General features: G+C 43.6%; 1 protein-coding gene and 1 long non-coding RNA gene across 3 annotated transcripts; one reads left to right on the forward strand and one right to left on the reverse strand.

Annotated features, from left to right (window-relative positions):
• Nucleotides 1–2,960: 2,960 nt before the first annotated feature.
• Nucleotides 2,961–39,944, forward strand: LOC123939353. Its single transcript, XR_006817829.1, has 4 exons — nucleotides 2,961–3,087; nucleotides 37,312–37,496; nucleotides 38,307–38,575; nucleotides 39,661–39,944. It is a non-coding gene; the product is annotated as an uncharacterized LOC123939353 (long non-coding RNA).
• THBS4 (thrombospondin 4) lies at nucleotides 36,546–79,533 on the reverse strand. 2 transcript variants are annotated; one of them, XM_046001211.1, is made up of 22 exons: nucleotides 79,244–79,533; nucleotides 73,671–73,874; nucleotides 60,761–61,008; nucleotides 58,363–58,471; nucleotides 57,907–57,989; nucleotides 57,504–57,555; nucleotides 57,078–57,289; nucleotides 55,404–55,541; nucleotides 53,819–53,887; nucleotides 51,925–52,077; nucleotides 48,904–49,008; nucleotides 48,234–48,341; nucleotides 47,816–47,975; nucleotides 45,887–46,005; nucleotides 44,965–45,017; nucleotides 42,086–42,279; nucleotides 40,947–41,125; nucleotides 40,257–40,305; nucleotides 39,963–40,159; nucleotides 39,213–39,385; nucleotides 37,304–37,443; nucleotides 36,546–36,771 (listed from the first exon to the last, which is right to left on the reverse strand). In XM_046001211.1, exons 1-22 carry the CDS (start codon nucleotides 79,329–79,331, stop codon nucleotides 36,710–36,712), a joined length of 2,895 nt encoding a protein of 964 aa, XP_045857167.1. In that variant the 5' UTR covers nucleotides 79,332–79,533; the 3' UTR covers nucleotides 36,546–36,709. The 2 variants fall into 2 exon arrangements, with proteins under 2 accessions (XP_045857167.1, XP_045857168.1); XM_046001212.1 differs by lacking the exons at nucleotides 36,546–36,771; nucleotides 37,304–37,443; nucleotides 39,213–39,385; nucleotides 40,257–40,305 and having other exon boundaries at nucleotides 40,026–40,159; nucleotides 40,881–41,125.
• Between the last annotated feature and the right edge of the window lie 44,649 nt (nucleotides 79,534–124,182).

Raw genomic sequence — 124,182 nt, forward strand, 5'->3', positions numbered from 1 at the left:
CGGGAGTGGGAGGAGAGGACCCCTCAGAGGGGCTGGTGCTGGTGGGAAGCCTCGCCTCCAGTCACGTGGGCTGGAGGCGGTGGGGCTCCGGAGCCCGGGGCAGCTGGAGAGCGCTAGGACCAGCACCTTCTGCTGTTTAAAGAAGGTCAGACAACAGCCTGTTCCAGGACAAGCTTCTCTAGGAATGTGGGGGCTTAGTCGGTAATCTCTCCCTGTCCCTCGCAGAGTCCCTGGAGCTTGGTAGGAAGCAGACGGTATTATTTTCATTTTCCAGATGGTTCTGTGGGGGTTGGGAGGAGGGGGCTGGGATGTTGCCAGCCTACCAAGAAAGTGCAGTCTAGTGGTGCTAGCTGGCTCTGGGACCGGATATGGCGGCCGTGTCCAGGCACACCAACCTTCCCACTTCCAGAGAGCCGACAGTGGGCCGCTCAATCGTCTCTTCGCAGCCCAGGCACTGCATGGGGGCTACTACGCAGAGGTACCCAGAGACCCGAGCCACTTTGATTTGTGAGGGCTGGTAGTAGTTTCCAGTATATTGAAAATGCAGAAATGCTGGGGCACTGGGGTGGCTCAGTCGGGGAGGTGTGGGACTCTTCATCTCAGCTCAGGTCTTGATCTCAGGGTGGTGAGTTCAAGTCTGGTATTGGGCTCCACATTAGGTGTGGGTCCCCCTTAAAAAAAAGTCAACAGATGAAAATGTGGCAGTCTTCTAATATTTACACTTAAGAATTCGTGTTTAAAAATACACAGGATGTGAATCTTGATTTAATATCGTATTAGTTTGCTAGAGTTACATTAATGAAGTACCACAGACATGGTGGCTTACACAACAGAAATCGTCTCCCAGATCGGGAGGCCGGAAGTCTGCAGTCCAGCCGTCCCCAGGGTTGGTTTCTTCTGAGCCTCTCTCCTTGGCTTGTAGATTTCTGTCTGTTCCCCGTGTCGTCACATGGTTTTCTTTCTGTCTGTGTCCCAGTGTTCTCTGATAAGGACACCAATCATGTTGGATCAGGGCTCACTCTAATAACCTCATTTTAACCTAATTACTTCTTTACAAACCCTATCTCCAAATACTCTTACATTCTGAAGTCCTGAGGAGTTAGGAACCTCAACATTCGATTTTTGGAGGACACGACTCCGCTCGTAACAAACACATTTGGAAATGGCACCAAAAGTCAAACAAAACCACTTCGTGCATGTCAGGTGCAGGCTCAGTGGCTCTCCTTTCTCTACCCTGTGTCCTGGACCCGTAAGTCATCCAAACAGGCAGGAGAGGGGTTTTTCCCATGTTTGTATGTGTGGTGAGGACAGAGAGAAGGATCCTCCTGCCCTCTTAGCCTACTCTGGCTGCTTGCTGCCTTCCGAACCAGTCTCCATTAGGGTCCTCATGTACATCTCAGCAGTTTTCCCCTTTGGTGAGAAACCTTGGGGACTTGGCTTTAGCCAATGCCTATGGATGGACGCAGTCTCCTCAGGGACCATGACTTTGGGAGGGATGGGGAGAGATTACCCACTAATATGCATGCCCCACTACCCATATGTGGGGCATGCATATAGAAGGCCTGTGCAACGTGGTATCTTTTGGCCCTGACGATGTTCCTATAGTTCCAAATCCTAGAATTAATTCAGTAATTACAAAGTGTAAGACCCCCAGTGCCTGTCTGTGCCTGGGAACCTGCCCCTTCCAATGGGCGAATTTCATCTTTCAAGCCTCCCTTCCTCCCTGAAGCCATCTGTTTTTTGTTTTTTTTTTTTAAAGATTTTATTTATTTATTTGACAGAGAGAGAGATCACAAGTAGGCAGAGAGGCAGGCAGAGAGAGAGGAGGAAGCAGGCTCCCTGCGGAGCAGAGAGCCCGATGTGGGGCTCGATCCCAGGACCCTGAGATCATGACCTGAGCCGAATGCAGAGGCTTAATCCACTGAGCCACCCAGGCGCCCCTGAAGCCATCTGTTTTGAGTTGAATCGTGTCCCCTAAAAAACATGTTGGAGTCCTAACGTGTTTATGAACCCTGGAAATAGGGTCTTTGCAAAGCTCACCAAGTTAAAGCGTGATCACTAGGCTGGGCCCTGATCCAATATGACTGGTGTTCTGGTAAAAACAGGACGTTTGGACACAGATAGGCACAGGGAGACAGCGATGTGAAGAGACACAAGGAGAAGATGGCCATCAACAAGCTGAGGAGAGAGGTCTGGAAGATTCTTCCCTTCTGGCCCTCAGAAGAAACCTTAATTTCTAAGACTAGTTCTCTGGAACCGTGAGACAATAAATATCCATAATTCAAACCCCTCGGTTTGCAGAGCTTTGTTCCAGCAGCCCCAGCAAACTAACAGACCGCCTGTGGAGACTCCTGCCTCACCCCGCCCCAGGGGCCCCATGGGCCTCCTTCCAATTTGCCCAGCTTGCTTTTTACTGCACAGACTTGGCTTGTGTGAGAATGTGGTCCGTCCCCCTGGGTGTCTGGTCTCATTCACTTATTTTTTATTTTTGTTATGTTAAAGATTGCATTTATTTACTTGAGAGAGAAAGGGAGAGGCAGACTCCCCACTAAGCAGGGAGCCCAGTGCAGGACCTGATCCCAGGATCCCGGGATCATAACCTGAGCCAAAGGCAGACGCTTAACCGATTAAGCCACCCAGGTCCCCTGGTCTCATTCATTTATGTGAGAATCTTGGTTCTCCTCAATGGTCATAAGCTTTCTGAGGACGAGGATCAAGATTATGTTCCTTTAAAGATTCCACTGGCCCTTACCCAGGGCTGGCCAGAAGATCAATGAAACTATGTGATCTGAAGGATTTTCCTCCCTCCTGTGTTCCTCTTCTGCTCTTGGACCTTCTGGCACCATTAGGATGGGAAGCTGAGCCTTAATGTGCTCCTTTCCAGGTGCGCCCCGGGAAAGCTGTGCCTGATTCATTCATCCCCGGGGGGGGGGGGGGGGGGGGGGGGGGGCAGGCTCCTCTGACGCGCTCTCTCCCTTTGACCTGGCAGTCTGATCCTGAGAACAAACGTGTCACCACCTCCTTGAAAGGACATCGAATAGCAAACGGGAGAATCCCCAAGGACACAAGGAGAGGCCACATAGAGAGGTGAGTTCTGAATTGGGCCCTGAACAGGGAACAGAGAAGTCTCCCTGGTCAGGTGCGGGACTCAAAGCTGCCCGCAGCCACTCCTTGCCCCGTGCTTAAAGGTGAAGCCCATGGAAGGGGGGTTCTGGCTCCAACTCGGTGTCCAAGGATGGAAGCCGGTGATGGACTGAGTGCCAAGGGCATTTTAAAGAAGAGCCCATACCAGGAGAGTGGCAGGAAAACACGTTTGCTTTGCTTTGTCCCTCCCACTCCCCACCCCGACACACAGACTTCAACCTGAAAGCAGGCCCTTTGCCTCAGGTGAGGAATGTTGACAGGGAGGAAAACAGGATCAGGCCTCAGATTCTAAAAGCCTAAAGCAGCTCCAGGACAGACAGGACTCTGGATCTAGCCCAAGTATCAGGGACGTGGTGTTTGTTGTCTTTGATGATGGGGCGGGGGGGGGGAAGGGAGGAAGAGGAAAAAGCGATGATGGGACAGAAACGGTGGTTCTTCTGTGGGGGGCTGGGGGATGTCCTGCGTCCTACAAACTCGACAAGCCCTGGGAGCCCTCAGGGAGGAAATGGCTAGTGTGGTGTGTTCAGGGAGAGGTGACACCACGGCCTCTAGAGGTCCCACCCCAGTGTGGTTCAGAGCAGAGCTAATGCCTTCCCAAGAGAGCCAGAGTCAGAAAGTGAGGCTTCAGCCTTCAGAAGACCATGACCTTGAAAGGATGTCTCATGTGCCAGTGACGGTGGGTTGAAGGGGCAAGCACTGTCTCAGCACCTCTCAGGGCTGCTGCAGGCACATCTCAGGGATGCCTTCCCACGGGGGTGTATGTGGCCCGTGAAATCTCAGCAATCCCTTCCCCTCCTCCACACCGTTCTTCGGCCCCGTTACTCAAATCAAACACCAATGTAGTACAGCTGAGGAGGGACTTTGCCGGTGGACTTAAGGTTACTAATCAGTGGACCTAAAATAAATACTAGGGATTATCCAAGTGGGCCCAGTAGAATCAAGCCGAAGAGGAAGAGGGAAGCAGGGTCTGGAGGCTCTCCAAACTACCCAAGCTTATGCTTTGCCTGGCTTCCCAGCAGGGAGAGCATGGAGGTGGCTGTTCTATGCTCTGAGCAAATGCCCCACAGCCCCTGAGGGAGATGTGGGAAGAGGAAGGTAAGAGGGGTGGCTGCCAAGGGTAGGTGATGGGCAGAATGGGTGATGGGGGTCCAAAGGAACACACTTCCAGTTATAAGTCCAGGTGACAGGTGGTACACCATTGTGACTATAGTTTTTAATACTGTACTATAAATTTGAAAGTTGCTAAGAGTCGATCTTAAAAATTCTTATTCCAAAAAAAGATTTCCAACTGGTGGCAGATGGTCACCAGACTTACTATGGTGATCGTTTTGCAACAAACACAAATATCAGATCATGTTGTACACCTGAAACTCATGTTACATGTCAATTTTTAAAAGGGATGGGGAGGTCTTTTGGCCCTCCTGTGGGTGACTGGGGATCCCAGGGTCTCCCTGAGCCAAGGTACTGAGCTGTATGCTCCTGGTGCATGGCTCTGGTAAGGTTGTGGCTGTTTAACGACCCACCAGTAATCCCTGTGGGGTCCTGAGTACTGTGGGACACCTGGATCTTGGAGAGTCCTGGAAGAGGCATATAAAGTCCCATGGATGGGTAAAGGAGCGAGCTCCATGGTCAGGTGAACTTGGCCCAGACTCTGACTTTCGTCATTGGCTGGCTGAACTTGCTTTTTAACATTTAACTAAAAAATTTTTTGAAGTAGGCTCCAAGCTGAACGTGGCGCTTGAACTCACGACCCTGAAATCAAGAGTCTCATCCTCTACCATCAGAGCCAGAGAGGTGCCCCAAGTGTGAATTTGTTTCCTAACCTTTCCGGGCGGTAGTTCCTTCATTTGTAAAATGGGGAAATTAAGAATGTATATAGCTGCTTTGTTGTAAAGCATTCATGAGAGAGCCCATGTGAAGCAACTGGCCGGTAGGACATGCACGTGAGGTCTTACCTATGAAGAGGCACAGAAGGTCTGGAGGGAGGTAGATTTCATATTCGATAGGATGCTAAGATCCATTTAAGGTGTTCTATCAGTAAGAGAAGCATGTTTGCTTCCTAAGAGTCAGCATGTGTCCCTGAATGGTGGAATTTGTAGTTTCTGGCCATCCATCAGCTCCCCCTCACTTGTAAGAGCACCTACTACCTTTTGGGGGACCATATTCCTGTGTGTAGTCACCCTTGAGGCAGCCCCCCTTGTCCTCTCGAACTGGAAGGGGCCAGCTCCTCACCTCCCTACCCAGCTGTGGATGGAGCTCATGCCTTTGGCTTAGCCAATGACACTCTGTCCTGACAGCTGTCCCTGACCTTCGGGATTCCTACTAGGTAGATAGCGAGCCTTCCAGACTGGTCATCTTTTCTCTTCCATTTCTCTTTATTTCCTTGCCTTGACTGGATGGTTCCTTTTTTTAATCTTTCAGAGTTTCTGTTGAATTTATTTTAGCTCTCATAATTCTAATTTGCAAGAGCTCATTTCTGTTTTCTGATTACTCCTTTTCTTCCCTAGATACAGAATTTTGTTCTTGTTCCATGGGTGCATATCGCCTTCATCCTTCCAGGCTGCTATAACAACACACTAGGGCCTGGGAAGCTTGTAAGTAACAGAAATGATCCCAGCACCGTTTACTGATGAGACTGTCCTTACTCCGTGGAGTGTATTTAGCTCCCGTGTCCAGTCTTAGTTGACGGTGTATGCTTGGGTTCACTTTTCAGCTCCAGATTTTGTTCCATTGGTCCCTCTGTTTTGATGCCAGTACCATAGTGTTTTAATGGCTACAGCTGTGTGGTATAGCTTGAAATCAGGAAGTGTGATGCCTCCTGCTTTGTTCTTCTTTTTGAGGATTTCTTTGACTCTTTGGGGTCTTCTTTGGTTTAGGAGTGTTTTTTTCTGCTTGGGTGAAAATGCCGTTGGAATCTTGATAGGGATTTGGCAGAAGCTTTTAACCTGGATGTGACGGGTTGGAGTGGGTTGACTCCCTAAAGTCACATGCAAAATTTTAGGACCATTTGCACATTACCAACGGGCAGATCCTTGGATGGCATCACCATCTCACAGGGATCTGAACCTAAAAAAGGTAAGTTATATGGTGAGAGATTTCTGCCCCCAGCCAAGAAAAAGGCAATACAGGAAGACTCTGGAGCCAGACTTCCTGGGTTTGAAATCTCATTCTACCACTTGTCAACTCTGTCATCTTGGGCAAGCTCTTTCCTTCTCTGTGCTGTGACAGCGGGGGATTAACAGCAGCTCTTTCATGGGATGGTTGGGACGAAGTGAGTTCGCACATAAAGCACTTACCATAGTGCCTGGAACATAGTAAATAAATGTTCAATAAATGTCTCTCCTTAAAAATTACTATTAATCAGAACCTTCCAGCCATAGGATTGGCCGTGGCCTGTAATACTGGGTTCCTTGTTATTTGGAGCGTTCCCAAAATAATTAGATGGCAGCTGTCAGGGAGGCTTTTGAGAGGATCTTTTGATTAGAAGGGTGGTTGAATTAGGCGCTCTTAAGTTTCTGTGAATTAAATTTTCCCTTTGGGCAGGTGGCAGGGGTGAGACTGCAGACCTCAATGAGCCAGCAGGCCCCCTCCAGCAGGAGTGACAGCTGCGCTTGCTAAAATGGAAATGTATTTGTGAACAAGCAGGCTGTTGGAGGAGCATATTTCTGGCAGGCTGTCCTGAAGATGCAGAAGAATAGATCCAAAGACCAAGTGCAGATTCTGCACCATTGTGTACAGAGAGAGTAGGGGTGGGGGAAATCATCCTTGGTGCCCAGAGAGGGAATACAGCAGGGGATTAGGGGTGGAGCTTTGTGGAGCAGAGGCTGCCTGCTGCAGTTTCTCGTCTGATGAACAGAGATCTAACGAGCGCTTACCAAGGTCTGCAGCCTGGGAGTCATGGTGGACGGCGGGTAGGGTTAAAAAGATGGAGAGCTCCCGCACTGCTGTTCCTCCATTGTTCTGGTGTTCTTTTCACTTACTGTCTTCTGGGCTATTCCTGGAGGGGCCATAAAGCCCAGCCAAGTGGCTGAGGAACATGGATGTCTTTGGGATGGTTGGTCCAGAGAGAAGTTACGTGGGTGTGAGTGTTTGCTCGTGCACACGCATGCCTGCTCATGAGCACGGGGTATCCATGTAGCTTCTCTAACTCTGGATTAAGTAAAATCTGCATGGGCTCGTGTTAAGGGAAGTTTACTTCTCATTGACGTACCCAGAAGCAGACCCTGAGACATGGATTCAAGTACAACTTGTTTATTTGGGAGGTGAAGGAACCCTAGGAAGGGGAGAAGAGAGAGCACACAGTAGACAGAAGCTACTATGATTTTTTTTTTTTTTTGCTTATATACTATTGGCCAGAACTTAGTCGTATGACCATACCCAACTACAAGGAAATCTGGGAGATGTAGTCTTATTCTGGGCACCTGTGCTCTAGATGAAATTGAGGGCTCTGTGACTGTGAAAGAAAGGTAGGGAAGACATTGGGGGTCACTACCCCTGCTTAAGTTTCTCCAGGTGCAGGACTAGCCAAATAAGCCACTCCACGTGCTCCTCGTTGGCTACATGTGTCCATTCTCACATTTTGAGTCTGCCTTCTGGATCTACAGGCAATTTGCAATTATTAGCCTTAACTTTTGGGTCTCTGTTTCACTTTATGTCTTGATTAGTGATGCAGAACTAGCACATTGTTTAGTCTTCACGGTTTACAAGCTCTGAGGCCTCTTTTAGCTGCTGGAAAGAGGTGTGATATTTCAGGGGTGCCCAGGACCACACACAGGTCCAGTGACTTGCTAGGAATCAGCTTATCGCTGAACTCATGGTATTGAGTTCTTACAGCAGAGGATACAGAGCAGGGGCGCCTGGGTGGCTCAGTGGATTAAAGCCTCTGCCTTCGGCTCAGGTCATTATCCTAGGGTCCTGGGATCAAGCCCCACATCGGGCTCTCTGCTCCGCGGGGAGCCTGCTTCCTCCTCTCTCTCTGCCTGCCTAGTTGTGATTTCTCTCTGTCAAATAAATAAAATATTAAAAAAAAAAAAAAAGGATACAGAGCAAATCAGCAAAGGGAAAAATGGCATGGGGCAGAATCTTGAGGAAATCAGGTACAAGCTTCCATAATTACTCTCCCAGAAGAATGAGTTTCATTCCCACCCCCTGCACTGCGCTCCCCTTCAAGGGGTTGAAACAATGTGGGTAGAAAGTCCACCAGGGGGGCGCCTGGGTGGCTCAGTGGGTTAAAGCCTCTGCCTTTGGCTCAGGTCATGATCCTGGCGTCCTGGGATCGAGCCCCGCATCTTGCTCTCTGCTCAGCGGGGAGCCTGCTTCCCTACCTCTCTCTCTCTGACTGCTTCTCTGCCTACTTGTGATCCCTGTCTGTCAAATAAATAAATAAATAAAATCTTAAAAAAAAAAAAAAAAGAAAGTCCACCAGGGAAGCCCTTTAGAAGTTCCACAGGCAGGTTTTTACTGGGGCCTGGACGTGTAAGGACAGTCTGCCTAGCACATACCGAAGTTCCCGACTCCCAGAAGGAAAGCAGGCAGGTGTTCAGCACAAACCGCATCATACCGTTCAGGCCTGGCATGCCACATTTTTCAGTTCTGGGAATGGCAGGGGCCCTCCTGAAATCAAGGTCTCAGACTCCAGCCAAAGGCTAACTTTGCAAGCAGCCTTCTGAAAAATCTCAGGCCTGCCATGTTGACTCTTTCCTGCACAACTGATAATATTTTCTCTAACTATGTAATAGCATCAGGTTTTAGAGCTAGTGACACTGAGTTTGAATCTTGTCCCTCCCATTTTTAGAGTAGGTGTTCTTTGCCGAGTCCTTACCATCCCGTGCCTTAATTTCTTCGTTTACGGGAAGAAATTCCTTCCCCCTCCCCCTTGCAGGGTTGTTGTTAGGATTGGAGGTGATGTGTGCAAAGTGTCTGGAATGCGAAGCCAAGCTATTCCTGTTGTTAGTCTTTTCTCCTCCCTGTCCGCAATGCTTTGTTTTGGCCTGGTGCCTGCTGCCCGGGGCAGAGGGCAGTGTGGGGCTAAATTAAGGTGGAGTAAGAGTATGTTGAGGTCTTTTTTTTTTTTTTTCCTCCTGGAGCACAAGTGGGGCCCACTCCCCACCTGCTTCCACCCTGCTTTCCCTCTGAAGAGGCTGGCATGGACGTTTCACATTAATGGACCCCCTTGCGCACCTGAGTGCTGAGTTTGACTAGTTGGGGAGAGGGACAAATTGAGGCTGGGCTCCTCCCCAGGGTTCTGCAGGATCGCTGTGCCCCTCTATCCAAGGCCACAGCTCTGGTCTACAGCCCTCACTGTACCCCTACCCTCTCCAGGAATGATTGTTCTTCTACTTGCTCTGGCAAGGCTGGTGGGGAGGGGTGGGAGCAGCTCTCCACTCTTGCTTGGTGCGTAGAGCAGAGGGGAACACGGAAATGGACACCGTACTCTCTCCTTTGGTTCCTGAGACCTGTCCCAAGCTTTGTAAATGGCCCGTTATTAACATCTTCTTAATTATCCCATTTGAATGAGCCATCTGTTTCTAGTGGAGCCCTGCTGGCATGAGGAGTTAGGACTCCTGGATTAGAGCCCAGGCCTTGCCCTTCAGTAGCTGCGGAGTAGGGCTAGGTTACTTAACAGGTGTCAGCGCGGTGGGGTCTAACCCTTCTCTGTTACCCTGACTGGCCTCTCAGAGTGCCTGGGACATCACCAGTCGAGGGGACTCAGGAGCTTGGCGAGGGAAGGGGGTGGAATGAGGCTGGCGTGTGGGGAATGCAGCCCTCTCTAAGATGCTGGTGCAGGAATGCTGAGAGTGTGGACAGAGCTTTTGAGTTTCATTACAGTTACTTTGAAATATGTTTTAAAATTCTGTAGTAAGGGAAAACGTGAGTGTGTTTCCACCCAAGATTAAACTGGGGACCTTTACGCTTGCGAGGCAAACGTAACCACTACACTACAGACACTGGTCAGAGCGTTTGATGTTTTAAGAGAAGATGAAAATCCAGCTTTTACTGTGAACTCTTTCAAGATTTTTTAAAAAACATTTTATTTATTTGACAGAGATAGTGGAAGAGGGAACAGAAGCAGGGGGAGTGGGAGAGGGAGAAGCAGGCTCCCCACTGAGCAGGGAGCTGGACCCTGGGATCAGAATCTGAGCCTAAGGTAGATGCTTAATGACTGAGCCACCCAGGCACCCAGGATTTTTTTTTTCAACTGAAGTATAGTTGACACAGTGTTACGTTAGTTTCAGGGGTTCAGCAGAATGAATCAATGACTACATTATTGTTCACCACAGGTGGTGCTGCCGTCTGTCCCCATATGTCACTCTTCCAGAACCACTGACCATATTCCCTATGTTGTGCCTTTCATTCCCATGAGTCACTGGTTCCAAAACTGGAAGTCATACCTCCCATTCCTCTTCACCCCCTTTTGCCCATCCCTCCACCCCTCTCCCCTCTGGCAACCTCCAGTTCTCTGTATTTATGAGTCTGTTTGTTTTGTTCTTTGAGATTTCACATATAAGTGAAATCATATGGTATTTGTCTTGCTTTATCTGTCTTATTTCACTTTATGTAATACCCTATCCTATACACCCAACCATGTTGCAAATGGCAAGATCTCTTTCTTTTCTTTTTTTTTTTTTTTAAAGATTTTATTTATTCGAGAGAGAGTGCATACAAGGAGGGGGAAGGGCAGAGGGAGAGGCAAAAGCAGGCTCCCCGCTCAGCAGGGAGCCCGATGCAGGACTTGATCCCAGGACCGGGAGATAATGACCTGAGCCGAAGGCAGAGGCTTAACTGACTGACCACCCAGGCACCCCCAAATCTCTTTTTTATGGCTGAGTAATATTTCAGTGTGTGTTTGTGTGTGTACACACCACATCTTCTCCATCCATTCATCTATCAATGGATACTTGGCTTCTTTTCATACCCTGGCTATTGTAAATAATGCTGCAATAAACATAGGGGTGCCTATATGCTTTCAAATTAGTGTTTATTTGGGTAAATACCCAGTAGTGGAATTACTGAATTGTATGATATTTCTAATTTTAAACATTTCTAATTTTTTTTTCATATTTCTACTTTCTGAGGAACCTCTGTAGTGTTTTCTACAGTGGCTGCACCAGTTGACATTGCCCCCAACAGTGTAAAAGAGTTCTTTTTCCTCTGTGTCCTCGCCAACCTTTGTCATTTCTTGTCTTTTTAATACTAGCCATTCTGAGAGGTGTGAGGCGATATCTCACTGTGGTTTTTATTTGCATTTCCCTGATGCCGAGGATATTGAGCACTTATCATGTGTATTTTGGCCATCTGATGTCTTCTTTAGAAAGATGTCTGGGGGCGCTCAGTGGGTTGAGCCTCTGCCTTTGTCTCAGGTCATGATCTCCGGGTCCTGGGATTGACCTCTGCATCCAGCTCTCTGCTCAGCAGGGATCCTGCTTCCTCTTCTTTCTCTGCCTGCCTCTCTGCCTACTTGTGATTTCTGTCTCTCAAATAAATAAATAAAATCTTAAAGATGTCTGTTCAGTCTCTGCCCATTTTTTAATTGGAATTTTTTTGATGCTGAGTTGTACAAGTTCTTTATATCCTTTGGGTATTAACCACTTACTGGATAGGTCATTTGCAAATACCTTCTCTCATTCCATAGATTCCCTTTTTGTTGATGGTTTCCTTTGCTGTGCAAAACCTTTTATTCTGGTGTCGACCCATTAGTTTCTCTTTGCTTTTGTTTCCCTTGCTGGAGGAGACAGAAAAATGTTGGTAAGACTGGTGTCCAAGAGGTTAAGGCCTATGTTTTCTTCTGGGAGTTTTCAGATCTCACATTTCAGTCCTTAATCCTTTTGGATTTTAGTTCTGTGTATGCTGTAAGGAAGCGGCCCAGTGTCACTCTTTGGCACGGAGCTGTCCAGTTTCCCTAGCACATTTGTTGAAGAGACTGTCTTTTCCCCATTGTATGTTCTTGCCTCGTTTGTCGCAGATTATTTGACCACATAACTGTAGGTTTCTGATTTTCTATTCTGTTCCGTTGATCGCTGTGTCTCTTTCTGTACCAGCACCACATTGGTTTGATGACGACAGTTTTCTAGTATATCTTGAAATCCGGGATTGTGATCCTTCCAGTTTTGTTCTTTATCAAGATTGTTTTTGGTATTTGGGATCTTGTGTGGTTCCATACAAATTTTAGGATTTTTTTTTTTAAAGATTTTATTTATTTATTTGACAGAGAGAGATCACAAGTAGGCAGAGAGGCAGGCAGAGAGAGAGAGAGAGGAGGAAGCAGGCTCTCTGCTGAGCAGACAGCCCGATGTGGGGCTCGATCCCAGGACCCTGAGATCATGACCTGAGCCGAAGGCAGCGGCTTAACCCACTGAGCCACCCAGGTGCCCCTAGGATTTTTTTTTTAAAGATTTTATTTATTTATTTGACAGAGAGAGATCACAAGTAGGCAGAGAGGTAGGCACAAAGAGTGAGAAGGAAGCAGGCTCCCTGCCAAGCAGAGAGCCCGAAGGGGTACTCGATCCCAGGACCCCGAGATCATGACTCGAGCCGAAGGCAGCGGATTTTTTAATCTAGTTTTGTGACACATGCTATTGGTATTTTATAGAGATTGCATGAATCTGTGGATTGCTTTGGGTCATGTGGTCATTTTAACAATATAAATTCTTCTAATCCATGAGTATGGAATATTTTTTCATTTGTTGGCATCAACTTCAATTTCTTCCATCAATCTTTCATAGTTTTCAGAGTACAGGTCTTTTACCTCCTTGGTTAAGTTTATTCCTAGGATTTTATTCTTTTGGTACAATTACAAATAGACTTATTTCCTTCTCTTTCTGCTGTTTTGTTATTAATGTATAGAAACACAACAGATTTCTGTATAACAACTTTGTATCCTCATCTTTACTGAATTATTACTATTAATAGTTTTTTTTTTTTTGAAAAATCCTTAGGGTTTTCTGTGTATAGTATTACAACATTTGCAAGCAGTGACAATTTTTCTTCTTCCTCACCAATTCGGATGTCTTTTTTTTTTTCCTTATATAGTTGCTATGGCTAGGACTTTTAGTACTGTATTGAATAAAAGTGATGAAAGTGGAAATCCTTGTCTTGTTCCTGATCTTAGATGAAAAGCTCTGTTGTTGTTGTTGTTTTATATTGATTATGATGTGAGCTGTGGGTTTGTCATATAAGGTCTTTATTATGTTGACATATGTTTCATCTTTTTTTTTTAATTTTTTATTTAAATTCTAGTTAGTTGAGGTATGTTTCTTTTTAACCCACTTTGTTAAGAACTTTTATCATGAGTGGGTATTGAATTTTCTCAAATGCTTTCTCTGCATCTATTGAGATTAATGAATGATTTGTTATCCTCCATTTTGTATATCACAGTAATTGATTTGCAGGTATTGAACCATCCTCATATCCCTGGAATAAATTCCCTTTGATTATGGTGAATGATCCTTTTAATGTATTGGTGAATGTGGTTTGCTAATGTATATTTATATAATATATTTTATGAGAGTGTGCGTGAGAAGGGGGCAGGGCAGAAGGAGTGGGAGAAAGAGAATCCCAAGCAGGCTCCACGTCTAGCATGGAGTCCACCATAGGGTTCAGTCTTAGGACCTCAAGATCAAGACTTGAGCTGAAATCAGGAGTCAGGTGCCCAACCAGCTGAGCCACCCATGTACCCCTGGTTTGCTAACAGTTTCAACAGGAATATTGGCCTGTGGTTTTCTTTTGTTGTAGTGTCCCTGTCTACTTTTGGCATCAGTAGTGCTGACTTCATAGAATGTATTTGGAAGCTTCCCAGGCTCTTCTATTTTTTGAAATAGTTTGAGGAGAGTAAGTATTAATTCTTTAAATGAGTGGTCTAATTTGCCATTTAGTTAATCCATCTGGTCCTGGACTTTTGTTCATTTGGAGTTTTTTTTTTTTTTTTTTTTTTTTTTTTTTTTTTTTTAAAGATTTATTAATTTTGACAGAGAGAGATCACAAGTAGGCAGAGAGGCAGGCAGAGAGAGTGAGAGGGAAGCAGGCTCCCTTCAGTGCAGAGAGCCCGACGTGGGACTCGATCCCAGGACCCTGAGATCATGACCTGAGCTGAAGGCAGCGGCTTAAACCACTGAGCCACCCAGGCGCCCCATTTGGAGTTTTTTGATTACTGATTCATTTTTGTTACTAGTAATGAGTCTGTAGAGACTTTCTATTTTTTCCCAATTCAGTTTTGGGAGAATATATATTTCTAGAACTTTATCCATTTTTTCCTAGATTGTCCAATTTGTTGTATAATTCTTCATAGTAATCTCTTATCCTTTGTATTTTTTAAAAAAGATTTATTTGTTTTAGAGAGAATGTGAGCAGGGGGAGGGGCAGGAGGAGAGGAAGAGAATCCTCAAGCTGACTCCATGCTGAGTGTGGAGTCTGTGGGGCTCAGTCCCAGGACCCTGAGATCATGACCTGAGCTGAAATCAAGAGTTGGACGCTTAACCAACTGAGCCATCCAGACACCCTGAGTCATTTATATTTTTGTAGTGTCAGTTAATTCTCTTTCATTTCTGATTTTATTTATCTGGGTCTTTTCTCTTTTTTTTAAAAAATTAATTAATTAATTTATTTATTTGACAGACAGAGATCACAAGTAGGCAGAGAGGCAGGCAGAGAGAGAGGAGAGAGCAGGCTCCCTGCGGAGCAGAGAGCCTGATGCGGGGCTTGATCCCAGGACCCTGAGATCATGACCTGAGCCGAAGGCAGCGGCTTAATCCACTGAGCCACCCAGGCGCCCCTCTCTTTTTTTCTTGATGAAACTGGCTAAAGATTATTCATTCTGTTTATCTTTTCAAGGAACTAGCTCTTGGTTTCATTAATGTTTTATTTTTCTTTGTTTCTTTTTTTTTAAAGTCTCTATTTCATTTGTTTTTGCTCTGATCTTTACTATTTCCTTCATTCTACTAATTTTGTGCTTTGTTTGTTCTTGTTTTTCTAGTCCCTTTAGGTGTAAGGTTAGATGGTTTGAGATTTTTCTTGTGTCTTGAGGTAGACTTGTATTGCTCTAATCTCCCTCTCAGAACTGCTTCTGCTGTATCCCCCAAATTTCAGATTGCTGTGTGTTATTTTCACTTGTCCCCATGTGTATTTTCATTTCCTCTTTGATGTCTTCATTGACCCATTTGTTCTTTAGTAGCATGTTGTTTCGTCTCTATGTGTTTGTGTCTTTTCCATTTTTTCCCCCTTGTAATTGATTTCTAGTTTCATACTGTTGTGGTTGGAAAAGATGTTTGATGTGATTTCCTTCTAAAATTAGTGCCACTTGTTTTGTGGATGAATGTGTGATCTATACTGGGTACTGTTCCATGTGCACTTGTAAAAACATGTATTCTGTTGTTTTGGATGGAATATTCTGTATATATCTCTTAAGTCCATCTGCTCTGCTGTATCATTTAAAAACATTGTTGCTGGAGAGTGAGGAGGAAGAAAAAAAACACTAGTTTCCTTTTTGATTTTCTGCTTGGATGATCTATCCATTGATGGAAGTGGCGTGTTAAGTCTCCTATTAGTATTGTACTACAGTCAATTTCTCTCTTTATGTTAGTTAATATTTGCTTTATGTATTTCGTGCCTCCAAGGTGGAGTATATAGATGTTAAAATTGTTATATCTTCTCTGTTATCATTATGTAATGCCCTTCTTTACTTCTTGTTAAAACCTTTGTCTTAAGGTCCATGTTATCTGATCAAGGTATTGCTACCCTGGCTTTGGAATGTTTTTGTGTGTGGAAAGTTTTTTCCATACCTTCACTTGCAGTTTGTGTGTATCTTTAATTCTGAAGTCAATTTCTTGTAGGCAGCGTATAAATGGGTCTTGGTTTGTTTAATCCATCTTGCTGTCTTTCAACTGGAGCATTTAGACTATTTGCAAATTAAAGGAATTATTGATATGTACTTATTGCTATTTTATTGTTTTCTGGTTGTTTTTGTGGTTCTTCTCTGTTCCTTTCTTCTTCTGTTCCTCTCTTTCCTTATGATTGATGGCTTTTTTTTTTTTTTTTTTAAGAGATGTGCTTGGCCTTCTTTCTCTTTATTTTTTATGTATCTATTACAGGTTTTTGGTTTGTGGTTACCATGAGGTTCATATAGAACATTCTGTGTATATAGCAGTCTATATAACTTGAGTTTGAACACATTCTAAAAAGAACTTTTAGTCCTTCATCCACATTTTATGAATAGGTTTTCATATTTTGCATCTTTTTGTTTTGTAAGTCCTCTTAACTAAATTTTTTAAAGACTTTATTTATTTACTTGAGAAAGAGAGAGAAGTGAGTGGTTAGGAGAGGAAGAGAGAATCCAAAGCAGATGCCATGCTGAGTGCAGAGCCCAACATGGGGCTTGATCCCATGGTCCTGAGATCGTGACCTAAGCTGAAACCAAGAATCTGATGCTTAACTGATTAAGCCACCCAGGCGCCCCAACTCTCGGTTAATTTTTTAGCTATAACTGATTTTACTACTTTTGTCTTTTAACCTTCATCTAGCTTTATATATGATGGCTGTACTACCTTTACTGCATGTTTGATTTTGAATGAAATTGTTTCCTTTCGTTTGTTTGTTTGTTTAAGATTTTATTTTTAAGTAAACTCTGCACCCAGTGTGGGGCTTAAACTCACGGCCCTGAGATCAAGAGTTGCATGCTTTATGGGTTGAGACTGCCAGGTGCCCCCCAATTTTTTCTCTTATAATTTTTTTTTCTAAGTATGACCTTTTATTTTCCACTTAAAGAAGTCCTTTTAACATTTATTGTAAGGCTGGTTTAGTGGTGATGAACTCGGATTTTGTTTGGGAAACTATCTCTCTATCAATTCTGAATGATTGTCTTGCTGAATAGTGTAATCTTGGTTGTAGGTGGTGGTTTTGTTTTTTCCTTTCAACACTTTGAATATATCACACCACCCCATTTTGGTCTGTAAAATTCTGCTGAAAAATTAGCTGTAGTTTTATGGGATTTTCTTTGTTTATGACTAGTTGCTTCTATCTTGTCACTTTTAAAATTCTCTCCTTCATCTTTGACATTTGAATTATTATGTGACATGGTGTAAACCTCCCTAGGTTCATGATGTGGAACTCTCTGTGCTTCGTGAAACTGGATATCTCTTTCCTTACCCAGGTTAGGGAATTTTTCAACTATTATTTATTCAAATAAATAATATCAATAATAATATTTAAAATTATTTATTTTAATAAATTAAAATTATTAATAAATAATTTCCTGCCCCCTTATCTTTCTCTTCTCCTTCTGGGACCTCCATAATGTGTCTCTCGGCTTGATGTTATTTTTCTAAGAGATCCTGTACTCTATCCTCATCTTATTTTATTTTTGTTAAAGTTTTTTTTTGTTTTTTTGTTTTTTTTTTTTTTTTTTCAGATTTTATTCAGTTATTTAGAGAGAAAATGTATGCGAATGACACGGAAGGCAGAGGAAGAGGGAGAGAGAGAATCTCAAGCAGACTCCACACTGAGTGTGGCTCAATCTCACAACCCCAAGATCGTGACTTGAGCTGAAATCAAGAGTTGTATGCTTAAACAACTGAGCCAGCCAGCCTCTCTTTGTTTATTAAGTTTTAATTTTAATTCCAGTATAGTTAATATACAATGTTATATTAGTTTCAGGTATAGAATGTCATGATTCAACAATTCCAAAGTCACCCAGTGCTCATCAGGACAAGTACACTCCTTAGTCTCTATCACCTTTCAACCCATCCCCTCACCTCCCCTGCTCTGGTAACCATCATTTTGTTCTCTATATTAAAGAGTCTGTTGGTTTGTCTCTCTGTCTCTTTTTTCCTTAGCTCATATGTTTTGTTTCTTAAATCCCACACATGTGTGAAATCATATGGTATTTGTCTCTGATGGACATATTTCACTTAGCATTTGACTCTCTAGCTCCATCCATGTCATTGCAAATGGCAAGTTTTCATTCCTTTTTATGGCTGAATAATATTCCTCTCTCTCTCTCTCTCTCTGTTGGTGTGTGTGTGTGTGTGTGTGTGTGTGTACGCATGCACACATGCATGTATCCCTTTGAATTACTGTTTCTTTTTTCTTTAGTAAAAACCCTTTATTGCCATTGGTAGATTATAGAGTAGTTCTGTTTTTAGCTTTTTGAGAAAACTCCATTCTCTTTTCCACAGTGGCTGTATCAGTTTGCATTCCCAACAGTGCAAGAGGGCTCCTTTTTTCTCCACATCCTTGCCAATACCTGTCATTTCTTGTGTTTTTGCTTTTAGCCATTCTGACAGGTAGGAGATGATATCTTGTTGCGGTATTGATTTGTGTTTCCCTGATACGATTGATGTTGAACATCTTTTCATATTTTGTGGCCATCTATATGTCATCTCTAGAGAAATGGCTCTTCATGTCTTCTGCCCATTTTCAGATTGGATTATTTGGTTTTTTGGGTGTTGAATTTTATAAGTTCTCTATATATTTTGGATACTAACCCTTTGTCAGATATGTCATTTGCAAACATCTTTTCCCATCAGTAGGTGCCTTTTAGTTTTGTTGATTGTTTCCTTCACTGGGCAGAAGCTTTTTATTTTATTTTATTTTATTTTTTTAAAGATTTTATTTATTTATTTATTTGACAGAGAGAGATCACAAGTAGACAGAGAGGCAGGCAGAGAGAGAGAGAGAGGGAAGCAGGCTCCCTGCTGAGCAGAGAGCCCGATGCAGGACTTGATCCCAGGACCCTGAGATCATGACCTGAGCCGAAGGCAGCGGCTTAACCCACTGAGCCTCCCAGGCGCCCAGAAGCTTTTTATTTTAATATAGTTCCGATAGTTTATTTTTGCTTTTGTTTCCTTTGACTTGGGGAACCTATCTAGAAAAATGTCACTGTGGCTGATGTCAGAGAAATGACTACTTATGTTCTGTTCTAAGATTTTTATGGTTTCAGTTTTCACATTTAGATCTTTAATCCATTTTGAATTTATTTTTCTGTATAGTAAAAGAGAGTGATTCAGTTTTATTCTTTTCTATGTAAGTCCAGTTTTCCCAACACCATTTATTGAAAAGACCATCTTTTTCTGATTGTATATTCATTTCTTCTTTGTTAAGGATAAATTAGCCATATAACTGTGGGTTTATTTCTCAATTTTTTTATTCTATTCTGTTGACATATCTCTTTTTCTGCCTATACCATACTGTTTTATTTACTACAACTTTGTAGTATAACTTGAAGTCTGGAATTGTGATACCAACTGACAGAGCCACCCCGGTGCCCCAGTGCTGTTGGTATTTTGATAAGGATTGCATTAAATATGTAGATTTCTTTGGGTGATATTGACCTTCTTATCAATATTTTATATCATGAACATGGAGTGTCTTTCCATTTCTGTGTCTCATCTTCATTTTTTTTTTTTTCATCAGTGTATTCCAGTTTTCAGAGTATAAGTCTTGTACCTCTTTGGTTTAGTTTCTTCCTAGACATTTTATTATTTTTGGTGCAATTGTAAATGAGATTGATCCCTTAATTTCTCTTTCTACCACTTCATTTTCAGTGTAGAGAAATGCAACAGATTTCTGAACATTGATTTGATAACCTGCAACTTTACTGAGTTCATTTATCAGTTCTAGAAGCTTTTTTGCTGGCGTCTTTTGGGTCTTTTGCACACAGTATCATGTCGTCTACAAGTAGTGAAAGTTTTATTTCTTCCTGAGAAATTTGGATTCCTTCATTTGTTTATGTTGCTATTTGCTGTGACGAGGGCTTCCTGTACTATATAGAATAAAAGTAGTGAGAGTGGACATGCTTCTCTTATTCTTGATCGTAGGAGGAAAGCTCTCAGGTTTTTTTTTTCCCCATTGAGTATGATGTTCACTGTGGGTTTTTCAGATATGATTTTTTACCCTGAGGTATGGTCCCTTGACTTACTTTATTGAAGTTTGTTTGTTTTTTTTATCATGAATGGATTTTGAAATTTGTCAAATGCTTTTTCTTTATCTATTGAAGTGATCATATAGTTTTAATTTTTGCTCTTATTTATGTGATTTATTATGTTGATTGTTTTGTGAATACTGAACTACACTTGTGTCCTGGGAATAAACTCCACTTCTTTGTGGTGTATGGTTTTTTTTAATGTATTGTTGGATTCAGTTTACTAGTATTTTATTGAGGGTTTTTGCATTTCCATTCATCAGAGATACTGGTCTTTAGTGGCTTTTTTTTTTCTTTTTTCTTTTGTGGTGTCTTTATCTGGGTTTGGTATCAGGGTGATACTGGTCTCATAGAGTAAATTTGGACATTTTCTTCTCCTATTTTTTGGAATAGTTTAAAAATAGGTATTAACTCTTCTTGAAATGTTTGGTAGAACTCACCTTTGAAGCTATCTGGTCCTGGACTTGTGTTTGTTGGGAGTTTTTAAATTACTGATTCAGTTTCATTGTTGGCAATCAGACTGTTCAAATTTTCTGTTTCTTCCTGCTTTAATTTTGGTAGGTTATATATATCTGGGAATTTATCCATTTCTTCTAGGTTGTCCAATTTCTTGGTTTGTAGCTTTTCATAATATTCTCTTGCAATTGTTTGTATTTCTATAATGTTGGTTGTTGTTTCTTCTCTTTCATTTGTGATTTTATTTGGGTTCTGTGTGTGTGTGTGTGTGTGTGTGTGTGTGTGTGTGTGTTACGACTGCAGTCAGAGGTAAATCAATTTTGTTGATCTTTTCAAAGAATCACCTGCTGGTTTCATTGATCTGTTCTATTTTTTTTTTTAGTTTCTATATTATTTCTGCTCTAATCTTTATTATTTCCTTTTTTCTACTGGTTTTGAGTTTTCTTTGTTCTTCTTTTTCTAGCTCCTTTAGCTGTAAGGTTAGGTTGTTTTTTCTTCTTTAGGTGGGCCTATATTGTTATAAACTGCCTTCTTAGAACTGCCTTTGCTGCATCACAAAGATTTTGGACCTTTGTGTTTTCATTTCCATCTATTTCCATGTATTTTATGATTTCTTTGATTTCTTGGTTGACCCATTCATTGTTTAGTAGCATGTTACTTAACCTTCATGTATTTTTTGCTCTTTCCAGAAGTTTTCTTGTGGTTGATTTCTAGTTTCTTAGTGTTGTGGTCAGAAAAGATGCATGGAATGACTTCAATCCTTTTGAATTTCTTGAGACAGTTCTGGAAAATGTTCCATGTGCACTTGGAAAGAATGTGTATTCTGCTGTTTTAGGATGGAATGTTATGAATATATCCGTTAAGTCCATCTGGTCCAGTGTGTCATTCAAAGCTCCTTACTGTTTCCTTGTTGATTTTCTGTTTGAATGGCATGTTCATCGAGCTAAGTGGGATGTTAAAGTCCTCTGTTTTTACTATATTACTATTTATTTATTACAATTGTTGTAACCTCTTGTTAGATTGTTACCTTTATTATTATATGATGCTTCTCTTGTTTCTTGCTAGTCTTTGTTTTAAAGTCTATTTTGCCCAGTATAAATATTGCTATTCTGGCTCTCTCTCTCTCTCTCTTTTTTTTTTTTTTTAAGATTTTATTTATTGACCGAGAGAGACACAGTGAGAGAGGGAACACAAGCAGGGGAAGTGGGAGAGGGAGAAGCAGGCTTCCCACCCAGCAGGGAGCCCCATTGATGTGGGGCTGGAACCCAAGACCCTGGGATCATGACCTGAGCCAGAAGGCAGACACTTAATGACTGAGCCACCCAGGCACCCCTCCCGGCTCTCTTTACACTTCCCTTTGCATGATAAATGTTTCTCTAGTCCCTTATTCTCCATCTGCACGTGTCTTTAGGTCTGAAATGAGTGTATTATGGTCAGCATATAGATGGGTCTTTTTTTTTTTTTTTTTAAGCCTTTATGTATTTGAGACAGAACGAGACAGAGAGAGAACGAGCACTAGTGGGGTGAAAGGCAGAGGAAGAAGCACGCTGAGTTGGGAACCCAATGTGGGACTCAATCCCGGGACCCTGTGACCATGACCTGAGCCAAAGGCAGGCACTTAACTGACTGAACCACCCGGGTGTCCCCAGAATCTTAAATATTCCTTATTTCACTTCATTACATTGTTATTGAAGTACAGTTGATACACAATGTTTTGTTAGTTTCAGGGATACAGCACAATGATACAACTCTGCATGAAAAGAACTTGATAGATGTTTTCCTGAAAGAGACAACATTCTGAGAACTGTACATGACCTATCAGTAATGAGTTGTGAAAGTAAAGGAAACTTCTAAAGAATTATCAGTGATAGAAAGCATGCTGGTCAAGTATTCTAGATATTGGCATGATCTATCTTTCCAATCTCTATAGAAAATAAACTTACACACTGTTGTTGTAAGAGGTGATCAGAGTATGTGGCCAAAAAAATAGGAAAATTGTATTCTAGAGCTGTGTCAGGCAGTGAAGAGGTAGAAATATTTCATTTTTATATAAAAAACAATTCAGTCATGAAGAACACCATCTGGCTCTTTTTAAAATCTCTGTTAAGGATCTCACTCTTTTCTCAATTCCAGTGACTATCTTTATGACCATTACTTTACATTTTCTATTAGGCATATTACTTACATCTGTTTCACTTAGGTCTCTTGCTCTGGTTTGGTCCTGTTCATTCATTTGGGAATATTTCTCTGTCTCCTCATTTTGCCTAACTTTCTGTGTCTGTTTTGTTAGGAAAAAATCACCTGTTAATTCACCTACGTCTCTTGCTCTGGATGGCAATGGCCTTAGGAAGAAGAGGTCCCCTAGTGACCTGCATTGATTTGTCCCTTGCTTCCCAGGGCCTGGTGCTTCAGGGAGGGTCTCCTGTGTGTGTTGCATGAGTTCTTCCGCTGAATCCTCGCCTCTTTTCCGGGCTGTCCAGTACCACTTTGCCTATTGTAGGCAGTGTTTGTTACTCAACAGGGGTGGGGTGTGTCTTTACAAGGTGTTTGCTGGTCTGCTTGTGAAATGCGACCTGATACCATCACTGCCACTGGAGAGTGCAGCAGGTGTGACTGGAAAGGGTGGATCTGCCAAAGTGTGTGTGTGTGGGGGGGGGGTAAGGTGAGGGGGGGTGGAGGTTGGGGCAGGTGGGGAGGGTTAGGGTTTAGTGTTAGCAAGTTAGATAAGGAGTGTAGAGATGCCCTGGGGTCTTTTAGGGGGCTGTTGTTTATGCTGGTGGGAGGAAGAGGTAAATGGTGTGTTCCAGGTCTTTCGTTCCTGAAGGGGTCTCCCCATGATACCTGCCATTCTGAGTCATGATCTGAGATAAGTAAATCTTTCTCCTTCCCACTTGTCCCCGATGTGTTTCAAAATGCTGGTTCTGGGCTATATTTGCAAGACTGTGCTGGAGACTTGGCTTCTTAATATCCTCTGGACTCTGCCAGAGCTGAGACCCATGATTTTAAAAATTGAGGTCTTAAGTTCTCCTGGTTGTAAGAACTTATTAAATTTGTTCCCTCTTGTTTTTAAAGAAAATGTTATGGGGATTCATCTTCCCTGTGTAGGCTCCCTGGTGTGAACTTCTGTTTTTTTTCCCTCTGTTTTGCACGACCAACTCCTTCCCCACCATGGATGGCCATGGTCCTTTTGTTCCCAAACTTGTGTGTTCATCCTTTCTACCTTTCTTGATGTGGCTCTTCCCAGCCTTTGCTTGTAGAGTTTATTCTGCCAGTCTTTGGGTTATTTCCTGGGTTATTTATGCTGATGTGAGTATTACTTAGTTGTATCCATGGGATGGGGCAAGCTTAGGGTTCTCTGCCATCTTCTCAGTCTTTCCTATGCTCATTTAAAAAATTCCCATTTTCTTTTTGCTGTTCCAATTAGGTGCTTTCCCTTGTCCTACCTTCCAGATCACCGATCTGTTCTTCTGTATCCTCTAGTCTATGGTTAATTCCATTCAGTGTATTTTTCATTTCAGTAATTGTACTCTTCAAGTCAGATTCATTCTTCTTTATATTTTCTATCTCTTTCTTGAAATTCTCATGAGTTTATCCACTCTTCTCTTCAGTCCTTTTAGCATTTTAATGACCATTACTTTGAACTTTTTAAAAAATATATTTTATTGATTTATTTAACAGAGAGATACAGAGAGATTACAAGTAGGCAGAGAGGCAGGCAGAGATGGGGGTGTGGGGGGAGGGGAAGCGGGCTCCCCACTGAGAGAGAGCTTGATGTGGGGCTTGATCCAAGGACCCTGAGATCATGACCTGAGCTGAAGGCAGAGGTTTAATCCACTGAGCCACCCAGGTGCCCCTACTTTGAACTTTTTATCAGGTAGATTGGTTATCTCCATTTCACTTCTAGTTCTGCGGCTTTTTTTTTCATTCTTTTGTTTGGAGCATATTTCTCTATTTCCTCACTTTGCTCGACTTTCTGTGTTTCTATGCATTAGGTGGAACGTCTACTTCTATTTTTTTTCAAAAGATTCTATTTATTCACTTGAGAGAGAGAGAAAAAGCATGAGAGAAGACAGAGATCATAAGCGGGGCGGGGGGGGGGGGGAGGGAGAAGCAGGTCTCCCGCTAAGCAGGGAGCTAGACATGGGGCTCCATCCCAGCTGGGATCATGACCTGACCTGAAGGCAGATGCTTAACTGACTGAGCCACCCAGGCACCTGGAACATCTACCTCTAACTTTGAGGGAATGGCCTTGTGTATGGTTGTCCCCTGTGAAGACTGTACATTCCTGGTGACTTTGGTTGGTTGGTTGGCTGGAGCTGTTGCTGTCATGGGTTGGGCATCTGGGGACACTCTGTACTAGGCTGCCCTGTTGGGACGGCTGGAACTGAAGTAGGCGTGGGCCAGAGTGGTCCTGAGACTCTCTCTGCAGAAGGTACTCTGTCAAGATAGCAGAATCTGAAGTAGGTACAAGCCCCAGGCTGTTTCAGGTTGTCTTGTGCAGGGAGCTTTCAGGCATTAGGCTGGAGCCAAGGTGGGCACAGGCCAGAGGACTGTGTCTTTTGTGTAGGTGGTTGGAGCCAAGGTTGGTGTGTCCCTGAGGGCCGTGGATTGCACTGCATTAGTGGTGCCCTGGCAGGTTGTCTGGGGCCAAAATAATGTAGGCCTGGAGTGTTCCAGGATGCTTTGCAACCTGTGCCACCTTGAAGTGACTGATCAGGGGTGTTTCCGTGGGTACCATGCTGGGGCCACCTTCATGGGATGGTTGGGAATGGAATGGGCTGGGGATCTGGGGCTCACTGAGGTGGCAGGCCAGCTGTGGTGCACCCTGCTCCTGTCCATACCATCAAGGTGGATTCTGGGGGTTGGGACATAAACTATGGTGCTCACCAGTCCCTCCAACCCTGAGAGCATTCCAGCAGCTCTCCCACAGTCTGGCAGGGTTCTAGGGTGGTTCCTTTATATGCTGGTTGCCCTCTAATTTTTTATTTTTTTATTTCATTATTTTTTTGAGAGAGAGTGAGTGAGCAGGGGTAGGGGCAGAGGGAAATGGAGAGAATGACTCTCAAGCCGGCTCCATACTCAGTGTGGAGCCTGACACAGGGCTCGATCTCATGACCCTGAGATCATGACCTGAACTGAAATCAAGAGTCAGATACTTAACCCACTAAGCCACCGAGGCACCCCTCTAATTACCCTTTTAAACTATAACTCTTTTTCTGTGCCTCAGGGAATGTAAATGCGCTCACAGTCTCTGGGTACCATCCCTCCCCAGTGCAGTTTACAGCATTGGGGCTGGGGGTTCCCCTTGTTACTGTGTCTCCCTGACGTTCTCTGTGGGGTCTATCATTTGTTGTGCGGAAGCCGCTCAGACAGGCCTCAGCCCTTCTTCAGGAGGAATCGCTCTGTAGATGGGGTAGATTTGGTGTGTCTGTGGAGGAGGCGAGTTCAGGGTCTTACATTGCCGTCTTGGACTACAAATTCTTCCGAGTTCTAAATGGTTGCAGAATTTAACCAACCAGACAAAAAACCCCAAGAATAATGAGAACACTGCAGGCCAAACTGTTTTTGACTGAATCAACTTTTGTCAAGCCGTCTGTCCCTGCCTGCGAAGCTGCCCTTTGTTCCCTGGAAAGTCACTCTACCTGGTGGGACATTTAGGACAAGGCTGTTTTTGGCCTAACTACAAACTCTCAGGACCAAGGAAGTAGGAGTTCTTCCCGTAGACAGATGCTTTATAGGTAGAGTCAGAGAGCAAGGGAATCACACAGCTGCTTTAAGTTTCGTCTGGTCCTAAACCAGGTTATAGTTTCACACTTATCAGCATTAGAGTGAAAATGGCTTTCACTCATGCAGAGACTCGGACTAAAGCCAGTTGGATTTACATTTTTTTTGTGACCCTCATGGAGTCTAGCACAGCGCCTGGCACACAGCCCTTGTTCAGTAGGTGTTTGACGAGTGGGTGAATGATGAATGGACAGATGAAGTCAGCTCACAGAGAAGACTGTGTCATGTGAATTTAGGAACAAGGAAGGTCTTCTCTAGGCAGTTCTGGAAAGGAAACAAAGAAAATGAGGCTTCTGTATTTATTTAGTGCTGAATTTAAAAGAATTCAAATTTCATTTGTTTTCGTGTGTGGTTGTTGGTTTTTATTTAGTTGAATGTTTGGGTAAATAAGGGATCTGAAGTATGGGACTATTAACAGTGCTGATACTAGGAGTAAAGTAAGTACTTAATCAGTTATAGTTGTTACTTTATTTTTAATGAACCTCAGGAATTGCTTTTTAGCCAGAAAAGAGCAACTTGCTAAGATGAGGCCTATTTTTGGAGGATTGCTGCCCCCTCGTGGATTCTATGAAGAAAGACAAGAATTTGAAGCCTCTTTGGGGCTTGATTGAGACAACTGGCTTTTCTGATTCAGCTAATGCTTTATTGAGGGGCTGAGGGCAGGGTACAGAGATAAATACTGCACAGTACTCATCCTCCAGTAGCTCGCAGAAACCACAGGCTGGAAGGGACTTTTGAGATGTTAGTTCTCAACCCCTGTTCCTCAGAAGTGTGGTGGAAGAGGAGTGGGAGTGAGATGGGCTTCTTGGGAGGATAATGCATTAAAAATAAACTAATGGAGAACGTTTTCTTTTTCTTTCCTTCTTTTTAAAAAATATTTTGTTTATTAATTTGAATGAGAGAGAGAGAGAGATTGAGAAAATAGCGTGGGGGTAGAGGATGGACAGAGGGAGAAGTAGGGTCCCCACTGAAGAGGGAGCCCAATGCAGGATTCTATCCCAGGACCCTGAGATCACAACCCCAGCTGAAGGCAGACAGTTAACTGACTGAGCCACCTAGCTGCCCCTGGAGAACATTTTCAATGAGAATTTTCCTTCCATAAATTTTTCCTCGACATTCGACCTCCACTGTTTTTCTACTGCGTTCTATCAAAAGAGAACCACAGCTATTTAGAAGAAACCCCCCCAAATATGGTAAGAGATATTCACACTTAGTTAGGAAACTTTTTTGTTGTTGTTGAGACATATGTTCCCAACAGAGATTTCCTATTATGTTTTATAACGTATACATCTGATACTACTAAGGGTGCCTGGGTGGCTCAGTTGGTGAAACGTCTGCCTTCGGCTCAGGTCATGATCCTGGAGTCCTGGGATCAAGTTCTGCATCCTGCTCCCTGATCAGCGGGGAGCCTGATTCTCCCTCTGACCTTACCCATTTCATGCTTGTTCGCTCTCTCTCTCTCTCTCAAATTAATAAATAAATAAATTCTTAAAAAATTCTGATACTGCTTAGCAAGGTAAACTTAGTGAAGGGAGACTTGTGCTAGATCATAGCTTGGGTGAAGGTTTGAAATGAGTCTTTTCTTCAGGGTACTTGGAACCGAAGCTGTGACTTCTAAGAGCTGCCCCTCAAGGGTGGGGTCAAGACCTATGTTCCCCCACCCATATGGAGGACTCAGCTCAGTGGCTGTTTGTGGAATTTCTAGGTGTGGAACGTGGCTTGGTCTAAACACAGGCGTTTTGTAAACATTTTATTTTTTCAGTGTTCCAGCATTCATTGCTTATGTACCACACCCAGTGCTCCATGCAATCCGTGCCCTCCTTAATACCCACCACCAGTCTCACCCATCCCCCGCCCCAGTCCCCTCCAAGACCCTCAGTTTGTTTCTCAGAGTCCACAGTTTCTCATGGTTTGTCTCCCCCCCGATTCCCCCCAACTCACTTCTTCTCTCCATCTCCCAATGCCCTCTGTGTTATTCCTTATGCTCCACAAGTAAGTGAAACCATATGATAATTGACTGTCTCTGCTTGACTTGGTTTCACTCAGCATAATCTCCTCCAGTCCTGTCCATGTTGCTACAAAAGTTGGGTATTCATCCTTTCTGATGGCTGAGTAATATTCCATTGTGTATATGGACCATATCTTCTTTATCCATTCATCTGTTGAAGGACATCTTGGCTCTTTCCACAGTTTGGCGACTGTGGCCATTGCTGCTATAAACATTGGGATACAGATGGCCCTTTTCTCTACATCTGTATCTTTGGGGTAAGTACCCAGTAGTGCAATTGCAGGGTCATAGGGAAGCTCTATTTTTAATTTCTTAAGGAATCTCCACACTGTTTTCCAAAGTGGCTGCACCAACTTGCATTCCCACCAACAGTGTGAGAGTGTTCCCCTTTCTCCACATCCTCTCCAGCACTTGTTTACTGTCTTGTTAATTTTGGTCATTCTGACTGGTGTAAGGTGGTATCTCAATGTGTTTCTGATTTGAATCTCCCTGATTGCTAATGATGATGAACATTTTTTCATGTGTCTGTTAGCCATTTGTATGTCTTCTTTGGAGAAGTGTCTGTTCATGTCTTCTGCCCATTTTTTGACATGATTATCTGTTTTGTGTGTGTTGAGTTTGAGGAGTTCTTTATAGATCTTGGATATCAGCCCTTTGTCTGTAGTGTCATTTGCAAATATCTTCTCCCTTTCCCTAAACACAGGCATCTTTCAGTTTTAGAAACAAATCCAATAGTAGAAACTGACTCATCCAGGTCAGTTTGTAGGGGCTCAAGAAACAGAGCTAGGGTCCAACCTTGGTGATGTGAATTAGGAGGTAAAGCTGAGGTTGTTTGACTTCCATTTTATTTTTTCCCATTTATGTCATCTAATCACCTGTACTTCTCTTAGCTAGTATTCTGCTGAATCAGTTTAAACTGTTGATTGGTTTCCTTGATACTTCCTTTTTTTTTTTTTTAAGATTTTATTTATTTGACAGAGAGAGAGATCACGAGTAGACAGAGAGGCAGGCAGAGAGAGAGGAGGAAGCAGGCTCCCTGCAGAACAGAGAGCCTGATGTGGGGCTCGATCCCAGGACCCTGAGATCATGACCTGAGCCGAAGGCAGCGGCTTAATCCACTCTATTCCATTTCTTCTTCTAGAAACTACACAGGAGCAGGAGTTTTAGAATAGTGGATATGCTTGGCAGACTCCCTCTTTCTGCAGAAAAAAGGGTCTAAGGCTGCCTGCTTTGGCCTCTGGTGACAGGGTTGGAGGGACAGTATCACCAGAAACACCTTCTGGAGTTGGGAGCGTGGGGCCTGGAGGTGGTCCTGGTTCTCCCTGTGGCCTCCCTCCTTCCCCTGAACGCAGGTGGTTTGGCCCTGGCCCTCATGTCCTCCCTTCCTCAACTTTTCTTCCGTTAGCTCCCGTCTGTTAGAGCTAAACAGAGCCCTGCTCCCTGCTCTTGCTCCGTCCCCCTGCCCTCTCACTCCATCAGCCTGCATTGTCAGTTCCTTTTATTTTTTTTTTTAAAGATTTTATTTATTTATTAGAGAGATGGAGAGAGACCACAAGTAGGCAGAGAGGCAGGCAGAGGGAGAGGGAGAGGCAGGCTCCCCACTGAGCAGAGAGCCTGATGTGGGGCTCGATCCCAAGACCCTGGGATCATGACCCGAGCTGAAGGCAGTCGCTCAACCGACTGAGCCACCCAGGTGCCCCTGCATTGTCAGTTCTTAATGGGACTCCTTCCTCTACCCATCCCTAGGTTCCCTGGACTTAAGGGACTGGGGGAGAGAAGGTGGTCCTTTTATTCGGGTTGGCTACCTCAGCGCTCCTCACGATGGGCCTGCCTGTCCTCCCGAGCGGGCTCCCTGGGCACTGCTCTGGGGTACAGGCCAGGTGCCCAGGCCACAGTCAGGAGCAGGCACCTCCTGAGAGGCTTCTCACGCTTTCTCACACCATGTAGGGGTGCGGCAGACAAGGCTATTCTGGACCCCCACCACCCTTCTGCTCCTCCAGCCTTGGGGAATCCCTTTTCCTTCTTCTGCCACATCCCCCACCCCCTGCCGCTGCCTTTTGAGCAACTCTGATTTCATCCTGTAAGTCTAACTTGTTCAAACAGTATTCTTGATAGCTATTTCTTTTCTCCTTTTCCTTTTCTGTAGGCCCTAGAAACCCAGAGAGGATCCTATACTTTAGATCATCAACATTTGAGGTGGTTCAGACTGTGGTGGGATAGCTCCTTAAGATACTGGGGCACCTGGATGGCTCAGTGGGTTAAAGCCTCTGCCTTCAGCTCAGGTCATGATCTCAGGGTCCTGGAATCGAGCCCCACATCAGGCTCTCTGCTCAGAGGGGAGCCTGCTTCTCCCTCCCTCTCTGCCTGCCTCACTGCCTACTTGTGCTCTCTCTGTCAAATAAATAAATAAAATCTTAAAAAAAAAAAGACACTGACCCCATTTCCCTTTCATAGTTCCTGTTCCCCAACGCTTGCATTCAGGCCAGGGGGTGGGGCTGGGTGGGCTCTGAGCTTACTCCCTCAGAGCGCAGTGTGGCATGTGTGAGTCTGAGCCATCACCCAGTTACCCCATCCCCCACCCCACCTCCCCTTCAGCAGCTGTTTGTTTCCTATGATCAAGATTCTTTTACGGTTTGTCTCCCTCTCTTGTTTTGTCTTGTTTCACTTTAACCTCTCTTCCCCTGTGATCCTGTGTCTTGTTTCTTACATTCCTCATATCAGAGAGATCATATGATAATTGTCTTACTCTGATGGACTTATTTTGCTTAGCATAATACCCTCTAATTCCATCCACTTCATTGCAAAAAGAAGATTTTTTTTTTTTTGGATGACTGCTGTTTTTTTAGATCTTTTAATAAAGATTTTATTTATTGGGGCGCGGGGTGGCTTAGTGGGTTAAAACCTCTGCCTTCGGCTCAGGTCATGATTCCAGGGTCCTGGGATCGAGCCCCACATCAGGCTCTCTGCTCAGCGGGGAGCCTGCTTCCTCCTCTCTCTCTCTCTGCCTGCCTCTTTGCCTACTTATGATCACTCTCTGTCAAATAAATAAAATCTTAAAAAAAAGATTTTAAGATTTTATTTATTTATTTGACAGAGAGACAGAGATCACAAGTAGGCAGAGCGCAGGCAGAGAGAGAGGGGGAAGCACGCTCCCCGCTGAGCAGAGAGCCCCATGCAGGGGTCGATCCCAGGACCCTGAGATCATGATCTGAGCTAACGGCAAAGGCTTAACCCACTGAGTCACCCAGGTGCCCCCAGATGGCTGCTATTTTTTATTCTTTAAAAAATGTATTTATTTAAGTAATCTCTATGCCCAACGTGGGACTCAAGCTCACAACCATGAGATCAAGAGTCATGTGCTCTTCCAACTGAGCCAGCCAGGCACCCCTTTAGTACTTTAAATATCACATATTCAGGGGTGCTTGGGTGGCTTGGTCGGTTAAATGACCTGAGTTGGTTTCAGCTCAGGTCATGATCTCATGGGTCGAGAGATGGAGCCCCCTCTTCCCCTCCCATGCCCAGCAGAGGGTCTGCTTGAGATTCTCTCCCTCTGCCCTCCCCCCGCTCACTCTCACACTCTCTGTAATAAACAAATCTAAAAAAAACCCCACATACCATATATTCAAAGATAATTCTTAAACACTACACAACAATACTAGGATGGTGGGTTTAGCGTCTCTATACTTAATTTTAAGTTTTCTCAGGAGTAAAAAAACCCTGACCCATTAAGGAAACTATACTGTCTCAAGAAATTTAGGGTAAGCTTCTCAGTGGACTGAGGTTATTTATTAGGCAAGGATGTAAGATAGGGAGTTGAGGACACTGCTGGGAATTTTGCTCACAACTTTGAAAGGAGGGCTGAGTGCTCATAAACCCAGAGATTTTAAGGACCCTGAGTGTATGGCCTTTAACAAGAGTACCTCACACCTCACTCCCCTTGATTCATATCATCAATGACCTAGTTCTCTAGTTTCTTCCAGACCAGATTCTTTTTCGCTGTGTCAGTAGATTCCAAGTTATCTTTCCAGTCTGGGTCATAAAGAATGCTTATAGATACTTAAATAATGGGTGACTGGATTCTGTATCTTTCTCATTCTCTTTCATTCCATAGCCCAGCATTAAAATTAATCTGAGGACAGTCACCTGTAATAATTCTCAGATATAGAAATAATAACCTGGGAGAAGAGGAGGAAGAGCTTCCTTTTTGTTGGATGAAGGCAAAATGTGCTCCCTTTTTCTCTCTGCCCCTGCTTCCATGCCCCGGGCCTTCTCCTCATGGCACCAGTGCTCTCCTCCTGCCCCAGGAGCTCTCCCCACATCCTGCGGGAGTCTATCCTGGTATGGTCTTCCCCCACAGCGACATCCTTCTTGTTTTCCCCTCACCCCTGCCTCAGGACCCTTGGTCTCAATGAACAGTCAGGAGGAAGATAGGCAATAGAATGAGTTAATCCTAGCTGGTGAGTGAGGATTGCTCCAACTCTTAATAAGATTCAAATGAAGACCTTAATAACATGATTAGAACTCAGAGAAACTTGAGTTTCTGCACTAGGGTTGGGTCTAAACATTGGAAAGTCCCGGTTTCAATTGGGGGGAGAGGGTCCCACACAGGCTAGCCCATTCTCATACTGTGTTGCTGGTATCTGGCTAGACTTTCTCAAGGGTTTCCTGATTCTCACAAAATTTTCCACTTCTCCCCCCTTTTTTAATTAAGGCTATTTGACATGTAATATGTACATTTAAGCATTATGACTTGTTAATTGGAGACCTTTGTAATAGAAGATTGCCATTGTAGTGATATTTAGCACTTCTATCATGTTATGTAATTATTCTTTCCTTTTAGCAGTTGGGATAATTAAGTTTTAGTCCCTTAGTAGTTTGATGATTATGGCATAATACTGTCTATACTCATTAGACTACATTTCAGATCTCCGTGACTTATTTACTACTCATTGCAAGTTTGTACTCTTAAACACCATCAATCATATCCCCCCGCCCCCATCCTCTGGCAAGTACCATTTTACTCCGTGTTTGGGGAGTTTGATGTTTTTAGGTTCCACATATAAGTGACATCATATGTAAGTACTTATCTTTCTCTGCCTTATCTCGCTTAGAATATTGTGGTCAAGGTTCGTCATGTTGTGGCAAATGGCAGGATTTTCTCCTTTCTCGGGGCTGAACGATATTCCATCTTGGATACTTACCACACCCTTTGCATCATCTCGTCCATCGATGGGCATTCAGGTTGTTTCCGTATCTTGGCCACTGTGAATAATGCTGCGGTAAACATGGGGGCGCAGATACCTGGTTGGGCTCCTATTTTCCTTTCCTTTGGGTACATGCCCGGAAGCAGAATTGCTTGGGCGGTATGGTAGACCTATTTTTAATTTTTTGAGGAAACTTGATATTGGTTTTCATAGTGATTGGACCAGTTTACTTTCTCGCCAACAGTGTAAAAGGGTTCCCTTTACACCCTCACCAGCCCCTGCTGACTCTTGTCTTGATGACAGCCGTTCTAGTAGGTGTGAGGTGATGGCTCCACATGTCTTGGATTTACATTTCCTGTCGCTTGGTGAAGTTGCCTGAGGGTCTTTCATGGGCCTATTGGCCATTTTGATGTCCTCTTTGGAAAACTATTTAGTTCTTCTGTCCACTTTAAAATCAGATTTTAAAAATTATTGAGTAGTATGATTCTTTATATGTATTGAATATTAACCCCTTATCTGATGTATGGTCTGCAAAATTTTTCTCTCATTCTGTAGGTTGTCTTTTCATTCAGTTCCTTTTCCTGTGCAGAAGTTTTTGAGATTGATGTAGTTCTGTTGCTGACTTTGCTTTTGCTGTTTGTGCTCTTGGCATCGTATTAAAAAAAATCATTGCCAAGACCACTGTCAAGAAGATTTCTCTGTATATTTATTCTGATACTTCTCCATTTTTAATCTTTTAAAAAGATTTAGAGAGAGAATGTGTATGGGGGCAGAGAGAGAGGGGAAGCAGACTCCCTGCTGAGCTAGGGGCCTGTCACCTGTCGGTTGTGGGGCTGGATTTCAAGACCCTGAGATCATGACCTGAGCTGAAATCAAGAGTTGGCCACTTGACCAACTGAGTCACCCAGTCGCCCCAGTAATTCTCCATTTAAACAAGAAGTTTTCTGAAAGTTTCAAGCTTTCTACACCAATTTCCAAGATATTGAGGAGGGATGACTAGAAGACAAGATGGTGTACCCAGCCAGTTGTGTGTTGGTAAATGTTTGACGATCAGCTCTCTGGTGCCCTGCTTTGTAGTGTTTGCCAATTTCTGTGGTGTAAATATTTTTACCATGGCTAATTTCAGACTATCAACAGCTTGACAACTAGCTCAAAAAATTCCTCAAAACTTGATGGCTGGCTCTCATGAGCTGGTAAGTGTGGGCTTCAGCACGTCACTGGATCTGTTTGCTCTCTGAATGTAATGACTTTTGTCCTCCCAACAATGTAATAAGCTCCCTAAGGGATGCAATTAGATTCTTGAACTGCAGCAGGCTGATGGTACTAGCGGGATTAAGGAAACTTTCCTGTGGATATGCTGCTGTTTCAGAGCAATAGCAGAGCTAATGGTGGGGAGCCTTGAGGGTGGGGAGGGCACAGAAAGGCTGCCTCCTTTTTCCACCAGCCTCAGGAAGGAGTGAACATGGGAGCCATAGGATGGTTTCAATAAGGAAACCAGGCTCACTGCAAGTCAGATCAAGATACTGTAAGAATTCATCTCAGATTCACATCCAGGTCTGATCAACACCACGTCCCCCTAGAGATTAGCATATCTCCAGCCCAGGATCCGGTATGTACTTCAGTGATAATGAAATCTCTCAAGAAGTGGATCTGTGGTTTTCATCACAGACTACTTAGGAAAGTGCCAGAGACTCAGTAAAAGGGCATTAAAATAGCTACAAAGGTCTAACCTAATGGTGCTATTGGTACAGTGGACGGAGGAGCTCCTAGAGTCCCTAAGCGCTCAGACATAACAACCTTCCAGGGAGATACAAAAAGTGAGGAAAAGGAGTAAGATGGAAAGAGGACCATCTCCAACCAAGTGAACTTGGCCTTTTGAGGTTTTTTAAAATTGGGAAAGATTTGTAGATGAAGAACCAGAGATTGGGAAAAACCCTTGAGAGCAACACGGCACAAAAATTCTTGGAAGGAAGGTCCTGGAGCAGAATCCCCCTGGGAGACTAGACAGTGTCAGCAGAGGGAACGGTTGGTAGACAGGCCTGAATTCTGGCCACTCACCGAAAACCCTGATGTGGGAGATCAAATGTTCTGCATTCTGAGGCAACATCTGTCTGTCGGGTTTACATGTGTGGGTAGATACCACGAAACCCTCCATATCTCTCATTGGTCATGCGTCTGCCATTGTATTTTCTGCCTACTGAAATCATGCTCCAACTGTGGTGACCGTGTCTCTCCTTTATTTAGGATTTAAGAGACCTCCAGGAACTGGAATAGGGGGATCATTTACTACCCAGCAATATTCTATGAAGGAGAATTCTTAGGGAATTTATAAAAATTGCCAGGATCTTTGCCTTACAAACGGAGTGGTAGAAAGGCTAGTGTAGAGATGAGGCACGTCTCGTACCACACTCATGGGATGTCAGGGAGACGGTCATAGTTGGAGCATATATTGCAAGGAGCTGTTTGGGTTGTAGGGGGGATTACAGGATCCATCTGCACTGCTGTCTCATAACTTAAGAGGCGGCCAGCCCACCAGCCAGCAAAGACATAGTGGGTGTTTACTATATCCAGGTACTAAGCTGGGTGTGGGGGATATGGATGACAGTATGGAAGCTCAGTAAGTTTGCCTTCCACTAGGGGGAGCCAAATCTACAAGCATAACAGGCACTGAAGGTGCTGGTGTGGAAGGTGTGTGTGGGAGTGGGGGAGAGGGTCAGAAAGGATTAGACAAATTTGCTCCAGGATTGGTCAGGAAACGTCTCCTTGGGGAAGGTTCCCCTGAGCAGGTGTTTTTGAGGCTCCTTCCCCAGAAGAGGGACCCTGCTGATGGCACTGTTAGGCTTTCCTGTGAAGGGAAGCTGGAGTGATCACAGAGGAGACCTCTGGTGTGAGCCTTCTGACTCACGCACTTGCTCAGTCTCACGGACTGACCCGGTCTGAACAATGAAAAAGAAGCCCCTTCAAGTTCAACGTGCATCTCTCCGAGAACAGCACACACACCCTCAAAGCCTGAGCCACACAAAGCAATGTCTGAGTAACATGGTTTTTTAGAAATTATCTCTCTTTATTGCCACATTCATATAAAAAGTTTGATATAACTGGACTGGTAAAAGAAAGCCACGGTGTATATAAAAAAAGTTGTAGGAAGTTAAAAAATATAGAGCTTTAGTGTTTGGAAAAGCAGTTATGGACTGCCTCTTTGGTTTAATTATCCAGGCGATCGAAATTCTGGGTTTGAAACTCTTGGAAGTCCTCTGGGATGGTGTCTGCGAACAAGAACAGGCACAGGGGGTTAGGAAGGCTCCTTCCACTGGGATCCTGGTCCATCTCGTGCTGTGCAAGCGTCCTGTAGGGGTCAGTGTTAGCCCGAGCAACAGGCCCCAGAAGGCTCCACGGCCATTTTCTACCTCAGGCTGCTTTGCAAATTGTTGGCTTAAAGCCCAGGAGTGCTCATTCACAGGCCTAAAGGAAATTAGCAGGCAGAATGGATTTGGAGTGTGATTATGTTTGAGCCATAAGAAAATAAAGGCTGCCTGTAAATTAAATCTGACTGAATTTCTCACTGAACCCCCAAATCCTAAGCCAAGCAGTTAAATTCTATGGGTCTCAATTTCCTCATTTATCAAATAGGAAAAAAAAAATCTACCATTTACTTCAGTTACGCAGAGATGGTTACATGTTAATGAATATGGGGCATGAGCTATGGGCTTCTGGGAGGAAAATGTGTTATAAACATAAGGTGATGTTACTTGATGGATTCTAATTCTGATATTGTATAGTAACGAGAATGTACGTTACCATTGCAGCGATACTTGAGGTTGGACCAAATGATGTTTTCTTGGGAGAAGCAGAACACGCCAAGCCGGCCTCCACGCATGGTGGTGTCTATGGTGACCCCGGAGTCAGCCACCAACTCAGAGCCTTCATAAAATCGCACTCTGCAGACAACACAGCCCAAGTCAGTCACCAGGAAACTCAAACCGAGGTCAAGGTCAGACCCACTTCTTTGCTGCTTCATAATCCATTTTCACAGGCCTCAATTGTGCTCTAGCTGTTGCCCCTTCCCGACTAGACTGGGAGCTCCTCACGGTCAGGGACTGTACGTTCATGCCCGCCAAAGTTCTCGGTCTCCAAAGGTCCAACATGATGTTGGGCACACAGTCAAGCTTGATGGGTACCTGCTGCAGAGTTACACCACACTACGACCTAGGACCAAGAGCCTTGGTGACCTCACTGTCCTTTGGGTTACCTTGTCCAGACATCATGCTTCACAACCACTGCTTTTCCTTTGTTCTGAATGACAGAATCTGCTGGAATCTCAGAATAGTGATCCTGGTCGGGGGCAGTAGCGCTCCCTAAAAAAGGGTTTTAGAAATTTGTGGGGACATTTCTGGCTGTTTCTTTGGCATTTTATGACAGAAGCCAGGGATGCTGAAGGGCTTACAAGGCCCTGGAAAGAACAAAAGCTTGTCTTGCAAGCTGCATGCATTTGGAGAGTTCCTCCAGACACTTGTGTAGGTGAAGAGCCTGTTTATAATTATCTGGACCTAAAACCTAACTTCCTTTTACTTGTGAACATCAAGTATTTTCTGCACTGTTTTAATATATACTGAATTTCCTGGGGTAAATTGAGAAATGATGGAGCACTTTGTTTTGCATAAAAAGAGCTGTTCTCCCTTTTAAACCTTAAGTCACCAGCAGAACCATCCACATTAGAATGTCGCTGCTTCCATTTCATGTTGTGGAGTAGTGGTGTCTAGGCATTGGTGTGATTTTGTTAATCCATTCTTCTCTGTAATAGGGGTTAGGGATCAGATTGTATTTTCTACGGTTTCATTCTGGGACAGAAAAGAAGGCATTAGCCTTCACAGGGCTGAGACCACGATGATCTTCCTGTGCGACAAACAATACATTGGACTTAATGTATTGAACAAAACGTGAATTAGCCGTCCTGATTATTTTTCCACGAGGCCGCCTTCCTGCCCTGGTCAGGAGACAGCGATCGGTACTCCTTCCTCAGTGCATTACAGCAGAGGCCTCCGTGTTGATCTGCAAGTCTGAGGACTGAGAGTAAGTACATGGTCTCAATTTCAAGGATGCTGCCTAAGCCATCGGCTGCTGCTGAGAACAGTTTTGAGTGTTTTTCAATCGTCCTAGAGGGAAAGGAGGCAGATTGTGTGGGCTCCCAGAAGATCAGTTCCTGCCACACGTGGGAAGGCCTGGCAGCGAGGAGACGGAGGTAAAATGAGATCCAGGCACGGCCTTCATGGTGTTTCTAGTCCAGCAGGGAAGGACCATAGGGACTCACGGCAGTGCACTGTGACCTCTTCATGAATAAGCTGCCATCCAGGGCAGGTGCGGAGGGGAGGCTGAACCCCATCTCCCCCAGACTGGTCGGCATGGCAGAAAGGGGAGCATCAAATAGGCACCTCCCTCCTCCAATGCTGAGACCCCCACCCCTACTCTGCTATGGAGAAGGTCCCTCTACCCTCAGCTTGGCCCTAATGTCCATGTGGTTGGTCGGGGCTTGGGTGTCTCCTTCCCACTTCTTTGCTGGGAGCTGTAGCCTGACGTCTCGGCTACAGTCCCGGTGTGCCCTAGGAGGCCATCCTGGGTCAGCCCTGTGATGCAGGAGTGTATGTGTGTGTGTGTGTGGGGGGGGGGCTTTGCTTCCTGTGTCTGGTGAGGAGCTGTGTCCTGCACGTACCTGATGTAGCCCACCTGGGGCCTGTGCTGCAGGAACCAGCGGTAGGAGACCTTATCCTTCCAGCCCACGTTCCTTGAGTCTTTCCATAGCAGCCGGACCTGGTCACTGGTGTCCCCTGTGTGCCACAGGGAGTTGCGGAGATGCTCCCCGGGGCCGGTCTTAGACTTTACAGCCTGGAAAGAATACAGGCAAGGTTCTAGAACAGAATGCACAGCCCACCCTTCCTGGGTCCCTCGGGTGGTGACTTCATGGTTATGATGTGGCTTCCTTGGATTTGGATAAAAGCATAAACACTTAAAAGCCCTGTCTAGTGAGGTGACCCTTAGTCCTTGAGTCATCAGCACTGGCTGATACCCCATTAACCCATTCCATGTTTTTCCTGCTGTGCATCCCTTGCTCCCCACATCTGTCCAATGAGTGCTCAAAAGGCTACCTTTTCTCCCAGCAGGAGTGACAGAGGCAGCATCTCTAGACCGAGCTGGCCCCAGCGCGGGAACAGACGAGCCAGTTTCTGGCAGCGTGCACCTGCTGACATGTCCCCGGAGATCCCCCAACTCCCCGTCAGTCACCCAGAGGTTAGGATGTGGCTTGTATGAAGGAATGAAGGCAAGGCCCTGGGTGCACCCTGCCCTGAACTCAAGTATAAACCCCTCAATTTCACAGATGAACTAAATGCCCTATAGGAGAACAGGACTTAAAAGGAGGGTGAAGGGCTCAGAGGGGAGATGACTGACTGAGAACCGTGGCTACCTTAAGCTGGATGCCGGGCTCGGCGACAGCCCGGAACGGCGTGGCTTGCCAGTACGTCTGCTCTGTCTGCTTCCACATGACCACATAGAAGCTAGAGCTGTCTTGGTAACCGAAGATGAAGCCAGCATAGTCGTCGTCTGTCTGAGTGTTCACATGGAAGGTCCCTTCAAAGTCGACTCCATTAAAGGCTGTGTACCCTGGAGGGATCAGAAGCAGGTCAGAGAAGCAGACCAGCCCCGGAAGGAGCTGCAAAGACTGGATTCTAGCCACGGGGTGCAGAAGACCTGGACCTACCCACTGCCAGGCCGGGGTCGCTGTTCATGGTCTGCACAATCTCCATGCCCTGCAGAGACAGTTGAAGGAGTTAAGGGCGGTTGTAGAAGGTGGAGAAGCTTGAGGAAGCCCAGGGCCTTCAGCGCACTGGGGCGCGGTCAGTGAGCTCTGACCTCCACACAAAGACGCATTATCGGATCAACTGCTCTACCTCGTTCTGTGCTCCAAGAAAGCACAGACTTGTGCGGGGAAAAGAAAAAGCGGAACAGAAAGAATTTTGCTAGAACTGTAATGAAGGGTCTGCTGGATCTGCTTCGTTTGGGGAGAACATACACTTCTGATGAACGTGACTGGCTCAGTGACACTAAAATGTCTCAGCCTCTCTGTGCCAGCCTGCTGTAGTCTGGCGAGGAGGATGTGGGGGAGGTGGTCTGTGGGAGAGCGCAGGAGCACGGCTCTAGGGCCCGACCACCCGGGGCCCCATCCCAGCGTGCTCCGCCACGCCCTGCAGTGCTCCCCTGAGCTGGCATCGCAGACGGGTGCGGCTCTGTCTCCCATGTGAGCCGGGGCTAGTGGCCGTGCTCAGTCACAGGGCTATGGTGAGGAGTCCCTGCAGCCCCGGTCGGTGCCCCCTCCCATAGTTACCTGTTCCTCCCAGAAGGGCTATGCTGAGAGGCAGCACCGCGCTGCTGTTGGCCACCTGGCACGTACCTGGTTCAGGACCACCCAGTTGGGATCGATCTGGGCATCCCCTTCGGGGTCCAGAACCACAGTCTGGTAGGCTCTGAAGTCGGTCAGGGTGACCTCTGCATTCTCCGGGCAGACGTCGATCCGATCGATAACCTGGTCCTGGTCAAAGTCTGTCTCACAGATGTCTCCCACGCCGTCGCCTGAGTGGGGTGGGGGAGGAGGACAGGAGCCAGGTGCCACCCACACACCCTACTGCTCCTTGACAGAGACAGGGCTGTGCCTGGAGCTGAAGGGAGCCCAGGCCCCACCCAGCTGAAGGTTTTCAACCGTGTGGGCAGAAGAGCCCAGAATCAGCCATGTCCGTGGTGGCCCTGGGCCCCACCCTGCGGTCTACATGGTGGGCTGGTGACCCCCAATGTGTATGACTGAAAGAACTTCCTGGGGGCAGAGTGGAAGGCAACTGTTCAAAACTGATAAGAAACCCTGCAGGTTCTCTGAGGAGACCGGGGTTCACGGACTGGTGGATCGTAAGGCTGACCTTACATAAGCAAATGCCCGTAGCACTATCTCTAGAGCATATGAATAACAGGGAAAATTATTGTCACCAGAGTGTCTCTAAGACCATAACTTCTGCTGATCCTTGGGATGAATCTGGCTCAGGGTATGTTTTGTTCAGCTGACATGGTATTAAAATACCTGAATTAAATGCCGCCCAGCTGTGGGTGGACATGCCCTCCCCAGCTAGCTATGGTCCTCACTGCTGTGTCCCGTCGCCTTTGTGCGTGCTTTTCCCTATTGGCCTGGCCCCGCGACACTGTGACTTTGTGAGTCGGTCTAAGCCAGTTGCTGCTATGCCCGTCTCTCTGTCCTGCTCCTTCTCTGTGACTCCTGGGGAAGAGCAGCAGGCAAGATGGTGGAGCAGTTGCCCAGGCCCCTTGAGTGGGAGCATTGGCTGCTTCCCTGTCCCATGTGACCGCATCCCAGAGCTGCTCTGAAGCCGCAAAGCAGCTCTTCTCTGAAGAGATAGAGAATGGTGTCTCCTGGCTGTCCACTGTCCACACAAGCTGTAGCTGCTTAGAGAAGCTCTGGGAGAGCCTGACCATGTGCCTAAGGGGAGCCGTGGGGGGGGGCACACACCATCCTGGGCTGGGCCCACTTACTGTTGCTGTCCTCCTGGGCTGGGTTAGGGACCAGCCGGCAGTTGTCTGGTCCAGGGGGCACCAGGTCTGGGATGCCATCGTTGTCATCGTCGTCATCACACTCGTCCCCAATCCCATCCTTATCAGTGTCCAGCTGGGCACTGTTGATGACCGTGGGACAGTTGTCTGTGCTGTCCTGGTGCCCATCTCCATCACTGTGGGAGAAAGAAGAGGTGATGTGTGGCACCGGTGAGCAGACAACAGGGATAAGAAACAGAGTTGGTGTTTGGGGCTTGTCTTTTGTCAAACCCGTATGTCTTCAGACAAGCCTGGCCTCTGGACCTCAGAGATCCTTTTTCTACTTCCCCATCTTGTTAAAACAAGTAGATCATATCCTACTTCAGTTAAAGGGTAGTTCCTGGTGTTGTGACCAAATGCTCCTATCAGTCCCTGGGGACTCTGATCACTGCCTCCCTCCCCCAACCCGGAGAACGTACAGTGTGAATCCTGGCTCAGCCACTTGCCAGTGTGTGACCCCACTGTGGCTCAGTGTCCTCATCTGTAAAACGGGCATAACCGAGCCTACCTCGTAGGGTTGTTACGAATAAATGCTTATGTGATGAGGATTTTTCATGTTACATTTGAATCTATGACAAAGCCTTTCTATGTGCTGGCTCCTGGGAAGCCCTGCAGTATTTCCTAGTTCTCTTCCCATTCCCTGCCCAGCAGACCCAAAGTGGTTCAGACCTGAACGCCACAGGGAGAATGACAGAGAGAAGAAGGCCACCCCTTCCTGAGAAGGGATCGTGGAGGCTGGGCTCACTTCTGCTCTCGAGCACTTCTCAGAACTCTTGTTCTCTGCCCATGTGACAATTGTTTGTTCTCCAGGCCTAACGGCCACCCAAGGATGAGACTGCCCTGTCCCCAGCGGTTTCGCTGGGTTGATGGAAGCCTCCCACGGCTGCTCTGAATCAGAGCAGATGCTCCCTTCACCCCACTCTTCCTGTGGCTTCTCCCAGGCAAGGGTAGGACGGGGGAGGGAAGTTAGAGAGCAGTCCATGCCCCTCAGGCCCCATTTCCCAGGGTCCCAGAGAAAATGAGGCCCACCTGGATAAGCAGAAAATGACACGGCTCCAACAGTGGAATGCCTGTGCCTGTAGCAGGGCTGTTTTTTAAGGAAGATTGAGCTATTTCCATTAGAAGCCATTCTATATAGCCTTGAACATTTTTATGCAAAAACGAGCAGTTCCTGTCCTTCTCCCCAAGGTTCAAGTTTGTGGGAATTAAAATGGAGCAGAATGAGTCAGTTGTTTTAGGCAAATATCTAGAGGCTGACAGAATCTCCTAGAGATTCCTTGGATGGCAGTCAGGGCAAGAGGACCTGCCCCAGGGAACATTCTTGATGTCCACCACTTAGGGGGATTTCAGGGTACCGGTCGCACCTTCTTCGCAGCAATGGCGACCTCCCATGTCAGACTCTGGTGCTGACTTGCCTCTCCTCACGCCATGGTAACAGTAACACAGCTACGGCTTGTTGCTGGTCACCCGAGGGGCAGCCTTCTGCCGGGAGCTTTACCTACTTTCTCGTTCATTTTTTTTTTTTTTTAAGATTTTATTTATTTATTTGAGAGAGAGAGATCACAAGTAGGCAGAGAGGCAGGTAGAGAGACAGGAGGAAGTAGGCTCCCTGCTGAGCAGAGAGCCCCATGCGGGGCTCGATCCCAGGACCCTGAGATCAGGACCTGAGCTGAAGGCAGAGGCTTAACCCACTGAGCCACCCAGGCGCCCCTTTCTCGTTCATTTTTATCCAAGGCTGCAAGTCACATTTCATTCTCTCTACTTTGCAGAGGAAGAAATTGAGAGTGCACTTGAGAAGCACATTTTAAGTTCACTTGGCTCGCTTGGGCCCGGCCTCAAGGACGCTGAGCACAAGGATAGAGGTGGGGCTTTCTAGGAGCTGTCCTTTCATAGGGTGGGGCTCGAGAACCACTGTCTGTAGGGCATCCTCGGAGAGGAGGTTGGGAAGGGAATCCCTCTTTCTCCCTGCCCTGCCTTCCCAAATCCCTTCTCTCTCACATCCCTGTCCTGCCACCTCCCTAAGCCTTCCAGCTACAGCTGAGAGGGGACAGAGCCCTTGTGACTCCATGGGCGCCCTCAAGGCCGACGTGCTCTTGTCTATGTTCCTGGTGACGTTGCAACAGCATCTGATCCAGCCGCGTGTCTTAATACAGGACTATCTCCATGTGGGGCTAGGAGGGTTGACAAAACTCGCTTGCTCAGAACGCTACCCTCCAAATAACAGACACAGAATGAACAAATTCCAAGGACAATGAAATCACAGTGCTCCCTCAGCCAACTGTCTATTCTGGGATCATGGGGAAGCTTTCCTGAGCTGAAAGAGTATAATAATAAAACAGCTAACCCTATCGAATGCTTAAAGGGAAACTGTAATGTGCACTCTGTCCATTAACTCAGTCTTCACAAAAGACCTACGAGCTACATGCCACTGTCATCCCCATTTTTTCCGGTGAGCCTTCTGCGGCACAGAGACCAGTGACTTAAGTCTAGCCCATTTGTAAGTGAAGGGGCTGGGGTGTGCATCTAGCAAGTCCTCCAGACCCCAGCTCTGAAGCACGATGGCCCACTGCCTCTCTTGTAATAGTCTCACTTGCTGGAGTGCCCCGTGGCCCCTCCTGACACTGTCACCCGGCTATGGAGAACTTTCAAAGAGGTGTGGTGACCCTGACCAGAGGCAGGGCTACTATCCCACCAGTGGCTCAATCTCCCTCAATCTATTCAGAGAGATCCCAAAGCCAGGCAGCAGCAGAAAGCTCTGAAGGCTAAAATGGTCTCCGAATTTTTTATCTGGCCCTGATGCAGCTGGGGAAAAAGGGTCCTACCTGTCCTGATTGGTGTCACAGGAGTCCCCAACCAGATCGTTATCCACATCAGACTGCAAAGAGAACAGAACATGTTATTTACCCTGGGCCTTCATGCACAGAATGTTCCAGAGAAGGCAGACCTGGCCCTTCATCCCTGCATCTCAGGAATTATTTCTCTGGAATTGGGTTGGTGTAGAACTGCAAAAGGACAACACCATATTGGTGTAGGCACAATGCTGAATTGTCAAGAAAGCCTTCCAAAATATCAAGCCACATGGCGGGGCTGCCCACACACCAGATGAGCTGATTGGAGAGGGCGCCGGGGCAGGACGCTGGCAGGTGGAGACGTGCAACTCTGGCACGGGTCGGAGGGGAGCTGGCCAAAGGCCTGGGGACAAGGCAAACTGATTTTGCTTTGCTTCGGTATGTTGGAATTGAGCCAGAGTGGGAGTGAGTCACAGAGGGCAACAATGACGCCCCTCTCGCAGAGCTTTAAAAATACAGGACACATCCTATCCAATTATCGAGACAGAAAGGAGGAGTGAGAAGGGAAACAACACGTCGCCGATTGAACTGCATCTGAGGCATCCATACATGGGTCCTGTAGGGGTTTGGGGACTAAAAGGACACAAGGCTCCCAGTGGTTAGCCGCCATGTTGCATGATTCTCTCAACAAAACCACAGGTTTGGGGGATCACTCAACTCCTTCTCCTCACCTCACAGGCAGTCTGCAACCTGTGAGACCTGTCCAAGAGGCCTCAGCACCCCCGTGGCAGTCTTCCTAGAACCTCCAGGCCAGAAGTATGCAATCCTACCACCTCTGCTCCGGGAGGCACATGGCACCAGCAAGGAGCTGAGCTGGGATCTTTAAGACACTGGTCTTAAAGACTCTGCACAGGGGAGCTCAGCCTGGAGTCTGAATCCCCCAAAAGCTACCCACCTGGTTAGGGTTGCTGACATCAGGACAGCTGTCACAGGCATCACCCACACCATCCGCATCCCTGTCCTGCTGGTCACGGTTGGGAACTCTTGGGCAGTTGTCCAGAATATTCTTTATTCCTAAAAGAAAGGAACACTTCCCTGAGTCAAATGAACATTGCAGAGAGGCTTAGAACACGGACTTCTAGGCACTAAGAGAGCAGGCCTGTACCCAGGCACTCTGGGAGTGACTTGTGCTGGGCCATCGTCCCAGAGCTACTACATTTCTCAGCAGTTATCTGCAAATAACATCAAAGGATGGATTCTGAGAGACTTAACAATGAGGGTGACCTGAGGCCTTTCCCCATGGAGTTTTAAATTGTCCAAGATGTCAAAGGCTATCACTGCAACCAGATGAGGAGGTCACGAGGGCGAGGCGGGCTTTTGCATACTTCTGGCCTGGAGGTTCTAGGAAGACTGCCACGGGGGCACTGAGGCCTCCTGGGCGGGTCTCACCCAGGAGAGGGACCTTGTGGGGGTGTGAGCAAAGACAGAGACCTGAGGGCAGGGGCGGTGGCATATCAGAGCTAGGCCCACCATGTCCCTCTCTTCTCAGCTTTTGTCTCACCGTGTCCTCTCATACCGGCAGCCTGTCATTAGTCATGGCAGAAGTGGTATTTCTGTCACAGAAACTGGCAAATGCTACAACTTGGGGGTTTTTTGTTTTGTTGAGCTGGTTTGCCACATACCACTGGATCTGGCCATTGGTCAGGCTTATAGAAGATGAGGTGTAGGTATTCTGGAGTTGGGGGTGTGTGGTGGTGGGGTGGAGGGAATGGGGTATGTTTTTGGAAAGATTTTCCTTTAAGGCCCTTGTCATGTGAAATGTTTTTCAGAAACGATCAGATCCAGTCTGTACTTGAATGACAGTCATCTATGTGTTATGCAAGTGATATGGGAACCAATGTCCTTTGGGGCGCCCTGGTGGCTCAGTTGGTGAAACAGCTGCCTCTTGATTTCGGCTCAGGTCGTGATTTCAGGGTCTTGAGATCAAAGCCCCTTGTGGAGCTCTGCGGGGAGTCTGCTTGAGATTCTCTCTCTCCCCCTCCCCGCCCCCTGCACTCTCTCTTTTTCAAATAAATAAATAAATCTTAAAAAAGAAAAAAAAAAAACGCAAACATGTCCTTCTTCACATCCCGAGAGGCTCCAGCACTCATGCTGGGCTCCAGGGGGTGCCATTCGCACAGCCCAGACTCGTGAAGGCCCCTTCAGCGGAGCCAGGAGCTGGGCACTGCAGCTCTCCTGCCCCCACCCTCTTCCCGGGATAGGCAGGACGTGGACTCGCCTCCCAGGAGACGCTGGACTCTCCGCAGGAGCAGCCAGACCCAGCTGTAGCCCGTGACCCTGCTCAAGGCCCCCTCATTCCACTCTCCACTTCCAGGGCTCTCGGGCGTGGAGAGGATGCTGGAAGAGGTGGTGGGGGAGATATACTTTTTCTGGGAAGACAGAGGCCCTGTCAAGACACTGCTTAAAGTAACTCCTACAAAGTTTCTGGCAATGATGTAGAGTTCCAGAAACATTCAGAGTTAATAAATAGGGGAGTGGGTTATGGAGTCTCCTTCCATTGAAACAAGGTGTCCAGGGGCATGTGGGCTGTTCAGTCGGTTAAGTATCTGAATCTCAATTTCGGCTCAGGTCATGATCTCAAGCTTGTGAGACTGAGCCCCGTGTCCAGCTCTGCACTGGGCAGGAAGCCTGCTTAACATTTTCCCTCTCCCTCCCCTCTCAAGAAAAAAAAAAAAAAAGTAAACAGGTGGGCCAGACACAGATCACGGGGAACCACTCGGTGTGGGAGTCCTTCTGAGTTAGCAATTCTATTTCTGCTCCAATAGAGAACAAAGGCAAAAGGACAAATGAGTCCCAAATAAAAGACAAAGCAAGAAAGGCCCACCGTCTCCATCCATGTCATCATCACAGGCATCTCCTTTTCCATCCCCATCAGTGTCTTTCTGGTCATTATTCAGGACATTCCAGCAGTTATCACAGGCGTCCCCAAAGATATCTTTGTCACTGTTCCTTTGGTCCATGTTGTGGGTCAGGACACAGTTATCCTGAAGGGTCAGAAGACCAAACACTCAGATTCTACCAAGTCCCTCCCAAATTGCTGGTCTTGTGGTAGAGGTGGGTCAACCAGCCTCCGTCCCTGTGGTCACATGCGGTCAGCGCTCAGGACAGAAAGTCACAGTGCCACAGGGTCACAGGTGTGGAAACCAACGCTTGGATGATCCGTGTAAACAGGTGATTTCACGGGCTTTCTTCCACCGTCCCTGGCCTGTGGCACTTCCCAGACCCTCCCGACGAGCACAGACCTGCTCATTGAGGATCCCATCTCCGTCAGCGTCCTCATCACAAGCGTCCCCAATGCCATCTCTGTCTGCGTCTTCCTGGCCAGAGTTTGGCACATACTTGCAGTTGTCCTAGGGAGAAGAAACAGGGCTCAGAGAGACATCTACATCCGACTTGATTTTTCAATTTTATTGATGCCTACTTGACAAAACTCTAATATATGTGAAGCACACAGTGATTATTTAACATACGTTTATATTGTGAAAGGATTCCCACCATTGAGTTAACATGTCCTGCCCCTCACATACTGACCTTTTTCCCCTTGAGAACATTTAAGTTCTGCCCTCCCAGTGAACTTCAATTAGACAGTACAGTGTCATCAGTGAAAGTCACCATGTTACACACGAGAGCCTCAGACCTTATTCGTCTGATCACTGGAAGTCTTTACCCTTTTACCAAGTTCTCCCTATTTCCCCCACCCTCATTTACCTCTGTCTTAAGTCAGAGAGGATTTCAACCTCAATGCTGATGGCACCCACCTGACTTCCTCGTGGATGGCTGCCTTGTGATGTGTGAGAGGCAGCTACGTGAAAAATGCCATTTTCAGTGGAACCCATAGCATCTCTCCCCCAGAGAAGACAGGGCCCTGGAGGCCATGGTGGGTGCAGTTTTTCTCCCGTGTGTCCCCCTTACCTTCTTGCAGTTCCTGGCTGAGCACGGTAGTTCTTCGTCAGGGTAACTGTCGATGTCCACGTCCTTCCCGCAGATATAGCCGTCGCCAGCCCAGCCGACGCCACACTGTGAAGGCAAAGCCCAGCACACGCTCGGGGAGCTGAGCCTGGTGTGTGTGTGTGGTGGGGTGGGGGGGGGTGCTGACAAGGGCCACTGCTCTAAACCTGTGAATCCTTGCTCCCCCGTGCACAGCCCCAGAGGGAGTGTCCAGAGCTATACAGCGCTGCTGGGTAGGACTCTAAAATTATTATTTTTGGAATAGTCTAATGAATCAGAAGTACAAAGGACATAGAGTGAAAACTCCTTTCCATTCCTGTTCCCTTGGCTTAGGCAATCCGTTCTTCCATATACCTTAAGAGATAACACCATGCAGACAGGCGAACAGACATTCTTTTCCTTCTTTTGTCTTTTGACACAATGGAGAGCGCGTATATCCACCGTTCTTTACCTTATTTTAAAAAATTAGTATCGTACCTTGGCGCTCTTTCTGTATCACTCCAAGGAGGCTCATGCTGTTCTTTTTAATGGTCACAGACGCAGGATGCGTAAAGCGGTAGGCGTGTGCCTCCATGAAGTCACCCAGTGCTCTACGGGTGGCTGTCTGGTTTTTCAAAACGTTTTTTTCTATTGCCAACAATGCCACAACAAGGAATTCTAGTACCTTTGTCCTTCTGCGCCTGTACTGGTTTCTCAGTTTGGAATTTCTGGTTCAATGGGTCTTTGTAATTTTGAGTTACTGTTGAAATGGTCTCCATGTGACTGTCTCATTTCCTCTCCCAGCAGAAACGCATGCGTGTGGCTTCTGTGGCACTTCCCTTGTCATTCTTGAACTACAGCCCTTCCTCTGCACTTAACAGTATTCTAGATTAGTTCTCAACAACAACAAAAATAACTTTCCAAGGTGCTTTACCTCTATTCATGGGCTTTTAACCAGAAAAGATTCCCCCAGGTACAGGGTTAGGTTCTGTTCGTCCCTGGAGAAGTCTACCCAAGTATCCTGCCACCACCAGCCACTGATATCACTGCCAGCATAAGAGGCATGAAGAGTTTTCCTCTATCGGATTGTACAACCATGGTCTCCGCTCTATACAATGACGCTACAAGGTTGCTGTGATCCTATGGTACCAGAGACGGCCAGGCTCTTGGGCAAGGATTACTGGCAACCCAGAGAGAAAAGATATGGTTCCCTCTACGGTGCCCTGGCATGAGGTGGGACCCGGGAGCTCAGCCCAGGACCGACCAGGATAGGCACCCGTGGGGGCAGGGTGGGGGGGCAGGCAGGACCCCAGGAACACAGAAGAGGAGGACCTGGAAAAGAGGAGGGAACCAGAAAGGCAGGATGGGGGATGGGGCAGAAAGTCTGCAGAACAGAAACAGGACCAAGGGAAAAGAAACTTTCCGTGAATAAACGTTAAATTTCTTGGCCTTGCTAATCGGAGTATGGTGATTGAAGACCAGGGACTTCCTAAGCGGCACGCTGCCTGTTCTCAATCATCCAGGCGCTCCTTCTGCAACCAGGGATTTAGAAGGCAGGAGGCCAAAGACGCCCCTCCCTATAGGGCCCCTATTTCCACTCAATTGCTTCAGCCAGCCTTCAGAAGGCCTGGAGAACTCAGCCAAGGGGTAGGGTCCTTGACTCATTTTAATGAAGGAAAAATTTCCTCTAGGAACAAATACATTTTTAATGAGCCATTTTCTGGCAGATTAAATTATTTTCGTAGTCACACCAAGTATATTAATCCTTTCCCATCTGTCGTTGTGCCTTATTACAAATTCAAAAACATATTAAGATCCCCATCACCCACCATCCCAGGGAAGTCATTAATTTGTTCACAGAAAATTAGGATTTTACACACAGATTCACCCTCGCCTCTCAATGGTAATAAACATGCCCAGGCAACTGGAATTAGGAAAACTGTGGGGTTTCCCCCTCTGACCCAGCTTGCTCCTTCATCAGGACGTTGTTACAGACTATCTGTGCCGCCAGAGGGAACGGATGCTATTATTATATTTCTTTCTTTAACTTCGGCCTGATTCTTCTCATTTTCCCTATTTGAAAAGCGATATGCTTACTGTAGAAGATTTTGTGAGCCTAACGTTGAAGAAGCCTGAGTTCGAGGTAGAAAGAAGGGTCAGGAGATCACTGGAAACCTGCAGATCCCAGAACGGGAAGGGCCTGCTGCCCAGGGCCTGGCCTAGCGGGAAGGAAGGTGAGGGCGAGCAGCAGGGGTGGCTGCTGTCTCAGCACCTCGAAGCCCTGAGGACTCTGGAGCCTGGGATTTGGGAGTGGAGGGCAGGCACAGGCCTGCTTCCTGACCTACGGCTCCCCACACCCCTGCCTGGCGAGGCACCAGCATCAGCCTGTGACCATCCCGCTCTCTCCTCAGCCGCCTCCTCCCCAGATGGGCTCCAGGGGAACAGAGAGGGAGGAGAGTGACCGTCCACTGAGCTATTCCTGAATCTGGGTGTAGGCGGACACAGAGTGGTGCGGCGGGCCCCCTCCTGCTTCCTGAGGGGAGACAGGGGCCCTTGGAGAGTGTCTGGCAGCTCACCCCTTCACTGTCCCCTGCTACCTGGAGTAATTCTGAGGACAGTTAAAAAGAACAGCAGGGTGCTCCTTAGTTACCCAAACAAATAAGGGGGTATGGAGGGAGGGAGAGGAGGCTCCTTCCCAGCTTGCTGCTCGCTTCTTGGCGCATCGCAGTGGGTGCCTGGGAATGGAGGGGGGCTCCCCTGCTGATGTGCCCGAGGATAGGGTGTCGACCCCTGGCCGAGAGAGAGAGAAAAGGCAACTGATGTGAGATGGGCTTGATACTGCTCTCCAGGAGCTCAGCGAACCCTGTGACGGTTACAGTCTGCTTCTCTCCATGGCAATGTTTTCACTTTTGAGTACTTTCTTCCGGGAATCAAGCAGAACCCGAGGAGGGGCGGTATTTAAGATGGAGGAGGAAAACCTGGTAAAGCAGGCGACAAACAGCTCACCACACATGTCACATCGCCGTGCCTCTCTTCGATGCACTGCGCATTCACGCTGCAAGGATTCAGCTCAGGATTTCGGCAGTTCCTTTCGGTTTTGCACCCCCTTGTCTGATCACCCGTGTACCCTGGTTTGCAGGGCCCACAGCGGTAAGATCCCTGCAGGGAGCAAAGATCAGACCGTGAGCCGCAGGCTTGGAACCATGAGCAAAGCTACCGCGATCGTGGTTTTCACACGTACTCGATGATGCCCGGAGGACGCGACCCCCCTGCCTGCCTCTCCGTGTGCATGTCCCTCTCCTAAGATTGTGGGAATGCAGAAGAAGATGCCATCAGTCAGGGAGCGGCAGTGAGCCACGCAGATGTGAGGGAGGAAGGCTGGAATGAACCACTGTCACTGGCCTGCCAGCTCCAGTGTGAGGACAAAAGGGGAAAGGACTGATGGCACCCGTGAAGCTCTGGGAGGCGGAGTGAGGATTTATTCTGGGGACAAGGAGGTGGTTTGATTGAAAAGCAGGTTAGGGGGGGAAAAAGGTTTTTGTTTTTTTTTTTTTTAACCACTCCTTTGGCTTTTTTACAACTGAGTGATGGAGAACAGGTGTGCAGGGAAATGTCAGTAGCTTTGCCCTGAGAATTCTCGACGAGCTAGGCGGCGCCCGGGGCAGCCTGGCCAGTGAGCTAGCTGTCGGCTCCACAGCAACGGTTCTGCCTGGGCCAGCCATGACTTCATGGTTTTTTAAAACAGCTTGACTGAGATCAAATTTACATTTCATGAAAGACATCCGTGTAAAGTCTACAGCTCATCGAATCTGGTCACGAGCAGCCGCCCACTTGCCACGGCCAAAGTGTGCTCTTTGGTGGCCCTTCCTGACCTGTCAGCCTCACGGGACGGCTCCATGAGGCCAGGTCTCACCTTTTCTTTGCTCCTGCTCTTTTGCTTCTGCCCCTTCTGGGGTTCGCTGGAGTTCTACTTTCTAGAGAGTTCCACTATCCGGTTTCCCTCCCCCAGGTGGTGTGAGGGATTCCCTTCAGGTCAGGGTCTCCCAAATCGATATCTGCACACAAAGTGAGACAGCCCTGGGGAGAAGCCCAGAAGCAACGGCCACAGAGTGTGTGGCTGAGAACACAGGCTCTGCGGCCTGATCGGAAGCCTTAGGAGATGGTGGCCTGGGCCCCGTTACTTTCCCACAGCTCAGTGTCATCAACTCTAAAATGGGAACAACAGTGCCTAGAGACAAAATGATTGTCAAGATTCAAATATGTGACTTGTTATTTATAAAATGCTTTTACATACAAGGCAACTAGGAACCTAGAGATGGGATAACTTTCCCACGGACCTCAAGGGGGAAGCTGCCATTTTGTCGTGGACTCAGTGGCTCTCTTGTGGACAGTTTACTGGGCCACACCTCTATCCTGCAATCAGTGGACAAGAACTTTCAGAAATAAAACTGTACTAAATATATACATTCTGGATCCCCGCCCCCAAGGGCTAAGCATTTTAATACAAATGACTTTTGAAAAGATTTCTAAAAATAGTGAACACTCTTTGGGGATTGCATCATCACCAATAAAATGCATATTCTGAACCATATAAACTCAGAAGATCTTCACATTTTTAAAATACAAGAACAATGGTTTACTCAATAAATTTTTTTTCTGAAAGCCCAACATGGCAACTTTGATTAAAGTCTGGCACTTATAAAATTTTCTTATATAAAAATTACTTATAAGATTATTCTTACACGGAAAGTTCTTTTTCAACATGAACTTTTACCTTCATTTGCCAATCAGATGTATTATGCCCATCTGTTCTATCTGTTTTGGGGTTATGATTCATATACATACACTTGTTTCAATAACTGGTCCACTTTGATAATATCCTCCATGAAAAAATACTTACCAAAGTGTTAATACAGATAGAATTGAGAACGCATGCTCCATTTCGACACTCATCAACGTCGGTGCAGACCTAGTGCGGAAAAGTTTAGAGAGATACTCTAAGCAGAAATGCAACTAAATTTTGCTTTGTTTTGATAGCTTTGTGTGAAGGCATGGAATTTCAGGTACAATGCTAACGGGAGCATCATTTTAACCACCTCCTTGTGTTTGTATCACTCTGTACTTAACCCTGTTTCAAGTGATAGCTGCCGACCTGGTATTTCACAAGTAGCATGGTGTTGACATTAGCCAGGGCCCTGGGGATTTTCCTACTCCAGGGCTAATTTTTCTTTTAATTTTCTGGCTTCTAGTCCCACATTATATGTGTAACATAGATTTGAAGCTCCTAACAGTATGCCGTACAATCCTGAAGCATTGATTTGTTGTGGGCAATTTCCCTTTTTGCCCACCATGTCCCAGAGATGACATCCAGCTTCCTTGTCGCTTGTGAGGGCTAGTGGTTTTCTCATCTCCTTCTAATGGGTAGGATAGCACTTTGAGGCTGGGTCTTTCTGAAGGGGCGTTAGGACTTTCCCAAGGTGTGCACAGAGGCTCAAACCCCGGATCCTCACTCCTAGGGCCGACACCCAGCTCCCATGTCTCATGAACTTGAATTTGTTAGGCTGTGGCGAGTTGGCTCCCTTCTATTTCAGTTCCGTCTACCACACTGTTGGAAATCTTACTAGCTCATGTAAAGCACTATTTCATTTTGTCTATTTTCCTGGGTTTGGCCTTGGAGATTTTGTCTTTAGAAGAGAGGAAGAAAAACTCTGGGTCATTACTCTAACGGCTTCTTGTCACTCCTATGTGTCCAGCTTGCCTCCTTTTTCTAGTCTAAAAAATGATGCCCTCTAGAGTCCTCTGATAGGCAGCTAGAAGATAACGAACCCCTGCCCTTCTTCAAACCTAATAATTTCGCTAAGGTAGTAAAATATATTTATAGAACAACCATTTTCAAGGGCTGAAAACATCAAAAAGAATTTCACAGTCAGTCAGTTAAATAACGGCCAGGATATAGTAGAACATTTAGAAATAAATGGAGACTGTCACGAAGTGCTCAAGTGCTTTATGGCAATTTATAGCTTATAGAAGAAGAAGGGGGTTTCCTCAGGGGATTATTTCTACTCTTGAAATCCTCTCATCTCTGAAACAGCTTCTTATCAGCCACGGTGACTCTATAAAAGTGACCTAATTTTTCAAAGCTTTTATTTGTTTCCCTGATTCTCAAGTTATTCTGCGGGACAAAATGTTCAATGGCTAACAGAAGAGGCTGGAAATCTCGCCGCGTGTTTAGTATTACCTAACTCACTGTTCTCCTAGCGATGCTCTATTATCCTGTCTTAACAGCTTCCTGTTAACTAGGACATGATGAACATAATTGCTCAGAAATGAGTCGGAGAGCGTCCTCATTTGGCCGAGGGCCCTGTGACATTCCACGTGGCCCTGGCTGTTCAAAGAGGTTATAATGAAAGAGGGGGTAAACCAAAGTTTTTCTGTTGGTAATTCAGATTAAAAAAACGAATAGAAAGACCATCACTTCACCCCACCTGCTTGTTTGACTTGGCAAAACTGATGCCGACACCCTGTACCACGGGCCCGGTGAAGCCCACCGGGCAGGCCTCACACCGGAAGCCAGGAGCCAAGTTCACACAGCGCACGCCTGGGTAGCAGGGATGGTATTTGCACTGGAAAGGAAAACAACCAAAACAAAACAAAAAACAAAACAAAAATAAAAAACAAAGTCTTGAGCCTCACAGGGAAAACACAAACTTTCATTCATCTACTCGGTTGTGCTCGTTTGCCTAACCATCCATTAGTTGGTGCCCAAAATGGTAAAAGGAAATAAAAGCTTCTATTTCATAGTTACCCACAGAATCCCAGACACACACAGGATGGGGTTAGATTTCAGTGGGCTTTGCTGAATCACGGGAGAATGGCATGGCCAAGTGAAAAGGTCCTTCCTTCATGATCACCAGTCTACCTCCCAGTGTCAATTCCCTGATATTCTACCTTGTAATAGAAAAATCACCACGAAAGGACAGTGCTCCGGGGCCACTTGTTAGCTGGCTGTTAGGTGAATCCAAACACACTACTGGGCCAACTTCTCCACTGAAGGGATCCAGAGAAGACTGAGCTAGGGCACTTGTGTTTTTGTAAGATGTGGTTTCTATCAGGGCTGTGCCTGCCTTCATGTCCTCTCAAGTCCACAGCTCTTCCAAAGCTCTCTGTGGAGTCTAGGAGACTGGTTCTTTTTTTTTTTTTTTTTTCCTAACCACTTCAACTAATGTAAAAAACATGACCACTTCCTGCACTTTCAAAAGGAGGAAAATTCCAGCTCACAGATAGAAACCAGATGCAGTTCTGTGACACATGCACAATGATTCTCCAATTGAGGGATTACTACAGACCATCTTAATTGCTTACTACTGAGGAAGTAATTAGCCCAGTGCTACCATAAGCCTGCAGAAGCTGTGTGTGTGTGTGTGTGTGTGTGTGTGTGTGTGTGTGTGCGCGTGCACCCCTAAACTCCTTGCATGCCCCTTCTTTCTCCTTCTAGCCCTCCTCTGGCCTGGTGGGAAGGGAAAGGCATATTCTCATGGTAGCCTTGCTACCCATGTGAACAGTGCTTTGGGATGGGACTGAAGACTGGCTAGCTGTGCCCTTGAATCAGTCTCCTGCAGAGGTTTTGCAAGCCGGCCCAGCAGCCTGTATTCGCTGTATGTGTGTCTCTGGCTCCGTCCTTCAGCACTTCTGATTACTCACGGATTACAGGACCTGCTCAAACAGGTCTTGTTGGTTTGAGATGCCCGTCTGCACTTCTAGTTTAGGAAGGCTGAAGAAATTAGTTGCAAGCCCTGAAATACACCCTAACATAGGTCTCCCCCGCCCCCCTATGTAGAAGTGTAGAAAAAATCAGAACTGTAATGCTGATCACACAGGAGAAATAATCAGTGTTGGAAGCACCGATGTCCGCAGGGTAGCAACACAACGGCCTGGGGGATGAGCTGCAGACAGAGCGAGGAGACATGATCCATGCCGCCATCACGGTGCGTCATGCCTGCTCTGTCCCCCTGCTCACGGTCGCTCGTGCTCTCTAAGGGTTCACGAGGGTGTAGTTATGTCACCTGGAGGACACCCCAAGTCATCCCTTCATCATCCACCTGGCTGCAGGGTGTCCAAGACACTTAGGGAGCCCCCACCCCGTCGAGGTGAACTATTACCTCATCGATATCAGAACAGGTGACCCCGTTTCCTGTGTAGCCGTCAGGGCAGGGCCCACACTGGAAGCCGTCTCTGGTGTCCGTACAGCGGACTCCGCGGAAACACGAGTTGGAGTCACAGCGGCGCACGGGCGGTATCGGGGGTGTCGCGGGGGCGGGGGGAGCCGGGGGCATCAGTGTGTTTGGGGTTGGAGACTGAAAGCTGAGTGGACCTAGAGAAAAGCAATAATCCGTAGACCTACTGACCACCAGAAACACACAGAGCTGATACAAAACGAAGTTTGGTTTCCCAACGAGCCCTCCCTTCCCTCCGACTCAGTGCCAACTGTCCAGAAGCCACGGTCAGTGTCATCTCACCCAGGCCCTCCATCCATCCTCACCTGCCCAAACAACTCCGAACAAAGCAGCTACTGGAACAGCACTTACCGCAAGCCTGGCACTCAGCTATAGTGTTCCGCAAAAATGATGTTTCCTTGACCTTGAGAAATGGGGAGGGAAAAACAACATGGAAAAGGAGGATCTGAGACGGAATCTGGGGACAAAAGCATTCCCTGGTAGCAATCTAGTAAACACTTGTTAAAGGAGTGCTCAGGTACTCCTTGAGGGCTCCCTCTCTGCTCCGAGCCACGAGCCATGGTGTTTCTCACACACCCGACCCCCATTTCCAGAGCCCTCCTAACAGACCTCCAGGAAGCCGGGCGCACGGGGTGCCTGAGGTCGGCCTCCCGGCCCGCCTGCCGACCTCTGTTGCCCCTGCAGCGCTGCTCGCTCGTACAATGAGCTGCTCCAGCAGAACCAGGGTTTTCTGATGCTGTGTCCTCGCCATTACCTGCTGTCTCAGAAGATCCTTCACCTCTCCCAGTAGCTGGTTTAGCTGCATCATTTGCCCCAGGAACTGCCGATTAAAGTCTCCTGTAGCAACAGCAAAAAGCAAAGGGCCTTCAGCCACGAGCAGACGCTCCTCCAGCGCCTCAAAAACCGGTGACTTCCCAGGGAACCATCACAACAATATCTAACGTACAGGAATTTAATTTGGGGTTATTCATCTAATTCACCTAAAAAACGATACTGAGGCCGCTGGCTGTTAGCCCAGATTCCTGAGCTGTAAAAACAGAAGTGCATATTTTCTTGTGCTGGACTTTGGCACAAGAGACTGATCTCTGTAGACACATCCTATCGGGGTTCTCTGCCGAAGTCCCCCTTTCAGGGGTGGGACCCAGGGCCCTCGGGGCCTGAGACTTTATCTGGACTGATGGAGGTGTGCCACCCGCCCCAGAGCCCACACCTGAGCTTGCTGTGGCCAGCGGCTCACTCTGCTGCAGGAAGCAGTCCTGCAGGCTGGCCGCCTGGAACAACGAGCCTCTCACCACCAGCTTCAGCTCTTCCAAGAAGTCCTGGAAGAAATCACATCCATACCACACGCTGCTGCCGCTGCTCAAAAGCCAATGTGCTCACATACTCACACACTTTTCCTAACAGCCTAAGTAGCCCTGTATCCTTGGACTCTGACATCTTACATAATTCTGTGGGTTTGATTTTTTTCCTGAAACCTGCCAGCCCTATCCTCTTGACTGAAGCAAATATGGAAGGAGCCAACAGCCTAGGAACATGTGAGCCTCCAACTTGGCCTGCGGGTGCATCAAGGTGGATCTGAGGAGAAGAAAGGCTTTAAGTTTCATGGTAAACAAGTTATTTTGTGTCAGGAGCCTGTTAAGAATTGTCTGGCATTTATTTATGGAGCTTAGACTATAATAAATAAGATACTGATCTCAATTTTAAACACGACTTTTTTAGGATGTCTTAGCTCCAAGTTTTAGCAAAGTCCCTGATCATCCTGGGCTAGGAGAATGAATAAGCAGTATACTCTAGGGTTATTAGGTAGCTGGGATCATATTTTTACATTTTGGGTTGATATCAATCATTTATTGTTAGTCACAAGGTCAATTTCCTTACTGCTTTATCTTGTAACTTTTAATTGGACCATTATATATTCATGACAGAAAGAGTTTATGTGAATTACCAATGTAAAGTCATCACCCTTAATTTAAAAATGAAGATGCTGAGGATTTTCAGAGCTCTACTTTTTAATTTAGTCAAGTTACAACGTGTACAACACGTGTTATATAATGGATATTGTTTTGGACGTCAGGCTATGAGCTCTGTGGGGGCAGGCCATGACTGTTTTGCCCCCTATGCTTTCCCTAATGCCTAGAATATATCTATTTGTTAATTCACTGAATAAATGAGGTGACTGTGAAGATAGAGTGTGAGGATCTCTGATAGTCTAAGGATTTAGAACTTCTAAGAAAATTCCAGTAAGTACAGTTTCTGTTGACCCTGTCATGGCTGACTCCTGGCTTTTGGAAATTGACTTATTTGGTGGTAGACATGAATTTCTGAAATGTCAGTGACACAATTTCTATCATTCTGATTGTTTGGGCTACCCTAGGGTTTCAGAAATAAAGTTCTGCATATCTCTTTCTTCACTATTTTTTTTTCCTATGGAAATCTATACTAAGTATGTAAACATCTTTCTCTATTTTCCTGCAAAAACAAAACAAAATCCTTGGATTTTAGCTTTCTTGAAATTTCTGCTTGAAGATGCTTCCTATTTTCCAAGCACAAAATTCTAGTATCAGATTCACAGTTTTTACATCATTATGTAAAACTTCTCAGCATTCCTAGTTGTAATGGATATTACTATTTATTCCCAGTCTCTTTGTACAAAGGGCTCAGAGCAGCTTGTAACTAAAGCACACATAATAAAATAATAAAACATAAATGCAAAGTGAGGATTGAGGTACAGAAAATAACATTATGGGCCATAACAGATGAACACAGTTACTGATTTTGGCATTGACTTCCATATCAGATAAAATCCAGGAACTATGACCAGTTATAATTATAATTAATGGAAAGGACAAAGAATGCTAGTTCTTCATAGGAAACTATCTCCTAACACAAATTTTTAAAAGAAATACATGTGGCAATTTTTACAGTAGGTGCCATGATATAATGAAAAATACCATCAACATGGCATAGAACAGACAACAGACATGATGGAACTTTCAAAGCCTCATGGAACTAAGTTGGCAATGAGGTCCCTTTTGTTAGGGATGCTCTAATAAGACCTTTGAAAAATATTGTTTCTAAGTTCTTGGCAGTTTCCAATCATTCTTTATCATTTTTGTTAAAATAATAAATACTATCATTATAGAAAGATTAAAATTATATCATCCTACTGCCCTAAGATTTTGTTTTTGTTGTTTGAAATAATTTCCATGCCCAGTGTGGGGCTCGAACTCATGACCCCACGATCAAGAGTCACATGCTCTACCAACTGAGCCAGCCAGGCGTCCCTTAACCTTGTTTTAATTTTTGCTAATCCTTTTCCAACTTTGCAATTATGTCAAAAAGGTCTTCATTTAGCATCTAAAGCAGAAGCTTTCCATTTTAGCTTCCCATTAGAATCTGTATTTTTAAAAATACCTACACCTTGGCACCATTTCAATAGATTCTGATTCACTTGATCCTGAGGGTAGGCCCTCTAGCAAGAGTTTAAGTTCCCCATGTGCTTAGAATTATGCAGTCCGACCCACTCGTGACCTCGGCACATTCCTCTGCCTTCCCTGAGCCTGGGCAGCCCATCTTTCCAGGTTGGAGAATGGTTTGTGGGTTCCTACCTGTGCCTTCCTCTGGAAAGTCCTCAATTCAATGGACTCAGGACTCTGGGAGGGCCTGGAAAAGGCTCTGGGGAGATAGCGCACAGAATCCACTAGGGTGCAGTCCACATAGAGTTCTACAGAGCCAGCCCCTTGCTGCAAGTTGCTCAGTCTCAGGAGGACCCTGTGCCGCTTGCCATCTGCCAGCTGCAGGTTGTTGAAAACCACCAGATGAATCTTCCCGTCATTCTTCAGGTAACGGAGGATGGCTGGAAGCAAGCACGTATCAGTGAATGATGAGATAAGGAGAGTGGGGTTTGGGGAGTGAGGCAGGTCTCTGCTGAGCCTCTAGGTCACAAGGCCCGGTTACAGAAAAGAATCCAAGGAAGCTGGAAGCAGAAATATTCAACATCTTAAGTGCCATCCACATTTAATTTCTATTCATTGCAAACTAGCAAATTGGAATAACTCCAAATGACAAAAGCGAAGCTCAGGAAAGGGAAGGCACTTGCTCAAGGATGTCTTAGGTGGCAGGACCAGAATTTGAAACTGACTGTGGCTTATTCCATGACTAAAAGAGGGTGATGTATGGATAGGCCTGTGTAAGCATATACCGAATGGAGCAGAATCTGTCACACTGTCCCTCAACAACCCATCTTCGGTTTAATCTCAGAGAACCGAAGATACCCATGGTCGCAAAAGAAGGACTAGAAGAGGATCCATCTCCTCATTTTCTCTTTGTTTTTTCTTTTTCTATGTAGGTAGCTATCTATTCACTTAGCTTATTAAGCTCAAGCATTTTCACTTTTTTGTTAAATAAAAATTCAGGCATATTTTAGGATTCTGGTTTTCTGTCTGGTTTTACTCCATTATGGTCTTGAATTTATTGAGCCCTGAGCTAAAAATCTATTCCTGGCTGCTGAGCCTTTGGGAGTAAAGCCCATTGGGTGAGGTTTGCTATAAAGACCAAAGTGAATTGCTTCCAAGAGCTTAGTGAGCCTACCAAGAACACCTCCGGATCCATTCAAAGGTACTGTTGCCAAACCCAAGTTCATTACCAGAAACAATCATTTCAGAAATATATAAGAAACATTTGGCACAACACATAGGTAAAAAGAGAGGGTGGGCTGGCTACTTAAATTATAATATAATCATGAAATGGAATACTATGAAATAGGTGCATGCTAAAAACCCAAAAATATTTCCAGTGTTTTGTTGAGTGAAAAAGGGTTGAGTCACCATGTAATCTCATGCAGAAAAAATATATAGAAAATTAGAAGGAAATATGTCAACATTAATGTGGTCATTGCTGGTTGCTTGGATGATGAGTTTTTCCTCTCGCTCATCTTTATTGTCTAATTTTTTCACGAGAAACATGAATTACTTATACAACACACAAAAAAGAAGCAATGACTGACACACATATACCCAGACTGTGTTTCTGTCAAGCTGTATGATTTGTAGCAAGTAACCTGGACTATTTTTCCTCAGGTACCTTTTCTGTACCAACTTGGTGCTGCCTCGGGCAGTCACCAGCCTGTTTATGCTGTGGTTCTGCCAGAGAAAATAATCACTACTGTGAAACTTTTGAGTTTACTCGAAGACTTCCTCCAAATATATTACACTTTCTAGGTTGATATTCCCACAAGACTAGGTCTGCTTTTCCATTTGACCATGGCTGGAGAGGGCCAGATGGCTTTAGGTTCTGTACTGTAGAGAGACACCAGGAGGAGAAAGGAGATCTTCTTTTCTGCTTATGTGGTCACCACAGCTTGCTTACTAAGAGAAAAGAATTGGTAAGACTTGGCAAGACAAGGCTGGCTAGAAGGCCTTCGTAGGATGATAGTAGAGTACTATGTTTCCTGAAGTGAAGGACTGATAAGGCATAAATCACTGTGGTATGAAAAGAAAGAACAGGAAGGAAGGAAAGAGACAGGAGTAAAAATTCTTGAGATATAGTAAATACAGGATACCATAGAATTTTTACCCCTCTGTTTAATATTGTTGAGAATTTAAATAGTAACTGCATAGCTGGAAACTGGAGACATATATGGTATCCAAAAGGGGGAAAACTGACCAAAACATGTCTTTTTAAAGACCTTATTTAGAGAGAGAAGGGAAAGAGCAGAGGGAGGGGTCAAGCAGACATGGGGCCGAGACCCCAAGACCACGATGTGAGCCAAAACCAAGAGTCAGATGCTTAACCGACTGAGCCACCCAGGTGTCCCACTAGTTCAACTTTTTAAAACTCTTATTTTTCTAGTGTTTTGAATAGTTTTACAAGTACCTGGAGTTTTTACAGGCCGATGAAAATACCACTTGGACCATCAAACTTCGATGAGGTCACAGACACGCATAGTCAACATGTCCTTATTCTCCCTGCAGCTATAATCCAGACTCCTCATATTTTTTTTTTTAAAGATTTTTATTTATTTGACAGAGAGAGAGATCACAAGTAGGCAGAGAGGCAGGCAGAGAGAAGGGAGGGAGCAGGCTCCCTGCTGAGCAGAGAGCCCAATGCAGGGCTCGATCCCAGGACCCTGTGAGATCATGACCGGAGCCAAAGGAAGAGGCTTAACCCACTGAGCCCCAGACTCCTTATATTGACAGTTGGAGAGGATACCCCTAGTGACTTAAAACAAATGGCCTTGGTTTTCTTCCCCAACCTGGTATTTCTGTGGAATTCAAAGGAAACATATTGTCATGGGCATCTTGTCTGCTTTTTAACAGGCCTTCCAGGGCATGTGGGCCATGAGTTCTTTTCACAACCGAATCACTGAGTTTAATTTCATAAACAGTACCCAGCGGAATACTCTGCACGTAACAGGTACACCCTGAACGCTGTGCACATGCACTTTTGATGAAAACGATGGCATTGAAAGCATTTCATATATAAATTTGAAAGTTTGGAGAGTGGCAATTCAACATCTACTGCAGGCAGCAAAACCTCCTGTCGTGTTCATGCCGTCATTAAGGGCATCCTACACTTCTGCCTTGCTCTGTGTTGCAATGCAATCCTGAAATGACAAATTCCTCGTGCTCCTAGATCTTGTGACATAGCAAGAAGAAAACGAAAAAAAAAAAAAAAGGACAAGAAGAATTATGGAAACTTCCGTCTTCACGGTGTCTGTTAGCAGATAAATTATCAAGCGCGTTGTTGACATTTGCCGTTCTTCATATTTGATCCAGTCATTCGCATTCCTCTTACGGCTTCCATTTGTCATTTTTCTGTTTTATTGCAAACTCCTTACTTCAGTGCTTCAATACTTATTTTCTCTTCAGAGCAGTAAGACTACCCCAGAGGGCAGACAGGCACCTGCTCAGGAAGCTCAATGTTTTCACATCAGTCATAGCGAGTCCAGAAACAGTTGAAAGCTCTGGCTCCAGAAGCCTGCAGCCTGCTGGGTAGAAGTGTCCCTGACCTTCTGCAGAGACAGCGCCACTGGAACAGCAGAGAACAGACATAGAGAACAGACATGGCTGCCTTCCTCTCTCTAGTCCCATTTCCCAGTGTTCACCTAGCCCTAGCTGAGCCCAACACACACACACAGAGCAGACAGAGAGCAAAACAGAGGCGAAGTACTACAGAGCCAGGAATACAATCATTTCCTCCCCCAACACAAGTGCAGAGCCAGCCTCCTGCAGCTGGAAGCAGTGGTCCTCTCCTGAGTCCTCCACACCTCTGCCCATCACCACCTCTAGGAGCACTCCACTCGGGAAAACAGTCATTGGGAGCACCTTTGTTCCTTCAGTGGAGTTTGCTGAGTTCTCGTACTCTCTCTCCACTCACCACTAGCTGAAACCAGCTTCCTGCGACTCTCAACCCGGTTCTCGCAGGGCCAGTACGAATACCCAGGCACATCTGATTATAACCCAAGGTTGCGGGGCTCCATGTGGTGTCTCCCACCTCTATGCCCTTCTATCACTGGATGTGACCCCAGATTCCTGACTCACCTTCCTACGGAAGCTTTCTTTCTGCAATTTTTCTGGACTGACAGCTTGAGCTCCTTATAGGACTCTTCTGATCAAGTTATGGCCTTCTCAAAGCCAGGCGCCAGCAAGCAAATGAAATCTTTTAATAGCTCTCTAGTGGTTCATAAGTCATACCTGAACTCCTCATCCCAGGACTAGCTGCAACCTTCCCCTGGCTTCATTCCCCTCTGTGCTGTTGATGCCCAGCCTAGATGAACAACCCGTCTTACGTTTTCACCTCTCTCTAGCTTTCTCTGGCTTCCCTCGTCCTTCCCTCTCTGTGAAATGTTCTCTTCTCTATCCCTCTCTTTCCCAATCCGTCACTGCTGCACATCGGAAGCAACATCCAGCTCCAATGCATCCTCCTTCCTGAAGTCTTCCTTCTTCCCCATGCCTGGCAGTTGTTCTCATTCCTGTTCCCATAACACCTGCTCTGGGCCATTCTAGCTCTACGTTCCCAGGATGCACAGTCTGGTCATGGCCCAGATACTTGATAGCTATGTGACCCTGGGCCTGTTCATTTTGATAAGGGTCCATTTCTTCTTTTTTTTTTTTTAAAGATTTATTTGACAGAAATCACAAGTAGGCAGAGAGGCAGGCGGCAGGGGGTGGGGGAGGGAAGCAGGCTCCCGGCCGAACAGAGAGCCCGACGCGGGGCTTGATCCCAGGACCCCGGGACCATAACCCGAGCCGAAGGCAGAGGCCCCAGCCCACGGAGCCACCCAGGCACCCCAAGGGTCCATTTCTTAAACTATTAAATGGAGCTAATAATAATTGCCTTTTCTGTATCATTGTTTCAGTGGTAGCCAAACAAGAAAATGCAGAAACTATGAACTGCTACACAATGGTGGGTATTAGTATAACTATTTGTGTTTATTTCTTATCTTCTCTATTAGAGCACTTGAGACTAGGATTCTATTTTTTATTAATTTTCTCATATATATACCATAGCATCTGACAACACCAAATACAACTATCAACTGAATGAAAAATAGATCAAACAGAATACTCACGTAGCCACTCTGATTTATTTTATATTTTTATTTTTTTACCCACAGTCTCTTAAACAATGTGGGGGAGGCAGTTTCTATTGGTTTCTTTTTTCAAATCCTTTCCTTCTAAACTTCGTGTCTTTGCACACTGGACAATTTGGGGTCTGATTTTGTGGCTCTATTTCCAGGCCCGGATACCAGCCTGACACCAGAACCACAAAACCTAGCCTGATTAAAGACCATCTCCCGGCCTGGCGGGAGATGAAAGTGCAAACCCCAGCAATGAAGATTGGAAATACTGTTTTCTTGGAAAAGAATTCTCAAAAGGTGCTGTTTAAAAAGTAGACTTGGTAGTCAAAAATATTATGATGGACTGAATGTCAAAGCAATGAAGGAGGGTGCCAGCTTTCAAGGACTGGAAATGATAATATTTTGTCTGCTAGGGGAAAGGAGTTCAGAGTGACCTGGCCTGCGGGCAGCGAGCGAGCGAAGGTAGTCTGGGGCTTTCTGCTTTGCTTGGCAAATGGCTTTGCTCTTTGGCACTTTTAAATATATGATGAAAGCCACTGCTGTCAACCTTTCCTCTTCTTTTTAAATAATTGTACATTTAAAAAAAGCCTTCTTGCCATTAATGTCTCTTGTGATGGATACTCTTGTTTGCCTTTGCTTATTTATCTTCATGCCCTATACACTGGGTCTTTGTAACTTCAGTGCTTTGGAAAGACATATAAAAGGTAAATCATCAAATCGCTTTTCTTGAAAGTACTCTGGGTGACTCCCAGGTGTGATGGATGCAGTCTGGAGGTTCTGAAATCTTCTTACAGCAGTTTGAACAAAGGTAAAGTACACAGAGTGTATACACACACACACACACACACACACACACACACACACACACACACACACACACACACACACACCCTGTGCAAGGAAACCATCCAGGGAAAGGAAGCACAGCGAGGATATTAAACACCTGCAGAGGGCTTTATATTTTGAAAAGTTAGGAGATTCATCATGTCCTCAGCTCTCTGGTAGACGACAAAGCTGTGATTGTGTACAAAATCCCAAGGTCAGCTTGCAGGAGAGAGTTGCCAAGCAATTCCTTAAGCGCCCATGGAACCTCTCTGGCCTTAGCAGAACCACAGAATATGAGGACTGTAAGTCATCTGGCTCAGCATCTCACTTCACAAATCCTTATATAAAAGGATAGCCTCTACCAGCACATTTTCAGGAACAAGAAACTAATTACTTTGCAGAGAAACCCATTTCACTTTTGGATCACTCGCCAAGATTTTCCAAATACAGGGCCAATATCTGTTCCCTCTGACTCCCACCAATGGGTCCTAACTGTACTCTTCAGAGCTATAGACAGATTGAGTCTTATCCTTCATCTAAACGCTATTCTTCAGATATTTGAAGGCAACGTTCATCTCTCTCATGTCTTCTATCTGGTTCCTTTATTTCTCCAGAGCCTTTAACATTTTTATTTGTGAGGTCATAAAAAAATGGGGTCTGGAAGACTACTGTTTTGGTGACTCTCCTTAAGGTAATTCTGGAGTTGAGAATGTCCCTGTGAAATGTGTCCAGGATGATACAATATTCTAGATGTGGCCCGGACACTTAGCAACAAGGTGGGATTCCTTAGCTCCCTTAATCTGGCCACATAAATGCATTAATGAAGCCTAAAATTTAAGGAGATTTAAAAAAAACTGTTACATCACTGTATCTTTGTATTCATTCATTCAGCAAACCTTTCTAAACATCTGCTAAAGGTTAGGCTGTGTGCTCAACACTACTTGGTTCCTAATGTTGTTGACTGGAACTCCTTGGAGGTGTCTTATAGGTGTCTTATATCTTGTACTTTGGCATTTTACTTTTCACTCCTAAATGATGGACTTACATTTATTCCCATTCAGTTTCACCTGACTGATTGTGGCATATTAGTCGGAATGGTAGGACCTTGTTAATCTTGATGATAGCATCTAATATGTTCAACAGTCTTTTCCAGCTACGTACCATTTGCAAACATGGTAAAATACTCTTTATGTCTTCACCTAAGTCACTGATATGTTCAATGGTTCAATGCCCAAGATAGAGCCTTGTCAAAAACGCTAGATGCTTTGCTATAAAACAACTTACCAGCCCTATCAGTACTATTTATCTAGCTCATTCTTTTTTTTATAGTATCCAGAAAGGTATAATGAATGACTTCATAAGATTCTTTTCTGATGCCAAGATACGGCATGCTCACAGCATCTTTGTGATCTATCAGCTTAGAATCTTTACTTTTAAAAAAGTTCAGCATGCCTTTTAGCAAACCCTCAAATAATTCCAGCTCTCTTTCCCAGGTAATCCCCAAATACAAGGATAATAATATAACCCTCCAGGAGTTTGTCCTAAATTTCACTAAAATTCTTTCCATTTTCTGAACATGACCACTTTAAAATTGAGCTAATTCAAGGGTACCTCAGAAGAGTATTGTGAAGATTAAAAAGAAAATGAGTGTTGAGCCTTCAGCACAGTCCTGGTACATTATAAGGGCTCCATAAATATTAATGTCTGACATACCTCATTATCCACCGTCAGTACTGGGTTCAGAATTCTAATTTTGAAACCCTTCTCCCTCTCTCATACTGTATTTCTCTCTAGCCCACAGGCTTTCCTGTGAACCATTAGTCTATTTGACACGTCCTATCCTTAGGCTAAGGAGCTTGACTGTCTGCAGTCATTACTGCAAATTCTTGGGGTTCCCTTCCTTACCATAGCACCAAGTTGTTCCTCTGTGGCAATCAAATTAAGACTAAAAAAGCAGTTCTTGTTTGCTTTTTCTCTCTCTCTTTAAGATTTTTATTTATTTGAGAGAGAGAACTTATGCATGAGAGTGAGGGAAGGGCAGAGGGTGAGGGAGAAAAAGAAACCCAACAGAGCAAGGAGTCCCATGCAAGGCTCGATCCCAGGACCCTGGGATCTGAGCTAAAGGCAGTGGCTTAACCAACTGAGCCACCCAGGTATCCCTCGTTTGCTTTTTCTGAAAGGTGAAGGCAAGCCAAGAGTTTGCAAAATCATCTTGAGAAGAGAGTTGTCGAAAACGTAGAGAACTTTCTCTCTCCCTCTTTCTACCTACCTTATAGAAGCTTACGGAAGAACTTCGAATTTTTATTGAGCTTCGCAGTCTAAAAAAAATTACACTTTATATAATTCAGTTCTTGCAATCAACCTGTGTGGTAGCTATTATCACCCCCACTGTAGAGACAGTAAACCAGGGCTAAGCAATTTAGAAACACATTCGTGGGGACACAGCTGTTAAAATTTTTAACTGTGACTCAAACTCAAAATACTAACTGGAAAGTTGCCCTATGCTAGATACAAGAAAAGCATCACCCAGATCTTCTGTCCAGCCAGGTGGTTTCGGCAGAATGCTTGTTTCTATCAAGATTCTACCACCTGTATTACTAACAGCTGATAGATCATTTGTACCAGAGATACTGTATTTCCTTTATAACCTCATCTAAATGGTCTTCAAAATTCATTAATTCCTTAATGAATTCGAGCCAGACCTACTACGTGCCAGACATTGTGCACTTCTGGAATTTGCACAATACTTCATCTCATGCCTTCTTAAACAAGGCTACTCTTCTCAGCCTCCATTTATTCTATTCAATTTGCCCATGAGCTACTCCTATCTAAGTGCTGCGACAGACACAGACATGAGCTAAGGGAGGCTCAGCGCCTGCTTTGATGGAGCTTACAACGTACTGGAGAGAAGACCTACAGGTAATTCAAGTACAAGGCAGCTAAGGTTAGTACCTTCCACAGGACAAAGTTCTATGATGAAAGACGTCAGAAGGAATAGGAGATGGGTCTTGCATCTGTAGGATTTGGCAACCGAAGACAGTACAGGAAATGCCCCAGTGGGGAGGGTAAATGGATGGAGAAGGACAGACAGCATGGGTGGGCCCAGGGAATGGTAACTAGTATACCCGGCTCAAGTGCAGTCTACATGGAGGGTTGGAAGGAGGGATACATTGGAAAGGTGGTTGGGGGTCATGCAGCAGAAAATCGTGACTGCCCACCAAGGACATTTGTACCTTTTTCAGTTTGGAATGGGAAGTCACTAAACGTCTCTGCTGTCAGGCATAATTTGTTCCAAGTTATGCTTATAAACAGTATTGAGGCAGCCATGGGAAGGAGGACTTGGAAGCGTGAGAGCAGAAGCAGAGAGCTCAGCAGCAAAACTGTGCTTCATGGTCTTCATGGAATCCACTTTGATTTACTGTAGGAACGCACCTAGGGCCCTAGACAATGACTGGGGCTCACCTTCTGGGAGGAGGATTCTCCCCCACCCCCCTCCAATTATGTCAGGCCCTCACCACTGAACACTTCAATGGGGAGTCACAACCACATGCCCCACCTTTCCCGGGAGCTAAGGGCCCCAGTGGGTTCTCCTTGTTCGTATCAGAATGGCTGCCTCTCCTTCCTAGAACCTTCAGGTTCACCAGAGCTGTTAAATCTCCGTACTTTTTCCTATTGCTCCAGTGAAACTTCTCTATGTCAAATTCTTCAGCTCTCCAAACTCTGGTATAAATCGCTCTATGTTTTCTGAGAATTTTGATTACTGGATTCTGTTAGAAAATATTCATAAAAAGAATTCTAGGTGCCTAGTGGGTTGAAGCCTCTGCCTTTGGCTCAGGTCATGATCCCAGGGTCATGGGATCGAGCCCTGCATCGGGCTCTCTGCTCAGCGGGGAGCCTGCTTCCTCCTCTCTCTCTGCCTGCCTCTCTGTCTACTTGTGATCTCTGTCAAATAAATAAATAAAGTCTTTAAAAAAAAATTCTAAGGGAGGATGGGAATGAAGATGGCGGCCTTCGAGTCTCTGGCCCTGTAGGAGCTGAGAGTTTGAGTCCCCACTCCTCAGCGTGACATCAGAGAAAAGTCGGCAATTATTCCAACCTCCCTGGTCTCCGGCCGGCTGTACTGTGAGCTCCTTGGGCCTGTGACTGAGCATTTCTATCTCTGGCGCACAATCCTGTTTGGAGTCTCCAAACTCAGCAGATTCCTGTAGTGTGCGCTCCTGCAAGGCTCACTGCAGAGGAGGAAGGAGGGGGGTCTCCCTGGATCTGCCACTTGTGGGGTTCCTGCTCAAAGAGCATTGGCCTGACTGCCTCAGATCATGGTTTAAGGTGATGAGTATCTCCACTTGGATGTGTTTCTGGCATCTCACCATTAATTCTCAAGGGAGGACACTGCAGGGTCAGGGGAGCTAAGATGCCAGCATGGTAGGAGGACCCAAGTCTTGCTCCTCCCTTGAGCACAGCTGGATGACTATTGAATCGTTTTGAATACTCAAGCAATCACCCCAAGGACTGATGGAGCAAAGTACACGAAGAAGTTGAGGAGAGGCTACTTCGAGAAGAGTCTTTGTCCAGCACGGAGACCAACATGGCGCTTGAACTCACAACCTTCAGATCGAAACCTGAGCGGAGATCAAGAGTTGGATACTTAACTGACTGAGCCATCCAGGTGCCCCAAGATTTTGTTTCTTATTTAAAAAGTGTGTGTTCTACGGGTGCCTGGGTGGCTCAGTGGGTTAAGTCTCTGCCTTCAGCTCAGGTCATGATCTCAGGGTCCTGGGATCAAGCCCCGCATCGGGCTCTCTGCTCAGCAAGGAGCCTGCTTCCTCCTCTCTCTCTGCCTGCCTCTCTGCCTACTTGTGATCTCTGTCTCCCAAATAAATAAATAAAATCTTTTAAAAAAAAGTATGTTTTCTAAATACATGTTCAGGAAATGCTATTCATTGTTTTATATATTAATAGTATCAGCATGAATATACTGATAAGTATCTAGTATATAATTGTTTATACACAATTCTGATCACTTGAATATTTGCATTATTTCTGGAAATATTTCTACCCAACTGTTCTAATTTTCAATTATGATTATGGTTTGACTTATAGAAGCTAATATGCACTTACAAGTGACATTAAATTTGAATCCACTAAAACAGAAAAGAAAGAAAATTTTAAGAGCTATTTATCTTTTCCAAGGTTGGAGTGTAGAGAGGTGTTCATCAACATGGAGATTAGCTGGTATTTATGGACCAATCCTATGACTGATGGTGTCCAAAGGAAACACCAACACCCTGACCCCTCCACTCCCATCTAGCATTACCTCTGCCCATATAGAGCAAACAGAAATAGTCAGTTCCAGGAAGTTCCTGCCTTGCTTTTCCGGGCAACAGATTCTTCCACAATAGGCTCACACATACTGGCCAGTTTTGAAACCGAGAGGGTGATTCACTGAGGGTGAACAGCTAGATGCTGGGGTTTTCACTCTACGGAGGGCCCTTTGGCCACTAAGCTGGGTGAGCTAAACGAAAAATCTTCCAACACATCTAAAATACAGTTCTGTGAGAAGCTACTGACCTTTGGATAAAGAAGGGTGGTTTTTATAGGCCACAAATGAAATAGCCTGGTTAGTGGGGCATGAGCAATTCTTTCAGGGATGGGGGGGCAAATGGTGCTGTCTGACTCAAGGTAGAGAGAGAAGTGAAGTCACCTTCCATCAGGGCTACAGATGGGGCAAAGGGCACAGGAGTGCTCAGACCATCCCTGAGCCATGTCCCCAGACTCCCTTCACTACTGGAGACCTCACCACAGCTCCTGAGGAGCCTGAGGTACAGACGACGGAGCTGGAGTGGAGAGGGGGGAGGGAAGGGGGATGTTAGATTGACACACAAAGGGTTAAAATCCCATTCCTTCTTGCTGTCAACTCTGGAGTCTCACGAAAGCTAAGAATGAGGAATTTCTTCCAGCTCCTAACACCTGAAAATATGAGTGTTCAATCACAACTGGCATCTGATCGTCTGTCGCAGTGCAAGTGAAGCAAGCTGAAATAAACATGAAATCTCGCCAGAAGCACCGGTCCTCCTTCCTTTCTTTTATTAAAAGCATGCAGCAGCAGGAACACGTATCTGTCACATTCCTCAATAAGCAGGAACAGGTGGTGTCCTCAGGGCACGGGTGGAGGGGAAGGAGATGAAAAATAGTGACCTTTCTATCTGCGAGCCACTTCTTAGTATTCGTAGTAACTTAGGCTGATAGTGGAACATCTGATAGCAAAAGCAACCAAACAGGTGTCAGACCTGTGTAAATTGGCACCAAACAGGTGGAAAGGAGAGCTGTTCATTCAGTGCCACTGACAGGTGTAGTTTCCCCATCAGGTCCAGGAGAGTGCTTGCAGAGCTGGGAGCGAGGTCTGCTAAGCCACAGGCTCCCAAGAGAACAGAAGATTGGGGTGGGAGGCTGCTCTAGGCTACATGTTTGTGTCCCTCCCTCCCTCCCAATTTATGTGTTGAAGCCCCAACCTTCCGTGTGGTGGTATTAGAAAGTGGGTCTTTGGGAAGTTATTAGGTTTAAATTAGGTCATGAGGGTGGGACCCTCAGGATGGCATTTGTATCCTTATAAGGAAAGGAAGACAGAACGCTCCCTCTCTCTACTCGCTTGCTCAGGGAGGAAAGGCCATGTGAGGACAGAGCAGGAAGGTGACAGCACCCAGGCCTGCTCCAGAAAGAAAATCTGCTGGCACCTTGGTTTTGGACTTCTCCGACTCCAGTACTGTGAGAAATCAATGTCTGCTGTTTGAACCACCCAGTCTGTAATATTTACTCTAACATCCCGAACTAAGACGGTGGCCTAAAGGTCCTGGGTCCTGTTCCTTCTCAAACTGGATCCCAAATAACAGGAGGATGGGCATCTTGGCCCTAAGCAATTCTTCATTCTCGCGCCATATATCAACTCGCCCTCCCCAAACAGGTCAACGTACAAGAAGAACTTGGTACTGAAAACTGAAATGAGTGACGGATGAAAATGAAATTGTAGGAGGGAGGCATCTTAAGGCACGTCGACCCCAAATGCTGGAATAGGAAAAGAGGATTCTGAAGAAAATGATCTCTGCAAACGTGCTTACCTTTGTTCAAGCGTCCCATCACAGTGAATTCCAAGTATTTGCTGTTGTCCGTGGAAGAGTAAAGGCCAAAGATGGTGGCTGAACTTTTCGTGTGCAGTTTGAAGGTGGCGATCACATAGACCTCGTTCAGGGTGCGGTCTGTCAGGATTGGCTGCAGAACAGCTGGGTTCAGCCTCTGGCTGGAGGATGGGAGAAGGTCAAAGACTGGGGAGAACAGGAAGAAGGGGATCATCAGTGAAAGAATTTTCAGACAAACCTGTTTTTTTGAGGGGACACGGTTTGACAGCAAGATCTAAGTAATGTCAACGAACACGGTTACTTTTTCACAGGGCTAAAAATCACCCATTCTTCCTTATCACTCTTATAGTAATTGGACATGTGAACCAGAAAAAGTACAACACAATTCTCCTCACTAGATAATGACGAGGAGACCAGGAGAAGACTAAATTTGCAAACCCTAAATTGCATTTGGCTGAAGAAGTGGTTCTGATAATGCCCACTAGGAAAAGCTTACTACTGGCTTAGAGAACAAAGGGGACAGGTGAGAGCACACGAGTCACAGTTTCTCTTATGTCCCCAAGCAGTGGATATCTGCCTTAGGGTCCCTCATGTATCTGGTGTACCAGAGACAACTGTACTTTCCTGGGCAGTGATAAATAATACAGAGAATGCAGAAGAAAGCATAGCTGTGGTAGGACACAGTCTGTCCGCAAAATGATTTGCTGCCTCTGTTAGACCCAAGTGGTCCCCTTTATGCATTTACAGTTCTCTGTTATTTTCCTGTTAAAAATCCTGTTGCAGGGGCACCTGGCTGGCCCAGTGAGTGGAGTATGCAACTCTTGATCTTGGCATTGTGAGTTCGAGTCCCATGTTGGGCAGAGGGCTTACTTAAAAAAAAAAAAAAATCCTGACATAAAAACAAAACGATGGGGTTTCTCTTTCTTAACTGTAACCTGATTGATAGAGGTGGTCTACAAAAACTAGAATCTGAATTTGTGTTTATATAAATTGCTTTTAAGACAGCAGTACTTGGGGCGCCTGGGTGGCTCAGTAGGTTAAAGCCTCTGCCTTCGGCTCAGGTCATGGTCTCAGGGTCCTGGGATCGAGCCCCACATCGGGCTCTCTGCTCAGCAGGGAGTCAGCTTCCTCCTCTCTTTCTGCCTGCCTCTGTGCCTACTTGTGATCTCTGTCAAATAAATAAATAAAATCTTAAAAAAAAAAAAAAGACAGCAGTACTTTCAAGCTTTGTCGTATTTATGCAAACTCTAAGAGTATACATCCAGAGTCATTTTAAAGGCAAAGGCCAAATGGGCAATACTAGAAGTTACTTAGTATTTGTTGGTTTACACAAATATTATTTGAACAATTCCAAGCCTGCAGGAACTTTAGCCTCTAACACTGTATAATAATTTTTATTTTATGTTCCAAGATTCATTTTTTATGCACCACACCCAGTGCTCCATGCAATACGCGCTCTCCTTAGTACCTACCACCAGGCTCGCACATCCCCACCCCCCTCCCCTCCAAAACCCAGTTTGTTTCTCAGAGTTCACAGTCTCTCATGCTTCGTCTCCACCTCCAATTTCCCCCGACTCACTTTTCCTATCCTTCTCCTAATGTCCTCTGTGTTATTCCTTATGTTCCAAAAGTAAGTGAACCCATGTCATAATTGACTCTCTCTGCTTGAATTATTTCACTCAGCATAATCTCCTCCAGTCCCGTCCATGTTGATACAAAAGTTGGGTATTCATCCTTTCTGAAGGAGGCATAATACTCCACTGTATACATGGACCACATCTTCTTTATCCATTCATCTTTTGAAGGGCATCTTGGCTCTTTCCACAGTTTGGTGATTGTGGTCATTGCAGCTATGAAGATTGGGGTCCATAAGGCCCTTTTCATTATATCTGTATTTTGGGGGTAAATACCCATAAAACTGTCTAATAAAACTGTCTAATAATTTTTAAAGATTTTATTTATCTGAGAGACCTCATACACAAGCAGGGGGAAGAGCTGGCAGAGGGAGAAACAGACTCCCCAGTGAGCAAGGAGCCCCATGTGGGGCTCAATCCCAGGGACCTGAGACCATGACCTGAGCCCAAGGCAAATGCTTAGTCAACTGACCTACTCAGGCACCCCTGCAAATAAAAAGATTTCAAAGACAAAACAACAGAATGCTAACATGAACAGTAGCTTTCTTTGGATTATATATGTATACATTTATTTACTTTCTTTGGCTTATCCAATTTCTTATTTTTATTTTTACAATGAACAGGTGTTGGGTTTGCAGTAGGAAAAAAATAAAAGTTATAAAACAAACAGGCAAAAACCTAGTTACTCAAGAATGTCTACTCTTTAAAAGACAATCCGTCTTTATACTAGATCTGTATTGTTTCTTTTCTGTGTCCTTAGGGTCTTAGAGAATAATGAATTTGATATCAGAAGTATTGGAAAGCAAAAAATCTATTATGTTCCTTCCAGTACTCCACATTCTCCCAAAACTTGAATACTGCTGCCTACTGTACTCTAAAAGGGAAACGGAATTTTTTAATTTCCAAAGAACTGGAAGCTTTACATTTCCACCAGGGCAGTGAGGACAATGAGACAGTATGTCTAGAAGTTCCATTCAGGACAAGGAATCTGCAGATGTGAGTTTAAGGCATGTGAATTGCATTCAAAACTAAACTCTTCCTATCCCTGATTCTTGATCTATGATTATGTTCATAATTTAGCTCAAGCTAAATTTACTCTATTTCAATCTGCAAGGTTCATCTAATCCATTGGCTTCTCTCTCTAGGGGCAGAGTTGGGATTAGTCAGTAATGAGTTTGGGAAGTGTTTTGAAAAGGAAATGAGACACAACAATTTTCTATTAATGTTATTACATTTTAGTAATAGTGCCAGGATCTAAGCAACCTTCTAGTGTTAGAGGTGAAATTACTAATAGCAATCAGCCCAGCCACCACAGTATGAAAACTGAATACATACTAATAAGATGAGCAAGGCAGCTCAGAGGAGAAAGGATATAAGCAAATTATTCACTTGAGCTGATGATTATAAGACTAATTAACTCAATAAAAGAATGTATCAGAAACTTGACTTAATCTGATAATCTACAGCAACTAAATTAACTGGGTAAGTTAGGTAGTATAGCCTGATTACAAGTCCCATTAAACAGGCAGCTCTAAGAAGCAGCAAAATCCCTACCATAGCACACCATGAAGTTCTGTCTTCACACGTCAAGAATTCATATAACATAAAGTATTATGCCCATAAATTCAAAACTGCCACATAATGTCTTCAACCAGAAAACTTTTGAATTGCGTTGAAAAGGTTTCTAACATCAAAAAGCAAAGGCAACAAAAGCAACAATAACTAAGGGGGACAACATCAAAAAAGCTTCACACAGCAAAAGAAACCATGGACAAAATGAAAAGATAACCTACAAATGAGAAAAAATACTTACAAATCCTATGTGATGTGATTAATATCCAAAATATATAACGAAATGATACAACTCAATAGTAAAAAACCCAAACAATCTGATTTTTAAGTGGGCAGAACCCCTGAACAGACATTTATCCAAAGATGACCTACAGGTGGCCAACAGGCACATGAGAATGTGTTCAACATCAGTAATTATCATGGAAATGCAAATTAAAACCACAACGAGTAATCACCACACACCTGTTAGAAGGGCTATTCTCAAAGAGAAATAATAAATGTGGGTGAGGATGAAGAGCAAAGGGACTTCTTGTGCACTGTTGGTGGGAACGTAAATTGGTGCAGCCACTATGGAAAAACGTTATGGAGGATACTCAAAAAACCAAAAATAGAACTACACACAATCCAGCAATTCCACTGATGGGTATTTCTTTAAAAAAACCCCAAAACAAAGCCCAAACCCCAAAAATACTAATTCAAAAAGATATATGCTGGTTCATGTTCACTGCAGCATTATTTACAACCACCAAGAGATGGAAACAACCCAAGTGCCCATTAATAATGAACGGATAAAGAAGATGTGGTAGATGTATACAATGAAATATCATTCAGCCATAAAAAGGAATGAAATCTCACCATTTGTGACAACATAGATGGACCCTGAGGGCATTATGCTAAGTGAAATAAGCGAGACGCAAGAAGACAAATACTTCACTTTTGAAGTGGAATCTTCAACAACAACCTAAGCTCATAGATAGAGAATAGATTGGGATCAGGGCAATGGGTGAAAGGTGTCATAAGGAACAAACCTGCAGTTCTAAAATAAATAACTCACAGGGATTTAAAGTACAGCGTGATAACTATAATCAATAATATGATATTGTATATTTGGAAGTTGCTAAGAGATAAGACCTCAAAAGTCCTCATTGCAAGAAAATAATTTTTTGTAATCCTGCATGGTGACAGTTGTTAGCTTGATTTATTGTGGTGATCATTTCACAGTGTATACAACTACGGAATCGTTCACCGATTCCCCTTCCTAGAAGAGCGGTCGCAATGAAGATAAATTACAGCATTTCAAATAGCTCAAGGCAAACTAAATGCAGAACATTACCCCCTGAAACCACTATTTGGTTGCCCGGTCTAAAAAATCAAAAGAGGTTATTTGGGGAAATGCAAAGTTTAGAAGAGGGGCTACTGCAATGGGAGGGAAAGGAATCTGAGAATTCCCTCACAGGCATTTTTCACTCTGGCTTTGTGAGGAGTAACATTTGCGTGGACCTGTGTGACTCTTCCAGCTTTATTTCATTAGTGAGAACACATCCACAGGTGAAGGTCACTACTGAGTGGCGAGTTAGCGTGCTAAGATCTTTTCTCACTTTAATAATTTCTTCCTTTTGGCCTTTACCAGAAAAAAAAAATCAGTTTAAGCTTAAGTGCTTCTGCCCAACAGTTATCTTCATCCCAATCCCAGTAAGGGGTCTGAAGATTATTCAGGTGTCTTTTGGGGGTATCTTCCGGTTCTTTACCTCTATAACAAACACCGACTTCTCAGTCCTTCTTGCTCTATTTATCTCAGGAATCAGATCGCGCCAACTCCCAAAGGAGGCTTTGGGGTTCAAACAAACAGCAGAAAACAGCGAGTGGTGGGGCAAACAGAACTACGCTGTGCCCTTCTGGGGGATGACCCTCTCAGACTTTCGGGGGGGGGGGGAGATTACTCTCACGTCGGAGAATTTAGGGGGCCAAGGGCGAGGGGATGGCCCGCCAGAGAGAGCCGCAGGGGACAGAACCTGGATTTCACCCCACTCCAGACAGGACCCGCTAGAGGTCTAGAGCAGGGCGGTAAACTCGGAAATGAACCCCACTTCTTCGCATAGACTGAAAAGTTTCGCATCCCCTAAGCTGTCGTTTAGGGAATTGGTCTCTTCGCTGGATAATGGACTCAGAAAATGCTCTACTCTAATCGCCGCGTCCAGTTACAAAATGCTGTGACTCTGGCCCCAGAGGGACAGAGAGGTGCCAGGGGCCGAGCAGCGCGCACGGAGTTGGTTCCTCCTGCCGTTCAAGCGGAACGCGAAGGAGGGACCCGGGGACCGTCGCCCCCCGCCCCGGCGCCAGCCCACTTACCCTGGGGGGTGGCTTGGGCGCCGGCCCCCAGCCGCGGCGGCAGGGCCAGGTGCAGCAGGAGGAAGGCGGCTGCGAGCGGGGCCAGCATGTTGGCTCTTCCTGCAGCCGCGGGCGGTGGCGGGCGAAGGCAGCTCAGCCTCGCTGTCCCCAGCCGCGCGCTCTCTCCGTCGGGCCCCGCGGGCGCCGCAGGTGGAGGGAGCGCGAGGCGTGTGCGGGGCGCGGCGTCCCGGCTGCCGTCGGGGGCGGTGCTCGCGTTCGGACGCCGCGCGGGGCTGGGTGCGCTCGCGGCTCTGCTGTGCGGCGGCCGCCCGGCTCTTTATGGTCTGGCCGGCCGGGGCCGGGGGAGGGCCGAGGCCGGGGCGGCCCCCTTGGCCGGGAAGCCGGTTCGCCGGGAAGAGAGGGGGCGGCCGGAGCGGGGAGCGTGGGCGGCGGGGGGGAAAGGCCAGGGTGCCGGGAGGAGAAGCCGACCCTGCCGCGCGGAACCTGGGCTGGGCGCAGTCAGCGGCCGCTGCCCCGCGAGGCGCTTTGGGAGCGGGAAGCCGGGGCTGCGATAGGCGCACAGGACGGGGTAGGGATGGAGAGGAAGAGGGGAGCGAAAGGGGAAACTAAGTGACCCTGTCCCGTTAGCGTTAGGCACTTCAGTCTCGCCACCTCCTGTACTCCTTTTGTTTTCTAAAAGGAACAGAATTTGGAGAGGCTTTTTAACACCCGTCGTAGATTCCCTTGCGAAGGAGCACTGAAGGCTCTCCAGGAACGCCTGCTTCCTCAAGTGGTCCAGGGAGCAATTGGTTTCTTTTATTTCTCCAAGCTTTTCTTGGGTACTTCAAACGTTGCGTATTTTTTTCCCATCAAGTTTTGAGACCTGAACAGTGAACGTTTGAAAGCTTTGAGTTTTTAAAGGAAATAAAACACATCCCAAAGAACTGCTCTAGATAGGATGGTGGTGCTTTATGGAAAATTTATTTTCAGTCTAGTTTCCACTCTGCCTGCCCACTTCTGTTCCGTCTTCCCCAAAGATTCCACGTGACAGTTGAAAGGTATGGGAGTAGGGAACATACTGAAAGAGAGGGAAGGAACATAAGGAATTGGTCTTTTCGCTGGGTAGTAGAAGGTAGGTGACTTCTCCTAGAAATAATGTGGATTAAGTAGAAGAAAAAATATTTCAGAACAATGGCAAAACGTTTCCCTGTTGGAAAATCTTGAGTATTGGAGAAGATCCAGCAAAGCATTTCTATGCTATCTTCACTTCTCAAAGAATTTCATATTGGAGTTTGATCTGCCATGAGCTGGAAGATTAACCCATCATCTTATTTTCCAACTGTACTAGAATAACCCTCACCAGTTATGATTCCGGTCATAGCTAGTGACCTGGGGATTTGTGAGCTATCTTAACATAGCTCTTCTATTTGAGGTCTGTCTTCATATAATGTCCCATTACACTGATGCCACTCTGTGGAATGAGTCATCATTTATCTACATATGAGAGTGTGCTGTAGAGACAAAGTGTATGTGTTTCTGGCCATGTGACTCTGTACTAATGACATGAGTGAAGAATCTTCCAATCCTCAAACTGTGTCCCCAGCAATGGCCTGAGTTAGAGGGAGCTCCAGGCTCCCACCTTCTGCTTTAAGCAGGACTTCGGAGTCAGCAGGACTAAACTGTAAGTTATCTGGAGGCAGATCTTATTTTTTAAGTCATCTTTGTTTAGTCATCTTTGTTAGGTAACTCCAATTCTTAGAAATTCCCAGCAAAATAGCTTGCCCAGGGGTGCACACAATAAGTTTTGGTTGAACCTGAGTGACTAATAAGTGTAAGGATCAATAAGAGAACCCAGTGACTTTCTGCTAGTCTAGTGTACTTACAAATTAGTTTTGCTTCTAAAGAGCCTGACTTTGGAGGAAGCCATTCACTGGAGAATCTCAGTCAGCTTTTTCTTTATGTCTTCAACACCAAGAAGAAATTTGATGATAGTGATTACAATACAATCCATTAAATTGGCTATGAAATCAATGATAAAGGAAATGAAAGAGTTAATCAGTGTCTAGGCTGTGCCACCTCATTAAAATATCTGTTGTTGCACTTATTTCACTCAATTTTAATAATGGATTGTTTAATTTTTCTCCAAGATCAGACTGTGACCTTCTTAGTACTGTCTCATTTCTTTTTGTAGCCCCATTTCCTAGTGCCTAGCATGTACTAGTGAGTAGCTCGTTGAATTGACCTTCCTTCTCTCAGCACTGTCAAGTAGGATAAGAGGTTGTGATATGATAGTAATACGTTTGTGTGGTCAGTTGCAAAAATTGTCCCAATTCTTTGCTCTTCTATCTGTACATCTTTTGCTTTCCCATTATGCTTCTAGGTTTGGCCATGTAATTTCCTTGGCCCACACATATTAGGAAAAAAATGCCGCATTCAGAAGCTTCAAAAGTATTTGTGTGATTGGGCTTGCTTACTCTTTCACTTCTGCCTTTGTTGTGAAAGCATGGCTGTGCTAGGTTGCTGGAGAATGAGAGACATGGAGCAAAGCTTAGTCACCACAGTCGTCCTGGGCACAGCCACCTGAGATCAGCTGAAAGCTGATTCAGACAGGTGAAGGAATTCAGGCGAGATCGGCAGAACTGTGTAGCCAACTCGAGACGTGTGAACAATAAAAGTTTATTTTGTATGTCATAAGATTTTAAGATTGTTATGTAGTATTATTGTAGCAATAGGTAACTGATAAACTAGGTATCCTTCCATTTATAACTGTTTTATACAGAGCATAACTCCATGTTTTATGTTTGCTTACAGCTTTCAAGCTCTACCATTCCCCTTCCCATTGGCCCCACATCTGAGCTAGCTGGCAAGAAAGCCTCCGTTCTCCTTCCTTTGGTGCTGGCAGGAAGTTCCAGCTGTGGGAGCCCTGGACCACGCCCAGGAATCCTGACCCCAGCCCCACCCGCTGACCACCAGGAAATCGCCCAATGTCCTTTCCCTGCTCTTTCAAGCCATCTTCACACCAGCTTGGGAGCCCATCCTGCTCTTGGCAGACAGCCTCCTTATGTGGGTAATAAACTTTTCCAAACCCGTCTGCTGCACACGTGGCACTGTCATCAGTCTAAACATCCGAATTTCATTTTGGGTGTGGGGATACCCATCCTGCTCCTGCTCCTGTGTTCCTTAGTAGTGGGGACGTTACTCATCTTACATACTGCTATCTGACACAACTAAGAAGTTTTACACATATTTGTTCATTGATATTTGGATAAGAGTATCATGAGTTATGTTAAGTTTTCCACTTGAATTCTTGAAGGGAGTAGAAATGGAAAATAATTATTAACATTGAAAGATGGCTTAAAGGGAATATGGTTTATACCCTAATGTGTGATCACATTTATGCCACAGACCTGGAAAATGTAGACTGTGGGCTACTATGCAGTTTAATGTTAATAACAAAGGAAGGTACTTGATTAACTGACAGGGTAATAGCTTCTCTAGAAACTAGTTAGCATAAATAAGGAACTGATAAATTAAGCAGGGGGCTTCAGATTAGTGTGCGGTTAAAAGTAAACAGGTTGGTTTTTTGTTTTTGTTTTTTGGTTTTTTTCCCAGAACTTAAAAGACAGCAATTTAGGCACTGAAGATTAGTGAAGCAAAAAACAAATGTGTAAAATCACTCATTTTCAATCTCACTAAGGGTCTAAGTAGACTATAAAAAAAAAACTCTCATTAAGCTTCTTTAATATACTTTACCAAATACTGTGTAAAAATTCCTTAGAAAAATGCAGTTGTGTGGACCATTACTACAAATAACTATGTCTACCCGACTTGAAGTCCAGAGAGAGTTTTGACAACTAGCATTTCTTCTTCTTCTTTTTTTAGATTTATTTATTTATTTGAGAGAGAGAGAGAGAGAGTGCGCACTTGGGGGTGGGGGGGAGGGCTGTGTGGAGAAGAGACAGAGAGAGGGGGAGACAGGGTCTCAGGCAGACTCCACAATCAGCAGGGCTGGATCCCACAACCCTGAGATCATGACCTGAGCTAAAACCAAGAATTGGACGTTTAGCCAACTGCATCACCCAAGCACCCTGTCTCTAGCATTTCTTAAAGTAACTTCTTTCCTTCATTAAATAATACATTAATCCATCCACATGGTAGTTCCTTCAATGTCAAGTGATAACAATGATTATTGTACCAAGACAATATCAAATTTAGGGCCAGATGTCTAAATATATTTGCTAAGAAAATATGATACAAATTGCAATAAAATAATAGGATATAAAGCAAACCTGCAAAAAGTGCTAAAATGCTACTCATTTGGATGTAAGGAGTTTTGGATTAGGGATAATATGCCCCGAACTGAAGTTTACCTATGGAAAGAAAAAAGGTTTATACACAAATAAATAGTATTACTGGAATCTTTGGGTACATGTTTAACCCAACTAAAGGAACAAACATATGAAGGATTTTAGTTAACTGTCAACAGGAAAATTGGTACTGCTAATTACAGTGAGCCTTAATGAGGCTCATAAACTTAATGAGTTCATAAAGGAGTTGGACTAGATGCATACAATTTTTCCAATTCCAAATTCTCTTTTTAAAAGATTTTATTTATTTATTTGAAAGAGAGAGAATGAGTGGGGTGAGGGGCAGGGAGAAGCAGGCTCTCTGCTGAGCAGGAAACCAGATACAGGGCTTGATCCTGGGCCCTCAGGATCATGACCTCAGCTGAAGGCAGATAGATGTTTAACCAACTGAGCCACCCAGGCACCCTTCCAACTCCAAATTCTAAAATTATGTGGGTGTTGCTGTCTAGTCAGTGACAAAAGTGTTGAGTTGGAAAGAATATTTGTCTATTACATATGAAATCTTAGAGTTTCTTCTCATTAAAGTGATCAGTTAAGCAACAAATAATTACTATGTGTCCATCACTAATTCACTCAAAAAATATTTACTTAGAGTCTTCTAGAATGTGCATAGCACTGTTAGACAATTGGCATGCAAAGATGAATAAAACACAGTTCTTGTTCTCCCACTCATAGTCTACTCAGAGAAGCAGATGATATAAAAAATATGACAAGGGCTATCATACACAGGTGTCCCAAGAAATAAGGAAATATTTAAAGTAACTTGTAGTTAGAATTAGAAAAGTGTTCCTAGAAGAGATGGCTTTTTATTTGGGTCATGAAGAATGAGAAGGTATTCTACATGTGCCAAAAAGCTTTTGGACCTTCCTTATAGTTGCAAGACGGCTGCTGCAGCTCCAAACATCATGACTTTACATGACATGACGCAAAAGCAGGAAGCAAGAAGATGAACCTTCTGTTCTTGTCTCTCTTACTTTTGCTATTCTCTCTCTTTCTCTCTTTTTCCAGTGGAAAAAACCTTTCTCAGGAGCACCCAAACAGACTTCTCAGGTTTAAAATTGTCTAGGAGTAGATCACAGATATACCCATGTCTTATCTACCAGGAGGGGTGGGAAATGATGACTAGGGTCCAGCATCTGTTGTGGGAGTAGACTGTACCAGGAAGGAAGAGAAAGAGGACAATGGAAAGCTGATAATGTCAACATGGTCAGCCACAGACTCTGTGTCTACCATTTTGTTAACGCTCACCACAGTGCTGGGTGCTTATGGGTGGTGGGGGCGGGGGTGGTCTTTGGCAAATGGTCTTTATTCTCTTGTGAGGTTCATAGTACCAAAAAACAAGTAAAGCTAGAGGAGAAGTGAGGTATTGGTAAATCAGAGTAGGAGGGAGGCCATGGGGAAAAAAGTAACTGATGTAGGGAAAAGTGGAAGGGAAAAAAAAAAAAACTTCAACTTTGATAGGTCTAATGAGAAGCGTACTCTTAATAAATAAGTTCTGGGCCAGGAATTGGCACACTGGTCCGTTGTCTGTTCTTCTGGTCTCAGCAAACAGAGTTTTTACATTTTTTTTAAAGGATAGGAAAAAAAATAAGAGTTATTTCTGACATGAAAATTATGTAAAATTTAAGCTATAAATAAAGTTTTATTGGAACACATCCGTGTTCACTCATCGGTGGCTGCTTTTGTTACATCACTGCAAGGATGAGCCGTTGCAACAGAGCGCCTATGGCCTGCAAAGGCCTCAAGTCTTTACTCCGTGGCCCTCTATAGGAAAAGTTACCAACCTCTGTTTTAGATCATACATTTTCTGAAAAACCCTATCTATTAGGTTAGGCTTAATTATTAAGCAGAGACAAAAAAGGAGGGGTGGGTGGGAAGGAAGAAGAAACAAATATTAATGGACTCCTGTTGTTGATACCCTATTCCTTACTGTACAATCTTCTGCTCAGACCTAGGAGTTGAGGGACATGGCATGAGTTACATCCTGCTGCCTAGTACCACAAACTAATAAATATTAAATCTACTGTTCCTCTCCCTCCTCTTTCTAGGTATAGTATTTTCCCAGTGCATCAAAATGGACCAACTTTATGTCAGTTTCAGGAGAAACGGGAGGGACTTGGTCACTAACCTGAAAAATGTGTAATGAAAATGTGATTCCTCTTATGGGAGATGTGAACTGCAAACCTATTTTATTATTCCGTTTGAACATTGACTTTCATTGATTTATAGCATGTGTTCCATCCTACATGTCATTTAAAAATGAAATTCCAACTTACCGTAATTCTCAGAAAGAGATTTCCTTGTGGGCTTCTGGCATGTCCCCTCCCAGAAGTCATTCTGAGTATGGATCTAATTCCTAGTGATGATTATTCTGGCCGCTGCATTTTAAAAATGGCCAGCGGAAAAGGAAAATAGACCTGACCAATTCAGTAAAGTAAAAGCTGTGCCAGAAAACACCAGAAGTGAGCAAAAGTATCAGAGGAACTGGGGATCAAGAAAAGAGAAGGAGGGCATGGGAAGGAAAGACGAGAAGGCAGCAAAGCGTCCCTCAAGGACAAGCTTATTGTGTCTGCGGTTGTTAAATGCTGATTCCTTTAAAAACACCTGCCAGAGAGTCCCATGTCCTTCATCATACCTGCCTCTTTCATCACCCCACATCCATCCCTCTCCCCCAACCCCTAACTTGAGAGCTCATTTCCGGCGGCGCCCCCTGGGGGGAGCTAGGGAGTTCCGAGGCAGCTCCCTGAAGGGGCCGCGGGAGGCGTGGCTTCCGGCCGATCCTTTGAGGACTGTCTGTCGTTCCTCTTATGTTGGTCACAGCAGCAGTCTTTCTTTCTTTCTTTCTTTCTTTCTTTTTTCTTTTTTTAAAGATTTTATTTATTTATTTGACACACAGAGATTACAAGCAGGCAGAGAGGCAGGCAGAGAGAGAGAGGAGGAAGCAGGCTCCCTGCAGAGCAGAGAGCCCGATGTGGGGCTCGATCGGAGGACTCTAGGATCATGACCTGAGCCAAAGGCAGAGGCTTTAACCCACTGAGCCACCCAGGTGGCCCAGCAGCAGTCTTTCAACACTGTCTGCTGTCCCGCTAGTTGAGAGGCTAAAATCAGAGGCCTGCAGGCTCGCCTTAGCACAATCTATCAGAGCTTCTCCTGAGACATTGTGACGAATTTTTTTCACCTTCATCTGCTTAACGCTGCTCACTTATACACGGCACTGTGTCAATGTTCGTGCTCACATATCTGTGCATGTACATGCATGAGCACACACATACACCTCATCTTTCTCTTTTTTTCTGTGGAAGAACCTTAGTACCCCCACATAATCATAGCGATCGACCTTAAATATCTCATTAAGTCGCTCATATATTTGATCTCGATCTTCACAATGAGGTGTGAGAGGTAGGATGGTTCTAATTCCCACTGTAAAGACTAGAAAACTAAAGGTCTGGGAGGTTGCATAACCTTCCCAAGGAAATGCCAGAGCTTGGAGTCACACTCAGGTCTCGGACCCCAGCCCCAGCCCCGGCACCCTTCTACTCTGCTGCGCTATCTCAGGGAGCACGAAATATCTGACCAACGCATTAAACTCTGCTGCCTGGGCAGATTAAGTGAAGTGAGGCCGTAAGAATGAATTTCTTGGTGTTCGTTTAACTAAATATGAAATGCTCTATAATCTGAAACCAAAAAACTCAGTTTTCCCGTATTTAATTTTTCTTTCTCTACGCTTCTTAAAGACCATTGCCAAAATGGCAAGGTCAGCAGCACAGTATTATGATGACCTCGCCCACATCTGTGAAGGAATGCTATGTCTACTCTGGGGAAGTGGCCCGGAGGAGCCACACAGGCCTAAGCACTTATTAGGGGTACGGTTTGGGAATTCCCTTGGGCTCTTGTGTGGGTGGGGTGGGGTTTCCATTTCTTCAGCCGGAACTGCAAATGCCGTGGACCTTGAGAGCTATAAGAGAGGCAGCTCTAGGGCGGTGGCTGGCCTATTGTGGCTTTCAGTCAGTACTGGTTGTTTATTCCTAGGTTGGGGCTGTGACTCTCAAGAGCTGAAGCAGACATCCCAGACATGTGAATCTGAAACACTTCTGAGCAGCGTTGGTTGCCAATGAGCAGGGGTAGTGTCCTGGCTAGGACTGCAGCAGCTCTGTGGCCACACTGCCAGGTTTTGTCCCAGACTCCATCACCATCACTGTGTGCCCTTGGGCAGCCATTCAGTTGCTCTGTCTGTGAGACCCGAATGTCACCCTAACATAGGGATGTTAATGGTACCGGCTGTGAGGTGAATGGAGATGCCAGTGGCACTTTTTAGGTGGAAGAATAAACATTTGACCTGGTGCCTGGCACATAGTTGTTTCATTAGTATCTTTTTCTTTTTTCTTTCTTCCTTTGATGAGGTTCAGGTATTTTCGTTTGTCACTGAGTTAGTTAATCTATTATTGTCCTGAGCCTGAATGAGAGGAATTGGAGAAGCAGTAGGTTGCCTTGATAATCTTTAAACAGCAGAGCACATCCTCCTAGGGAAAGGGCACCCAAACCTCTTGTAAAAAGAAGAAAAAGATAGCAGGATTGAGAGGAAATGTTAATTACCCTGACTACAAGCAAAATTAATGCTTTTGGCTGTTTTGGTAACCTAGGGCAAAAATGGATCTCCAAAATCAAGGAGGAGGATAATCAAAGAGGTTGTGCTACTCTATACAGAAACAGAATAATCCTACTCCGGAGTGACTCTGTGCGTACAGGCATACATAGATATGTTGGCCAACACACAGATCAAAGAGATAGAGTTTGGGGGCTGGTTCAGGTCAAGGAAGATCCCAGAATAAAAAGAGTCTCCATCCACAACCTCCATGTAACTGATATTGGAGAACAATTATTCTATTATAATCAGGGACTATGGAACATCATGGAATGTTATGATTCTGAGGTTGGCTTGTTGCAGAATAATGTTTCTTTTCTTTTCTTTCTCTATTTTCTTTAATAAATGTTTCCCTTCGTCCATTGAGGCTGGTGTTCACACCACTGAGGGAACGGGTGATAGCTTACTTAGCCATTCAGGGGAGAGGTTCACCCTGGTTCTTAACTGGAGGCTTGTGTTAAGGGAAGTGTGACATCCTGGAGTGTCTTGGTCCAGGGCTCCCAAGGCCACTACACTAAAAAGAAAATGTGGGGGATATTGGCTTTAGTAGCCTGCTCCTTATATAAGCAAACAAATGAAGCATGAAAGAAGGGATGTATTGCTCTTGTCAACAGGGCTGTTTCCACTGTTAGGAAAGGTGTTTATGACTCACTGAGGAGAAGGTGCTCTTTCATGACCCAGCCTCTCTTCACATATACATTTTTGGGCACAGAATGTAGAATTATGACTTTACAATAAATTGAATAAGTGAGCTTCATAATTTAGGGAAAAAGACTGGCTTGATGGAATACTCTTTTGAGACAATTATGTTTTCAACTGGTAGATGAAAGGTAAATATACTGGATTTATGTATTAAGGCCAGGGGCTTTATAATAATGATATGATAAGGCATATTTTTTCACAATGTGCTTACGGCTTTAATTGCATTTAAATCTCTACAGGAATTGAAAGAAAAACAATACCTTTCGTTTAAAATATTGTTGCATGAAGACTTCTGTTTCTACTAGTATCATATGTCAAGATGCCCTAAATGATTCTCCTAGTAAAAACAATTAAAACTTGGGGGTGGAAAATATTTTATTTTTTTAGAAGACTTTGTTTATCTGTTTGTCAGAGAGAAAGAGTGAGGGAGAGAGAGACAGAGAGCACAAGCAGGGGGGGTGGCAGTCAGAGGAAGAAGCAGGTTCCCTGCTGAGCAAGTAACCCAATGGGCACCTCAATCCCAGGACTCTGGGATCCTGACCTGGGCCTAAGGCAGATATTTAACTGACTGAGCCACCGCGGCATCTCTGGGGTGGAAAACATTTTACAAATTAGATGAATTACTCAGCTGCAAGAAAGCAAGAAATCCACAGAGGCCAAATATAAAGTGAAAGCATGAATCCTGGGAGGTAGATGAGCAGGAAAATCAGCTTTTACCCTGAGAGTATCTGATAAACCCTGGGATACTGAACTTCTGTTTTATCAGCTTCCTAGGTTGAAGGGATTTAAAAAAGCCTGTCTTTCCTAGGGTGAAGAGTCTAATACAGGACCCCCCCCCCTTCCAGATAAAGCTGAGACCTCAAGGGGTTACATCCTCCGTGTAAGAGAAGATTAGAAATAAGCCCTTTGTCCAGAAGGGGGGAACAAGGAGATTTGCCTGTCTTCATCTTGGCCCTTATGAAGGGGAGAAAAATCTTCCTCTTCAAAATTTGTGGCTAGAGCCTTCCCTCATGTGATTTTTCGTTTATTTGTTTTTGCCTTTTCTCACAAAATTTAAAAGTTTGAATGTTTAAAAACCTACAAAAAAGTCCAAAGAAAAGCATAACGAATAGTTCTCCTAGAATCACCAGTGTCTCTTCCTATACCTACCTGTGTGTGTGTGTGTGTGTGTGTGTGTGTGTTTAGATAACCCTCTGGGGGTTTTTGTTTGAACCAACTGAAATGAAGTTATAAACACAGGACACTTTACCCTTAAATACTTGAACAGGCATCTCCTAGAACAAAGATATCCTCTTATATAATCACTGTATCATTATCTCACCTAAGAGAAGTAATGATAATTCCATAATATCATTTAATATATACTTTGTATTCTAATATTGTCTCCCAAATATGTCTTAAAAAAGAAAAACAAGTTGATTAAAGTGAATGCATTGCATTTGATTGTTCTGTTTCTTTAGCTTTTTTTCCCCCATTTAATTAAGAAGAATAACCTCCCTTTTCTTTTTCACATGTGTGACAATGACTTTTTTTTTTTTTTTTAAGAATTTGGGCCAATAGTCATATTCTGTTTGATCAGTTTTTTCTGGGTTTGACCAGTTTTTTTCCTCACGACTAGATTCAAGTGAAATGTTTTCATCATGAATGCTTCATAGCTGATATTGGTCCTTATTGTTCCATAGATCCAAATTCATGCTAATATATAGTGTGAAAACTCAGAAAACTGGTAGTGCCTGTAGGCACTGAAGTCACAGGAAATTCTCTCTGGGGGACAGGAACTTTAACCCAGTTCTCAAAAAATTCCTATAGATAATGTTCCAAAGAATATAAGCCTACAATAAAAAGAAAATTACAAAACACTCAAAGAAACAAGGATCATAAGTGAGAATCAGCAGAAACAACAGAGAACAGAATTACACTTTTATAGACTTTCAAACTATATAATTAGTACATTTAGTATGCTTCAAGAAATAAAAGAGAAACCTAAAAGTAGAACAAGAAACACACAAAAAGTATTAAATAAAACACCAAGTGTATTTGAAATAGACCTAGAAGTGAAAAATATCTTTGAAATTAAAAAACAATGTATGGATTAAACAGCATATTGGACAATATTAAGAGATAACCAGTGAAGCAGGAGATAAAGCTAAAGAAATTATACAGAATATAGCACAGAGAAACAATATTAAAAAGAAATTTGAGAAATTACAAGTAAAGGAGGATAGAGTGAGAAAGTCCATATGTCTACTTGAAGTTCTAGGTGGAAACATTAGAAAGAATGAAAAAGTAACAGTATTTGAAAAGATAATGGCTGAGAATTTTTCAGAATTCTTGAAAGACTCTAAACCACAGAATCCCAACAAATCCTCAACAGGATAAAAAAGCAAAAAAATCACTCCCAGGCACATGGTAGCAAAAGATCAGAACACCGAGGTCAAAGAGAAGATCTTAAGAGCAGCCAAAGATAAAAGACAAATCACCTCAAATGAATAAAAGTTAATATTACAGCACTGTTTTCAACAGTCGTTGTGGAAGCCAGATGATAAGGAATATTACCTTTAATGTGCTGAGAAAAGAATTATCAATCCCAAACTCTAAAGTTAGTGAAAAGTTCTTTTAAGAATGAGGGCAAAATAAAGACATTTAAGGCAAATAAAACTGAGTATAAATCCTTACAAAATGAAATTCTGAAGGATATACTTCAGATTCAGAGAAAATGAACTCAGACTGAAAGTCTGAAATGCGAGAAGAGATGGTAAACAAAGACATTCATAAATAAATAAATATAAACATTGGTCATATAAAACAACAACAATGATGTTTCATTTGTAGAATTACAAAGCAAGATAGAACCAAACTAGCATAAACTATAAAGTTGGGAAGGAAATAATTTGATAGTCTTATAATGTCCTTGAACTTCTCAGGAGCAGGTAAAAATACTGATTACACTTAGATGTTATTAAATATTAAAAAATGTATGCTATCATCTGTAAGAATAGACAGAGGATGCATTGCTCTAGTAAAACAAAGAAAATGAACAAGGAAAACAAAACCCTCAAAAAACACAGAATTCTTTTGGTTTTTGTGTTACCAAACTGTTTTGTGGCATCCCTATCACTGAATTTTTCTTATATAAAGATGTAAATAAAAATTTTCTTTCCACTTCAATGTCAATAAAAGCACTTTATTTATTTTAGGAGGCTTTCTTTATGGGTAATAGGTAATTTCATATCTATTATATTCTTATTTTTCCTTTTGCCACCAGGAAGCCCAGCCCAAACTGACCTCCACTTTAATAATTATGCAGGAACTACTACTATTGTATATATCTTGTACCCCCTTCCTCTCACTTGATCTAACATTGAGTTTATTTTTCCTGATCCTAACTTTGATCTTGTGTTATTACCATCTATCTTATACTTTGTGGAACAAATCAGGTAGGAATAAATAGATATAAAATTGAGTGGGCCAGGGGTGCCTGGGTGGCTCAGTGGGTTGAGCCTCTGCCTTCAGCTCAGGTCATGATCTCAGGGTCCTGGAATTGAGCCCCACATCAGGCTCTCTGCTCAGCAGGGAGCCTGCTTCCCTCTCTCTCTCTGCCTGCCTCTCTGCCTGCTTGTGATCTCTCTCTCTCTGTCAAATAAATAAATAAAATCTTAAAAAAAAATAAAAAATAAATAAATAAATAAATAAATAAAATCTTTTTAAAAAATTGAGTGGGTCAATAAATAAAAGCTATTAAAGCAAATAGAATCTTGAAATCTGGAAAGCAGCAACTATGTTGCCTGTTCTTTAGTATTCTTTGTTACTGGGAGTGAAGTACGGGTTAATCTACCTTCTTTGAATCTGTTCATCTAAGGATGGAATCACAAGCAATTTATCTAGGCTTAGGGTTTTTAGTAGCTACTAGTGGTTACAAAACACCAACAAGAGAAGTCTTATGAAAAAGAATTGCCAGTACTTTACCAACTTTTAGAGCTAGTAATTCTAAATGTGATGATATATGTATCTCTATTTCACTATTTATGAACATAGTTTTGTCCCTCAAAGAGAAATTACAGCAGGGAAAGAACCTGCCCTCCCTTGATATAATGAAGTTGATTATGGCAGTGGAATTTGTTATAAGATTTCATCTCACTTGATTCAATTTACACTAAAAATAACAACCTTTCTCGGAGTAATCCCACTCAAAAAAATCAGTGGAGACATTCAAAAGAACAGAAAATAAAAGGGAAATGAAATAAAACAAAATGACATTTTAAGACTACAGTGTAGGTGTTACAGGGGAGGAGGGCAACAATGGGGTGACCCCACGAATTAGACTATGAAAGGAAATAGCTTTTCACCGGCTGAGCACGTGTAATGGGTCAACCGAGTGTGCAGCCATATCTCGGAGTGTGACCTGTCCTGATGAAAGATCTTAACACATTTATGGAAGGATTGTGTCAGTCAGAAAGGGAATCCATCAGACATTGGTTTTTGGAAATGGGTGGAGCGGGAAAAGTCATTGAGGCAAAAGTTGGGAGTGGACATTTGAGTACTGTCCGTGGAAGGGCTGGCCTGGCCCTGAACACAGCCCTTCTGGTCCAAGAAGCAGGGAGGCCACACGGTGGAAGTGGATGCGTCAGGTAATTACAGGCTGACCCCATTCAGTAGCACCTTTGCTGCTTGCCAGACAACTTTGTTAAATCGGCTTCCTTGCAGTTTGTCTAAGAATGTGCATGCCAGGCTGATGTGAATGTCAGCCTCCTAAAAGACGCCTTGACTTTTAATGACAATACTGACAGTCTGCTGATTATTCTCCAGCCTCCCTCACACACTGACAAGTTTCTATATGTCTAAGACTGAATTCCAGATCCTGGGCTCCGGCACTTTCACCGTGGAAAGGAACCCTCTCCTCGCGAGTCTGTCTTCCAGTCTTTCCTGTGACACCCAACCTCGCCAGACACCTTCTCCATGAATATCCACAATCAGCAATCATTTTACTAATGAGGAGGATGGGGTTGTTCCAGTGAAACACATAATTATCAGAGGTTCCTTATCGGGGGGGATATGTGCGAGAAGGCATAGAGATATAAGCTCCAGAAGATGACTTCACCTCTCCTAGTAAATCTCACAGAGGTATTGGTTGCCCACCCCTCAGCCCTCAGGTTAGTCCACCTTTAGCTCTTTAAAATACACCCTCCCCAGGGACTTGTAGACCTCTGTCGAAGTTCTCTTACTTGTGGCTAAGCATGCCAGCCCCAGACAGGCATCATTTGCCTTGGTGGCAAGGAAGCAGCCTGGATACCTGGATCACCTCAGGGAAGTCCAAATCTGACATAGTCAACTCTCACTTAGCTTTTGCTGCCACCAACTTGGGGCTAAAGAAACTAAAACTTTCCCCATCCCCTTACTGAGTATTTGAATGCCCCAAAGAAAAAGTATGATAGGGTCACACCTTTTTCCTTGCTTCATCTTTTCTCATCTAAATTTGGATAATGTTCTAAGGTTGAGTACCGAACGTTAATTATTTTAAAGGATGTACTATTTCCATGAAAAGATTACTTACCAGAATGGTGACATTGCCAAGTTCACGGGAGTTAACGCATTTCAACTGGAAAAGAGTATTAGAAGGACCTTGGCTTTATTTGAATCTGCTAGTGATGAAATAAAACCATTACAGAAAGGGTGACTCTCTTCCCTCCTTTCTGTACATGGATAAGCTGAGGTTCAAAGAGGTGAAGGTGCTTCTCCAGAGAGAGTCAGGGGTAGGCTGGGATGAAAACCTAGTGCCCTGGGCTCTTGGTGCAGCATTCACTCCACTTCCTCACTGAAATACGGTGCTGTAAATGAAAGTCTTCATTTGACTCTTATGGGCATCCCAGTTAACAGAAGCATATGCTATACCTCCTTGCCTATTTCTTCACTCCAGCTCACCTCAGAGTCTCTTCTCCACTTCCCTCATACCCACATTTCTCTACCTTGGGCTATACCTACACATGTTCCTGAGTGAACACGTGTGGGTGTAGCAACTCCTCCCTGGTGTCGGCCATTTTCTTCCTCTCTTCCCCCAACCATGGCCAATACCACAGCCCTGGCCCCAACACCACTAAGTCTCAACCAGCTTCACCCTGCTGCGGCTGCCAAGGGTCCTGCTGTGGCTGCCAAGGGTCCTGCTGCATCCACAGAGCACCATTCATGCTTCTACCGGAAATACCACCACGTCTGCCAGGGACCATTGTCATGTCTGCTGGAGATCATTGCTACATCTGTTGTGAGCCATATTGGTGCCTACAAGGTACTGCTGTCACATGAGCTTGGGGACCAAAGTCATGTTTGTTGGAAAAATCTGTCACCTTTGCTGGGTATCACCTCATGCTTTGGATCCTATGGGATTTCCGAGCTGTGCAGCATGGTGAAGGGATGTTCGAGGGCTTCCCTCTCCCCTGGGCAGGTGGAACATATATACATTGTAGGAATTGGTGGTGGTGCCAAGGCAACTCTGCCTTGTACCCCAAAGCCTTAATGAGTTTTTTGTGAAACAGCGCTTTTCATAATTCGCTTATAATCCCACCTCGTCATGGAATTTGATGATGAATTACTGGGAAGGTGGGCCAGGAAATGGAGCTAAGAGCTGGGCACCACCAAACTGTATTCATATTCTCTCTTTTTGAGTTGTTGTTGTTGTTTTTAACTGGGTCGACTTTCTTCTTACCTTAAAGTAAATTTCTGCCAAGGAGTCTTATTTATGGGGTAGCTACTATTACAGCTGTCATTTTTTGAGTGCTTACTACATTCTAGGCCCTGTGCCAAGAGCTAATTTTACCCCCACCTAATTCTTACAATGGCCCTGTGAAGCAAATACTATCCTAATGTCCTTATTTTACAAATAAGGAGATGGAGGCTTAAAGAGGATATGTGAATTTTCCAAGGCCACATAGCTAATACGTGGCACAGTTAAAGTTTAAACCCAGATCTGTGGAATTCTGGAGACTGCTTTCTTAATGCTTGTCGTGTACTGCCTGGTACCAATATACATAGGGCAAACCATCACCATCTCCTACCACATGTACTTGGCTATGGCTAAATCCCAGAGGTGAACATAGATGGGGCTCAAAGTAGTGCCCTGCATGGCAATATCATTTTATTCTTAAAATATCAGTATGCAGAATCCTGGCAAGACTTCTCTAGAATCAAGAAATGAAACATTTTTTTTTTTTGGTGGGGGAAGGCAGAAACTTAGCCCATTTTGAGGATCCCTATGGACCTGCCTGCAGGCAGCTAACAAGTGCCCTGAATTCCAGCCCTGGGTGTGTGGGAGAGGAAGGGAATCAGGGCAGAGAGGGGAGGAGAGAGGAATACATCTAGGAGACCATCAGCCGTCTTGAAGTCCGACTGAGGGCCCCCCACACTCCCTCTGCTGTGGTCTCTACAGTTTTACTATGATTCTCCTCTTACTGCATCCTGGCTCTTCCCCGGTCTTATTCCAACTGCACGAGAAGATCAGTAGGTTGGTTAGTCTCATGCTGTCTAATACAGTTCTCTTATTGCTAAGAGTTTACTACCAGGCTTCTTTAGAGGTTGCTGGTCTCCTTCTGTTCAGCCCATAGTGGTGGCTTTAATTTTAGATTTCAATCCCTGGTCCAGTCAGTGACAGGAACTGGTCTGGATGCTTTGTGCAGAAAGCGGGTGGCAGCACTTAATCTTTCCTCAGTCTCCTTCCTTTCCACACCATTCTGTTGAAAATTCAAGTACCTTCAGCAGAAAGTGGTAAATTTATATTACTGCTCTCCGATTGGTGCCTGATTTGGGTCAGAACAATTATTATATTCTTTATAGAATCAAAATCATATTTCAATGTACTTTTTCCTCTACATTAAATGACTTGTTCTGGTATATAGCAGGTCTTAGAAAAGCATCTAGTCCCATAGGTGGCTATAGATAGAGCCCAAATAGGGCCTTTCGTGGAGACACTACTTATAAGCTTGGGGTTTGGGGAAGTAGATTGGAATTGCACCTTCAGGAACCTCTTTCTGCTGAACTCTGATGAATCCGTCTCTGGCTCATTCCAAAATGCAGCTAAGGTGTGTAGTCATCAAAATACATCACCAGGTATAAGCACCCTCTGTTGTTCTTGCCCCATTTTTAGCTCTCTTTCTGCCTCTGTGCTTTGCAGGTGGCTTCCTCAGTGAAGTAACTTTTGATCTAACATAGTCAATAAGCAGAGCACACTCAAGCAATGATTTCCTTCCCTCTTGTGATTGTTCCCTGATATCCATTCTTCCCTTCTTCCTTCTAGTCATAGCTAGGCAAATGGCCTCTTAGCTAAAGGCTATATTTCCCAGCCTCTTTTGCAACTCTGGTGGCCATTCTAAACATTCTAGATAAGAAGCTGTAAGTAGAAGGGATTTATGCAAATTCCAGGTTACAACGTGTCCTGGCTGCTGGGCTGCACTGCCACGTAGCCATCCAGATGGTTTTTAGCTAACAGCCCTCTTTAGACAATGCCTCAGCTGAGAAGAACCATCTCCTCCAAGGTCATGCCCCATGCCTAAAGGGGTTCACAGCTGATAACTGGTCAGGGACATTAAGGCCCAACATTCCATCCCAGTTTCAGGGGTCTCTAGAAGGTCAGCTGAAGCCTTGTCATGACTATCCTGCAGACTAATGTCTCTTCTACCCAATTCTGCTTCCTTTCTCTCCTCCTACAGTTGTCGATCTCAGGAGCACTCACTCCCTAAGCAACCCCATCTCAGAATCTGTTTCTTAGGAAACCCACCTGCAACTCATCTTTAAAAGAAAGCTTTTGGCCTGAAACCCTGTCCATCTTTCTATGGCTGGAGCACAGAGAGGTGCTTCTGAGTGAGTTTTGACCATATGGATGAGGAGAATGCCTTACAAGGGGGAGGACCAACAAGATAAAGAGGCCCGGGTCACTGGATCACCTCAGGGAGCAAGATTCCCACGAACCCTGGGCCACTGAACACCTGCCTAATTCTAATCTGTTAGGTGAAAGAATAACTAACTTTGATCTTATTTGAGCCACTCTACTTTGGGGTCTCTATGTTAGAGCACCTTAGCCTATACCTCAGGAGTTGAAGAAAATATGATCAACTCCAGTCAGATAATCTTTGACCTTGTAGACCAGAGGAAGGATTCAAGACTTTATCTTAAGGGCAATGGGTCTTTGCTGCATCTTCAGGCATGTGTTTGTTGTTTGTCTAAATAACTGAGAGGATTCTCACTTAGAGCAGAATTGCCTTGACACAAGAACATTGATACAGATGTAGTGAAAAGTAGGGGCACGTGTCCCCGAGGGTACATAGCAGCAATGTCCACAATAGCCAAACTGTGGAAAGAGCCGAGATGTCTTTCAACAGACAAATGGATAAAGAAGATGTGGTTCATAATATACAATGGAATATTACTCAGCCACCAGAAAAGGTGAATATCTACAATTTACATCGACAAGGATGAAACTGGAGGGTATTATGCTAAATGAAATAAGTCAATCAGAGAAAGACAATTATATGGTTTCACTCATATATGGAACATAAGGAATACTGCAGAGGACAATAGGGGAAGGGAGGGAAACTGGAAAGGGAAGAAATCAGAGAGGGAGACAAACCATATGAGACTCTTCACTCTGGGAAACAAACTGAGGGTTGCAAAAGGGAAGATCGGTGGAGGGATGGGGAAACCGGGTGATGGGCATTAAGGAGGGCATGTGATGTGATGAGCACGGTGTGTTATATGCAACCAATGAATCACTGAACACTATATCAAAAACTAATGATGTACTATACTTTGGCTAATTGAAATGAAAAAAAAAAAGAGAGAGAGAGAGAGAGAAGAACACTATTAGGGATATTCAACCCATAAATTTAGTTAGAATGACTCCATCAAAAGATATCTTTCGTGCTATCCTCACAAAATATAAAATTGTAGATTTCAAATTAATAAAGGCAGAATAAGAAGTTCATGTATTCTCTTTGGAATTTTGTTTGAACCACTGTTCTCTTGAGTCTCTCTTCACTGGAAGTGGATTTGATTTTTCACTCCAATCTGGCAATCCTGTAGAACTCAGTGGAAAATAGGATTATGCTGAAAATTCTTTGGAGGAAGGAATGATTAGTGACTCTCTATGTATGACCAAAAAACAGTAATTAGAGCCACAGAGCCTCTAAAGGTTAATTCTTTAAAAAATTCTCTATAATATGTGTAACCACAATACTTTCTTGGTTTAGACAGGAAACTAAATTCATATGTTTCTTGGGGAAAACAGAAGCAACAACACCATAGCAATATTTCCTCTCAAACTGTTTTCTGAAGATCAAAGATAAACAGTTTTCCCCACTCTGGTTCTCAACACATCTCTCAGCAATTTGGTTTTTTTGGACGGACACACGAGTATTCAGCTAGGTGGTCTAGGTTGGAATTTCAATTATTGTTATCCAAATACAACACTCCTTTTCCAGAAATCAGCAGACTCAGTACTAACTGTTCTTTCGGAGCCTGGATGAAGGCTATGCTGGGAACCTGAGCCTTCTCATAAGCCCTTTCTGCTGCCTTTTTCTCTCAAAGAGGAAGCAGAAGCTTCTCTCACAGAGCCTCAGATTGCAAAACAATCCCATGTCTACCAGCTCTTCAACTCCTCAACCCCTTTCCATCAGTTCTCCATTGGTGTGTCTCCCAAGATGCTTTAAAAAAGAAAGAAAGAAAGAAAGAAAGAAAGAAAGAAAACTGTATAAAATACGGCTTTCCCCTTCTTTCTACAAGACAAGGACAGGCAGGGGTGCCTGGGTGGCTCAGTTGGTTAGGCATCTGCCTTCAGTTCAGGTCATGATCCTTAAGTCTCAGGATTGAGTCCTGCATTGGGCTCCCTGCTCAGCAGGGAGTCTGCTTCTCCTTCTGACCCTCCCCCATCTTGTGCTCTCTCTCTCTCAAATAAATAAATAGAATCTTAAAAAAAAAAAAAAGACCAGGACGGGCTAGTTTTCTACTAAAAAACACACACACCATACTTACTTACAAACAAGCTTCTTCCCTCAGAACAGTGTTCCTCAGCCAGAGACAATTTTGTGTCTCAGGGAACATTTAGAAATGTCTGGAAACATTTCTGGTGTTACAACGAGGGGATGTTATTGGCACCCAGTGGAGAGAGGCCAGGGAGGGGTGCTGCTAAACTTTCTACAGAGCACAGGACAGCCCCCATGACAAAGAATTATCCTGCCTGAAATGTCAGTAGTGCCAATGTAAGTGCCTTCAGTTTAAATATATTACATAAATACAATAAATTGTATTTATTTTCCAAATTAATTTGCCATCATATCCTTTAGTTTTATACAGGAGCAGTGTTTGGAAACCAAAATTTCCCCTCAGATTATGGTTTCCATATTTATCAAATAAAAATACAGGAAGCTGAGTTAAAGTTTTTACTAATCTAAAAATTATTTGTTATTCACATGAAATTCAAATTTAACTGGGCATCTTATATTTTGCCTGGCAACCTTACCTTAGATGGAAACATTTGCCTTAGTTTTTCACTGGAAGAACCATTTTTATGTCTTAACTTAAATCACTGATGTTAGTTAGAAGATGCTAACTGGTCTTTGAAACAATTTTTAAATAGTACATAAACAAGCTAATTATCTTTCACAGAGACTATATTACTCTGAACACAGCTTGAGTGTATCTTTAGCTTCTTCTCTGAAAATTATACCAATCATCTGATTTTTGTTAGCATAGTTGTGATGTGATAACAAATGTTTTAATGCTCCCAAACTCTGCTAGGATGGTCCACATGTATTCTGGACCCTGGTTCAGCTTGTAATAAGATCTTACCCCAAATATGCAAATCAGGGTCTCATATTTTCTTTCCTTGCAGGGGTGTCTATGGCTCTCTTCACTCTCAAAATAAAATGAAGTAGTTATGATTTGAGAATACTGTGAATAACTGATACTATTAATCTCAGACAAAACTCAACATACCATCCATATGACTTGAAGAAAAGTAACAGTAAGACCTGAAACAATAGTATTTGTCTTTCATCAAATATGTGATACATGTATGGGCCGAGGGGTGGTATCAGGAGACCTGCATTCTGGATGAGGTTCTTTTACTGGGCATACTCTGGGGCTCTCACTAATTCTTGGGCTTCAGTTTGATTCACAGACAAGTTGGGCTCCTGCAGCAAGTGGACATCAAGGGCTGTGTCAGTTGACAAGATTCCAGTCTTGAGGTAGAATGGGACTGAGAACCAGGATCTGGGTAATGAGTGTGTCTACAGATGGGGCACAGAGAGTAGATGGGGGAGGGATGCCTGATTATTGGGGGTGGGGGGTGCTGACCTGGAACACTAGGGACCTGGCTTCATGGTACAAACTGATTTCAGGAAATGCAGGATACCCCTGCACTCAGCTCTGTATTATCCTTTCAAGGTCCACAAACCTACCAGTGGGCATGGCTGGGACAAGAAAAAACTGACACTAAATACCAGAAAGTTTGAAAAAACTACTAGCATTAAATTAATTTAGTCCTTTTTAACCATATTATTTTATATGCCTGGGAAAATCGTAAGAAAAAATAAGCTTATGGGGCACCTGGGTGGCTCAGTTGGTTAAGCATCTGCCTTCAGCTCAGATCATCAACCCAGGGTCTTGGGATCAAGCCCCACATCAGGCTCCCTGCTCAGTGAGGGGCCTGCTTCTTCCTCTCCCTGCCACTCTGCCTGCTTGTGCTCTCTCTTTCTCTGTCAAATAAATATATAAAATCTTAAAAAAGGAAAAGAAAAAATAAGCTTAATTACTCCTTGTTAGTATCCAGTCACATTATGGTCAAATCTGGGTGTGTGTCTGTTTACGGGCTATGATGTTATGAAAGAGGATGAACTCCCCTTAGGCATTATTCTGTTGTTCACTGGGCATCATCTACTCACCCTCCTATCTGGTCCTTCTGGGACTTTGATGTCTTTGGCCTCATATTCAGGAATGTAAGCACCACGGGAGAAGGAATTTCTGTCCATTTTATTTATTTATGTACCCCAAGCCCCCTGAAGAATGCCTGGCACAGAGTTGGTGCCCACTAAGTGTTTACTGAATGAATGACTGGCATGCCTCTTTTATTCCCAGCCAGCTCTTGTGACTCCTTCCTTGGCCATTCCCACTTCAGACATTTGCACTCCTGGGGGTTCTGCCATCAGGTCCAGTGAGGGGCGTAGTGTCCAATCTGACCATGAGTGCAAAAGCATCTGAGGGAAGAAGTCTCATTCCAAGAAGAACTAGAGCAGAGGGGGACAGGCCCACCTGTGGAAGCGAGACCTCTTGATATTTTATAGCTATGAGAAAAACGAGTTGCCCCAATTCCTGTTCTGAAAACCACGGCTTTCCAGGAAAAGCCAAACATATACAAAACCCTTTCCTTTAGAGCAATGCCACAAACACAACATATACCTGTGAACTTGTTCTGGGTTATAAACATCTCTAACATGTACTCTGGATTCTTACAACTCTCCACCAGCCAAGCAGAAGGGTGACCAGTGCCCCCCCCCCCAAACAAATCAGGACTCCAGAACTCAGAGAAGTAAGGTGAGCTGCTCGGGCCAACATGCGGCCACCTCTTACTCGCTAGAATTCACATCTAGTGTTCATCCCTCTAGGCCAGGCTCTCTCTATACAAAGTTTAAGGTACTTCGTGATTTAGGTACATTACAATATATTAGGAATGACTTCATTTAATCCCCAAACTGTCATTCTGGTAAATGAAATTTTAAAGGATGGTTAATTCAGATAACTGCAAAATTACTAATTAAATTAACCTTTAACTACACTTATTTTTATTACACATGGAACTATAAGCTGCTAAACTTTGAGGAATCCATAATTACTTTTGCCAATAGTGGGAAAGCTGGAGAGTATGACAGTAAAAGTAAAGGCATTTACAATACTTTCTGGATTTTCTAAAATAAATGTATGCAAAAGGAGTTAAGAAAAAGAACAAGGAAAACCTACCTTGTTTCAAAATAGCGAATGCAACTGTTCCACATGAACTTTGTCTAATTACTGCCATTTCTGTGCTCTAATCATTATTCTCCTTTTAAATTGGTCCTGATTTTTTTTTTTTTTTTCATTTTCCACAGTTACAGAATGCTAAAAGTTGAAGCTTTGCCCCAGTGGGCAAACATTTCTCTAAATGTTCATCTCTTTGTTTATTTCTAGATTTTTCTGAATCTCTAAATCAAATCTATAGGCCACAGAGAAGGAAAGACCCTCGTAGGTGAGAATCTAAAAGGTCCAACCCAATGGGCTGCAAAGATCTAGCCTGTGCAGGATCTCAGATCTGCCCCTCGAGAATGAACCCTGAGAGAGATTTTCCATCATCAACATTTGAAAGCACGTGCCCAGAAGGCAGAATCCTGACTCCTCCAGGCCAGCTAAAGGCTGTGCTGATCCCATGGACTGCATTTGAACACTATCATTTACACTTCTTAGTTTTCACTTTAAAATTGGTATCTCATAAACGCTTTCTCCATTTTCTCTTGGGAGAAAAAATATAAAACCTTAAGGGCAACCCTGCATGACACTTCAGAAAACCTAGCTTCTAGTTCTAGCTCAGCCACTGTGGCTCTCGCTCCTTACAAAAGCTACCTGCCATATGTTGAAATTCAGGGAATTGAACTGGGAGGTTTTCAAAGTCCTTTTAGCTGTAAAATTTAGGTCCCTTTATCTTCACCTCTCTAGTAATGTGTCCCCTACTTCCTATTACATATTTCCCTGTGTTCAGCAGCACTTTCAACTCTTAAGGAAATAGACTTGCAGAGAAATGTTTAAGACCCACCATAGATGAAGAGCTTCTCCAGAATCTCCCCCAAATCTGTTTCTGATGATAAATACCAGATGCTATAGAAGGAGATTAACTGTGCAGACAACGTGCCTGTAATTACACAGTAAAGGCAAGGAAAGGGTCTGGAGGGATTTGGGATTTCATTTTGAACTTGGCTGAGGCATCTGCTTCTGTCCCCAAAGGGGAGTAGTTAGAGTGGCTTTAGGTTTGTTCATATACATGTGTTCATTGTTTTTTCTTTTCTTCTCGAAGGAGCTGCATTTGCTGTCTTTTTCTTTTTTCTTTTTTTTTTTTCCCTCCCCTCTTTTGCCTTTGGAAGAACGGCTTTTCTGTCTGGATTGTAGAGATCAGAATGCCATGGGCAGCTGCTTGAGCCTCATGTGTGGTGGGGAACAGTTAGAGAGCTTACTTCACCAAGGCAGTAGTTGCTAGGGCAAACCACTAGCAAACAGCACAGAGTCAAAAAGCTCTTGTAGGTTCAAAACCATCCCTTCTTGTCTTTTTCTATCTCTTGCTTATTTCTTCTCTTTGTTTTATCCCCTGCCCTTCTGATCTCTTTCTTGCTTCCTCTGTCTTTTCTCTAAATATTACCTGAAGCTCCAACTCATTTCTAAACATAAAATGCTTCAGGCACAGACAGAGGTATAAGGAATAACACAACAAACCTTCTGTCCCCCCTGCTCAACTAAGTTGATTATTGCAAATTACTGAAGCCCCTTCCATATCCCTCTCCTGGTAATATCCACGGCATTTTCCATCCCAGGAGTTAAACACAAGTATTGTAAGTATTAACGTGCATTCATCTGCAAGAGATTGTAATACTGACTTTTTAAACAACAAACTTGTTCTTACTGAAAAAAAAAAAAAGTTCTTTGTTCTTACGATAAGAATCCGGGCATTTAATAAAACTTGCAGAGGAAAGATGAAACAAAGTGTTTCACATGAACTTCCATTGCAGTAATAGTTCCTCCACCCACCCCATATGGTAGGGGTTTGTACTGGTTCAGCTTTCCAGCGCCATCAATGCAATTTTGCTCAGAAGTCTTCAATCTTAATGCTCTTTCATCCAGTTCTTCAGCTTTCTTTTCTCTCCTGGAGTTTCCTCAGCTGTCCGAGGTTTCTCTCCTGTCTCATTACAGAACTCACCCGAATGACATTTATTGCTTGGACAATTTATTCTTGAATATAAAATGTGCTCTCTCTGCTCTCTGCTCTGCACCAAGTGATTATAGTTGACTTTCTCGGTACCCTCTCTATTTAAATGATTTGGTGAAAACAGATGAAGACCGTTCACCTTGGGATGGAGCATGGGGTCATCCAGAGGGGTTCTACCCAGCCTTCCTAAGGCAGTACAACTGTTAGATATGACAGGGGGCATGGCCCTTGGGGCTCTCTCTGTTCCTCTTTGGAAAATGCTAATGGTTTAGGGGCGGCAGAGTCATCCTTGGCAACTAGGCTTCCCCTGACCTCCACCAAGGGGGTGTCAGTCCCCTAGGCCAGGACTGAGCAAGACCTCTGCTCCCATCAGGCCCAGAAGATGTACCTGGGTAGAAATGCCCTTGATGTGAAGGTCTGGGCTCAGATCCAAGCTATGTCAGGTAGCTACTGAAGGCGACAGCTGGATGCTCAAAAAGCAGAGTGCCTCTTTTGGAGTACCCCCCAAGAGTAAGTCCAGTATTAGATTCTGGTCAGTTTGCCATTTTAATATTAATGACAGTTAACAAAAACAAACAGAACGCATGCTATGGTATAAAATAGCAGAGTGTAAGATGTCTAATTGATAGACACAAAGTTCAAAGACTATTGAAAGTAGGATTATAACATGCATTTTCCAAATAGTGTTATTCCAGTATTTTCCAAATTAACGTTATTTTTTTCTACTTACAATATAATTTATTTACATCTTTGGTAAATAGTTGACTTTAAGATCATCTGTGGAGTAAATATACAATAGTGTAAAAAGCACAGACTTTGGAGACAAATGGAACTGGGTAAAAATCCTCATGTGATCACTTTTCAGAACAAGATATTTACCCTTGGTGCCTCCAAGTCCAAATTCCTTAGTGGGCTACATAGGCTTCTGATTTCTAACCATTATCTACTGCTCAGTTTACTCTCCCAGAAAGTTGAATTATACAACGTTCTCAGACCTCAACATAGAATTTTCCTACTCCATGTCTTTTTATTTTACTTTTCTAAATTTAATTCCAGTGTAGTTAGCATACAGGGTTATATTCATTTCAGGTGTACAATATAGTGATTCAACAATTCCATATATAATTCTGAGCTCATCATGGTAGGTGTGCTCTTAATCCCCTTCACTTTATTTACCCATTCCCCCTCCCCTCCTCTCTGGTAATTCTCTGTTTATTCGTTATAGTTAAGAGTCCTTTTCTTTGGGTTCTTTTTTTTTTCCCTTCTTCCATCACATGTTTGTTTTATTCCTTAAATTCGACAAATGAGTGAGATCATACGACATTTGTCTTTCTCTGATTCATTTCACTTAGCATTATACTCTCTAGCTCCACCCATGTTGCAAATGTCAAGATTTCACTCATTTTTATGGCTAAATATATTCCACTGTAATGCTTTCTCTCTCTGTGTGTGTGTGTATCTTCTTTATCCATTTATCTATCAGTGTATACTTAGGTTGCTTCTATAATTTGGTTATTATAAACAATGCTGCAATGAACATAGGGGTGCATATATCCCTTTGAATTAGTGTTTTCATATTCTTTGGGTAAGTACCCAGCAGTGTGATTACTCAATCATAGGATAGCTTGATTTTTAGTTTTTTGAGGAACCTCCATACTGTTTTCCACAGTGGCTGCACCAGTTTGCATTCCCACCAATGGTGCACGAGGGTTCCTATTTCTCCACATCCTCTCCAACATTTGTTTCTTGTATTTTTTATTTCAGCCATTTTGACAGGTATGAGGTGATATCTCTTTGCAGTTTTGATTTGCGTTTCTCTGATGATGAGTGGTGTTGAGCATCTTTTCATGTGTTTGTTGGCCATCTCTCTGCCTTCTTCGGAGAAAAGTCTGTTCATGTCTTCTGCCCACTTTTAATTGGATTATTTGTTTTGGGTGTGTTCAGTTGTAAGAGTTCTTTATATTTTTTGATACAAACCCTTTATCAGATATGTTATTTGCAAATATCTTCTCCCATTCTGTAGGTTCTACTCCATGTCTTTACTTACTGGAGCTGTTATCTCCACTGGGAACTCCTTCCTGGCCAACTGTTTCTAACAGGTGTTTGCCTGACACTGCTTCATCGCCAAGCCCTCTACAGATGGGTGAATTATCCTTCCTCTATAGTCTCATAACATCCTGAATTGATCCCAAAGAGCACAAACTGCACAGAATGTATGTTATATGCTTATCTTCTCTGATGTTAGCCACTCAGTAATAAGAACTCCATCTTAGTTACCTTGGTATTACCTGTGCCAGCATTTTGTGGACTCAGTAAGTGTTTCTTGGATTGAAAGAGATATATCTATAAAATGAGTATAATACTATGACTAGGGTTATTGTGAGGAGAAACTCAAGAATGCTATTGCTAATTCTGTTACTCAAATTTCTTCTAAGGTATTTCTAAAACACAGAAACATACATAGAGTACTTGCAAGGAAAATATGTATTGACAGGCACCTCTAAGATGTTGTTTTGTACTCATAACATTTTCCATGAAAAAATGTGTTCAAAAGAATTCCAACTATATTTGCCAGTTTGAAGACACAATTTGGCTTATGAAATCCAAGGAGAGGGAAGATACTTATGGATCATATAAGCAGTTTAATTGAGAGTTAACTGGTCTCTTTTAATTTTTATAAACGTTGGCCATATCTGCAAGTACAGATTATTTTTAAAAGAATGATTTTAAAAATACACTATTTTAAAAACAAGTCCACATACATAATGAATACATCTACACATAAAATGATCAGAGAGAAGAGAATTTTTTTCTTCAAAGTGGAGACCCTCTAGGAATATTTCTTTTGCCTGAGGAAGATTCTACTTCAATTCTTGCCATGTAACCCTTCTTTCACCCACTACTGCACACATGTACATTCTTGGAAGCACCACCCTGGATATTTGTACTGAGTCACTGTTCCACACTGGAAAATAGACCCAAGAGAGTCCCCTCTCAACTGGCCTTGCTCACTTTCCTGTATCCTGTTGGTCTTCAGTATTTAGTTAGTCTTGCATGAGAATTCAAGGTAACTTAATTATCTACTCCAACAAAAAGGGGGAAAGGCACAGAAATTGTGTTTATTCACATAGTAGTCTTACAGCCTCATTCTCATGACAGAATCAGAGGAGCAGAGTGGAAGGCTGTGATGTCATTAGTAGAAGGCATGAAATATTGGGAAGCTGACTGATGGATATGTCTTGTAGAGAGAGGGGCCAGCAGAAGGAAAAAGTTTCCAAAAGTGGGGAGAAGATGCAATGGAAAGACAGAACAGAAGAAACCACTGCAAGGAAGAGTGAATATCAGGGTGCCTAGACTCTTGGTGACTCCTGATTTCAGTTCAGGTCATAATTTCAGGGTCATGAGATTAAGCCCTGCATTGAGCTCCACACCAGCCTCCACACTCAGCGCGAAGGCTGCTTAGGACTCTCTCTTGCTCTTCTGCTCCCCTCAATAAATTAGTAAATTAGTAAATAAATAAATTAGTAAATAAATAACCAAAAAAACAAAAAAACAAAAAACAAAAAACCCAAAACAAAGAAGAGGTGGACATTGTGATGAGATGCAATGAGTGAGTTTGAGACATTGGAAACCAAAGGAGCAATTTCTGCTCTTCTAAAAGATTTGTTCTTTTAATATCTTAATAGTTGAACATGTTTTGTGTCTGTCTCTCCCCTTTTGGAGAACTCCATCAACTATGAGCATCTATGATGTGTTTGTTGGCTGTGGGAGATATAAGACTTAGGCCCTGCATTTGAAGTAGAAAATCAGTGCAACTTTGTGTGTGGGAAACCATATGGTGTGACTAGATACAATAACAATAATACAAAGTTAATAAGAATTTCACAATTATGGGGTGCCTGGGTGGTTCATTCATTAAGAGCCTGCCTTTGGCTCAGGTCGTGATCCCAGGGTCCTGGGATAGAGGCACTCATTGGGGCTCCCTGCTCAGCACGGAGCCTCCTTCTTCCTCTCCCTTTGCCCCTCCCCCTTTCTGTGTTCCCTCTCTCACTGTCTCTCTGGTCTCTTCATCTGTCAAATAAATACAATCTTTTAAAAAAAAGAATTCACAATTATTTTGTGTATCCTGTCACATTACTGAATTGCTGTATGAGTTCTAGTAATTTGGGGGTGGAGTTCTAGTAATTTGGGGTGGAGTAATTTGGGGGTGGAGACAGAAGGTATCATGTCATCTGTGAAGAGAGAGTTTGATTTCTTCCTTGCCAATTTGAATAACAGACACTTCTCCAAGAAAGACACTTAAAAAAATGTTCAACAATACTTGACATCAGGGAAATTCAAATCAAAACCACATTGAGATACCACTTTACACCAGCTAGAATAGCAAAAATGAACGAGGCAGGAAACAATAAATGTTGGAGAGGATGTGGAGAAGGGGGAACGCTCCTACACTGTTAGTGGGAATGAAGTTGGTACAGCCACTTTGGAAGACAGATATCCTCAAATACATATCCTCATATCCTCAAATAATTAAAATTAGAGCTACCCTATGACCTGCAATTGCACTACCAGGTATTTAACCCAAAGATACAGATGTAGTGAAAGAAGGGCCGTATGTACCCTAATGTTCATAGCAGCAATGGCCACAATAGCCAAACTGTGAAAAGAGCCAAGGCGCCCTTCAACAGACGAATGGATAAAGAAGAAGTGGTCTGTAATATACAATGGAGTATTACTCAGCCATCAGAAAGGATGAATACCCAGCTTTTGCATCAACATGGATGGGACTGGAGGAGATTATGCTGAATGAAAAAAGTCAAGGAGAGAAAGACAATTTACCCTATCATTTAACTTATATGAGGAACATAAGGAATAGCATGGAAGATATTAGGAGAAGGAAGAGAAAATTGAAGTGGGGGAAATCAGAGGGGGAGAAGAACCGTGAGAGACTAAGGACTCTAGGAAACAAACTGAGGGTTTCAGAGGGAGGGGGATGGGGAGATGCTTTAGTCCAGTGATGGGCATTAAGGAGGGCAAGTATTGCATGGAGCACTGGTTGTTATATGCAAACAATGAATCATAGAACACAACATCAAAAAACAACATTACTGTATGGTGACTAACATAACATAATTAATTAATTAACTAATTAATTAAAAAAGAATACACAATTATTTACATATAGACATTTTGTCAAGTAGTCAACATATATTCCATTCTTTCATATACCTAGTCAATATACCTTTTGGTTTGGTTGTAATATTGTTGCCTCAGCCTCTTGATGAATATGGGGAACAAAAAGATTTCAAGAGCTGTGAACAATACACACATATAAAACTGTCCTGTGATGCCATTTGAAATTCGGTGTCCTCTGTCTTTTCTTCTTTTTAATTCACTTCTATTACTCAGAGTATACACTCATTCCTTTTATGTTGCAAAGATAGCATTTAAAACACTGACGTAAGTAATTGTTATTTCAAGAGGAGATTCCATGAAGCAGGGTAACAGACCAGATATGTGTCATTTTACATAACTGATATGATTGTGTATAGATAGAATTTATATACATGGACTATTTTTTTTTTCTTTTTTTAAGAATTGAATTATTTATTTGACAGAAAGATCATAAGTAGGCAGAGAGGCAAGTAGAGATAGAGAAGGTGAAGCAGGCTCCCTGCTGAGCAGAGAGCCCGATGCGGGGCTTGATCCCAGGACCCTCACATCATGACCTGAGCTGAAGGCAGAGGCCTTAATCCACTGAACCATTCAGGCTCCCCTACATGGACTATTTTTAAATGCTAGTAGAGTTTGCTGTTTAAAACAACTTATGTATAAAGCAAAGAAATCCTCAAATGAACCCCCTGCTTATCCACATGGCAAGATTTCATAAGGTAGGTTTGTTTGTCCTTCACTATTAAGGGTAGCTTATTAATCTGGAGGAGTGAATGCAGCTCCCTAAAAACTTAACAATACCATGAATGACTCAAGTTTGGAAATAACTAAGATTATTTTATGTGGCCATTTAAAAATATTTATGAAGATGGCACTTTATAACTTTTTAATTAATACCATAAAAAAATGAAGCATTTGAATTTAATGTTTTTTACCCTTGTAAGTTAGGCTAATTTAATGGAGGAAACATATGGGAATTTGCATACACATAAAAATTATTATATATGATTAAGTGTGATTACATTAAATACATAATTATATTAACTATAATTTTGTTATTATAAGTTATAATTAATATAACTATATATAACATATATAATGCATGATACTTATATATACATAAATTGTTTCCTCCACTGCATTGAATATATGCAATTTTACACATTGCTTTTTAAAAAAAAAACAACAACCTCTAAAATATATCTTTAGCCAAAATAGAGTTTGCTGGATTATTTCAATTATTCATATAGAAGTTCCAATGATTTCCAAGGTTGACTCAATCCCAGTGCTATACGGGAGCTCATCTGGTGCTGAAACTTTGTCATGCAGAGCTCCTTAATCCCAGCTGTGCATCCTTATTCATTATTACTGATTATGGAGAGCCATGTGGTTGGCTGAACATAGCTCAACACCACTTCTAGGAAAACATTTAAGTGGCATGCCCTGCTGATGAAATGATGTCTTAAATATAAAGGTCCATGAAGGCAAATGGTCTATGTTTTTTGTTGCCATTTGGTTGAGGGTTTTGGGTATTTCATGTACAAATTTTTGCATCCCACCCCATTACATCGTGATTCTTTAAAAAAAACTTTTTATTTTCAGATAAGCAAAGTCCCATAGGAAGTTGCAAAACAAGAGTAGAGGGTTCTTCTGTATACACTTCATGCTGATTTCTCCAATGATAACAACTTGCATAACTGTAATACAATGTAAAGCCCAGAAAGTTAACATTGGAACAATCCGTGAAGCCCTTCAGATTTCACTAGTTGTACATGCACTCATTTGCACATGCCTGTGTGTATATAGTCTATGTAATTTTATCACATGCAGATTTGAATGACCATCATTACAATCAAAATACAAAATCATTTAGTCACTACAAGACTCTTGAGCTATCACTTTGTGTCCACACCCACCTCATTACCCCCAGCCCTAACCTCTGGTAACCACTAATCTGTTTTCATCTCTTGTTATTGCAAGAATATTATATACATGGAGGCAAGATGGTGGAAGAGTAGCGGACTGAAATGTCATCAGGTCGCAGGAGTTCAGCTAGATAGTTATCAAAACATTCCAAACACCTACAAACTCAACAGGAGATAGAAGAGAAGAAGAGCAGCAATTCTAGGAACAGAAAATCAACCCCTTTCTGAAAGGTAGGACCTGCAGAGAAGTAAATACGAAGCCATGGGAAGATAGACTGTGGGGGGGGGGGGGGTAGTTCCTGGCAAGCAGTGGAGCAGCAGAGCATAAAATCAGAACTTTTAGAAGTCTGCTCCACTGAGGGATCTTACTCTAGAGGCTAAGTGGGGGTGGGGCCCTTGCGGGGACAGTGTGGTCTCAGGACACGTGTTGTCACTGAAAGATCGGGGTTGTCTGAGTGTGGCAGAGCTGCCAGGTATCAGAGCAGGGAAGCCAGCTACAGAGACAGAGCTGAGGAGTGAGCTCTCAACTCAGAGTTACCTTAAACTGTGATCTGCAGCACAGTTGGACCACTGCTCTTTGAGCAGGGACCCTACAAGTGGCAGATCCTGGGAGACTCACCTTTCTCCTCTGGAAGCAGGAATCTGCTGGGTTTGGAGACTCCAAACAGGGCTGTGTGCCAGAGACAAAATGCTCAGTCACAGGCCAGGTGAGCTTGGAGCCAGGCCGGAGACCAGGGAGATGGGAGTGATTGAGCGCTTTTCTCTGAGGGAGCACTGAGGAGTGGGACTCCCCAGCTCTTGGCTCCTCCCCGCCGGAGATTGGGAGGCGCCATTTTCAAATCCGTCCTCCAAAACTCTACAGAAAGCGCTCAGGGAACAAAAGCTCCTGAGAGCGAACCCGGGCAGATTACTGAGCCTGGCCCCTGGCAAGGGCAGGGCAATTCTGCCTCAGGCAAAGACATTTAAAAATCAGGCAACAGGCCTCACACACATAAGATCAGCAAGAGCATCCAGCTAAGACCAAGCTCACTGATCAAGGAGAACAATGGAATTCCAGGGGAGGGGAAAGCAAAGCATGGAATTCATGGTTTTCTCCCCAATGATCCTTTAGTCTTGCAAAGTTAAATTTTTTAAATTTTATTTTTTTCTTCTTCCTATATTTTTTTAACTTTTCCTCTTTCTTCTTTTAACGTTTTTAACTAGTTTATCCTAACAATACCTTTCTAAAAAAACTCTTTTTAAACCTTCATTTTTATAGTCATATTTTATCTTTCATTGTATTGAACCTTATTTTTTGTATACATATAGGGTTTTCATTTTTTGTAAAAAAATTTGGGATATAATTTCTTCTAAGAGATCAAGATATACTCTAAATCTAGCACAGGACTTTGTCCTAATCTCCAGCCTGAGCACATTCTCTCCTCTTTTTTTTTTTTTTTCCTTCTTTCTTTTCCCAACCAACTTATCTTATCAATTCCTTTTTTTAGAATTTTTAAAAAAATTTTCATCTTTACAGTCATATTCCATCCCTTCATCGTATTTACCCTTATTTTTGTATATATATAAGTTTTTCTTTCTTTAAAATTTTGGGAGGTAGTTTCTTCTAAGAGACCAAAATACACCCAAAATCAAGTGGGTGACTCTGTTCTATACACCAGTCATATGTGTGTGTGTGTGTGTGTATAAATTTCATATATACATATATATGTATATATGAAATTTCTTTTTACCCCCTTTCTTCTCCTCCCTGGTTTGGGGTCTCTTCTGATTTGCATAGCTTACATTGTTCTGGGGTCTTTGCACCCTTTTAGTATTTTATTCTCTTGTTCATATATTCTTACCTGGATAAAATGACAAGGAAGAAAAGGTCACCACAAAAATAAGAACAAGAGACTGTACCAATGGCTAGGGACCTAATCAATATGGACATTGGTAATATGTCATATCTGGAGTTCAGAATGACAATTCTCAAGGTGCTAGCTGGGCTCAAAAAAGGCATGGAAAATATTAGAGAAACCCTGTCTTAAGAAATAAAAGCTCTTTCTGGATAAATAAAAGAACTAAAATCTAACCAAGCAGAGATCAAACATGCTATTAATGAGGTGTAATCAAGAATGGAGGCTCTGACTGCTAGGATAAATGAGGCAAAAGAGAGAATTAGTGATAGAGAAGACCAAATGGTGGGGAATAAAGAAGCTGAGCAAAAGAGAGACAAACAACTACTGGACCATGAGGGGAGAATTGGAGAGATAAGTGATACCATCAGATGAAACAATATTAGAATAAATGGGATTCCAGAAGAAGAAGAAGGAGAGAGAGGGGCAGAAGGTATATTGGAGCAAATTATAGTAGAGAATTTCTCTAATATGGCAAAGGCAACAGCCATCAAAATCCAGGAGGCACAGAGAACCCCCCTCAAAAATTGATAAAAATAGGTCCACACCCCATCACCTAATAGTAAAACTTACTAGTCTTAGTGACAAAGGCAAAATACTGAAAGCAGCTTGGGACAAGAAGTCTGTAACATACAATGGTAGAAATATTAGATTGGCAGCAGACTTATCCACAGAGACCTGGCAGGCCAGAAAGAACTGGCATGATATATTCAGAGCACTAAATGAGAAAAACGTGCATCCAAGAGTACTATATCCAGCTAGGCTGTCATTGAAAAGAGAAGGAGAGATAAAAAGCTTCCAGGACAAACAAAAATTAAAGGAATTTGCAAACACCAAACCAGCCCTACAGGAATTATTGAAAGGGATCCCCTAAGCAAAGAGCCTAAAAGTAGTAGACCAAAAAGGAACAGAGACTATATACAGTAACAGTCACCTTATAGGCAATACAATGGCACTAAATTCATATCTTTCAATAGTTACCCTGAATGTAAATGGGCTAAATGCCCAATCAAAAGACACAGGGTATCAGAATGGGCAAAAAACAAATCCCATCAATATGCTGTCTACAAGAAACTCATTTTAGACCCAAAGACACCTCCAGATTTAAAGTGAGGGGGTGGAAAACAATTTACCATGCTAATGGACATCAAAAGAAAGCTGGGGTGGCAATCCTTATATCAGATCAATTAGATTTTAAGCCAAAGACTATAATAAGAGATGAGGAAGGACACTATATCATACTCAAAGGACCTGTCCAACAAGAAGATCTAACAATTTTAAATATCTATGCCCCTAACGTGGGAGCAGCCAACTATATCAACCAATTAATAACAAAATCAAAGAAACATATCAACAATAATACAATAATAGTAGGGGACTTTAACACCCCCCTCACTGAAATGAACAGATTAGCCAAGCAAAAGATCAACAAGGAAATAAAGGTCTTAAATGACACACTGGACCAGATGGACATCACAGATATATTCAGGACATTCCATCCCAAAGCAACAGAATACACATTCTTCTCTAGGGCACATGGAACATTCTCCAGAATAGATCACATCCTGGGTCACAAATCAGGTCTCAACTGGTATGAAGAGTTTGGGATCATTCCCTGCATATTTTCAGACCACAATGCTCTGAAGCTAGAATTCAATCACAAGAGGAAAGTTGGAAAGAACTCAAATACATGGAGGCTAAAGAACATCCTACTAAAGAATGAAGGGTTCCACCAGGAAACTAAAGAAGAATTGACAAAATTCATGGAAACAAATGAAAATGAAAACACAACTGTTCAAAATCTTTAAGGACACAGCAAAGGCAGTCCTGAGAGGAAAGTATATAGCCATACAAGCCTTTCTCAGGAGGTCTCAAGTACACAACCTAACCCTACACCTAAAGGAGCTGGAGAAAGAACAGCAAAGAAAGCCTAAACCCAGCAGGAGAAGAGAAATAATAAGGAATAGAAATCAATGAAATGGAAACCAAAAGAACAGTAGAACAAATCAACGAAACTAGGAGCTGGTTCTTTGAAAGAATGAATAAGATTGATAAACCCCTGGCCAGACTTATCTAAAAGAAAAGAGAAAGGACCCAAATAAATAAAATAATGAACAAAAGAAGAGAGATCACAACCAACACCAAAGAAATAAAATTATAAAAACATATTATGAGCAACTATACACCAGCAAATTGGACAATCTGGAAGAAATGGATGCATTACTGGAGACATATAAATTATCAAACTACCAAAACTGAACCAGGAAGAAACAGAAGACCTGAACAGACCCATAACCAGTAAGGAGACTGAAGCATTCATCAAAAATCTCCCAACAAACAAGACCCCAGGGCCAGTTGGCTTCCCAGGGGGATTCTACCAAACATTTAAAGAAGAATTAATACCTAGTCTCCTGAAACTGTTCTAAAAAACAGAAATGGAAGGAAAACTTCCAAACTCATTTTATGAGGCCAGCATTACCTTGATCCCAAAACCGGACAAAGACCCCATCAAAAAGGAGAATTACAGACCAATATCCTTGATGAACACGGATGTGAAAATTCTCACCAAAATACTAGCCAATAGGATCCAACAGTACCTTAAAAGGATTATTCACCACGACCAAGTAGGATTTATTCCAGGGCTGCAGGGTTGGTTCAACATCCACAAATCAATCAATGTGATACAATACATTAATAAAAGAAAGAACAAGAACCATACAATACTCTTCTTAGATGCTGAAAAAGCATTTGACAAAGTGCAGCCTCCTTTCTTCATGAAAACTCTTCAAAATGTAGGGATAGAGGGTACATATCTCAATACCACCAAAGCCATCTATGAAAAACCCACAGCTAATATTCTCAATGGGGAAAAACTGAGAGATTTTCCCCTAAGGTCAGGAACATGGCAGGGATGTCCACTATCACCACTGCTATTCAACATAGTACTAGAAATCCTACCCTCAGCAACCAGACAACAAAAAGAGATAAAAGCATCCGAATCAGCAAAGAAGAATCAAACTCTCACTCTTTGTAGATGATATGATACTTTATGTGGAAAACCCAAAAGACTACACTCCAAAACTGCTAGAATTCATACAAGAATTCAGTAAAGTGTCAGGATATTAAATCAATGCACAGAAATCAGTTGCATTTCATACACAAACAGCAAGATAGAAGAAAGAGAACTTAAGGAGTCAATCCCATTTATAATTGCTCCCCAAACAATAAGACACCTAAGAATAAACCTAATGAAAGAGGCAAAGAATCTGTGCTCAGAAAACTATAAAGTACCCATGAAAGAAGTTGAGGAAGACACAAAGAAATAGAAAAGTGTTCCATGTTTATGGATTAGAAGAACAAATATTGTGGAAATGTCTATGCTACCTAAAGCAATCTACACATTTAATGCAATCTGTATCAAAATACCATCAATTTTTTTTTAAAGAAATGGAAGAAATAATCCTAAAATTTATATGGAACCAGAAAAGACCCCAAATAGGCAGAGGAATGTTGAAAAGGAAAGCCAACATTGGTGGCATCACAATTCCAGATTTCAAACTCTATTACAAAGCTGTCATCATCAAGGCAGTATGGTACTGACACAAAAACAGACAAATAGATCAATGGAACAGAATAGAGAGCCCAGGAATAGAACCTCAACTCTATGGTCAACTAATTTTTGACAAAGCAGGAAAGAATGTCCACTGGAAAAAAGACAGTCTCTTCAACAAATGGTGTTGGGAAAATTGGACAGCCACATGCAGAAAAATGAAACTGGACCATTTCCTTACACCACACACAAAAATAGACTCAAAATAGATAAAAGACCTCAATGTGAGACAGGAATCCACCAAAATCCTTGAGAAGAGCACAGGCAGCAACCTCTTTAACCTCAGCTGCAGCAACGTCTTCTTAAAAACATCATCAAAGACAAGGTAAGCAAGGGCAAAAATGAACTTTTGGGACTTCATGAAGATCAAAAGCTTTTGCACACAAAAGGAAACAGTAAGCAACACCAAAAGATGACTGACAGAATGGGTGAAGATATTTGTAGGTGACCTATCAGCTAAAGGGCTAGTATCCAAAATCTATAAAGAACTTATCAAACTCAACATCCAAAGAACAAATAACCCAATCAAGAAATGGGCAGAGGACATGAACAGACATTTCTGCAAAGAAGACATCCGGATGGCCAACAGACACATGAAAAAGTGTTCCACATCACTTGGCATCAGGGAAATACAAATCAAAACCACAATGAGATACCACCTCACACCAGTTAGAATGGCTAAAATTAAGAAGTCAGGAAAAGACAGATATTTGGGAGGATGCAGAGAAAGGGGAACCCTCCTACCCTGTTGGTGGGAATGCAAGCTGGTGCAGCTACTCTGGAAAACAGCATGGAGGTTCCTCAAAAAGTTGAAAATAGAGCTACCCTTTGACCCAGCAATCACACTACTGGGTATTTACAATACAAAGATACAAATGTAGTGATCTGAAGGGGCATGTGCACCTGAATGTTTATAGCAGCAATGTCCACAATAGCCAAACTATGGAAAAAACCTAGATGTCCATCAACAGATGAATGGATAAAGAAGAGGTGGTATATATAAACAATGGAATACTATGCAGCCATCAAAAGAAAGGAAATTGCCATTTGCAATAACATGGATGGAAGTAGAGGGTATTATGCTGAGTGAAATAAGTCAATCAGAGAAAGACAGTTGTCATATGATCTCCTTGATATGAGGAAATTGAGAGTCGGGGGGTTGGGAGGGTGGGAAGGAAAAAATGAAACAAGATGGGATCAGGAGGGAGAGAAACCATAAGAGACTCTTAATCCACAAAACAAACTGAGGGTTGCTGGGAGGAGGGGGGTGTAGAGAGGGTGGTTGGGTTATGAACATTGGGGAGGGTATGTGCTATGGTGAGTGCTGAGAAGTGTGTAAACCTGGCGATTCACAGACCTGTAACCCTGGGGCAAATAATACATTATTTAATAAAAATAACGTGTGTTGGAGAGGATGTGGAGAAAGGGGAACCCTCTTACACTCTTGGTGGGAATGCAAGTTAGTGCAGCCACTTTGGAGAACAGTGTGGAGATTCCTCAAGAAATTAAGAATAGAGCTTCCCTATGACCCTGCAATTGCACTGCTGGGTATTTACCCCAAAGATACAGATGTGGTGAAAAGAAGGGCCATTTGTACCCCAATGTTTATTGCAGCAATGGCTACGGTCGCCAAACTGTGGAAAGAACCAAGATGCCCTTCAACGGATGAATGGATAAGGAAGATGTGGTCCATATACACAATGGAGTATTATGCCTCCATCAGAAAGGACGAATACCCAACTTTTGTAGCAACATGGACGGGACTGGAAGAAATTATGCTGAGCGAAATAAGTCAAGTAGAGAGAGTCAAGTATCATATGGTCTCACTTATTTGTGGAGCATAACAAATAACATGGAGGACATGGGGAGATGGAGAGGAGAGGGAGTTGAGGGAAACTGGAAGGGGAGATGAACCATGAGAGACTATGGACTCTGAAAAACAACCAGAGGGTTATGAAGGGGCGGCAGGGGGGTGGGGGGGGGGTGGGAGGTTGAGGAACCAGGTGGTGGGTAATAGGGAGGGCACGTACTGCATGGAGCACTGGGTGTGATGCCAAAACAATGAACACTGTTATGCTGTAAATAAACAAATAAAAATAAATATAAAAAAAATAAAAATTAATTAATAAATAAAATAATTAATAAAAATAATTAATTAAAAAAAGAATATTATATACATGGAATGATACCTTATTTAACCCTTTGAATTTTTTTTCACTCAGCGTAATTGCCTGTGGATTCATCCAAGTTGTATGTATCAATAATTCATTCCTTTTTATTGCTGAATTAAAAATGAGCCAGTTTGTTTAATTATCTACCTATTGGAAGGACATTGGGTTTTTTTCCAGTTTTTGGCAATCATGAGTAAAGCTCCTATGAACATTTGTGCACAGTTTTTGGTCTTTACATTTTTAGATTTCTATTTAGGCGTATTTAGTGTTTTTGTGCATATCTCTTTGTATACTCTTCTTAGTGGTTGCTCGGTATTATGATATACATGTATAACTTATCACAGTCTTCTGGTATATGATTCTTTATCACTTTGAGTGAAATATAAAAACCTTATTTCCTTTTAGGACCTTTACCATCTTCACTTTTTTTTTTAAGATTTTATTTATTTGACACAGAGAGACACACACAGAGAGAACACAAGCGGGGGGAGTAGGAGAGGGAGAAGCAGGCTTCTGGCAGAGCAGGGAGCCTGATGCAGGGCTCAATCCCAGGACCCTGGGATCAAGGCCTGAGATGAAGGCAGACACCTAACGACTGAGTCACCCAGCCCCCCACCCCTTTTTAAAGCCATCCTCCCCTTTAAGATAGAATTTTCCAGGGGTTCCTGGGTGGCTCAGTCAGTTAAGCCTCTGCCTTCAGCTCAGGTCATGATCTCAGGTTCCTGGGATCAAGCCCCATGTTGGGCCCCCCGCTCAGCAGAGAGTCTGCTTGTCCCTCTCCCTCTTCCTTCCCCTTCCTTGTGCACGCTCTCTCTCTCTCTCTCTGTTTCTCAGGTAAATAACTTTTAAAAATCTCAAAAAAAAAAATTAAAAAATAGAATTTTCCTGTTTGATTGTTATGTCATTTAATTCTTTTAATTCTTTTTCATATAAAACATAGACATCAGGTTCACTATGTTGGAAGAACAAAATGAATCCCTTTCAATATATACCATGTGCCTAGCAGCCTCTGCACCAAACGAATAAATGAAGCTGGCCCCCTATTTAAACTTCTGGGGGAACCAAGTACCATTGGAGGAAGCCACACAATGATACTAACCTAATTAGACTTAAAGATGGCTGAGTCCCACGGCTGAAGCTATAGGTTTCATCTTCTTTCAATTCATAGGATCTTTTCTCTCTTCTCTGTTATCCTCAGGACCACACTTTAAGTGGTACTAGAACCACTAGTCTCCATATAGGACTTCTAATAGATGGAACTGGCAAAATTTAAATTGATCCTGTTACCTTCTCTAGCTAACTTTATTTCTTTTTTTTTTAAAGATTTTATGTATTTATTTGACAGACAAAGATCACAAGCAGGCAGATAAGCAGGCAGAGAGAGAGGGGGGAAGCAGGCTCCCCGCCAAGCAGAGAGCCCGATGCGGGGCTCGATCTCAAGACCCTGAGATCATGACCTGAGCTGAAGGTAGAGGCTTTAACCACTGAGCGACCCAGGCGCCCCTCTAGCTAACTTCATTTCAATTTAAAAAAAGGTTGAATAAATATTTAAAGAATAACTGAAAGGGCACTTAATTATTAGCCTGTCCATGGCTCTCGCTTGATTTGTCTCCATCATACTAATTTAAATTTGACCTTTTTCATTATTGGCAATGTTTGCATTCACTTTTTCTTTTAAAAGAATATTTATTTACTTATTTATTTGTGGGTGCGAGAGAGAGAGAGAGAGAGAGAGAGAGAGAATGAGAGAGTTGAGCGCGTTTGGGCATGTGGTTTATGATGAGTGGGGGAGGAGGGTGGGACAGAGCAGAGGAGGGAGAGAAAGACGGAAAGAATTCTAAGTAAATTCTGAGCTGGGTACAGAGGCAGATGCGGGGCTCTATCTCAACACAGAGATCCTGATCTGAGCTGAAATCATGAGTTGGTCGCTTAACCAACTGAGCCACACAGGTGCTCCTCCATTCACTTTTTACAAACTCCCCGATACATTCTCTAAATTATTTCCTTTCTGTTTAAAGTCCTAATCCCCTCTCAGACTCTTGATTTGTTTTCTAGTTTAACAGAGAGATTTGAAGGTAACTGGTTTGGACTAGCTCAGCATCCCATGCTTTCCTTGGACCTTCCTTTAGTCTCAGAGAGAAAGCCCCTCTCATTTTCAGTGCCAGTTTCACGGCTCATATTCCTAATCTCAGCCTCTCCCCTTGTAGGGTAATTCTGAGAACCCTTGGAATAGGATACTAGGCATTTTTCTCTCTGACATCTTCAGACTTTGCTCACTAGTAGCCAATTTTTTCTTCTTATGTATGTAGATTCACCTTGTCATCTCCTTCAAAACATTTATCTTGAGTCTTCTGTTTCTATTCCATTCCTTTTCTTTATCTTCCATATGCCTCATCTTATACTTGCCCCTATTCCTAATACCTTGCTCTTCAGCAATCCCATGCAATTGGATTTCTAACAGCCTATTCAATGAAAAATGCTCAGTACAAGTGTTCCAGGTGATTTTCTTCTAATAATATTCACCAGCATTTCCTCAATTCATTTTACACAACATTTTCCTTCATTTAAGATAGCTGATGGGTTCATAAAACCCTTTGTCCTATGGTGTCCATGCACCTTCCATCCCTGACTAGGTACATCTGTTGATACTGTATTTAGACTTTTACCTTCTCAAAACTATATATCTCCGTGCCTTCTGATATCACCAATTCTGGTTCTCAAGTTAGTCAATCAACAATCTTCCTGATAAGTCTCCAGCTTATTATCAGATTCAGCATCCATTTATTTAACATTCTTTGCCACAGTCATTCCCATCTCTACAACTTAACTAATGTAGCATAGCCCATGTGGAATCCCTTCCCTGTGCCAATCTAAATCCAATGTACCCAGCCTTCCTGCAAGGTCAGCTGAAGTCCTACCTCTTCATTAGGCCTTTGCCAAGCAAAGCAATACGTTAAAGTCCTTTGTCTAAAACCACATTAGACTTGGGGTCTACTTGACAAAATGGTACTCCTAATTAACTCTAGTTACCTCAACTATGTAGGTCTTGTCAATGATCCCTCTGAAATCATGAACAATGAACATAAGTTTTAATTCCCTATTAGCCCAGCAGTGTACACTGTGCATACAGAAGTGGCTTAAGGAACTTATTTAATCCCTAAATACTAAATAAATATTATTGAGACAGGTCATGATAGTACTATCATGGCATTAATAACTTCACTTTGAGTGAAACTAGGATTTTTTAATGGACTACTTAGAAGTCTACTACCAATATGACATAATGATTAAGAGTACAAGCCCAGATGGCCTGGGTTCAAATTCTGCTTCTATCATCTATTGGCTAGGTGAGCTTGGGAAGGTTAATGAACATTTCTGTGCCTTAACTTCCCTCCCTGAAAACAGGGGAATGTAACAGTACCTACCTAATGAAGATCAAATAAGTTATGTCAGATACATAAGACAGTTTCTGGCATGTAGAAATTGTTCACGAATGTAAACTATTATTAAATGCTTATTACACATAGCATGATAGTATGTGTCCCCTAGTTAAAAGAACCGTCACTTCATAAGTGAATGAGTTGAGGAATAAAGGTAAAATGATTGGCTTATGGTCTTATGGCTAATTAGAGGCAAACTCAGAAACCAACTCTTCTGACTTCTACCCAGTGCTTGCTTCTCCTCCCTAAGGATTTTATACCTGAACACAGAACTAAATTATAGAAGTTGAGAGTTGAAAGGGACATCCAAACATCTTTACTTCAACTTTCTCGTGAATCACCATACTGCATGATCACTTGTCACAAACCTTTCATCTTTGGTGACAGTACCATTTCACAGATTCTTAATCACTCAGACAAAAAGATCCTAATAGAACTTGCACCATGGCTTTCAAGTTAGAAAACACAGAAGGGATAGAAATAGATGCCAAGGTCAGGTCCCCTGAGTTCACAAGACTATCACTAGATGAAGCCATTTTTAATATCCATCTTTTGAAAAAAATAATATTATTTCTTTTTAAGAGAAAACATTGTCTGGAATACTCATTATAAAGCTGCAATTCAAGTCATCCCACACATATGTGAATGTTTTGCAGATAATATGTTTCCTGGTAGGAATCTGAAATTATGATTTTGATGAATTCTGAACAACACACTTTAGCAGCCAGAAAAAGGCACAGGGGCCAACTATCCATACTGGGCATAATTTCTGAAGGTTTCAACTTTCTATGTGCTTCTCTGGAACAACATTCAGCCTGGTTGTGCAATCAGCTGTGCTAGGGTTTTAAAATTCAATCTAGCAAATGCAGACTCTCAGGAGGAATTGCGACAGTAAAAGATTGCTATTAAATAGACACAAATAAACCTGTGTGTAAAGATTCTCTCATCAGATGCAATAGCCTGCTATTTTCTGTCTCAATTTGATGCTAAGAGGAGAGATTTAATTTCTCTTTAGCACAAATGAAATTGTCATATGTAACAGCAGCAATAAGGGAGA

The sequence above is a fragment of the Meles meles genome, chromosome 3 (genome assembly GCF_922984935.1).
Source record: "Meles meles chromosome 3, mMelMel3.1 paternal haplotype, whole genome shotgun sequence".
Taxonomy (NCBI): domain Eukaryota; kingdom Metazoa; phylum Chordata; class Mammalia; order Carnivora; family Mustelidae; genus Meles; species Meles meles.

What these genes read in the sequence shown, in the direction of transcription:
- THBS4 (XM_046001211.1), bottom strand. Translation starts at nt 79,331, where the DNA reads ATGCTGGCCCCGCTCGCAGCCGCCTTCCTCCTGCTGCACCTGGCCCTG. An exon ending in CTTTCCAGAGGAAGGCACAG is followed by an intron (nt 58,472 to 60,760) that starts GTAGGAACCCAC and finishes GATTTCTTCCAG; the next exon opens with GACTTCTTGGAAGAGCTGAA. An exon ending in CCCCAGGTGGGCTACATCAG is followed by an intron (nt 37,444 to 39,212) that starts GTACGTGCAGGA and finishes TGTTGTCTGCAG; the next exon opens with AGTGCGATTTTATGAAGGCT.